Raw genomic sequence first — 129,372 nt, forward strand, 5'->3', positions numbered from 1 at the left:
ATTGAGAGCATCTCCAACTATTTACACTAAAATCAAACCTATTTTAGTGTAAATGTCACATCAATTAGTGATTTTACTCCAACCATTTGTACTAAATTCAAACTTAAAAAGAATATTCTCTATATTATACTCCATTTTTACTCACAAAATATAAAAAGTGTTTTAGGTTTGTTTTAGAGTAAACATATTTTACTCAAAAACAAATATTAAGATTGGTTTTGGAGTACCATTGGAGCTAAACATATTTTACTGCATTTTAGGTTTTTTCATGTTTTAGTGTAGAGTAAAGGCTAAAAGTTGTCTTAAACATATGTCAATTTTACGATTTTGGTCAAGAACATCATCTTTTGAATTGTTTGGTCCCGAACAAATAAAAATGAACCGGATTTGGTCCATTTTTTACGGAACCGTTTATTTTTAACAGTCGACGGTATCCATCTCCGCCCTCAAAAGCCGCATCGGAGCCCTAACCTCCACCCCTTCCGGCCTCCAGCTCCTCCTTAACAATTCCCGTATCCTCGATAATCATCGGACCCTAATCATCGGCCAATCTACCGGAAGTCCCAAATTTCTGAAACCCTATTTTGCGATTCCAGTATCGAATTAGAGCAAGATCGAGGCTTTACTCGATGCAGTTCAGATGGATTTGGGAAGTTTCCTGTTGTAGTGAATTTGTTGCTTAGGCACAGGGGTGGGAAAGGGGGGTTCGGGTCGTTGCTGAGAGGGGAGGCGACGAAGGCGGGGCAGAAGAAAATGAACAATTTTGATGCTTGCATGGATATGAGTGGGCAGAGGCTGCGGCATGTGAACGCCAAGAAGAAGCTGGAGGAGTGGAGGACAGAGGCGGAGGAGAGGAAGTTGGCCGTTAAAAATAAACGGTTCCGTAAAAATGGACCAAATACGGTCCATTTTTATTTGTTCGGGACCAAACACTTCAGAAGATAATGTTCATGACCAAAATCATAAAATCACCATATGTTTATGACCACTTTTAGCCTTTACTCTTTAGTATACTATTCGAGATGTTTGAGTATAATAAAGTAGACTGAAAATGATAGTTCAATATTTAATGAGAAGCACGAGACGAATTTTATTTTAGAAATAAGGAAAGATGACATCATGGTTAGGACAAATTATAAAAAAAAAAGAAAGATAATCATTTTGAATTAGTAGGAGGGAGTATTATTCTACCAATGATATTATATAAATTTATTAATACAAGAAAATTGGGGCTCTTGTAAGAGCATCCACAGTGGGCGCCTTATCCTCCGCCATATCAGCATTTTATCCTTAACTCAACTTTATTTTACCTGAATAATACCCACAAATGTATGTGGTTATTGTAGCAAATAGCAAGTAAGAGTATATCGTATCCCACAAAGACAATTAAGTGTAAACCTATGTACCACGAACCAATTTCAACTACTATCCAAACGATCAAGAATTTTGGTTTTGAAACTAACAACTACTAAAAGCATATAAATTCAGAGATTGGAATAAAACACTTAAACAAGAAAACAATTAAGCAAGATGTAGAAAATGATAGAGAAATATGCAGAATTCAAGGATCCGATGCACAACTCATAGCCTAACCCAATTGAAACCGATTTACCATTTAAAGTCTCTAAAATTGTTGAATCAATCACAATTGTAGATTAAACCCCCTCCCAATATGAGAAATCCGTAGATTAGGTGTAATAATTGAAGTCCCCTTCTAATTCTTAGGCCTAACTCCTAACAGTTTGATTAGATTAATGATCCTACTCAGAATCTCAACTCTCATGAGTTCTATTGAATTAAGGTGTGAATTATTCATCTTTCAAGATTAAATATTTCATCTCCCGATTACTCTAAGAAACCCTTACACTCCCAATTGGTGATCAAGCAATTGATAGGAAAAAGCACAAGAATAATTCAAACAATTGCAAGAGCAAGATAAAAACGAAGTCAATTGGATTAAAACTATCAATCAATGCATCTTCACCAAGAATTTTACATGAAAAGTTTAGCTGCTCATGTTCATGGAAAAAACCAAGTTTAACACAAAGTATTCCATCAAAAACATGAAAGATAGATGCTAAGAACTCATGTGGAACGAATCTATAGAATGAAGCTTCAATCTTCCGATCTAGAGTCTTCAATCTTCAATTCTCTCTCTCAAAGGTGTTATTGGGGTGTGTGTAGAGTGTGGTAGACGGTAGGTAGAGAATCTCTCTTAACCCTAGCATTTTTCTCCTTAAAAAATCGTGTTTCAGCAACATTAATTCGCCAAAACAGCGCACCCGGCCGCGTGAATTTATAAGGGTAAAATTCACCCGGCCGCGTGACACTTTTCGACCCCTGTCTGACTCTCCAACGCTGAATCTGCGACACCCGGCAGGGTGAATTTACAGGGTAATAATTCACCCGGCTGTGTGAGATTTTCTGGACAACGCAGTGTTCGTAAAATGACCATAACTTCTTCTACCGGACTCCGATCGAGGAGTTTAAGATACCCACGCGAAAGTCTTTCGAAGAAGAAGAGAATGATATGAATTGGGGGCTGATTGGACTTCAAAATCTCCAGTAAAATTGTCTCAAACCAAGGTTGCTGCACATCGACATATTTTGTACCTTTTCTACACATTCTTAACAAAATGGTCAACATACCAACATAATAGAGAAGTAGATATAAACACGCCTAATAATAGAAGAAATATAATCAAATTCATATAAAACCACCCTCTAAAACCATGTAAAATCCAAGTATGTCAATCCTCCACCCCATCCACTTTCAGTGGGACGCCCCATAGCCTGCCTTATAGTTTTAATTCTTATTTTGTATTTTTTTATATTTGCAAATATATCAATTAGCAAAAATAAATATAAAAACACCACAAATTAAAGGCAAATCCTATTGTCAGTATTTATTTTTTATTTTTTATATTTTATGTTTGCAAATATGGAAAATCGTCGGAATTCATTATTTAATTTAAAGAGAAATTGAGATGGGAAAGAGAGTGGAGTAAAAGGTGTGAAATGAAGTAAAAAAAATTGGTGGTATATATATAAGAAAATATAAAAAATATTAAAAAAAGAAAAATGTGTTGCATCGTCCGGACCCCCGCATTGGAGCGGATGATAGTCCGAAGGATGCAAAAAATGCATGATCGTCCGCGGACGATGCATCGAGCATCGTTCGTCTTGCTACAGTGGCGGACGATAGCCCGCCCGTCCGATGCATCGGGCGGACTATCGTTCGCCCCTCTGTGGATGGATGCTCTAAGTAAATAGTACTAGTACTCCTACAAATTAATTTGCCAACCCTATTGCAATTTGCATGCTTGAGGATATCAATGGAGTTGGGATGGGACTATATATTATAGGGACTTACCAATAGAATTAGTATATCGTCACCATTTGTCTATTTACTAATTCAATAACAAAAAAATCACAAGTTTTGCAAGAAAATATCCAAAGACTAAATCGAGCTTTTGATCCAGAGTAATGTACACTATACATAATTGATCAACTAGACTACTTCCTCTATCCCAGATAATTTGTCCAATTTTTTCATTTTGGTCCGTCCAACATAGTTTGTCTCATTTCACTTTTTACCATTTTTGGTAGACTGGTAGTGGATCTCATATTCTACTAACTCATTCTTACTCCCATTTTATTATAAAACTAATATATAAAAGTAGAACTCACATTGATTCCACTAACTTTTTCAACTCTCTTTTCATTACATTTCTTAAAACTCGTACCCGGTCAAAGTGACACAAACTATCTGGGACGGAGGGATGAGTTTATTAGTATAAGAAGAAAAAAATCTTGTTTTACAAAATTGGGTTGCCTATCCTATATTCCTACACAAGTAATGCATAGACAAAGTACACTGTATATTAGTACGTCTGAAAACAAAATTGAAATTATTGAGGTGACAAGAAAATTAGAAAATATGTATAGGATAAGATTTTTTCAAACTAGTGTGGTGTGGTTATAAATATACAGTACATAACAGTGGTGAGGATTGTTAGAAAAACCATAGCAATCAATGGAGAAAATTGATACTAGGAAAAACAAGATCCTGATATTAGGAGGGAGTGGTTACATAGGAACTTACATGGTGAAAGCAAGCCTCAAACTAGGGTACCCAACTTATGTTTTCTCAAGGCCTAACTCCTCCAAAACTGACCTCCTCAACCACCTCCAATCCTTGGGAGCCATCATAGTCAAGGTATTTCTCTCTCTCAATCCCTCTCTATCTATTACTAGGGCTGGGAAAATATACTGAAATATTGAAATACCGCACTTATCGTACCGAAAAAATACCGAAAATACCGAATTTTCGGTATACCGTACTTTTCGGTACGGTAAAGGTATGCATTTTATATATACCGCATCATACCGCAATTGCGGTATATACCGCAGATAACACGGTATACCGCAAATACGGTATATACCACAATTGCGGTATATACCGGAAATCACGGTATACCGCGCTATACCGCATATTGCGGTATACCGAAATCACGGTACGGTATACCGACAAAAGCGGTACGGTAAAGGTATGGTTTTTTGTTATACCGCACGGTACGGTATGCGGTATGACCATTTCGGCGCGGTATACCGTACCGTTCCAACCCTAGCTATTTCTCTTTCTTATATAATTGGAATTAATGTGTTTGCAGGGAATGCTTGATGAGCATGAGAAGCTTGTTTCATTGATGAAGAAGGTTGATGTTGTGATATCTGCAGTTGCATACCCTCAAGTTCTTGACCAGTTCAAGATTTTGGAGGCTATCAAGATTGCTGGAAACATCAAGGTATTAGTACTCTTCTGTATGTGTGTGTTTAACTTCGTTTTAATTTGACATTTGAAATATATAGTTGGATTTGTGATAGTTGTGCATTTTAATGTAATTATGAATTATTCATGATTTTTTGTTAGAACGTTGATAGTTTAGGATTTAATTTATTGTGTACTTATTTCAAAATAAGTTACTCCCTCCTTTTCCTCTATCCACCGAATGTTGTCTATTTTTTTTGTCATTTAAGTCTGTCCACAAATTATTGTCCACTTTATTTTTTTCCCATTTTTTTTAATAGTGGACCCCACTAGGTATTATACCCACATTCTATTAATAACACTTATATAAAAGTTTTATAAGACTCACATTCCAATAATTTTTTAAATTTTCTTTTTTCTTCACATTTCTTAAAATCGATATAGAGTAAAATGTGGACAACATTTAGTGGAGAGTAGACAATATTGTTACGGGACACCGAAAATCCTTTTTTTGTGGTATTTTCTGAGAATTATGTATTCTTTCTAAAAATATTTAATGCGTGGGATTTTATGAGGCCATCCACAACGTTGTTGCTATACCGTTCCTTAAACTACTATTTGCGGACCCCACTGTACTTTTTTACTTCATTCCTTAACTAAGGAACGGAACCTGCAACCCTCCGTTCCTTATCCGTTCCTTAAATTACTATTCATTCAATTTCATTTTTTATTTTTATTTCCAACCCAATTCAATTAAAACAAACACACTTCATTAAAATTAAAATAACATTACAACTTAAAATTCAAAAAAAATAGAAAAAGACATAATTAAAATCCTAAAAAAATAAAAATGACATAATTTAAAAGAATAGATAAAGACATAATTAAAATCTCACATCAAAAGTGGAACACAAAACATTCAAGGATGTGTCTATAAAAGAGAAACAACCAAGAATGAGTTTGTCCCACATCGAAAGTGGAGCATAAAACATTCAAGGATGTCTCTATAAAAGAAAAACAACCAAGAGTGAGTTTGTGTCACATCGAAAGTGGAACATAAAACATTCAAGAATATCTCTATAAAAGAGAAATAACCAAGAATGAGTTTGTCCCACATCGAAAGTAGAACATAAAACATTCAAGGATGTCTCTATAAAAGAGAAACAACCAAGAATGAGTTTCATAAATTCGCAAGCCCATCAAATATATATGGGCTATTACGAATTTCTTGTATTAATTTATTTGTAAAAATTGTTTTTAAATATAAAAATCAATCTTTATAAATAAAAATTATTTTTTTAAAAAATTATTTTTTAAAAAAATGATTTATTGCGTCACTGTGACGACGCCCACTCGCGGGTCGGCGAGTGGGTGTCACGCATGGCCTGGGAGCTCGCCTCGGCGCGTGGCGAGACGTCGCGTGCAGCGTCTCGCGGTCGCGGTCCACGGGACGAGCTGGGAATGGGATGGGGACGGAATGTCCGGCTGCAACGCGTTTCTCCGTGATGAATGAAACGCGGGCCGGCCACGCCACCCGTTGCGGATGCCCTGAAAAACGTAAGTATTATAGTACTAATTCAATAAATTGTGTCCGACATTAGTCGACATAAACTCAGTATTGATATAGACGCTATTTGTCTTAGTATACTGCAGCTTTAAATTATTTTTTGGAAGTTTGTATGATCCTATTAAATAGGAGAATAATGAACTCGTACAAAAAATGAATACAATTTGCTATAATAAACTCGTACAAAGACTTTGATGCAAACGCCCGCAATTGAACTTTTAATTATGTAGTTAAGGCCTCAAAAAAATTACTACTATAATTAAGGATTAGCCACCATTTTATTAGAATTTAGTAAATTTTAACAAAGCTTTACTAATATTAATCCCAATTAAATTAAATTCATATTCAAGGCTTTAATTATGGTTTGTTAATAATGAATTAATCGCCAATATGATTTATCTATTCTCAATTAATGTTTATTATCAGTTCTAAATTCTAACTTAATAATCTATAATTAAGGCATAGTAATTTTTTATTAAAAATTAATAGAATTAAATAATTGATAAAAAGAGAGGGTCATTAGTGCTGCCTACGTATTGAAATTAGAGATGGAACATAAATAATGAATACCCAAGTGGAGAATATCACTGAATTTTTGTTACACTAGATATGAAAAAAAATATTCTACTAGTATTCCAACAAATAAATTATTATTATTATTATTATTATTATTATTATTATTATTATTTTGCATGACATAGTTATTTGTTATACTACTCACATTCTCAAATAAAAAATTCTGCATTCGCCGCTGATTTCACGATATAGAGATTTTTGCCATCCGATTTCGGGGTGGAGGAAGACAAAATTAGGGTATTGCCGCCATTCGAGGTGTTCCTGGACAAGAAGAGAAGAATCAGAAGAGCAATTGAAGAAGCACAAATTCCATACACCTTTGTCTCTGCAAATTGCTTTGGAGGTTACTTCATCAACTATTTGCTCCATCCTTCCGATCCAAATAAAGAAGAGATCACTGTTTATGGCGACGGCCAAGCTATATGTAACAACTTCTACCTTTTAATTAATCTATAATGGAATGGGATGCCCACATATTTTTTCTTTGTGATTGTGTGCTTAATTAGTTGTGATGAACTACGAAGACGACATCGGGCTCTACACGATCAAAGTTGCGAACGATCCAAGAACGTGCAACCGCACCGTGATATTCAGACCTTCGACAAACGTACTAACACAACTCGAGTTGATTTCACTGTGGGAGAAGAAATCTGGAAGGAATTTCAAAAAGATTCATACATCGGAAGAAGAAATTGTGGCCCTTTCAGAAAGTAAGCCTATTAGTACTTAACTTTATGAAAGAACGTGAATAAAAAAATAATAAAATATAAGTCTCATTTATTTATATATATATATATATATATATTAATTTTATAATAAATATGAATATAACATTGAGTTTAAAAATAAATAAATAAATGGATATTCAAATTATAGACATTCTAAAAATGTCAAAATGAGACATTTATTGCAGGGCTGCCGGCCCCAGACAATATACCGGTGGCTATCCTGCACAGTGTGTTCATAAAAGGCGTGACGACGGGCTATGATTTTGCGGAGAAGGACGTGGAGGCTTCGTCTCTCTATCCGGACATGAAATTCACTACCGTCGACGAGCTTCTCCACATTTTTCTCAAAAATGATGGGCCAAAGCCTGCTTCGTCTGCATTTCAATGACTCACACAAAGCCAAATTTGATTTTTGGCTTGATTTGCAGTTTTTATTGAATTAATACGACTGCCAACATTTACCAATACACATCGTTCATGGTGCTTTTATTTATCTACTAAGAATGCTTCTTTGTTGCTGGAAATTAAATCAACATTTATGTGTGAAAGTTGTAGATTAAGTTCGGGTATTCTATTGGAAATATTTTTATTAATTGAATTGAAATATAATTGTGAACTCATTCGAGTACAATAAATGATGCTAGTAACTAATAACAGTAAAATTAGTTTAGATTTTTCTTCAATTTCTCACGCCAATTTTAGCACTCCGTCCCATAAAAATATGAATATTTTCTATTTTGGTCCGTTCTACAAAACTCCCTTTAATTTTTGTAACGCTTGTCTCTCTAATGAGATGAGCCTCATTATTAACTAAAAATATTTCAATTACTTTTTCTTTCTATCTCTCTTATTTTATCAATTGTGCATTAAAATTCATATCGATCCAAATATTCATATTTTTATGGGACGAAAGAGAGTATACTAGCATCTCATGAACTACTAAAAATATTTATGAAAAATAGAAAGCAATAATTGCATACAAGTTATACAATATTAAAGGGACATCCCACTAGTCATCAAAATAAAATGACATAATTTCGAATTCAAACAAATGACATGTGGAAATTATGAAGGGAGAGAAAAACATGCCATTGCAGTGATTGGTGGTGTGCAACTCAAATTTGAACAGTATTCTAGTCATGTGTCATGTCCTATGTTTCATGCTCTTGTACTTTGCTTTAATTTCAGAATTATATTAATTAGTTCGTCAGTTTTGAATTCAGTCTAACATATACAGCTCGACAAATCCGCTTTAGCTTCACCTCACACTATATAAGTCTACCTATTAACACACTTAATTTGAATAGCAAAACCAAGAGAAAGGAAAAGGAAAAAATCAAGAAAAAGAATGGGGATTACAATGAAGCAAAATGAGAGCAAAATTCTCATATTTGGAGGAACAGGTTACATAGGGAGCCACATGGTGAAGGCAAGCATCAAATTAGGACATCCCACTTATGTTTTTACAAGGCCTGATTCCGACAAGAAAGACCTCATCAGAGAGTTCCAATCCATGGGAGCAATCATAATCAAAGTATGCTTATCTCAAATTAAACATGTGATCTCGATTTAGAAGGCATTGGTGAGATATATATGAAGTGTCATTGTCTTGTTTTCGCAGGGAAGAGTGGAGGAGCACGACAAGCTTGTTGAGGCGTTGAGGGAAGTCGACATTGTGATATCGGCATTGGCATATCCACAAGTTCTTGACCAGCTCAAGATCTTGGAGGCCATCAAGATTGCTGGTAATATAAAGGTATATAATTTTTTTTTTAAATTAAGAATCGTTTAGGGTTTCCGTGTTTTTTTTTAGTTCAGTCATTCTATAACACGTTTTGTATCAACCAAATTAGCTCATCTAATAATATACTATTGGACAAAACACATCCAGAGGTTTTTGCCATCGGATTTCGGAGTGGAGGAGGATCGGGTGAGCGCGTTGCCACCATTCGAGGCGTTCCTCGACAAGAAAAGGAGAATTAGAAGAGCTATTGAAGAAGCCAAAATACCCTACACTTTCATCTCCGCAAATTGCTATGGATCTTACTTCATCAACTACTTGCTCAATCCTTCCCATCCAAACAAACAAGAAATCACTGTTTATGGCAGCGGCGAAGCTAAAGGTGTGTGTAACAATCGCTACTACAAAATCATCACACTTGAAAATGTGAGCAGAAACATGTTATTATGACACTTCAGTTAGAAGTGTAAGTGAATAAATAGTAAGTCTATTATGACATTTATCTTGATATGCAAAAGGCTAGTATATCGATCGAATGTTTTATGATAAAGTGTCAAAAATTAAATGTAGTGATAGATATTTTTCTAGTATTTCTAAACTCACAAAATTTTATTCATTTTTGATTAATATTGTGTGTTTGCATTAGCCGTGCTGAATTACGAACAAGACATTGGCATGTACACGATCAAAGTCGCCACTGATCCGAGAATGCACAACCGCATCGTAATATTCCGGCCATCGGAAAACGCTGTATCACAGCTTGAGTTGATTTCTCTCTGGGAGAAGAAAACTGGCAAAATTTTCAAGAAAACTCACATCTCAGAAGAAGAAATTGTCACACTTTCACAAAGTAAGTGTTGTTTATTTATGTTGAACATTAAAAAAACGGCCAACGATCATTTTTTTATTTAATTAACTATGCTAATTTGTGTTTCTAAACACACCATCTATATATAATATTCAAACTAAAATTAAGGATGCAAATGAAAGCGTAAGTGCGTAACAGAAAACAAAAAGATTAAAGTGTAGTACGTGCACAATCGTATCCTCAACTTAATAACGTTTTCCTTTGCTCCTAAATTTTGGCAATTTTTCAAAATTTTCCGATGCAAATAATTAATTAGAAAAATGACGATTCTTTGATTGCAGCTCTGCCAGATCCCCAAAATATACCAGTTTCCATCCTTCACAGTGTGTTCGTAAAAGGCGCGACCGCGGATTTTGAGATCGGGGGTGATGATGTTGAGGCTTCCTCGCTGTATCCCGACCTCAAATTCTCCACCGTCGATGAAATGCTCGACGTTTTCCTCAAAAACCCTCCCAAACCTGCATCAGCAGCATTTGAATAAAAAAATTTCCAGAAACGAATGATGATGAAAAATGCTTTGATTGTTTGCAAAATAGTACTACTAGAATTAGTTTTGTTTGTGGTTCATGTGACTATAGTTCCATGTGACTTTATTTGTTGTGAGATATTATGTGAGTGTGAATGAAATATTTATTTTAAAACAAAATAAAATTATTGCCTCAAAGTATTTGGCAAATAAAAACTCAAGATTTAAATGTTAACAATGCTTGAGCAAAGTGGTACTAATAAACGAAATAAATATATCAGACCAATATCATGCATTAATGTAGAATCTCCAACCACTGTAATATATAAGAGAATAAATTAAAAAAATAGAAAGCAACAAGCTTGATGTCAATTTAATATTTTGACAAGTGAAATTAAAAAGGGAAAGAAAACATGCAACCTGCGACTTTACATTATAATACATTAATAATATCGTAGGAGTATTTGATATGGTGGTTGGCGTGATATCAAGTTTCATGTTCTTTATAATTAAACAAATATTTTAAGTACATCTGTAACCTGCTTTAATCAGTTATACTATTAGTTTAAAGTTTTTAAATATATATTTTTTCTCCGTGTCATGTTATAGTATTATATACTTATATAGCTAAGGATAGGACACATACTAATTAATTTGAAGTAGTTAATTAACTTAGGCACCAATGCTTAGTTATATATATATACAACTTGATGAAAATTAAGAATAAAATATGAAAATCCAACCACTGGATATACAAGAGTTGTATAAAGGGTGGGTATCTTCTGACACTAATAATAGTTTAGATTTAATCAGTTATTCAAATGCAAATAGGGGTATAAAAAGTTAAACAAAACATTACTTATAACAGAAGTAGAAAATTGGAAAAAATATCCATTTTTCCATATTGAGAAAGCTAAATGTCGACTCCCATTTATACAAATACATGAAGCCCAATAACCTAGCAAATTTGTGCCTAACATTATTGGGCCTCACCGGGCCTATAATTATTTAGACCTAAAAAATAAAAAAAGATTATAAATTGGAAGTTAGGATAATCACTTAAACAATAGTAACAAGATTACATATTATATCATGAAAAAAATACTATAGCATTAATTGATGACTTTTGCCAAAACACATGAGTAGTTGTCCTCAAACTGGATCTCCTAGCATACGCTTATTGCCTAGCTAGATCACATGCTCAAATTTTAAAATAATTATCACCAAAAAAAAAATCAACATAATTTTATAAAAAAAAGCAATAGTGATATATCTATATGACATTTTTAACATTGGTGTAAAACATTACAGTAAGAAGAAACAAATAAAAGATGACCTGTTACACTGCATGAAGCGCTAGAAAATATAGGTGTAGAATAGATTCTCTGCAAAAAGAAGTGAAAAAAATAGGAAAAATACAATAGAGTGATAGTGAAAAGAGAAGCAACTTTTTTGTTTAAGCTTAAGTCACATCTTTGCCACCATAACCAAACAGGTTTTTGCAAGGCTGGATTTTTATCATCCAAAAAAACACTCCACATGCATCATAGACCTGCCCCATCTCTCAATTATTTTTTTTCCATGGGGTCTAGTCTAGGTATAATTTGTTAACTTTACGAATTTATTCAATTTCATGCAATAATGTATGAGGTAGAATATATCCCTACTTAAAATGTTGTAAATATTCGGATAAAAGATTTATTTTATACTAGGGTTTGGAATATAAAGTACAAGTGAAAATAAAGAAAATACATTTATTAATAGAAAAAGGAGCTGTTTGAAGGTCAATTCGTCAACATTTGATTGTACTATAAAGTTTCTGAATTTTGAAATAATTCCAATTACCACTCAACAATAATTTGACCTCTGTTCCACACTACACTTTTGCATTACTCGAGCTAGCTTGTGTCGTTTGCACATACTACAACAACATAATAATCTGATCACATTCTAATCAATCAATTATAATACCACATCTAGAGCCTATCCGCCTCGATATATTCTCATTCACATGATGACGAATGTATAATATATCTATATTATTACAATATCTATATTGTCGTGGGTTTAATATAGCGCAAATCTCTTAAAAATCGAAACAACCAAAAATAATTGTCATCACACAATCGGTGTTTTTGACGGTATTAAATCAGAATCTCCTAAGATCACGACCGTTGAATATCTACTCCCTTCATCAGCGGTTAATTGTCACAAGTTGACTCAATCAGGCTTTAAGAAATGTAGAGGAAAATGGGTACAAAAAATTACTGAAATACGAGTTCTACTTTGGTGTATTAGTTTTATAATAAAATGTGAGTGAAACGAGTTAGTATAATGTGAGGTTCATTGCCAAAATTAGTAAAAAAATAAGTTTGACAAGTATTGGCGAATAGACCAAAAAGGAAACTCCTAGACTAATTCTAAAAATGAAAAGTTTTAAACACTACTACTAATAATAATGTGGACCCTACTACCCCACAATCCACTAACACTGCACTTTTTTCCCCACTCTCTATTACTTAATCAATTGCACGTTAAAATCCATGTCATCTATCACTTTGTTTACTTTTTATGGACGGAGATAATATAATTACGAAACAATACGCGAGGACATCGCAATCGCATCAAAATCATGCTTAGAAAAAATACTATACTAATCTAGATGTGTTTGTTACTCCACACAATCAGCCATATATATAATTGATCAAAAACACATTGACACAAACACAAACACAAACACGAACAGAGAGTCTAGAAACATAGAGAGAGAAATGTCTTTCCCTCCAAATCTAGGTATCACAAACACATTCATAATCGACTCAAGCTGCACCATCTTCCAAGAATTCCCATCCCTCCTCCCTCACCTCGACCACATCTGCTCCCCATTCTCCAAGCACAAGATGAACGGCTACTCAAGAATCAACAAATCCACCCCAACCAACCGCTCCAAGTCCCTCGACTTCGCCGAGTTCTCTCTCGCTCCCTCCAAATTCAACCCCACCCCCTCCATCCCCGAGCACGGGGAGGCCTTCGGGCTCCTCCTCGCCCGCCGCGACGACCAGGAGAGGCCGGTCTCCTCCATGCGGAGATCGGCCTCCGTCACCGACGACGGCTACTCGAGAATCCACGGAGGTGGTGGGAAATGCAGCGGGTCTAGCCATGTGAAGAAGAAGAAAGGTAAGTTGTTTAGCGCTTTTAGGCGTTTCTTCAGGCTCTAAATATCATCCAATTCCATTTCTCTCGCTCCTGGTTATTATACTAATAAACATAATGTTGTGTATATTTATATTTGTCGTCTACTATACAAGATATAATTAATATACTCCTATATTTATGTTCAACATATTATTAGTACTCCCGTTGTGTATTATTTTGTGCACCCAGACTGATTAGGGTGGCCTTTGGCTAATCCCCATAAATGCCAAAACAAATAATTAAGTTTCCATTTGTTCTTAATTATCGACAGTGAATTTTGCATGAAATTGTATCTGATGATATGACTGCCAGAAAATCATACGTGGATGTCATCGTCAATCAATTAAACAATGTTGTATGTTCATAAAGAAATTGACATCGTTTGATTCTAAAATATGAACAATATATTACACGTTGGCAACAAGAATTTTTCGCCGTAATTAAAAACAAATAATAATTATATGATTTTTTCTCACTAATTTTCAAAATTACAGGTCATATCAGAATTGAATATAACTTTTTTTTGGCAATTTACCTTCATAATTCTGCTAGCCTTTATTGCAAATTAAAATGCTTATTGATTTATCATGTATGTGTACGGATTATAGTTAGATAGGAGTATTTTCAACTATTATTACTTATTTCGGACTTCAATTCAATTTTCTTTAATTCTAGTCCATTTCCATCGATTCGAGACAAATTATGTGTAGTTTTCCCAAAAATTAGTACTAGTACTAGTACTAATACTTTTGGAATCGAATACTAAATCACTGGTCAAAATCCACAGAAATGTTTTTAAGGTACAACACTAAACAAATTGAATCCCCTACAAAATCACTGTACGACAATTTCCATGTTTCCATTACATCAGCAGATAATTGTACTGGTCAAAATTTCTTTTGAAAATTACCATCTCTTGTGAAGATTCATGAAAATGTCAAACTTTTATTGTGTAGATAACAATCATCGTTTTATAGTATTACCAAAATTAGTTAGTGACAAGTGACAATTATGCCATGGAATTATGTCAAGTATTACATATATACACATACTCATTTACAATAGTTCTACTTATTCTATAACCACCATTTACTTCAACCTAGTTAATAAACAAACAACCTATACTACACAAAAAAAAAACTCTCAAAATTCACATAAATTGTCTTAACAAAAACACACTTAGCTGCTCTCCTGAAGTCCGCATCGATGACTTCTCCGTCTCCGTCCGACTTCCCAGCCGAGCTAGGGCTGCCAGCTGCCGCGGCTCCCGGCTGACTGTACAAAGCCTGGCCTAGCTGCATCACTTCTTGGTTGAGTGGTGCCATTGCATCCTTGATGGCTTGAGTTGTTCCACTAGAAATTGAATCTTTTAACTCCTTCAGCTTCGATTCCACCTTCTCTTTCACGTCCGCGCCTACTTTGTCGCCAACCTCTTTCAACTGCTTCTCCGTTTGGTACACGACTGATTCCGCTTGGTTCTTGGTGTCGATGGCTTCCCGTCTCTCTGTCTTCCTTCGCGTATCTTTCCGCGTCTTTCACCATCCGATCAACCTGAAAAAGTACGCAAAAGGATCAGAGCTTTCGATGATTTAAAGTGTCTGTTGAGGTTCAAACCATCCCACATCGGAGAATTAGAAAATATGCAAGCAATATATACGTGCAATTTCCACAAGTTTGGGCATACCTCGTCCTTAGGCAATGTGCTGGGGCAAGTTATGGTGATGTCTTACTTCTTCCTGGTCCCCCTTGTCCATATGGCTGCGACGGAGAGGATCCCGTTGGCATCTATGTCGAATTTCACCTCTCTATCTGCAGGACCCCATGCATGGGGAGCGGGTGGGATGCCGTCCAACCGGAAACTCCCCAAGGATTTGTTGTCCCTCACGAATTCTCTCTCGCCTTGCAACACGTTGATCTCTGCCCGTCCGCAGCCGTGGAGAAAGACCCTCTGAGTTTGAGACGAGAGCTCCATCTTTGCCTTCTCAGCTGCTTTGGTAAGGCGTTGCAGCGCCTGCTTGTCCTTTTGAGGAGATCGATGCCTTCGTCTTTCCTGAAGCTATCGGCTAGCCAATCAACGATCCTCTGTTTCATTCCAACGCGTTTCACATGTTAGTACCACAAAAAACACCAAGATTAATTGATCATTTTAGACAAATCCATTATCCATACCTTGTCAAAATCATCACCACCCAAATGTGTGTGGCCTGAGGTGGAAAGCACCTCGAACACTCCATCTCCGACCTCAAGAACTGCACGTATACGCCCCAGTCAGGTTAAAAAGTTTCGTAACACAATATGAAACGAAGGTTTATTTAACATCACAATGAGTAGTGTGAGTACCTGAAACATCAAATGTACCGCCTCCTAAATCAAAGACTAAGATGGTCTTGTTGTTTTTCTTCTCAAACCCGTAAGCCAGAGACGCGGCTGTGGGCTCATTGATGATGCGAAGGACATCCAAGCTGGCTATACGGCCAGAATCCTTTGTTGCAGTTCTCTGCGAATCATTGAAGTAGGCCGGCACTGTGATAACCGCTTTAGTGACCTTATCGTTCAAGAACTTGGAGGCGTCGTCTACAAGCTTTCGCAACACCTAAGATGGACAAGAATTATGTCTTCAACTAATTCCAAACAGTCAATAAACTAACAACAAGATATCACAGCTGAAAGCATAACAGAAAAGAGTGGCAAAGACCCTTTTCTGCATTGTACAATTGCAAAAACAAGGGCAAAATCACCCCAAAATGCACTTAAACGGTAAAACCAAATCAAGATCAAGAAAGCAACCTAAATCCCCAAAATCCAACCACCAAAATCTCATCTTTCATCTAAAATCATCCTCAAAACCACCACTTAGATACAATCACACTTGCAACATCAATCATAACACCCCAATATTCACAAAAAAACATTCAAACCACATCAAGATCAAGACAGCAACCTAAATCTCCAAAACTCAACCACCAAAATTACACACTTATCACCTAAAATCGCCTAATCTTAGCTACAATCACACTCAAAACATCAACAAATTGCCACAAAATAAACGAAAAATTCAACCATATGTCAACGAGCCCTAATTCCCAAACTCGGCTCAATTGGAGCCGTTTTATGATACCATATCAAGATCAAGAAAGCAACCTAAAAAAATCACATCTTTCACCTAAAATCTCTTTCAAAATCCACCTCTTAGCTACACTCACACTTGCAACATCAATCATAATACCTCAATATTCACAAAAAACATTCAAACCACATCAAGATCAACAAAGCAACCTAAATCCCCAAAACCCAACAACCAAAATCACAAGAACACTTAAAAATCCAATCTTTTCCCAAACCCGGAAAAAAAAAATACCTGGGCAGAAATCTCCTCAGGGGCAAAGACATTTCCGGTAGCAGGGCACACTACCTTCACAATCCCAATATCATCCCTCACCACCTTATACGACACCTGCTTCGACTCATCATCGACCTCATTCATCTTCCTCCCAATAAACCTCTTCACCGAGAAGAAGGTGTTCTCCGGGTTCACCACCGCCTGCCTCTTCGCAATCTGCCCGACCAGCCTGTCCCCTCCCTTGGTGCACGCCACCACCGACGGCGTCGTCCGCTGCCCCTCCGCGTTCGTCACGATCGTCGGCTGCCTGCCCTCCATCGCCGCCACGGCCGAGTTCGTCGTGCCCAAGTCGATCCCCACCACTTTCTCGCTCACCACTCTCAGCGGTTTGTAGCCGTTGTTGCCGTTCTTTCTCCTCAAACCCAGATGGAAAATTGATGCTTTCTTGATCTTGGTCGAGCCCAGAAAAGGATTTTGTTTTGCAATTTGGGGAAATGGGTAGTTCAGTTGAGCTGCAGTGGCCATGATCGCTGCGTGGTAATATGATCTTGATTGATTCTTGATCGTTTTTTTTTATTTGGGTGTTTTGGTGTAGAGGCGGAGAGGGCGGGAAGTGGTGTTTATAAAGGGAGAAATTTTGGTTATGAATTTCTAGAGAAATCTCGAGATGGGAGGGTTTTGTTTGTTTTAAGGAATGTAGAGTCTCGAGTAGGTTCTCGGACAAGGAAGCAGAATCTGGTATTTTAGTTTGTATTTTATTGCATTTTGACCCCTGCAATATTTGCTATTCCATTATGAATTAATAACTCTCAATACTATACTTTTATTAGTGTAAGATCTAAGATGGTATTACAAATGTCCATTAATAGTAAAGTGATATTTTTTGAGTTGGTAAAGATGTGTATTTAATTCGAAATCCAATGATTTTCTAAGATATAAGGCATAGGGGTTTTGTTATATTTAAGGGAAAAAGAAGAAAAAAATTATTAAAAATAGACGTTAATTCAATTAAACATACTATTTGTAGTATTTTCAAAGATTTAGTTGGAATTTCTATTTTCCTAATTAGGTAATCTGCACAAGATATCCTCACTCTTAATTTTCCAAAAAAAAATCATACTCCGTAGTTGTGTTTTTACTTTTTCCTTTGAAAAGTGGAAAATCTCTCTTGGTCTATTTAGATCATCCGACAACTCAGCATTTTTATGCCATAATAATAAATTATTTATAATAATTATTTAGTAGACTCTAACTAACTAACAGTTATACTTAAAATGTTATACACTACCAATCAATCCTACTAATAATTAATTAAACAAATAAAAATTAAATGGTAAGAGGGCTAACTGTAAGTTAGAACTTGGTTTCACAATGATCAGTCAGAGTGGCCCATAAAATAGCCCAATGCCAAATAATTATCTAGATTGGGCTGGAAGCCCAAAATGCAAAACAAATTTCAAATCTCCGACCTCTTTTCCTTCCTAGCAATCGAGGACACGCGTCAGTCGCATGTCCTGCCACGTTGGATTCTATGAGAGTGGTTATTTTTGCCACAGCCACACACAATTATAGCCTTATCCCTCTAATATTTGTTTGTGGAGGAAAAACATTTGCCAAGAACAACTCCACACGTGGAAATGGAATCGAACACAATCTTTCTAGACCTCAATCTAATCAAGAAAAAAAATTGAATTTTGCCATGAATTGATGATTTTTTGTCATGAATTGTCATTCTTGAAAATTTAGTTGGCACATGATATTCAAATTAGATGTGATGATGATCTCAATGGAACACTCAGTGAACATACACATTAGAGAGAGCATTCTTCTTCACATGCTTCATTGATTCTTGAGAGAGAGGTATCACTCTTCTTCAAATGCTTAATTAAATCCTTGGTTCTTGAGAGAAAGAGGTTGTTCTAGCATTCTTCTTCATCAAATCCTTGGTTCTTGAGAGAAAGAGGTGATGGCTCATTTGCATCATAATCTCTCTATTGTGGCTAAAGGGTCAGGACAAGAACTCTTTTGGAGATGTCGAGGAATGGTGTTGTGCAACATAGGTTTGGGTTTAACCAATCAAAGAAGAAGGAGATCAATCAAGAATAGAGGGCTCATTCATTGTTGCAATTCTTCAACATCAACACCAACACCAACACCAACATTATCAGAAGTGACCTTGTCTTATGACAAAGTGAATTCGGCCTATGAGAAGCTAGACTCAACGATAAACGAGGGCGATTTCGTTCGACAAGGAAATTGGCAAGTAAGAAGAATGCTCGAGACAGAGGAAGAAATGAGACAAGTAGCATATGTTCAAGCTGAGGCATTCCATGAGCCAGCCTTTTTCTTTGATGATATATTCTTCGATTTCTTTAAGGTAACCACAAAATTCTCTTGTTATGTCTTAAAATCATGAAATTTTTGTCTTCAAAGAATCCTTGTAGTTATAAATCTACGCAATAGCTTAACTTGTCATATCAAGTCTAGTAAACCAAACGAACTACTTAAACGTCTCTCTTAACGATCACTACTTATTCGTTCGCAGGCGGAAGTGCTCGCAGGGCTGATGTACCGGCTGCGAAACTCACCCCCGGATAGGTAACATCGAAATATTTATAAAAAGTTTGATAGATCGCGTGTTAGAAAAGTGCCCACAACACGGGGCCTTTAATAAGAAATATGATACTCAGATAAAATATGATAAGAACGTACATTTTAAGTCGGATCACTCTCTATCTTAAAACTATCGTAGTAATTTATACGATTTTCGAGAAACAGGTATGCATGTTTAGTAGCAGAGACGAGGGATGATGAACTCCAAGATTCTAAGAAGGAGCTTGCAGGAGTAGTGGATGTAACAGTTCTAAGGGAAGATTCTGTACTCGAGCATCTCCTAGGGGCAAAAGAGTACATTTACGTGTCGGGGATCGCCGTTCTAAACAGATTCAGGTTCTAAGATCTTAATATGATGAGTTAAGATATTGTGCAGATTTTATGACTATGTTTTGAGCTTAGAATGATATTTGTTGGACAAAACTAGAAAACTATTTTTTTGGTGCAGGAGGCAGAAGGTGGCCACGACATTGTTAGAAGCATGCGACGCAATCTCAGCTGGTTGGGGCTTTGACTATCTCGTCCTCCGAGCCTACGAGGACGATCATGGGGCGAGGAAGTTGTACTCAAACGCGGGCTACAAAGTCGTCTCAGAAGACCCTCCGTGGACGACAAGCTGGGTCGGGAGGAGGAGACGCGTGGTCATGGTTAAATATATAGGGGATTTGGTGTAACATTTTGCTAAAGAATTGCATATGAAATGCTAATTTTGTTACGAATCAAGGTTGTTTTTTTTTATTGACAGACTCAAAACAACTCTTCTATGATATACAGAGCAAAAAAACATATTACAATCTATGCTAGTCATAATAGTATATTTAACCACTTGAATCTATTGAGCAGCCGTACAATCTATATACTCTCCAAAACACTGAAATTTTTTACGAATGCAACTGATTGTTTGTTATAGCAGAATCAACTAAGCCAATCACCTAACAAACTCACATGCATGTAACAATGTTTTATCTTCACGAACCAAAATATGGAAAGTAGATTAAGCTAAACTATAAACTGAAACGAAAGTACAAAGCAGAAACTATAAACCGTAGATATAATTGTAAGCCGAGTCGAGGAGTTCCCTTTCTCTAAGACGAAATACGCTTTGGCAGTGCTCTCGGATTGACGTGTCGTCCCCAAAAATGAAACGACTTCGTCTTTTTGGTTGCTGCACCGCAAACAGAACAAGCTCCGCTGAACTGGATGATGACGGAGAAAGAATTTCGACAGAAACTATGCAGAGGGAGGTAGAGAGCTATGCAAATGAGAATACATAGGTGTGTACTGTGTGCAATGCATGGAATGACTGCTTATAGGCCAAGTTCAATGCGTTGGGAGCTGCTGAAGTCAACAGTCATTATGTATGTCATGATGGCTTGATTGTAACCACCGGAGGTTACAAGCCGTTGCGGGAGCTGAAGAGACTGATAGATACCTATGTAAATGAGTAACATATAAGCAATTCTCTGAACCAGCATAGGGGCTTTTTACTGGATGGACCGTGCTCTACCAACTTTATCAACCGGTGATGTCTCTGTGATGATTCTTTGCTTATTCGCGTGTCATTTCATCATTCTAATTCTTTCTTCAGCTTCCGGTCTTTTTAGTTTCTCGGTTTCCTGTGTACGCTTCGATTTACCAGTTTTCCTTTACCAGCCGTGCTCTCCCTAACGGATCCTTTACCAGGTTTCTCAGCAGAATGGCTGCTGCTGCCATCACTTAACTGCTCAGACCATTTTACAGTATGGTTATGCTCTGTTCGCATTGCTTCTATCTTCTTCATCGCAAATCTAATTGTGTCGTAACTCGCTGCAGGGCTGTCTCTTGATCCCCAAATGAAGTGTAGGAGAAAATGCTCAGTAGTCACCAAAAGGTAGCTTTTTTGGCTCCCCTTTCACCATTTTGTTTGCATATGGAAATAGAAGAATTGATCCTATTGTTATAATTTGTCTTTTTGCTTATTACAAGCTTTAGATAATATGTATTGTTAAGAAACATCCTTCACTTTATTTCGATTATATCGGCATGTACAGATAAAAATGGAAATCAGCTAAAAGTGAGAATCCCCAACTCACAAAACAATCTTAAATATATATACACAAAGCAAGAGCAAAACCCACAAATAAAAAAAAGAAGAAACATAAAAATGAGTGATTAAAGGCACAGGCTTTTATCATTATAATAATTACCAACTTTCACGGCAAATTTACAAGTTTAACAACATCTGAGCACGCCAATCAAACACTCACTGTATCTGTGTAAGCTACGAAGCGTCTTCACTAACAATCAGGCAGCGAATGAGCCGAAGCGAACGGCGAGAAGCTCGTGGCCGACTCGCTATAATGCAACGCTCTCGCCTCAGTCGTGGCTGACTCGCCATAGTGCAAAGGGTTAGCTTGATGGCTCGAAGACCCCTCGTAGAAGCTCGAGACCGACCCACTATAATGCAATGGTCTCGACTCAGTCGTGGCCGACTCACCATAGAGCAGCGAGTTAGCTTGGCGACTTGAAGACCCGAGGTAGCTCGAGGAGCCCATGCCGGGGCTCGGGATGTAAGGGGACATGTATCTTGAGTTGAGAGATGACAAGGAAGGATAACCTAACGAGTGGGGTGAAACTAAATACGCTCCCAGGGATAGTTGCGACGACATGTTCTGGAGGTCGACCGAGCTCCGGCTAGGACTAAGATGAGGGGATTGGTGGTGGGAGAGGAGCGAATGCGGGTTGTAAGGGGTTGAGGAGACAGACTGAGGCAGAGAGACTGACGGTGTCCGAGAAGATCCACCTATTAGGATGGCTGATGACGATGCTAGCGATGACCTAAAAGACGACAAGAGTGAGGAGGAAGCGAGAGAACCTGCCGCGGACGAGAGCAGTGGAGTGGATTCGTTCGCTGGTGGTTCGCCGTTACTGGTCCTGGCATCGCGCTTGCATACTGGGCAGAACGTTCTCCATGACGTCAGCCACACGTCGACGCACATAGCATGGAATTCTGCAATAACAAGAAATTTATTACTGCAATTTATACATTAGAAAGATTGAGATGCAGCCGAAAGAGGGAAACACTTACTATGTCGACATGGCAGTATCCGTAGCTTCTCGCCCATGGTATAGTCTTCGAGACATATGGCGCACGTCGCTGAAGTGCAGTTGTCCTCGAGAATAGCCGTGAACACTAGGGACGGCATGGCTTTCACCAAGCGGCTGCTCATCCCATGGAATTCTCGCACACGTGGAGCTTGAGGTCGTCCTCTTCTAATACGGTGCCTTCGGACAAAGAAGCATGTAGCCAACACAGCAGACATCGCGAGCAACGAGATGAAGGAGATAGCCATTATAGACCACGCAGAGTCTTCAAAGCTTGGCACTATCCACACCTCTGTATCACTAACATCGGCATATTTCTTCATTGCCTCGGCACAGACTTTTCTGACAAACACAGCATGAATCTTTATACCGGCAGAATTTCCAGCCACTGCTCGAAAACCAATGCTTTTAGTACATAATCAAATCGAAGAGACTGGAATTAAACACTACGAAAAAGCAAAGCTACTCGGAAGATACTAATATTTCAAGATCTTAACCTCTTCGTATACTCTCGACAACGAGAATGCAGGGTATATTATATTTGATCGTATAGAGAGACCATTACCATTTCACAGCTAAAAATAGAGCAAATATGGAAGGACCGAAACGAGTAGATGTTACCCTAGGAGGCCTTTACTTATGTAGATTAGACAGACAATATACATGAACTAGTATTTGAACGATTACATGAACAAACAACTCAAAATTGTTCAATCCATCAAAATATGCTGTGAATCAACCTTTATTATTTTTATCTGTCTAAGATATCACTCAAAGTAAACATCCGCTAAATGGATGTAGCAATGCTTACATATGATCACTATGGCATTAAGCTCAGTCCTTACAAGTAAAAGAGATGGAGACTCGAAGATACAAGACCAGGAAAAGTTGAGTTATGATTCACATAGAAAGACCAAATTCATGTCGAAACCTACTAGAATCCCCGACTTCTGTAACCTAAGATGCTGCCCTAGAGATTACACTTAAGCCACGCAGAAATACCAACTTCCATGTCGAAAATTTTTAGAACTAACATATTCAGTGACCAGTGTTATCAAATAGCGGATATGGCGGCGCCATGACGCTATGGCATGGCATTTGGTGGTGGAAATGGCATAGCACCATGGCGCTGCTATAGCACCGCCATATCCACCATTTGACAACATTGCGTGTGTACTGCATTTAAGAATTGGACATTATGCTAGAAACATGGAGGTTAGAGTTGTATTTTATGCTTAATTAATTGTTTTAAGAGTTTTAGATGCTATATTTTTATTATTTTCTTATTTTTGAATTATATATAAATATATAAGTATTACTCCCTCCATCCCACATAATTTGGGACGCTTTGTGGGTCCTACTTTTATATATTAGTTTTATAATTAAATGTGAGTAGGAATGAGTTAGTGAAATGTGGGGTCCACTACAAAAAATGGTAAAAGTGAAGTGGGACAAATTATGTGGGACGGCCCAAAATAGAAAACTGGGTCAAATTATGTGGGACGGAGGGAGTATTTTATTTATTTAATTATTGACCGCCATACTAATACGCCATATCTCTATGGCGGTTTTTAGGCAAACCGCCATAAGCCACCATACGAGATTGATAACATTGTCAGTGACTATATGAATAAGTACGAATACGATCTTAGGTTAATTAGAAGAGGATTTCCTCACAAATGATGAAGCAATGTATCTAAGAAAAAGGAGGTATGAAGCTGAGGCGGAGAAGAGAAGACATACTTGCAACCAAATCATCATCGTTATCATAGACAATGGCCACGCTAAACCCTGCAGCCTGAGCTCTTCTGACTTTCTGATCAAAGCTACATCCACCTCGGACAATCAGCACAAACGGAGACCTGGTGTTATTCGCTGCTGGGACGACTTTATTAGTCAGTGGCGAGCAGGCATCCAAAGGCTCGGCCACAGACAGCGTCCCACATATCCCGGATCCTTTAATGGACGGGGCTAAAATCACAATAGACCACATCAGTCATATGCCATTAATAGAAAACAAGAATTGTGTCTTCAAGTAATTGAATACTATAACAGTAATAACCGAGGTGTTTTTGAATCACTGTAAAACGGCACCCATCATCGTGTCATATGGTAAGAAAATCGTACTATTTCGAAATCACAAACTCAAAATCTAGAAATCACAGCTTAACATAAACAAGGCAACAACCATTTATCATTTTCAACTAGCTAGGAAAATATGCTTATTCACCAAACTGACTCCATCAACTCTACTGACAAAAACATAGCTCTAGTTAGATTCAAAGATCTCTGTTTTATATGAGAAAGATCCGATTTTTTCTCCGAATAACTATTGAGTAAGAGTTGAAAACTCTGCCCAAACTACAAAAACAATGAAAAAACAATTGCAAAGATCGAATCAAACCCAAATCATACATACACTGATACACACCCCAAACAACAAAGAAGAAATAAGAAGCTCACCAAAATTAGCTTCAATGTCTTCGAACGACAAGGTAACATTGTTGCCTATCAAAACCACGTTGCCATAAGCTGCGAAAGAGCCCATTAAACAAAACAAGTAGCAGAACAACACCCAGAAATCAGACATCTTCATCCAAGCGTAAAAATCCCAACTTTATCCAAATTTACAACAAAGCCCGTAAAACCATCTTCTCCAATTTTCTTTTATTTGCTCAATAAATCTAAAAAAGGGGTTTCAAACTATGGGGAAATCAAGACATCAGCTTCCATGCTGCAGTTCGATGTTGGGATGATGGCTGTTTCTAGGGCTAGAGCTTTTGTGATTAATCGTGTTATAATTGAGGTGAAAATTTTGAATGTGGAATCAATCAAAAACTCGATTTGCTATTTGTGGGGGCTCTGTCTTTATTTGTGTGGGTGTGCTGTAGTGATAATCTTCGCATGAATATCCTCTCGAAATTATTAGAAAATGGATTATCTAGTTGATGGAAGTTTAAATATTTGGGGGTTTTGCAAATTGGTCCTCCCAAAAGTAACTAATTAAACAGATGTCAAAATATTTGGTCATGAAAATAAACCTTTTTTTTTGTTACTCCTTTTTTATTGTATAGTAGAAATATATAGGAGTAACATTTTTTATATGATTGAACACTTTTTCTAGTAAGTGCTTAGCTCTCTTTTTTCTTGTCACGGATTTTAAAAATACTTTAAATAATTTTTATTTAAATATATAATAAGTAAATTAGCTTTAAAAAATCAAGTTCGTGATGTGTAAACTAACAACTAAAATATAAAGAAAGTTAAATGGGTTGATTGAGCTATCATAATATATTAACATTATCTAATTTGTTGTACCAAGCTACTAGACAATAATTAATTAAGAAATCTTCAATAACTTTAATAATGGTTAAAGGTGACACGGTGCTGCAAATTGGGTTGGGTTGGGTTGGCACATAAGAGCATGCACAACGGTGGCGCCGAGCCCCGCGTCCGTCCGCGCCGCTGGCAAGGACGAGGCTCGCCGCCGCTGCGCTTGCGCCGTGCCAGCCAGCAGGACACGTGGTGAACGGCGATTGGGCAACGACATAGCCGTTGCCTTTGAATATATTTTTTTATTATTATTAAAAATCAGTTTTTAATTAAAAAAACCGATTAAAAATTAAAAAAAAAAATCACTTCCCAAAAAAAATATATCCGTTTTTTACCACTTTTTAATTTTTTTTTATTTTTTCCCCCAAAAATACACACTTTCATCTATAAATACCTCCACTTTCACACCCAAAAATTCACATCAAACTACACAATTCTCATATTCATTCTCTCATATCCATTCTCATCTTCATTCTCTCATATCCATTCTCAATCTTTCTTCCACCCTAAAACATAACAATGTCCGGCCAAGGCGATGACCACCCGCCCTCTCACGGTTGGAACCCCGAATGGTTCGGTTCACAACCGTTTCCTAGTCCGGAAACGGAATATTCGGCCCCTCCTCAAACCCAAAGTTCGAGCGTTCCGGGTGGCTACCGGCCATACCCAATCGACGATCAAGGTGCCTCCGAAGGGCGATACGGGTGGACACCGGAGCCTAGGTCGACCGCCCCCTCCCAAACTCCGACTCCTCCTACTCGCGGTGTCCGCACACCGTACACTCCGGCGGAGATGGATAAATTGTTCAAGGCGTACTTGGAAATCTCCGAAGATGCGGTGGTTAGCACGAACCAATCCGGCGAGCACTTTTGGTGGCGCGTCGCTCTCCTGTACAATGAAAACCGGCCGCCGGGAATGATCGAGAGCAACGAGAGTATGGTGTGCAACGCCATCGGCCGAGTCAACGATGAAATTGGCAAGTTCAATGGCTATTTCCTCCAGGAACAACGGAATCTCGGGAGCGGCCGGAGCCAGGTCGACATCATCACTGCCGCGCTGAGCACCTACCAATCCATGAACTGCAAGTCGTTCAAGTACCTCAACGTTTGACAGGATACGCGGGGTCACCAGAAGTATATGGGATGCGTAACATCCTCCTCTAGCGGCTCCTCCAAACAGTCAAGGTCGGTATCCCTATCCGACGCCGGCTCCGAAGAAGTGGCTAGCCAACTCGCCGGAGCTAACTTGGGTAGCCCCGACGCCGGACCGAGGGGTTCCCAACGCCAACCGCAAGGAAAGAAGAAGCCGGCGGCCAACCGCCTTCGCGCCGAACCCGCTCCCTATGCGCCACCCCCGAACAACTCGTTGTGGATGCTCTTAGGCCAACTCAATATGGCCGATAGGTCAACTATGACCCCCACGCAACTTCAAACGCATGAGGCCATGATATTGGGTCTCCAAAAATAATTGGGGTTAGTGCCGCCGGATCAGCAGTCTTCCACGGGTAATATTAGCCAATAATTATGTAATTTTTAATTTTTACGAGTTTAATTATGTAATTTTTAATTTTTAGGAGTTTAATTATGTAATTTTTAGTATTTAGTATTTTAATTGTTTAATTTTTAATTTTTAGGATTTTAATTATGTCTTTTTTTATTTTATTTGTAATATTTATTGTGGTTTTTTAATGAATTTTAATATTATGGAAATGTTTGAATTTTAAATTGAATTGTGCTCGTCCTAGCGGAAGAGCACAGCTGTGGGTGTTGTGCTCTTGCCAGAGAACAGGCAGGAATAGTGGCATCGGGCCCACAACCGTGCTTACTGGCAAGAGCACGGTTATGGATGCTCTAATATTTATTTATTGTATAAAATTAATAGGCCACGTGGTATTGTTAGAATTCAACGAATTGTTATACTACAACTATTATCTTCCATTAAATGACTTATCACGAGTTTAAGAGAATCAACATCCGTACTTTTGCCAACGAGCACGGATGTGGGCTCAGACCCACTTTTTCTATTTGCTCTTAGGCAAGAGCACAACACCCACATTCGTGCTCTTCCGCAAGGACGAGCACAAGAATCCCACCATTCCATTATTCAATTTAAATAAATACATTTCCACAAAATTAAAATACATTAAAAATACCCGGAATAATATTACAGAATACATTAAAAATTAAAATTTACATAATTAAAATCCTAAAAAATAAAAATTACATAATTAAAATCATAAAAAATAAAAATTACATAATTAAACTCCTAATCAATAAAAAAATACATAATTCAACTCCTAAAATAAAAAAAAACCACTTGTGGCCGAATTTCGCCCAAATGTGTTTGATTAGGTCTTCTTGCAGCTCAACGTGGGTTCGAGTATCGCGCATTGTGTGTCTTGTTTCGATCCTCTCACCCACCGTCGTATGCACACCTCGGCGTGGGGGAGACCTCGCGCTTGAGCTTTCCGGCTTCATCCTCATCGTAAAAGCTAGCCGCCCTCGGTCCTTCGTCGGCTATAATCATGTTGTGTAAGATAATACACGTGTACATGATGTCGGTGATATTTTTCACGTACCACAGCCGAGACGGGGCCTTCACAATGTTGAATCGGGCTTGAAGGACCCCAAAGGCTCTTTCGACGTCTTTTCGCACGGACTCTTGACGCTGCGCAAAAAGAACCCGTCTCGGCAACGAGCCTTTCGTGGGCTCCCTCCCGGTCACGATGAATGTAGCGGCGACTTGATCTAGTTGGTTGAGGAGGAGGGGCGGGGGTATTCGCTGCTACATATGCTTCATAAGCGGCACGATGTTGTTCGTAGTATTCTTGTTCTTCGCGCTCCGCTTCCGCAATGAGATGGATGAAATCCATTTGAGGTTTTGAGTGAGAGATGAAGGTGTAGATAAGTTGTATGAAAATATGAATGAGAGATGATTTGATGTGGAAAATGGATGATGAATGTGTGTATTTAGAGATGATTTTGGGGGGGAAAATAAAAAAAAATACAGAAAAACGGGCAAAAAAACGACTATTTTTTGGGATTGTGAAATTTTTTTTTGATATTATTTTTGATTTTAAAAAAATATAAAAAAATAATTTTCCAACGGATATGCCGTTGGCCAATCAGAACGCGCCACGTCGCCTGCTCGCTGGCACGGACGTGCTCGATGCATCGAGCAGCGCGAGCGCAGCGACGGACAACGTCTCCGTGCCGCTGGCACGGACGGACAGACGCGTCCCTGCTCGCCGATGTGGATGCTCTAAGACACCATTTAACTTTGTGAAAGTTTAAGACACCATTTAACTTTGTGAAGTATAAAATGTGAAAGTAAAGGTGAGAGAGATTGTGAAGAAAAAAACAAAGTAGTTGATGATAGGAGATAGTAAATGTTGAATAGTTGATGATAGGCTGAAACACAAAAATCAACCTCACTATCACTATCCATCAATATATTTACGTCCTAGATGCAAGCTTGCAGAATCAATTAACCTTAACATCACAATGATTATGGTCACGATGATGAAGGTACTCCAAAGCCTTCAAAGTTTCTTTCACTATAGATCCAATGATAAATTATTTGAACCCTTCTTGGTAGGCAAGACCCCTTAGCCATGAGAGGCATTACCGTCCAAAGTTTGCGGTCAACAACATATGAACAAAAAGATTTTATGGGCTTAGAGGGTATTTTAGAAGAGTGAGAGAAAAGGCTCACTGGGATCGAACTGAAAAGGAATTAAAGCTCACACCAAAAAAGATATTTTTAGCAAAGTTCGCGAACTAAAAAAAGATGTTTTCTCAATATTTTATTGAAGAAATTAGAGTAAATAGACTAAAATATCCTTCATGGATTTGGGGGTATTTTCGTCTAAAAAAATTAAAACAGTGAAAAAGTAGCTCAAATGATATTAAATCGAAATCCATAGATCTCAGAAGATATTTTCAAATGTTACGGACCAAAATTGATACCTTAACAAAGTTTGCAGACAAAAAAAAAGTTTCGCTCTTAAAAAAATCTCAATAGAATATCACAACCAATATTTGAATCTCCAAGGCGACATCCTAGTTGACGACTTTATCATTGCCTCTAATTTGAAGCCTTGACAAAAAACCTAAGACGCATAGCCAGAAACCAATTGCAGTTTCAATATTGGGAATATACACACTGCATTTTTAATATTGGCACGTAGCTAGACTAATCATGCGCTCTACTTCTCCCTTATATTTTCTCATTACAAAACTTCCATCGAAATCGTTTAACATGGAAGGGAGTGTTGGTGTGTACGTAGCAGGTCCTCCGAGGACGAAGGAAATCGAGGGGGATAAAAGCAGCCTCGCGTATCAACGAGCGGAATGGGAGGCTCTGAGGAAGAGCATCAACGAAGTGTTGAACAAAGTGAACGCAATGAAAAACAAGAACATCATCCCGGAGCCTCTTCTGCCGAGCCTGCATAAAATCGCAAATGGCATCTCCAGGCTTCACCGATGATGTATTCGCCGCTCTGGCTTCTGTGGTCAACACTAAGTTCCCTCAAATAGGACGTCTCCTGGTCGGGCGGATCGTGCTAGTGCTAAAGAGGGCCAACAAACGCAACGACAAGCCACAGCTCGTTGCGGCCCTCAAGTTCATAGCTCACCTGGTGATGCACCAGGTGGTTGATGAGCTTATTGCTCTTGAGATGCTCACTTTGCTTTTGGAAAATCCCACCAATGATAGCGTTGAGGTTGCTGTTGGCTTTGTTATAGAATGTGGCTCTTTCCTCTGCTATCACCGTGCTTGTATCGTTGTCTTTGACCTCTTTCGCACTATTCTTCACGAGGGACAACTGGATAAGCGCGTCCAGTTCTTGATCGAAGGCCTCTTTGCGTTGCACAAAGCAGCAAAGTTTCAGGGCGTCCCTCCAGAACTCGACCTGGTGAACCAGGATGACCAAATCACTCATCAAGTTTCTCTGTTGGATGAGATTGATGGTCATAACAGTTTAAATGTTTTCCATCCCGGTCCCCACTTCCTCCAGAAGGAGAACAAGTACGAAGATCTAAGGAAGCAAATACTACCTGATGAGGAAGAAGAAGCAGAAGATGATGATGATGAAGATGAAGCAGATTCAATCAAGGATGACACAGAGACAAATTTGATTAACCTCCGCAAAACCATCTACTTAGCCATCAAGTCAAGTCTCAATTTTGAAGAAGCAAGGCACAAGCTCTTAAAGATTGTCAAACTGGAGGGGGCTGTTGGTAGGGAGATGGAACTTTGCAATATGCTTTTGGAGAGTTGCTGCCGGAACACAACCTACTCACGCTACTACGCACTTGTTGGCCAGAGGTTGTGTCTCATGAACAAAATCTATCATGACAACTTCCGCGAATGTTTTGCCCAGCACTATTCAACTGTGCACCGCCTCGACACCATCAAACTCACCAACCTCGCTATGTTCTATGCACATTTGATTGCCACCGATGCCTTGCCCTGGCGAGTTTTGGCCCTCATATGTCTCACTGAAGAAGACACCACCTCTTCTTCTCGTATCTTCATCAAAGTTCTCTTCCTCGAATTATCCGAACACCTCGGGCTTCGCTTACTTGATCAACGTCTCTTGCAACACTCTATTTTCCCCAAGGGCGACCATCCCAAAAACACAAGGTATGCTATTAATTCTTCACTTCCATTGGCCTTGGTGGACTCACACAAAACTTGCAGGACTATCTCAATCTCACCAACATGCCCAAGTCCTTACCCCGTGCTTCTGGAACCAAATCTGGCAATCGCAACAAAGGATCAAAAGAAACTAGTGTAGTAATAATTTTTACTCATGGCTCGATCTGTTAAATGAGGACATAGAATTGACAATTATAAATACATATTTGTTTTTTTATAATTATTTTTCTTATCCTTTCTCTAATTCCATTTACTATCCTCAAGACTTCTACATCTTATATTTTTGTTTTGAATATATACAGTTCATCATTTTCAAACAATTTTGTGTAAGATCTCATTATTCCGTTTGTAACGCCCAAAAGTGCAATTTGGGAAATTTGGGAAAAGAAATAAAGAAAAAAAAATGGGCATGGTAACAAAAAAGGTAGAAACAGTTTCACAATCCTCCTCCAAAGTATCAAACATCATATTTCCAACTGTTAGTCTCAAGTTCTATGCTAAGGTAAAGAAGGCTCGGTGTATTCAACTGCATAATATGTTCTTCAAACCATAACCGATGACCACTCCACTTTTTAATCTCCAAATGCTTAAGACAAGGAGCTCAAATTTCAAGCATTTAAGAGTATCACCCGGCCTAGACCTATCACTATCGTCTGATAAAATAAAATTCATTAAACAAAATCATTCCAGGTAAGCTACCATTGGTGTCTTCCTATACAAGCTTAGAGATATTAAAGAGACAAATTGGTTAAATCAGTAGAATTGGTCAAAAGTTGATTAAATTTTATGTTTTAAATGATTATTGATTCTAATATATTTGAAGAGGAAATGTGATATATTAAAGTTATAAAAGTGAATGTTTTGGAAAATAGTAGTAGTATATCTTGTTCTCTGTATATATAGTAAGTGGGTGAAATTATCACATTCTTCTAGAATTCTCCGCAACATATTTAAATTTTATAGATATTTTTAATAAGTAGAGTCCTAGACTTTTGAATAAAACAATTAATTTAATATTTTTTCTGTCTAAAAGGTTCTTTATAGTTTAATGGTATAAAGTACATTCGTTTAACATAGGGGACTTTGAAATACGATTGGAAAAATGTATATTATGTTTCCTATAATTAAAAACTTTATAACAAATTAAAATGATTTAATGTAAAATTAATAAAGTAAAATAGAGAAACATTAAAGACACTCCCTTCATATGTGAATAGGAGTCTCATTAGTGTGTAAAGTATGTAGTGTGTGTTCATCTGTGAATATGAGTCTCATTAGTGTGTAAAGTATGTAGTGTGTGTAGTATGTTGTAGTGTGGGTAAATTTTGTGTAGTGTGTATAGTGTATGTAGCGTATGCAGTGTGTGCACTATATGTGTGTAGTGTGTGCAATGTGTGTATAATGTGTGTAGTGTGAATTTTTTTTAACTATTAAAAAATTCTAAAATTTTAGTTTTATTGTAAAATCTAAAAATTATAAAATTGAGATGATATTGAATTTAAATATTATATAATATAATATATTATAATTTTATTAAAATCTAAAATAAGGAGAAAGAAAATGAAATGGAATGGAATGGTCATTCTTTAGCTAAATGGATGCAATAGCTATTCTCATGTGGAATGGAATAGTAATTCCTAAGGAAATAAAATACCAAGCAAAAGAACGGAATGGAGGTAGTAATGTCATTTCATTCCACCATACCAAGTAGCCCCTTAGGTTATATGGTTATAGTGGATCGGAGCTGCATAAATCTCATACTAGTTGTTTCTTGTAAGGTAACATGATTTATAATAAAAATGCATTCCATCTGATTCTTTTGTATATAGGGATGAGATTTTTATATCTTCTTTTTATAATATTGAACGAAAGTAAATGTCTCTACTTCTCTAACCATACAATTGGATCTTTTTCTGGCCTTCAAACACATGCCCATGTCTCCTCTTCCTTGTGCATCAATCTCATTAGAAGAGGCTTTTTATGGTTTCTGTTTATAGTTTGTGTAATAAAAATCTACATTTGTATATTTTGCAACCACCGTGATCCCACTCCAAATCTCTGATTGTTGGATCAATCAATAATTAGCAAATCCACCAATTTCCAAGGATTGAGAGAATAGATTTGAATATAAATCTAATGACACATATATATTCGGAGTGCTTCCTTGTCTGCCTTACATAGCCTATCATGCCAACTCATTTTCATTTCATATACAGAATTCTACCTATATTCTGCCTTTTCACCAAACCTTTTAGCATCTAGCTAGCAATAATTAATATATTGATGCTGAAATCATTGGTTTTGTTCAAGATTAATTCATTCTAGTGTAGTAAAACACTAATTGTGTCGAAACAATGTTAAGCTAATTTACAACATCCATATTGATCATGTCTTTTGGAAATGGTAGTAGTGAAGATTATATTCTTGAAATAAAGTTCTGCCATGGTCAATGTTTTCTAAACATAGTTCTATAGGCAAAAATGAATATTACTTCCTCCGTTTCTTCATAGTTGAGGTAAAAAATTTTGGCACGGAGTTTAAGAAAGTGATGTTGAATATGTTAAATAAATAGATAAAAAAGTAAGAGAAAGATAAAATAGAAAGTGAATAAAGTAGAGAGAATAAAGTAAGAGAGAGTAAAATAAGAGAGAGAAAAAAGTTACTATATAGGAAAATGACTCAAATATGAGGAAACTTCCCAAAATGGAAAAATGACTCAATTATGGAGAAACGGAGGCAGTATTCCCTTCGTCCCATAATAGATGTCACACTTTCCTTTTTAGTTTGTCCCACAAAAGATGTCATATTTCCTTTTTTAGAAAGCGCTCCCTCTCACATTAATATAAATATACTATCTTCTCTCTCCACCTAACACACAAAACAACTTCACCTAAAATCTCGTGTCAATCCCCAAGTGTGCCATCTATTATAGGACGGGGGAGTACCATATAATCCTTGTATGGTAGGATGCCACGTGGCTTTCGTGGTGTAATTAGGAGTATGATTTATATTTAAAAAATGTTAGCAGCCATTAGCAATAGCAATTCAAGGTGGTACGTACAAATACGTTGAAAGTCCTTCAAGTGACATAAAATAAAAATGGGACTGGAATTGGTCGAATGAATCCTAGCTAGTATTGATTGGGGAGGCAGAGAGACAAATATAAATTCTAACATTAGTCCATGGTCAATATTCAATGCAATTTAAAAATATTAAACACTGTCTCTCCTCTAGCCCTCCATCACCCTAATCTTTTCAAAAAACATTATATTATGCTGGATTGATAGTGAAAATCCCAACAAAGTCAATATAAAAAATACAGTCATTATTCATTTCACAAAGTTGTTTGGATCATCTCCCTACATATATACTATATATACAATCACCAACCATTAATTTGCAAAATTAATCAACACCACCATTTCCCAAAACTCTCTTTAAATGGACATTAGGTCTATCAGTCTCCCATCAAGGCTGCATCCAACACAATTCGAAGCTCAACTAGACAAGCTCAAATCCATTTCTCTCACCTCAAACACCATCATCTCCAGCCTAGCAACGCTGGCCGAGCTTTACAACAACTCCATTAACAACAACCTCACACAAAGATCGATCGACCACGCCCTCGACGAATCGGTAGCGCTCCTCGACTGCTGCAGCAGCATCCGAGAAGTAGCGCAGATGGCGAAGGAGAGCGCCCGAGCCCTCCAGTCCGCGCTGCGCCGCAACGCAGCTTTCCAAAACGGCGTCGCTTCTTACGCGGAGTCACGGAAGCGGGTGAAAAAATGCGTCAAGAAAAGCCTCAAGGCGCTCAAGAAATTCAAGGCGTCGGATGTTTTGAGGGGCGTCACCGTTGGGGTGTTTAGGAGCGCCTTGCTCTTTTTCTTCTTCTCGTCGTCGTCGTTGTCGTTTTCGGTTAGGTCTCGGGTGGTGCGTAACAAATGTGAACATCGAGATGATCAAGGTGTTGTGAATGAGGTTGGATGTGTAGATTTGGCTTTGAGGAATATTGGTGGATTTGATAAGGAGAGGGTGATGGTGAGTTTGCAAAATCTTGATTGTTGTGTTGATGGGATTGAAGAGGGTTTGGAGAGGGTGTTTAGGGAATTGGTGAGAAGTAGGGTTAATCTTCTTAACATTGTCACTAATCATTAGTGATTTGAGTGTGACGAGAGGTTGCAAAATTTTTGTATGTATGTGATTGAGATATGTTGATTTAAAATTCTATGTATTTTTAGAGTATTCTGTGATTTAAAATTCTACTATTAATAGAGAGGTCTTAATTTTAAACCCCTTGTGTGCCATGCCATGTAACTAAAAATCCTTTGACCCATCTCTTATATACCATGGAAGACAAGTTTAAATCTCATTACTAATTTCCTTCATATCTTAATGCTTAAAAGAAAAGTACATCAATAAGCTTTCAAATACAAATACAAATTTGAGGAAAAAATGTAGTGAAATAAATTTAGCGCAGTTATAGTTTAAAAGGTAATTATGTCTATCATGTGGGAAAAAATTAATTCTAATGTTTAATTTCATCCATTATAAAAACACATAACTATAATCTTTCTTTTTTTTTAAATTGTCTAATCGACCTTTAATTTTATACTCCCTTTGTTCCATAGTAATAGAGGCATTTCATTTTTCGCACTCATTTTGAAAAAATAATTATAAATAGTTAAAGTGGAAAAAAAAGTAAAGTAAGAGAGAATATTGTAGATAAGACTCTTCTCTATATTATTATCTCACTTACTTTACTCTTTCTCCACTTTAACTATTTAATAGTATCATTTTTTTCAAAACGAGTGCAGAAAATGAAATACTTCTATTACTGTGGAACGGAAGGAGAGTATTTTGTCGGGGCGGCATAGCAAGAAATAGAGTGCGTGATTTTTGAAATAGCAAGTTATTGACAAAATCAAGTTGCTCTTAGTTAAGAAATTAATTAACAAATCTTAATACCCGTGATTGTACTGTGAATTTGATCCTTAAAAATCACTCATTAAGGTATGACGTATCACCTAAAATCCATTTTTATAACAAAAAAAGGTTAACATAAGTATAATACTACCAAATTAATTAATTAATGGAGTAGCTTATATATACTCTCGAACTAGCTTACGAATATATTAACTAATTTATTCAACCTTATAAGTCAAGCATTATCAACACATGATATCTAAATATTATTCCTCGTGTCTCCCATTAGGGCTGGTTTGATTGCCCTAAAAATAGTACATTTTGTGTACGTCCACTAAATACCTCTAAAAATAGTACTTATACATTTCTTTATATTTCTTTATATTTTACTACATTTTGTGTACGTCCACTAAAAATAGTACTTATACATTTCTTTATATTTTATGATATGATCTCATACTCTAATTTATATTTCTCATAAATACCTCTAACAAACCAAAAATGTACTACTTTTTTACATAATGCATGTAATCCTTAGTAAAATATTATATATATATATATATATATATATATATATATATATATATAGGGATGTATTCATTTTTTTATCTTTTGTTCTACTGTTCTTTTTAATCTCAGCCCCACGATTTTATCATCCGACGGTTAGATTGATGCCACGTGTCATTTAATAATGCAGATTTTTAGTTGAATAATGCACACCGACTAATAATGCACCATTATAGTGTAATAATGCAGATTTTCAGTTGAATAATGCACATCGACTAATAATGCACCATTATAATGTAATAATAGTATCGCTAGAATTTAATGTGTCAAAAAATCGTTACCATGTTTGAAGCAAAACATTAAAATAATCTATTCAGTAGCTATATTTAACTATCCATTCCGGACAAAATATAATAAACGAACTTGCTGAAACTTCGCTTACTAAAATAATTGGCATCACATAAATAAATAAATAGAAAAAAGGTTGAGAAAAAAGACAAAATAGGCGTTCTGTATCTTCTCTTGACATAGACCGATGGCTGGATTCAAAGTAAGGGAGAAATAAATTTGTTCGCATTTTTTTATATATTTTTTGAAAGAGTTGGCCAACTTTGAATTTGTTATTTACTCAACCTATATATAAAAGGGAAATGGGTATGGGACTATTGTGTTGAAGTGGCCAATATGAGATGCGCAACGTGTCATGTGACACTAAGAAATAAATGACCAAAATGGAATTGGTGCATTATTGAAATGGAACCAATTAAGACACGTGGCGAGTGAAGAGTCGGCCACTCATGTCTTCCCAAATGTATGGGATTGATTTGCAGAGCAGAACGCAGTGATATTGCGCTTTTTCATTTATTAATACTAATTTATTTAATCAGAACACTATGAAAAGTTATGATTATGTAATATAGATTTATTTTGCAGAAAATTTATGATTACAATATTTTATTAAGAAAATAGAATACATACTTACACAGTTTTATCAAAATTTTTTGAATTTTTAAAGTCTATATCGAATTAAAGTGGAGCATTTTGGCGGATTAAAAAAGTTATTTTCTCTGCAAAAAAGCTAAAAATAGATTTTGTGTCTCTCAAGGAGCACGTTATGCGTTGAGCTTTTCAGAATAAAAGAATTGAATTTTGTTATTGTTGGCTCCAAATGAATTAAAGAGACATGGCATTTGCATGAAAGCCACGTAATCCACCTACATTTTTTGCTCAATCTTATCAAGACACTTGCCATACCATTTCTCTACATTTTATTATTTTATCATAATTTATCCCTTTTTTGGTTTAAAAAACATAAATCTAATAAGGCCAACATGCAACATCACCAATTTCTGCCCAAAATTAAATTCATGCTTGTCCCTATAAATTCACCTCTCCATTTCCAACTTCTTCAACCAGCTCAAACTCAACGACATCCAACACCTTCTCTTTCAAAATCAACAAACATTTTCAATCGAAGAAACAAAATCAACGAAATGGCCATCTCACAAACAAAATTCAGATCAATCAGTCTACCTTCGAGATTAGATCAAGTGAGTTTCGAATCGGAATTCGAGAAATTGAAATGCGGATCTGCTAGCTCAGATTCGATTCAATCCGGTCTCGTCGCGCTCGCGCAGCTCTACAATTCGTTTGAGGAATTCACTCAGAAATCAGGAGCTCAATCAATGGAGGAATCTCTCTCTGTTAAGGCCTTATTACCTCAACGTGATCGGCGGCGGGGTTGCGCGGCGATCCAACGATAACTCCGGCGTCCTACACAGGATCGGCGGCGTCTTCTAGCAGCGGCTGTGCGCGGAGGATTCTCCGTCGGGCAGCGGCGAACTAGGTTTAGATAAACTCACGTATTTTGTGGGCAAATATTGTAATTCTTATTCATCCGTAACTTGATAAACAAAGCCCTATTTATAGACTAAGGACCCTAGGGTTGGTTCGACTTCTAAACCTAATGCATCTCGGGAAAGAACCAACAAAGAAAACCCGAAACGGAGCTTATAGATATGCTCGACTCATTAAAATAACTAAGTTACCAAAAATAAGAAAGACATAAAAAGGAAATAAAATCTAAAAGGAAAAAGAGAATCCTAATTCTACTTCGCGACGTAATCGCCGAATCGGAGAGGCGCGCGCCGAACTCTTCTTCCCCTTGTTGTCGCGACCGACGTCTGCATGTCGTTCTCGCCTCTCGCTGATCTTCCCTCCGATCTCTCGACGTCGCCATGCAGATTTTCGGCGTCGCCATGCAGCTCGGCATTGTGCTCTTCGGCGTCGCGCAGCTCGGCATCGTGCAGCTCGGCGTCGCGCAGCTCGGCGTTGTGTTGATGCGGTGGTTGCCTGGGAATCGTATCAACTCCCCCCTCCATAGCAACCTCCTTGTCCTCAAGGAGCACATTTGGAAACTTGCGCTGCACTAGTTCCAGCGGTTCCCACGTCGGCGACTCAGTTCCATCGGACCAACGAACCAACACATGCTCCAAGGGTCGATCATCGTGCCATAACATGCGTCTGTCCAACACCCGGACCGGATAGACAACCGGCCGATCTCCAAAGAATTCAGACGGCAGGTCCATGCCCATTCCCGAGTCGTTGCCTGCCACAAACGCGCGAAGGAGGCTCACATGAAATACGTTGTGGATCCTACTCCCTTCCGGCAAGCGCAATCGATATGCAACTGGTCCAATACGCTCTAATACCTCAAACGGGCCATAGTAGCGACGAGCTAGCTTGGCCGACCGTGGACGAGCCACCGAGTGCTGCCTATATGGTTGGAGCTTCAATAGGACCAAGTCACCCACCTTAAACTCCAAGTGGCGACGATGTTTGTTAGCGGATTCGCGCATACGCTGCTGTGCGCGTTCCAAATTTCGCCTTAACTCCACCAATAACTCCCCTCGTTGGCGTATCAATTCCGCCGCCTCCGGTGGCGTCGACCTCGAAGGTTCCGCAAAAATCAAGCTCGGTGGGTCCCGGCCATAGAGGGCCTTGCACGGAGACATTCCCAAGGCCGCATGATGGAAACAATTCAAAGCCAGCTCCGCCCAAGGTAGAAAATTTGACCACTTGGATGGACGATCGGCAGTGAACGCTCGCAGATACTGCTCCAATCCCCTGTTCCGTACCTCCGTCTGACCGTCCGATTGCGGGTGGTAAGCCGTTGAGAAGTTCAATTTCGTGCCACTAAGCCGCATCAAATCCTTCCAACATTGGTTTAAGAACACCGAGTCCCTGTCCGAGACCAACGTCTTCGGAAAACCGTGATGGCGAACAACTGTATCAATAAACACATTGGCCACTTTTATCGTATCAAAATTCGTCGGCAATGGGGCAAAATGTGCATATTTAGACAAACGGTCCACGGCCACCATGACTACAGTGTAGCCCCGTGATTGCGGCAAACCCGTAATAAAGTCCATGGAGACATCCTCCCACACTTGGGACGGAATTGGTAGCGGTTGTAACAACCCTGCAGGCTTCTGGGTAGAGTACTTCGTCGTCTGGCACACCACGCAAGCTTCGACGAACTGCTTTACCTCCTTCTTCATATTCGGCCAGTAAAAATCCGCAGTCACGCGACGCAGCGTACGCTCGAACCCAGGGTGGCCCGCTGATTTCGAGCTGTGGTATTCGATCAATATAGGCGTCCGTGCCGATGATCGTGAGCTCACAAATATTCGACGATTGTAGTATACCAGCCCGTTCACCAATGATAAATGCGGTAGGGCCCGCCCCTCCTTTATGTCCCTCGTGATCTCCCGCATCTCCGGGGACGAAGATGTTTCCCGACGAAGCAAGTCCACAAGGTGCGGAATAGGATGGGACGCTGCTGTGAGGAGGGCGCACGCGTGCGCTGCTTCGTCGCCCTCGTCGGCGTCCGAGGTCGTGTCTGTGTCCAGGTTCGCCTCGGCTGTCGAGGACGCGTCTTCGTGCAGGTCAGGCTGCTCGGCTTCCTCGCGGCGGGACAACGCGTCGGCTGCTCGGTTTGTGCTCCCCTTCTTGTACTCAATACGGAACTTATATCCCATGAGTTTGCGCGCATACAGCTGCTGATCCGGCGTTTGCACTATCGCATGGAGCAATTCTTTCAAGCTCCTCTGATCACTCCGAATGACAAACTCCCTCCCTAACAGATACTGACGCCATTTCTGCACTGATTCGACGATGGCATATAATTCCTTGTGATAAGTGGACGCGACCCGTCGTCGCGGACCCAGTTTCTTACTGAAGAATGCAATTGGGTGATTGTCTTGGAGTAGCACTGCCCCAATGCCCGTGTTCGAGGCATCCGTCTCGACGCAGAAAGTCTTATCAAAATCCGGCAGACGAAGTACGGGGGCTGTCGTCATTGCTCCTTTCAGGTCTAAGAAACTCGAATCTGCTTCCGGGGTCCATACAAAGGCATCCTTTTTCAACAGATCCGTCAAGGGAGACGCAATCAAGGCGTATCCGGCTATGAAGCGGCGGTAATAGCCGGTTAATCCCAAAAACCCGCGAAGCTGTCTCACATTCTTTGGTTTCGGCCAAGCCGTCATTGCACTAATTTTATTTGGGTCTGCTTTAAGGGATCCATTGCTGATCAAGTGTCCCAAATATTCCACGGTCGATTTGCAGAAAGAGCACTTTGATAATTTGACGACGAAACTATTGGTCTGCAGAACCATCAATACTGCGGACAAGTGTTCTTCATGAACTTCCATAGTCGGGCTGTAAACCAGTATGTCGTCGAAAAAGACAATGACGAACTTTCGTAGCATAGGTTGAAAAATCGCGTTCATTGCCGCCTGGAATGTAGACGGGGCATTCGTCAACCCAAAAGGCATCACCAAGAATTCGAAATGTCCGTCATGGGTACGAAAAGCCGTCTTAAATACATCTTCGTCATGCATCCTTATCTGATGGTAACCTGATCGCAAGTCAAGCTTGGTGAAAACACGAGCTTTACCCAATTCATCAAAAAGCTCGTCCGCTGTCGGGATAGGGAAATGATCCGGCACTGTGGCGGTGTTCAGCGCACGATAGTCGATGCAGAAGCGGAAGGTACCGTCTTTCTTACGAATAAGGAGTACCGGTGAAGAAAACGGACTGTTGCTTCTCTGGATGATACCTTGCTCGAGCATCTCTTTGACCTGCCGCTCTATCTCGTTTTTCTGAAAGTAGGGATAGCGATACGGCCTGACGTTGATTGGCTTCGTGCCTGGCAACAAATGTACCCGGTGATCATAGGGGCGTGACGGAGGCATCCCGGATGGCATGTTGAACACCGGTCGGAAGGTCTCCAACACTGTCGTGATGGGTGGTGTTAGATCAGCAGGAAAATCCTCCCGGACATCTTGTGTGGTAATAGTGGTTTCCGGTTCCAAGAGCATGATCTCAAAAACCTCTAACCCGATCGATGGAGACATCAAAGCAGCCAAGGACGTTCTGTCTATCTTGCGGGGCGGTGGTACCACCCCCTTCAAAGTAATAGGTCGCTCCTTGTGAGTGAATTCCAAAGTTTTTCCTGCGAAATCTGCGGTCACCTTGCCCAACGACTCCAGCCAATCCATTCCTAGAATTACATCTGGGCCGTGAATAGGCAGTATATGTAAATCCACCAAGAACACCGACCCTTGTACCTCCAACTTCGTCTGTTTGGACACGTGAGTGCACAGTAAGGCCCCCCCGTTGCCTACAACTACCTTGAACGGCCTTATCGGCGAGAGGGGTAAGTGTAACGATTCCGCAATCTTAGGGTGTAGAAAATCCCTGTCGCTACCCGTGTCAATTAAGACACACACCTCGTGGTCCTGTATGCATCCCACGACCTTCATCGGACGAGAACGACGACCACCGTCCATCGCGTGAATATGCGAAATATCTGTTGGCACAGACTCATCAACCGCTTGGTCCTCCGCAACACCGTCGTTCTCATCGTCCTCCTCCGCATAGCATAGCAATCGCTGTTTGCACACGTGCCCTACAATCCACTTCTCGGGGCAATAATAACACAAACCCTGACGAGCTCGCTCCGCCTTTTCCGCTTGGGATACCCGTATCATGCCGGGTCGCGGCCTTTCCCCACTGCGACCCACTGAACCCGTGGTCTGGCCCACGGCGGTTGTGACCGATGCGGATGTCGGTGCTGCCGAGGTACTTGACTGCCCCCGTCCATCACGATTCTGCCAAGCGCGACGAGGCACGGTTGAAAAGGCTGCCTGTGCCCCACGGTCATGTATCTCCTCCGTCCACTCCAAAATCAAGGCCATCGCGGCTGCCAATGATTCCGGTCTGTGCAACTTCACGCGCTCCTGAATGTCCGGTTTGAGGCCAGCTACGAACAAAGTGAATAACTCTGATTCCGGGACTCCATGGACCCGATTCAAATATTTTTCAAATGTATTGTGGTACTCCAAAAGTGATCCCGTTTGCGTGAGTTTGGCCAACAACCCAAAGTAATTTTGAAAACTCTTTCTATCGAAACGGTGGCGAACGTCCCCCAGAAACTCATTCCACGTGACGAATTCGTTATTCGCGCAGTAATTAAAGACCCATTCAGCTGCAGGTTGATCAAACAGCATCACCGCGTAATGTAATCGTTGAGCCTCGGGCATCATAAGGTGATTGAAATAATATTGGACTCTTGCGATCCAATTAGTCGCGTCTGACCCGTCGAACCTGGGCGGATCCATCTTTACCCCCGGTGGTCTGTCGAAACCAGGCACGGTACCCTGATATCGCTGGGGGGGGTCCCAGCATGTCGGAGGCCGGTCGTATGATTGATCGAACCCTCCGGGCGCCAGCCTCGAGTTGGGGGTTCCCTGCATCGTCCATCCCGGACCATGGCGACCCCATTGATCGCGTCTCAGCCTCGTGTCGGGTTGCCCCTCGCGTAAACCCCAATTAGGGTTTTTACCCCGAACAAATGTCCCTCCGTTGCGCATGCGACGTGTCTCATCAAATCCCCAATCGTCTTCGTCGTCATACTCTGGCGGATTCACCGCTCCGCGTGACCAAGAACTTCCAAGATTCCCGCCGCGGCGATCCGGATCTTCCCTCGCTGAATCGAATTTCTCCAAACGTTCCAACCTCTCCAAAACCTGAGCCAAGGTAGTAGTGTTGGTCTCTTCCCTGCGCGACTCCTCGGGTTGGCGAATCTCCCCCCCGCCGTCGTCCCCATGTTGTCGGTGGAAACCCCCACCGTCGCGGCGGTTCGTCCTCGGCGGACGACCCCCGAATCTGTATGGCGGGTAGGAATCGTTGTGTCCCCCCCCCCCAAACGGCCTTGCCGTTATTGTCGAAACCTTTCATGAGTACTGGATGAAAGCACCAGATGTTAAGGCCTTATTACCTCAACGTGATCGGCGGCGGGGTTGCGCGGCGATCCAACGATAACTCCGGCGTCCTACACAGGATCGGCGGCGTCTTCTAGCAGCGGCTGTGCGCGGAGGATTCTCCGTCGGGCAGCGGCGAACTAGGTTTAGATAAACTCACGTATTTTGTGGGCAAATATTGTAATTCTTATTCATCCGTAACTTGATAAACAAAGCCCTATTTATAGACTAAGGACCCTAGGGTTGGTTCGACTTCTAAACCTAATGCATCTCGGGAAAGAACCAACAAAGAAAACCCGAAACGGAGCTTATAGATATGCTCGACTCATTAAAATAACTAAGTTACCAAAAATAAGAAAGACATAAAAAGGAAATAAAATCTAAAAGGAAAAAGAGAATCCTAATTCTACTTCGCGACGTAATCGCCGAATCGGAGAGGCGCGCGCCGAACTCTTCTTCCCCTTGTTGTCGCGACCGACGTCTGCATGTCGTTCTCGCCTCTCGCTGATCTTCCCTCCGATCTCTCGACGTCGCCATGCAGATTTTCGGCGTCGCCATGCAGCTCGGCATTGTGCTCTTCGGCGTCGCGCAGCTCGGCATCGTGCAGCTCGGCGTCGCGCAGCTCGGCGTTGTGTTGATGCGGTGGTTGCCTGGGAATCGTATCACTCTCGCAGTCCGTCGATCTGCTCGACGCGTGCAGCGCCATCAGAGATTTGCTTCAGATGATGCGAGAAAACGTCCGCGCGCTTCAATCGGCGATGCGGCGGAAGGGAACGGATTCCGCCGTCCAAAACGACGTCGCCGCGTACTTCTCCTTCAGGAAGAAGATGCAGAAAACCGTGGCTAAAACCCTAAGAAACCTCAAAAAATCGGAGACCGTGATCATCAGAAGCGGATCGAGCCATTCGGTAAATGCGGACGGCGATTTCGGCTTCTTCTTCAAGCAATTAGCTGGAATCACGATCGCGAATTTCAGGAGCGTGCTGTTGTTCTTGTCGTACCCGGCGGCGCGACCGGGCGGCTGGTCGCTGGTTTCGAAGCTGGTGGCGGCGAAATCCGGAATGGAGCGGAACGGTGTGAATGAGGTTGAGAATTTGGATTTGGGGCTTCAAGGAAAAATGAAGAGTGATGTGCAGAAAAGGCTCCAAATCGTTGATGAAATTATTGAAGAATTTGAGGGAGGATTCGAGAGATTGTTCAGGCAATTGGTTCAATCTAGGGTTACATTGTTGAACATTCTTACCGATCAATGATCATTGATATGTATATTCATTTTAGTGGAGGATTGCAATTTGATTACAATTTTTGATAAAAATATATTCAGGTCACAAATTTCATATTTCTGGCTGCGTGCGTTTTCGTTAGCGGCTGATAAATTGTTGAACAATGAGGAGTATATACTTTGAGACGATACTGAGATACAATACAAGATAAACAAAAACAGACTTCGTCTTGGATTAAATTTGTCACATACTTTGAGACAATACTGAGATACGATACAAGATAGACAAAAATAGACTTCGTCTTGGATTAAATTTGTCACACAAGTGAGGTCCAATGAATAATTTTGAGATGTAGTGTAACCTTTAGCACTTTGGAGAGGACCGAGATATATTATCACGGGCCAAGTTTTTGAGAAAGACAAAAAAATAAAAAATATATAAGAATAAATATGATCGAGCAATAATGAAAATTGAACTGTCCTATATAAAGCAAATACGAAAGTTTAAAAATGGCTTAAAATCATAGAGTTTGATATGCATAATTAACAATGAACCACTCCCTTACATAATTAATTAATAAAAAAACTCTCCTATCAATTAGTATCATGCATATTGTATTTTATTCGTGTTGAGTACTTTTATTTCCTTGTTATTTTTATTATATCATGCGAGAAAGAATCTCTTGAAGGGATAAAAATTGCAACGTGCATGTGTACATGCACGGTCACATACTCACATGCATGATAAAATCTTTAGCGGCGATTATCTACTCATTATTTACCGACAACCAACCACACCAACAATTATTTCTTTGTAGTGGCTAATAAATTAGACAGCAATCAATTGTTTTTTTTGGTATCCCTATTTCATAACAAACGATGATTGATTTGGATATATGTAAATAATATCCGTAGCATCCGGCGAAATGTTTTTTGTAAACTTTATTTTATTTTTTTATTTATAATATTATGGGTTTTTAGACTCACAAATTAAAAACGTGAATGCCTAGGATATCAAATAAATATAAGCATGTGCATTGATTAAAGTTGAGTAGCAACACTTCATTAAGATCACTGTTATGGCAGATCTATATATCGAGACAAGGATTAAGCATAGAAAATTAATTTGATTAATGATATTTCATGTAGTACATTTTATCAGACGATAATTAATTAACTGCGTTAACTTAACAAATGAACACTAGGTGAATTTTGTGGAGTAGAAGAATGTAATTCTTTTTATGGAGTATTAAAGATTTAAAAAAAATAGAAGCAAAAAACTTAAACAGTGAAAAACAATGATAAAATCACAAAAAAATACTGTCAAATAGACACATAATTACCCATTATTATTGTTATTTATATTATTCAAACAAATATTTTCATTTGGATTTTTTATTAGAAACGACACATATATTGATAAGTTTAGTACCCATCACAATTTTGTTCACCACGTTTTTAATACTTTATACACAAACAAATGCTTGTGTTTCATTTATTGAAAAAGAAAAGTTAAGCACCCGTCACAATATTGTTCACCACTTTACATTATTCACAAACAAATGCCTGTGTTTCAATTATTTCGTTGAGATATTCCACGCTGGCATCAACTGTGGAATAATCTCATTACTCACATTATATAAAAATGTAGTAACAAAGAGATCTCATTAAAATCATGAGGCAAATTCACTTATCCATCCAAATCACACATCTGAGGCTCTTTCCTTGATGAAGCAAATCAAAAGCTTTATTGATCTCTTCAAAACCAACCTCATGTGTCACAAACTTATCCAGCTCCAATTCCTGCACCAATGCAAAATTAAACCTCTAATTTATCCCTCAATACAACAACAACACCAACACCAACACCAACACCAATACCATACCGATATACCTTATCCATGTACTTCTTAACGAGGATTGGTATGTCCGACTTTGGCTTGAGACCTCCGAACAAGGATCCCGATATAGTTTTTCCATTAACGAGAAGTTCGACGGATCTGAATTGGAGCATTGCATCGGGTCTATCCACCCCAAGCATGATTGTCTTTCCCCACCCCTGGTGTAATGTAACATGGAATCAGCACAAAAACTCGTGTTAAACCTTCAAGGCCGGAGGACAAACCTGTCGACAGCAGGCATATGCTTCCTCGACTAGGGATGACCTTCCAACACATTCGAAGCAATAATCTGCTCCTCCATCGGTCATCTCATTTATCATCTTAACCATAGCAACACGTGACTCATGAGAAATTAGTACTAGTACGTATTTCTAAACGAGAAGAATGCAAGTGGCGAACTTCCTCACCTGGCTTACGGATTTATCACCGCAGCTTGTTGAGTCAATGAAATCAGTCACTCCAAACTTTTTACCTGTGAAGAAGATATTAGTACAGAATATTATGTCGACTTCTCGAATCCAATGATCATTTAAGCTTCATTACTCTTTCCATATTAACAGAAGGCTTACTTGGTTCAAACTTCTCAGGGTTCACATCAACACCGATGATTCGAGCAGCACCACACAATCTCGCCCCTTCTGCAACCTTTGTACAACGCCAAGTTTATCTAGAGATGTACACGAAAAAAAGAGTAAAAGAAATGGGATTCTTACTGCCAATCCAATTGATCCTAAACCGAAGATGGCAACTGTAGATCCTTTTTCGACACTTGCTGACTTCCAAGCCGCTCCTACACCTGGAAAAACATCGGATGTGATTCAAATTCTCTGTATATATCAACTTCAATCAATCAGTAGGAGATGATCATACATACCTGTGGAGACTCCACATGAAAGGAGGCAAGCCCTGTTGGGAGGGATTGTCGGGTCGACTTTGATCACATTAGCAAGATGAACAACTGTGTACTCACTGAAACTAGACACAAACATGAAATGGTGTATAGTCTCCCCGTTGAGGTCCCTGAACCTGCTCGAGCCATCGTGCATCCAAGGATCGATTTTGAATGGGTACTTGGTGCATAAGTTGCTCTTCTTGGATTTGCAGTCTCTACACTCCGCACAGTCTGACATAAAAATCGGGATGACCGTGTCGCCTTCGACAACCTCAGTCACGCCTTCGCCAACACTCTCCACCACACTTCAAGTGGAGACAAGAGTCATTTGAAGGATCAATTTTTGGAAATTTGATTTTGCAAGACTCAATTTTTATCTCTTTTATGTAAAGTACATGCTTAGAATTAGGGGAAAATGACATATTCTCTAAGACTAGGATCCCAGAAATCAAGATATGGATGAAAATTGAAAATAGTTTGTCAGCAAATTAAATATAAAATCAAATTACCCAACTGCTTCATGCCCAAAAATCCTCGGAAACGACGCCGTCGGCACCTTCAAAAGTTAAGCAGAAAAACAAAAGTAAAGTTGAAGAAAACAAATTAAAATTGATGGAGTAATTAACATACATTTAAATTCAAGAAAGTGACATCGCTGTGGCAGAGAGAAGTGCAGATGATTTTGATGCGAAGCTCGCCGGATTTAGGAGGATCGACGACGATCTCCTCGATCACCAGCGGCGCCGCAGCTGCCCTCGCCACCGCCGCTGCAAAACAACCGCCGTTGACCGCTTATTAGTATATACAGATAAGTAGATTTAATGGTATCAATTGGTTAGTAATTTACCTCGACATTTAATGGGTTTGCCCGCAGTGGTAGTGTTGGCCATTGAAAAAAATGTTGATTTTTGGAATGTGAATTGTGAAGTGCAGATTTAGTTTGATGGAGATAAGGATAATGATAAGGCCATTTTTGATTTTGTAATAATGCGCGCGGTAGTTAGAGTATCCACTATAAGGCGGACACGCCCAATAGCCCCGCCCCAGTTTTTGTCCATAGCCCCAATTTTGTTGTCCATAGCCCTAAAATTCTATTTCCGCCACTATAGTGGACACCTCCAATAGCCCCAAAATTCCAAATACAAAATTCCACATTTTCACATCCCTCCAATAGCCGCGTCCTCGCCGCGAACGCGGCTATCTCGCGTCCGCCCACCCCAATAGCCCCAAAAGTTGTCCGCCCACCTTCCCCACTATAGCCGCCCGCCCACCGCCGCCCACCGCCCCCAAGACGCGGCTATAGCCGCTTCCTACTATAGTGGACACTCTTACGTTGTGGAATCTTCAACCTGGAGTGTGACAGAGTACCAGACTTTTGTGTAACAACTTTTGGATTCTTCAACGAGGACTCTTAACTACAAGTCTACCTAGTAACAAATTACTTTAATCTTACCTAAGTAGATGACATATTGCCAAACTTATGATGAAAGTAGGTTAGTAAGAGTTAGAACTAAGAAAATAAATGACTCTATGATCATAAATTTGAGGTTCAAACTTCAAAGTCCAAAATCATATTATTGAAGTCAAAGTGACGTGCCAATGGATTAGGAGTTATGCTCAAGTTATGAGCCCTTTTTAGTACTCTATCTGTTCCTTACAGTTGAGGCGTAACTTTTCGACAAAGAGCTTAAGAAAGCGATGTTTATTGTTAAGTAGATAGAAAAAAAAGTAAGAAAGACAAAAAAACTGAGATAATAGACTACAAAGTGAATAAAGTAGAGATAGAGAGTAAAACAATATTGAGAAAAAGTGTTAATTATTATTCCTATATATGAAAATGACTTAACTATGAATGAAACTTATCAAAATAAAAAAATGATTCAACTATGAGAGAACAAAGAGAGTATTAAGGAATGTTGTTTAGTGTTTAATGAAATACTTTTGAAGTCCAAGTGTCTACTAATGGTCAAGGAGTTATATTTAGCTTATCATTTGTAATTTACCCACAACGGAATAAAAATGAAAATAGGTATAATACCGTTCTTGACTGATTACATAGACTGTTATTTAAAATTAATCAAGACACTTGAGCAAAATCATTGTGACGTTATGAAATATGTACATACTTATATAAAATCAAGTATACAACTTGTCTTTTTTTATCCAATTCAAATAATATGAATTAATTTTTTTCCAATACCCATAATGTGTACGAGAATTCTACAATTGTATACTAAGACGATGACTCTTGACAAGAAGCAAGACTTCACGACCATTGTATTCTCAACATTGAAACAATGAGTAGTAGCTGTTAAAGATTATTTGCATTTCTCCTTGGCCCTCTTTTAGAAAAGTATAGCTCAATTCGATGTCGATCCATTTCGAATCAACAAACACAATTGATTTTTGTAATGAGGAGACTCGGTAGGATTGAAAGTCGAATTTTCCCTTTATGACTTTATGTTATGAAGATGTAGTATGAGTTAAGAAAAATTTTGAGATTTTGTAGTACTATTTAATTTAATTTTATAAATTTTAGATCCGTCAATAACTAGAGTAAATAAGTTTTAGATAAGAAGAGAAATTTTGTCTTACGATTATGGCTGTAGCCTGTAGGATTCACTATTTTCCATCAAAATTAATAGTACTAAAGTTATGGGGTGAAAATAGGATTATAGCCTAAACGAAGCCCTAAGGGTGTCCACTATGGGAGCGGCTCGGCGGTCGCCGAAGAGGGGTGTGGGGCGAGGCGGGAGGCGCGGCGGTCATAGTGGCTGGGGTGGCCGCCGCGCCTGAGGACGGGGGAGGGGGGCGGAAACGGCTTCGCCGCGTGCGGGGCGAGGACGCGGCTGGTGGGGGTGAGGCGCGCCTATAGGCGCGGCGGTCATAGTGACCGCAGCTTCCGGCGCGGCGGTCGACGCGTGCAAAATTTTTTATTTTTTATTTTTCCTTTTTCCTCTATAAATACAACCATTCCCCACTTATTTTTACCATTTCCACAACAATCATTCAACATCTCAGCTCTCTAAAAAATGCACCGAGGAGACGACGAATCACCCGACTCTCAGGAATCGGGATATGGCAGCAATCCGTCAAACCAGTCGGCTAATCCTTTCCATGCAGCTGGATTTGGCGGATATGCAGGTCAGGGGGTAGAGGTGCCTCCCGCCTCTCGGCAGGCGCGTCCGAGGCGCGCTTCCCCCAGTCCGGATCAGTCCGACCGTCCAATGTGCAACCCTATGTGCAACCCCACGAGGTATTGGCCAATACCATAGACGTGACGTTGATGCAACAACTGCAAGACGCACTGCGGTCGTACGCAGGGGAAACTGACCCGTACGTCAGGAACGCCTACAAGAGGCTCATCAATCGGCTTGAGACTCGACTGGGGTTGGTTGATAATGCGCCTAGGGATACCGCGGCCGGCAGCAGCGAGAGAGGAGGAGGAGAAGACGAAGAAGAGGAAGACGAGGAAGCCGACTCCGACACCGAGTAGACGGTGGCGGAGTTTTGTAGTTGTATTTTATTTTAATTATTCGTTGTATAATTTTACCACCTTCCAATACAACGAATATTCGGCCCTAATTACCTCGTTTTCTATTTATTTTACACTGCAATTATTTAAATTACACTTCATTAAAATAAAAAATATTTTAAAATGAAAATTGATTATAAAATTTGGGGGCTATTGGAGGTGTCCACTATAGTGGCGGAAATAGAATTTTGGGGCTATGGACAAAAATCCGGGGCTATGGACAAAAAACTGGGGCGGGGCTATTGGGCGTGTCCACCTTATAGTGGACACCCTAATAAACTAAAGAAATTTTGGGAAAGTCTAGACGCTTCTGGAAGAAATACAGATTTGACAATGTTAATACGTTGTGTTATTTTTATTTTCTCGTCAAAATCATTTCTTTGAATCCAAAATCTAGCAGTTTCCTATCCACCCTTCCCCGATTTTCTCTCCGAAAATCCCAGAGGTTCGATTTTGCTGCTTTGATTTTGCATTTGAATCAGCCTTTTTCGATTGTTATTCCCCTTTCCTCCTTTTATTATACGATATGAATTTCCATCGTGAACCCTAAGTTCTAGCTGTTATACTTTGTTTATCCCAAGTTGTTATTGTGAAGCCATATATCTGTTTGTGGTATCGTGTGATCGCCAATGGAAGAAAAGTTAGCATTTTATTGATTTGTATTTCCTGAATGCGCCGCTCCTTCCATTTGATCTACTGGCTTTCCATTATGACAAGGATTGTGAAGTTGCTTAATTGATTTGTGAGAATTATGGCTGTGTTGGACTGCTCTGGATTATGTGAACTTCTAATCAAATTTTAGAATATGCTTCAGGAATGGCCATTTCTTCTAATTTTATGTGTTTTTGTTCCACTATTTTTTTTTGCAGTAGTTTCATCTTGTTTATTACTAGTAGTTAATAAAAAGCAAAATGAGACATGGGATGATGACTAGATCGATCACTTGTTTGGCATTAACGAGAAACATGCTTTAGAGATGCAAATCCATACCCATTATTGCCCAAAGGTTTTGTAGCTGAGTGATGGCTAAGCTCAAGAGTCTTGTCTTTTGCTGTTCAAATTAATATCAACATTGCTAAACTTGGCTATCATGGGATGTGAAGTACATTTTCCCCTTGTACAGATACTTCTACAGCTGGAAACAACTTGTGAGACTTTGTTGAGTTTTATGACAACGTTTAAGTCATGAGTTCATCTTACAATTTTTATTACAATGATGAGACTGACTACAGTTCTACACCCGGATCTTATGATGTTCATTGTGTCCAGATATATAGTGGCATTTAAGTTACATGGCTGAGTCAAAGCCTAGTGATGGATCTAGTACAAGTGATGTCTGTGGTGGAAGTTCTGAATCAACTCTTCAGCTCAATGTCAAGACCCTGGATTCACGAATTTACAGCTTCCATGTGGATAAGAATGTAATTTCCTGGATATTATGTGATTTTCTTAATTACTTTGCAGACAATTAATTCTAGATGCAGATTAGGGAGGCATTGGATGCATTATCTATTCCTTCTTTCTGAATCAGCCATACTATCTTTTTCCAAGTAAATTTTGGGGTTCATATGTCGTCCAGTACCCATCAGATATTGGAGGATGATATGTTGTTTACCCCTTATGATTCTGAGAAAAGGAATAAATTTTAAGACAGCCTCAAAGAAGTTTTTATTCGGCCATGCCATAAGTCCATCATTTGTAGCTTGTTTTTTGGTCATTTTTATCTTCATTGTCTAACATGTTGATTAACACCATTTCAGATGCCTGTATCAGCATTTAAGGAGAAAATAGCGATTCAAAGTGGTGTTCCTGTTGGGCAGCAGCGTCTAATTTTTAGGGGCAAGGTCTTGAGGGATGACCACCGTCTTTCAGAATATAGTATCCTACCAATTGATGCTTGCTTTTTATGTGCTTATGAATTGTGGGCATGTCAATTATTACAAATAAAATAATACAGACTTTTCATTAATTGATGAAGAGATTGGGAGGTATCTTTGTGCATGTATATTAAAGATCCATGTTATAGGCTAAGCTTTTTTTTTTCTGTTAAGTTCCTGAACTTTTAGTATGATGCATTTAGCCACTAAATTCACTTAGCCCGTAAGCAGATTCTTGTGGAACTCCCTCAGCGCATGTTATTCATTTTATTAGTAACTCTTTTATCTTCTCTGGTTGCTTTTGCTGTCTTATTTGCTTGTAACATAATTAATTTGATGCATGAATTGTATATGGTAAAGTATTAGTGATACCAGAAGTCTGGTATCTTAGTGGTATTCCGGACCTTTATGAGGCGAGAGACTGGGGTTTGATCTCCAATTCCCCGCAAAATCAATGTTCAAAAGCTCTACAGTCTTGTCTACATTAAAAAAAAGGAACTTCTGAGGGATTCATGTTACAAAAATAAAGTTTAATGGCCTAACCCCTAGAAAAAAATTTCGAGGGGTTAATAGAATTTGCTAATAATGCAATGCACATCATACCATCTTCATGTTTTACACTTAACAATGTAATAGATGTGGAAAACGGGGATACATTACATTTAGTTGAAAGGCAGCCACAGCCTTCTACTGGGTCTAGCTCTGGAGAGGCAACATCAAACAATGGTGTTAGAGGTTGTAAGAAATTGCAATTTCTTTTGGCTTTGCCTGTGATGTTGGTCTATCTGTCTCCAAGAAGTTTCTCAAGTTTGTTTGTTGCTTCCTTTTCTGGCTTCAGGACAGGATTCTGCTGGTGGGTCACACCATCGTATTGGGCCAGTTGCGCATAGTATTGTATTGGGGACCTTAAATGTTGGGGATCCTGGCGAAGCTGTTGTGCCAGATATAAGTCGGGTATGTCCATGTTGTTATGCATGGTTTGCCAACTAAAACTTGATGGAACATTGTATGCTGTCTCTTCCATGCCAATTCACTGATTTTTTATGCTTTTTAGGTGATTGGGGCTGTATTGAACAACATTGGGATCACTAACCTGACAGGAGGCTTGCAACCAGGGCATCCGGTATTAGTTTCCTATTTCTTTTAGTTTTAACTCTATGATCTATCTTGGTGCGCTTATCTTTTTAGCAAGTTCTTTGTATATTTGTGCAGTTTCCTGTAGATGCTTGTGTAGTGGTTCTATGCAATGTTGTTAAGATATGCTACTTTATCTTTGATTATTGTGCATTTGTGCTTGTGATATAGGATATGTTATCTGTGGGTATTCACTTTTCAGTCACGTGGCCTCTATTACTGCAATTTCCTTTAGGCTAAATAGTATGGTGACCTGTATCTTGATTTAGCATTATCCACGAGCTGTTTTCCTTTTCTCTTTGCTATTGGGGCTTTACACTTTTCATTCGAAATTGGAATTGGAATTGGAATTCCTGCCTAATGGGTTCAGCATTATCCACGAGCTGTTTTCCTTTTCTCTTTGCTATTAGGGCTTTACACTCTTCATTCGAAATTGGAATTGGAATTCCTGCCTAATTCTTTTCTGATTTAATTACTCTCTTTTTTTCACTTGGTACATGTGCATCAGTTTTCTTTGGGGCACTATTTTATTCTGATTGTGTTCATTGTGGGTGCACAGTAGTTGTTATTAGCGAATGCTGATGTAAGCTTGCTTTGCCGTCTGATTAACTTCATATATTAATATGATTCTGTTGAACCTTAGCTCATTTATGTGAAATATGAAATCACTGCCTGTAGTGCAAGCTACCATGGAAAGTGGGAGTATGTTGTATACACAATCAAACTCACTCTGAATTATCTTGAGATATTATTCCAAACTTGACCTACGTTTTTAAAGGACTTCTCTGACCACTACATATCAAAGAGGATTTTGATAAACACATGAAAATGATGATGAGAACTGATTGGTTACTCCCATCTTAAGTGTTCTTTAATGTGTGTTGGGTACACCATGAGAAGATTCGAATTATATTGAACTTTAGTCATCTTTTTAAAATTTTATACCCTCATAAGTTAAATTAGTTGTGAACAGTTCCTTCTCATTTTCAGGCCTCTCATGGAAATGCAGCAGAAGCATCCCAGGGTCATGCTGGCAGTGAAAATCAGGGTGGAAATCAGTCCATCCCATGGCAAGCCTTCCATGGCCCACCTGCATCCCATGCTATGCAAATCCCACTGGGAGCAGCAGTTGCTATTCCATCTTTGAACATGGTAGAAACTAGAAAGATAACCTGCCTTCCAATGAAGCCTTGAATAAGATTCATTTTTTTCACATGAAAGTTTATTTTGGGTTACGCTAAGTCAATCTTTCCCTTTCACAGCCAGTTACTGATTCATTGAGCACACTTGTGGAATATATGAACAGAATGGAACAGGCTTTGCAAAATGGTAATAACATCAATATCCTTGTGTGTTGTCTTTCTTTGATAAAATAAAATGATAAAATGTCTTACTAGGATTTCTTTGAATTAGGAAATCAACCCAATCAGTCCACTGCTAGCGGTAGCACTCCTGCTACTGTATTGCCTCCAAATTCTCGTGGTTTACCAACAGTTGAAGGCCTGAGCATTGTCCTACAGCGTGCTCAACGTCTCCTTGGCGAACATGCCGTCCCAGCGATTTCTGTAAGCAGCATTCTGCAAGCTTATATTTCTCTTTTTCTTTTAGTGCAGTTTCTTTGGCTAACATATTTATGATTCATATTGTTTTTCAATAAAATAACCTACATCTCTTTTGTTTTGGCTCATGCATAGATACATCTGTTTATCTTGTTACTTCTTCTCAGATGTCTTGAGTCTTTGTATTCTTCATATGACTGGAAGGTTGTCATTTCAATGACACTTAACAAGAGAATCTACTTATTTTTTGCTGAAACTTCGTCTAGTTAGCTGTTGGGATGGAAATGAAAGGAGATTTTTTTTTTGGTTATCGATTCCCTAATGTGTTTTGATTTTCTGTATCTCGAACATACCTTTTCTTTTGTCCTGTGAGAGTGTGATGTTTTTCATCTGAAAGGAAGAATTTTATTGGAGTAAGCATTTAATCCTTGGTTTTATATAGCAATCCTTTTGCATTAAAACTTCAAGGCTTGATGTGTGTTAAGAAAAGATACTGCAACAGCTGTACTCAGGCTTGAGCCTGTCAGGAGACGACGAAGACTAGAATCTATTAATTCTGATAAATGTATATCTAAATTGTTGAGCTTAAAAAAGAGGGTGAGTGGTGACAGTAGAGCACAAGTGTTGAGATTGTGATGAACTTAAGGAGTCTAGCTGTCTAGGTTTATAGTATCTTATCAAATCCTTCATCATTATTCGTGCGGGTGCACCTCATCTATAACTTGTGTTATTACTTTTGTAGTTCATTTGTAATGGTTCTGATACCATTAATATACTTTGTAGCGAAATGCAGTTCGTTTGGATCAAGAAAGGGGGTCGAATGATCCTACAGTAAGGGGGCAAGTACAGACAGAATCCATTCAGTTCGGCATGGCCTTGCAGCATTTAGGTGCTCTTTTCCTAGAGCTCGGGAGGACTGTTTTGACTCTTCGCATGGGACAAACTCCTGTATGTCTTTATGTTTAAACTCAAGCAGTTTCCAATGTCTATATGATAGTCACTAACATATACTGGTATTCATGTAGGCTGACTCTTTTGTGAATACTGGGCCTGCTGTTTATATATCTCCATCCGGGCCTAATCCGATTATGGTCCAGGTTTGTAATTGAATACCTGTACGAAAGTTGTAGTTCCTGCATATTGTTCAGATAGTGCTTGTACTTGTGGGTTTCATGTTCCACCGCCAAATATTATTGCTGTGTCGTGAAATTGGAGCACAGTTTCGACTTCACATATATGTTTGCTGACTTTGCGTAGTCTGGTGATATAGCTGTGAACTTCTATCTGCTGATTTGTATGTACTCTAAATCTCTAATGAAAATTCAGATTCTTTTGGTTGATAAAAGAATCAACCTAGTTCTTCTCTGAAGGCTTGTCTGTGTAGTGTATCAAGTGTATGCATGTATGTTGACCGTAAGTTCATACATTGAACTTCCTTTGATGATTATTAAAAAGAACATAAGTTTTTGTTCTTTATAATTTAAAACCTTGCTGATATGATAATAGGAAAATGACTGTGACAGTTGATCGTCTTATGCAGCCATTTCCTCTCCAATCTACCTCTCTTTTTGGCGGTTCATCTGGTGTTACAACAAGTCACGTACCTCTGGGTCCAGTTGGTGTTGCTACAGTTCCAAGGAATGTAAATATTCACATCCATACAGGTATATTGTACGCAAGAATGTGCTTGTAAGAATTCTGTTAAAGGTACTGATGCCATTCAATGTTTAACCAGGGGCAGCACTGGCACCTACTGTCTCTACAATTGGTAACAGAGCTCCTAATGGAGAAGGAATGCAAGGGCAAGCTGCCAATGCAACTGCATCTGCTGATTATGGTCAAGCTCATGGTCCCACTGGGTTAAACATTACCAGAACTTATATTCAGTCACAACCTATCTCATTTTCTTCCGGTGCTGTACCAACTGGTACTGTTGACCAACAGTCTCCACAATCTACATCTATTTCCTCAACTGTAGCTGAACTTAGCTCCCAGATTAGAAGTTTACTTCTTAACACGCAGGGTGAAAACAATGCACCATCAGGTATTACAATTTACGCACCTATAGAATATGCTTGCCACCTAGTGTTTTGTATACTGACGTATACCTATATGTGAAGGCCAACCAGAGAGTTCAAGTAATCAAGAGGAATGTGCCCGGTCTGGTGCCAGAGATGCAGATATCGGAAGAACTGGTACCACAGCTGCTGAGACCAGCAATATGGATGACCAGAAGGTGAGAAGTATAAGCAAAATGATGTTCTTCTGTAACTCCCAGCATGTTTCTTACTCAACACAAACTCACAGGTCGAAACTTCCTACCACAAACCCAAATTTGAGCCTTCTATTGCTTCTGACGGAGCCTCACATGAAATGTCAAGCACATCCAAGCAAGGTAACAATAGCACTGGTGGTTCTTCAAACGTTCCAATTGGATTGGGAGTTGGAGGCCTTCAACCTAAGGTAAGACATTTTCATTTCCTGGTCTACCGGAAGATAATTATTTTTTAGAGATGATGTCATATAACGTCTGCAATTATTTTTTCATAGTTTCTAACTTTCTAAACGTAATAACAGAAGTAAAATGAAATTGAGAGGACTAAAACATAGAATTAGAGTAAGTTTGTAAGACTGTTGAGGGGAACATGTACAGCATTTAGCTACTATAAGACCCTTCAGTTAATGAGAAGAGCACATCCAATTCCAAGAGAGTGAAAGTTATGTAAACCCTTTCTTGGAAAACATGTCTGATGTGTCACAAACAAGCAACCTAGATGCACATAAAGAAAATAGATTTTGTGGCCCCAGGAAAACTGTACAAGTCAAAGAATTTAAAGGATAAGTAGTGAGTTTGAGTTAGCCTCGAAGGAAAATCCCTCTTTCCAAAAGTATTAGCCTCCATAGTTATACTGTGTGTTTGATAGTTTCTCTTTTTAGTTCCCTCTTTACACCAATCTCTTAACTGAACAGCAGTTCATCCTGCTGACTGCTTCCTCCACAACCCAATGTGGTGATGCCTCATCTGACATATTTATTGGCATTTAGGTATGTCCCGACTAACCTATTTTCTAGCATTCTGGGTTCTACAAATTCATCTTTTAAAGGGGAGAAGAACCCTAATAAGTACATGCTCTACCAACATACAGCCTTAGCAATTTCAATCCACTCTAATCCTTTGTCTTTTCTGCCTATGTCTGAAATTGTCCAACCTTTTCATTTTTGTGTGCGTGACACTGTTGGGCTCCTGGATGAATGATCTACTAATTCTAGAGCTTTTAGGCGAAATTTGTCATGGCCTTCTGCTGTAGCTTTTGAACTGAGATTGCTAAAGCTCTTATGTTCGAGCTGTAGCTATTACAGATGTAGTAGGTTGTCCAGATTAATTGTGTATGAGTTTATCATGATTGTCTCTTCATGGGGCTTCAGTTCTTGCTACAGAGTTTCTCATGATTACTTGTATTATTTCTGCTTATATTTGTGGCAGAGGCGAGGTAAGCAGCCACCAGCACAACCCAAGGACATTGATGGTTCACACACTGATAGTCAGGGAAAGCAAGCTAGAGCAGTTGGTCAACACGTTTTGCAGTCACTTGCATCTCTTTCAAAAAGTGGAAATACAAATCCTTCACCCTCAGTACAAACACCTAATATTGCCAGTGGTGTGGAAACTAGTCTGCCAGCAGCAAGGCAAAATGTTGATGGCCCAAATGATTTGGCAGATGCAATGTCCCAGATTCTGCAGGGTCCTGCTCTAGATGGCCTATTGTCTGGAGTTTCGCAACAGACGGGGGTTGGGTCACCAGATATGCTGAGAAATATGTTGCAACAGTTCACTCAAAATCCTACAATGAGAAATACAGTTAATCAGATTGCACAGCAGATGGACAACCAAGATCTTGGAAGCATGTTTTCAGGTTTGGGTGGAGGCCAGGGAGGAGGATTTGATTTGTCAAGAATGATGCAACAGATGATGCCTATTGTTGCTGGGGCTTTAGGAAGTATTTCGTCTGGTTCTGAAGTAGCGTCCCCAGCAGAACCTGCGCTATTGGAGAATAGGTCAAGAAGAGGGATGTCAATAACTAATGGTGACCCTCAGGTTTGTGTAGAAGATTATACGAATATGTTTCAAGTCCATAATATGCATCATACATGGTTAAAAGGCTACATTGCATATAAAGTTGCCACATTGATCTCCTAGAAGAGCAATAGCCTTTTAAGCATAAACCGTGAATTATATTCTTAAGCAACCTTGGACTAAATGATGAACTTTTTCTGCATGTGATTTTTCAGAGCTTTGACAAATTTATCCCTATTTTATACAAAATCAAAATTACTAACAGATTTTTCTTGTGTAACCTTGATTTATCAGGTTTTTTAAATTTCTTATTTTCCACAAGTGTGTGTCCAAGCCTTTCTTCTCTATTTAACATAAATATTTTGTTCGTGTTGAGGGGCGGGTATATATATGTAGAGAGAATGAGATCAATACTACCGTTGACATGCAAACTACTGTTATTGTCCCCTTTTCTTTAGAATAACTTGTGGTTTCTATCTCCCACTGAATATTCTTCGTCTTTCGCTTTTAGTCCTTCACTATTTTTGTTTGATGAAGTATCCTTTGATAACCTCTGAACCAGCAGATTGATCTCCAACAAGTAGTTCAGAGGCTTACAAATAATGGTTCATCTCGGGAAGTTTTCCACTCTCTAGTAGACGGGGCAGTAAACCTTTTGGGTGATGGCAGTGCTGTGGAACATCTTGTAAACGAGTTGGGCAGTCAGGAAGGGCTTGTTCAGGTGCATGGTCTTTCTTTAATTTCTACATGGAATAATTTGCTATAGCATCAGAATGAAGCTTCACCATTTCTCTGTTCGTTATTGACAGGACTTCATGGAAATGTTCCACCATGATGTATCACGAAGAATTCTCGATGACCCAGGATCTTAGAAACTCTTATCTACTTACCCTCAATATGCTTCTGTTCATACAACGCCGTCTGGTAGACAGGAAACTGAACTCATTTGTGGTTTGCTTTTGTCGCAATTACAAGTGATTTTGTCCAAACAGGTAAGGTGTATAAAGAATTGATCTTCAAGTACCTTTGCACACGACATTGCTTGAAATTATGTTGCAGACGGCTTTGAATTGCTGGTTGAGGAATGTTCACATGGCCTTGATTTATCAAATTTTATTTTTTCTTTTCAACTTTGGACGTGTTATTATGCTAGTTTGTTTGTGTAAATGTATTTTACCACAACTTCATATTTGAACTGTTTCAAGTGCACGAGATCCAAAGAAAAATGTAGCAAATACGTGAGCCAGATTTTTTATTTTAATGAAAATGGAGATATCACATATATTCCAGTTTTTAAAATTTATATAAAGAGAGGTGAGAAATTACAAACTCCTCAAGATTCAACTAAGGAAAATGCCCGTCGGATTTTTGAAACCAAAGAAAAAAAATAGGATAAATAGTTGATTTTGTTTCGTCGTTACAAAAAAATGAAATCTGTTTAGATTATTTTTGGCAAGTGAGGCATTGCTGTGGTAGCTGAAAATACACAATTGGTGGACAGAGTTGAAGTAAACACAAATAAAAAATTTATTGTTTCTCATGCTTATTAATATTATAAGTGGTTGTTACTATATTGTGATTTTTGTATTAAATTGGTTATAAATTTTAATTTGTTTAAAAGTCTGAAATTGGGGTCTGAATAACCCGAAACGTTGGTCCATTGAGATAATTGGGCTTTGGACCCGAAATTTCAATCTGATTCGGCCCGCTCCACAAATTCCCCCAACCCAACGATTTTTCTATCACCAAACCGTAAATCCTCGCCCTTTCCCAAATTTTCACTCTCAATCTGTCACCGGACTCCGCCGCAAGGTTAGTTTTGCTTTCATCGCCGCCGATTTATTTTCAGGTTTACTTTGATTCTATCTTCTCCGATTAATTTTTTCAGCTGAGGGTTTTCTCTGCAGCTGAGGGGTTTTTCTGTTGTGATAGTGGTTATCGATTCTTCTTAGGGATTTGATTACATCGCGAGATATGCATTGTCAAAAGAATTTATCCATTGCTGTGATGCGAATTAGTTGACTCTGCTGAACAATTTCGCAGAGTTCGATTCGATTTCCTAGTCTGACTTCTTTGCCGTCGAAAGAAAAATCAAAGACAGAAATGAGTTTTTGTATATGTAATTAGATTTAGATTTCTGTTCATAATCCATTATGCTATATATGTTGTTAGTGTGTTAATCATGAAGGTTTTTAGTAGGCCTCACATCACAGCCCCAATTTATATTACTCCAAGTTGTTAGCTATGAGGAGATTCATTTGCCTTGAAAATCAATCTTAAATTGTATACTTTGGTGATGGCTGTTATATTGGGGAAGCAATTAGCTTTCCTGAACATGTTATTAATTGATGTGTTTAATGAAGTTTCGTGTTGTTGCTCGATAGCACGTGGCCCGTGCAGGGCCGGGGAATCTGCAATGCAAGTTGCAACCCAGCCCGAATGTTTTTACAGCTCTACTCATTTGGTGTTGAAATTGTTTGTTTGACGACAGAACATGGGAACCCCGACACCACAGTCTGTCGAGACTGTTCGAACCCCTGATGGCCGCCTCAAGTATCCTGGCCTCCTCACAACTGCTAAGAAACACAAAGCAAGCTTCGTGCAGTTTGCTGTCATGACCGGAATCCTAATGACAAGCCTGCGTTCTCTCGGCCATAAGTACCGCATTCACGAACTCACGGAGGATGCTGCCTCCCTCAAGAAAGAGCAAGGGAGCCTCGCTGCTCGCATGAATCACATCAAGGAGAGCCTACGCGCTGAGGCTGCTGCTGAGCCCACGGGAGCTTTTGCTGCTAGGCTTCGCCTGCTCCTCGGATATGAATGAAGCACTCATTCCTTCTGCCCCCAATAAGCATTTTGTAAAAGGTTGTTTGAGCTGTTTCTGGTGAATGATTTGTATCAGAATTTACTAGTAAGTTTGTGCTAATTAGGGAGTTAGAAAGAGTGTTGTTATCCAGGAAATGTGTTCTTTCATTGAGGATTTTGAACTGAGATTATACTATATTTTTAGTCCTTTTTTGTTGGACTTGAATTGAGGTTTGAGCAATTTGATATTTTGAGGTGATACAAAAAATTTGCTGTCCAACTTTCCAAATGAATTTCTTCTACATTTTATTTTACTTAAAAAAGTCTATGAGTTTCAAAATGTTTTAATTTCATTTAGATTTGCTGGCATTGAATTGTTGTACTTTCTTTGAAGTGAGTAGTTTTAATTCTCATCATTGCTAATTACTACCACCGGTTTTCACCAATAAAAGCCATAATACCAAACGCCCGTAAACTATATTTATAGTAATAAATTCTTAATTTGATTTTAATAATTCACAATTCTTCAAAATAATTTAATAGTAATCCAAGTACCACCATTGATTTTTTTCTCTTTCAAATTCATGATTTAATTATATAACTTGCAAACAAACAAAACTACCATGTTTTTTTAATAGCAAGATCCAAAAATAGTTGAAACCCACATGAAACGAATTACACCTCCCTATTTATGTCATACTCCTATAGATCTGACATTTAATTATCACTGCACCACTCAGAATTCTAGACCCCCCCCCCCCCAGAAAATTACTCCCTCCGTCCCGAGCTACTCGCTCATTTCCTTTTCGGCACGAAGATTAAGGAATGAGTGTATAGGAAAGTAAAAATGACGGCTGTAGGTGAAATTTTTTACTAAAAATAGAAAGAGTGCAAGTAACTTGGGACGCCCAAAAAGGAAATACGTGCGAGTAGTGCGGGACGGAGGGAGTATAACTTATTTCAATCTATTAATGAAGATTACACATGATGCAATTGACAATTCATAATTGTTTAAGTTATTATAACAAGAAGTCAACCTAACAAATTTCCCCGCCTTTTTTATTATTATTTTAATTCACATTGTTAGTGCTCATAAATGCATAGATTTTGATATAGTATGATTAAGCCATCTGTATATTGAGTTTGACCTCACTACTCATTAATTGGTCTGATATTCTTACTAGATCGATTGCTACACATAAACTCATACACACTAATCTACTAAAAATCAATTTATCTTTAAAAAATACACTTTCGTAATATTAGATTTAAACAATCCGATAAAAAAACTCGTAAAACATTAACCATTTTACGATGATCACATCCCATGACATAGTGATGAATTCAAACTTAAAATCTTTTGCCTCAGGCATTAATCATTCTATGATAAGTCACCATAAGTTCAAACCCATCTCACTCACTTTCTTTAGGGCGTGTTTGATAGGCGTGCACACCAGGATAACAGCCTATTTTCTGGTCTAAAAGCACGTTTGATAGCATTGTTATTCTTCTTCTGTGGCCCTTGAAAATATGCCTGGCCCGCCCAGGCCCAAGAAACTATACCCGAATTTCACAGAAACCTTTTCCGCTTTTTCTTCTGCGATTATTTTCTGCATTGGAGTATGTGTCAGGAAAGTGATCGTCATTGTCTAAATTAACCTTACTAGAATTCAAAAATTTAGGGCTTTCACCAAAATTTGAGAGGAGAGTGGCGAACGGATTCACATTTGAATATCACTCCCTCCCGTCGACGAAACTCGGTGTGCCCAATCTTTGAATCAATAGACTCCTCTTCATTTTCCCTTCCAAAATCAAAAGTCGGTGAGTGTCTTCTTCACCATCACTTTTTCTGCGCATTTGGGCGATTATATCGTGAAGTTTGGGTGTAGTTTTTTCTGAGTAATTTCTGTGTAATTGTCAGTTTTCTTCAACCTCCTTGGTCCGGGTGGACTTGTTTTTTTGTTGATGCCGAAAAACTGCCAATCTCACAGAAATTGCGATTTCATAATTTGCTCTGTAACATAATACCCACTCCTGTGTTCGCAGAAATTGCGAGTTCATAATTTGCTGTGTAACGATTACACACAGACATGGCAGAAATTGCAATTTCATGATTTGGTTGGTGTTGTGTTTTGGTTTGAATTTCTGTCTATTTTCTGAGGTAAAATTTCAGCAGGAGATTACAATATGTTCTGGAACAATGGCCAATGGGGGTTTGTCCAATGAAGCTCTCGTTTTGATGATTTTAGACATTATTCGAGTACATCGATTAAGGATTACTTGCTGCCTTCTAGCATATGGGCTACTAGGAGATGGAGAAGATTTGGCTGGTCGAAGGGTTAGGCGTAGGTTTTCTCATACAGAACGCATTCCCACACAGGTGGATCGCCTCACGCGACTTTTGGGACTAAATGACCAGGAATGTATTGATAGTCTTCGAATGGATAGGAATTGCTTTGGCCGACTATGTATACTGCTACGTGAACGGGGTGGCTTAGTAGATGGAAAATACATTATGGTCGAAGAACAAGTTGCGATGTTTTTGTCAGTACTTGCCCATCACAAGAAAAATCGTGTGGTTCGATTTGAATTTTGGCGTTCCGCGCAAACTGTATCACATTATGTTCATGCTGTGCTCAAAGCTGTGATTATGTTGCATGAACTATTTTTGGCGAAGCCGGTACCAGTCGATGAGCACTGCCAGGACGCGAGGTGGAAGTGGTTTCCGGTGAGATATTCATTCAGACATTGTTATCCACATATTTTACTGTACAATTTGATTTTGTATAAGAATTGCATATCTTGTTTGATCTTGTGTATTTGGTTGCTGAGATGTTGTAGGGTTGCTTGGGAGCATTGGACGGGACATATATCAATGTATTAGTTGATAGCGAAGATAAACCACGCTTCCGGAGTAGGAAGGGCCAGATTGCAACAAATACAATGGCTGTTTGTACTCGGGACATGCGTTTTGTTTACGTTCTAGCCGGTTGGGAGGGATCTGCCGGAGACGCTAGGGTGTTACGTGACGCAGTGACACGTGAACATGGTTTAAAAGTACCTAGAGGTGAGTCAATTGTTTAGGGCATCTTCATGGTTTATCATTGGCTGAATTCGGTTTTATGTAAGCGAATTGTTTGCTTTAGGCCAATATTATTTATGCGACAACGGCTATGCAAATAGTGAAGGATTTCTTACCCCGTTCAAGGGCGTCCGCTACCATCTCAAAGAATGGGGCCCTCATGCGATGATGCCTCATAATCCACGAGAAATGTACAACATGCGTCACACTAAAGCGAGAAATGTGATAGAGCGTGCGTTTGCCGTTGTGAAGATGAGATGGGGTATATTGCGAAGCGCGTCGTACTACCCAATTAACACACAAGTGGAGCTGATCCTATCTTGCTTTCTCCTTCACAACTTTATACGAGGCCAGATGACAGTGGATCCAATAGAGCTAGAGTTAGATGGTCATCACATCGGCATGGGTTTACAAGAGGAGGTGCCAGAGGAAAATGTTTACGTCGACACGATAGAGGCAACGCCGGCGTGGAATAATAAACGCGATCAACTAGCCGAAGCTATGTGGCTTCACGAAGGTACTAAAGTGCAATGTTTCATCTATGCATGCGTACTTGTGTTAAGTCATCGTTGGTTTTCAACATGAACAATTTTGCTTCATTTCAGGTTGAGGCCAAGCTCCTTCTGATAAAACAGCTACGACAAATGGATTTCATTGTCGAAGCTAATGAAGACGATGTATTTGAATTTATGTTCATGTTGTAATTGAATTCGGATTATGCAATTGTTGTGGTTTGGTGTTCGTTTATCGACTTCTCTGAGATTGCAGCGTATTCGTAGGGGTGGGAAATTATACCGAAATACCGTAATACCGGACTTACCGTACCGGAAAATTACCGAAAATACCGATTTTTCGGTATACCGCAGTTTCAAAGTATCATTTTATCATTTGAAACTATCATTTTATCCCCTCAAACTATCATTTTATGATGCAAAAGTATCATTTTATCATCCAAAAAATCTAAAACTATCATTATTAAACAAAAGTATCATTTTATCATTTGAAACTATCATTTTATCCCCTCAAACTATCATTTTATGATGCAAAAGTATCATTTTATCATCCAAAAAATCTAAAACTATCATTATTAAACAAAAGTATCATTTTATCATTTGAAACTATCATTTTATCCCCTCAAACTATCATTTTATGATGCAAAAGTATCATTTTATCATCCAAAAAATCTAAAACTATCATTATTAAACAAAAGTATCATTTTATCATTTGAAACTATCATTTTATCCCCTCAAACTATCATTTTATGATGCAAAAGTATCATTTTATCACCCAAAAAATCTACACTATCATTTTAAAACAAAAGTATCATTTTATCATTTGAAACTATCATTTTATCCCCTCAAACTATCATTTTATGATGCAAAAGTATCATTTTATCATCCAAAAAATCTAAAACTATCATTATTAAAACAAAAGTATCATTTTATCATTTGAAACTATCATTTTATCCCCTCAAACTATCATTTTATGATGCAAAAGTATCATTTTATCATCCAAAAAATCTAAAACTATCATTATTAAACAAACGTATCATTTTATCATTTGAAACTATTACTTTGATTAGTTGTCAAAATTTTGCCGATGGCCTAAACTAAACTATCACATTGGTGTTATGTAGAGAATGGTATCAATTTTATAATAATAGATCATCAAAATCTCCATAATACATGCCATAAACCACAGAGGGGAGAACAATTATAGTCTTGGGAATAAAGTTCACATTTTTTCGTTTTATGGGATTAGGCAGCAGTAAATTTTGTTTTTATTTAAGCATCAAATTTTCAATTGGTTAAATTTAATCTAATGTACTTACACGCATATATTTTCAATCCAAACGTATAATTTAAATGGTGGAAAATGAGTAGTACTAATAAAGAAGACTTTGGCTTAATTTTTTCCTCTTTGAGGCATTTCATCGAACACTTGGTGTGCATATCGTAACAACACAAAATTCAGCACAACATCAGTGAGGGGTCCAGAAGCAACACCCGGTCGGGTGATTTTACACCAACAAAACACCCGGTCGGGTGAAATTCGTAAGGCATGAGGAGTCCAGAAGCATTTCACCCGGTCGGGCGATTTTTACAATTTTAATATTCGAATTGAACCAACGTGAGATAAGTGATACCAAATTTAGTGTAGGGGATTTTAAATTAATACTTCAATAAATATCAGACCCCATTAGAGTTTCCAGCTTCATTTATTGCATGTAGGTAGGGTGATTGTCACTTGCAGTTGGCATGATACACACAGCATTGAAAGATCATACTGTGGAATGTACCATACACGTCAATATTTATGGAGAAAAGCCACACGAAGACACAATTCGAGCATGGGTGAATCATATAGTAGCTGTGGATGAAGTGATATATCAGCCAAGATGTAACACCATATCCACATCGTTTCAATCGCACAAGATATCCTTTGTATATAGTCAATTTGACATTAATAACTTATTTAATATCTACTTCAAGTGTTGAATTATAGTAGGTGTCAATGCATTTGTCTATATAATGAATTCATCCAAGTAATAACGTCGAACCAGTGATAACCCATTTCAAAAGCAAGAGGCAATGGTTCTAAATATTCCACCACAAAACACCTTTCTCTACAAATCCAATTGGACTCATGCACTCGATGAAAGCTTACTCGAAAGCATCATTCGCTTGAAGCATGAACATGACATGGCCGGTACTGTCGTTCCCAAGCCCTTCTTCGACATTGCTGCTGCCGATATGGCCTACGATCTTGGGGTGACCATGCCGTGGGAAGCTCTATACGACCGACTGCAGTTCCTAGAGAGTCGATATTTGTCGTTCAAGGCTTTGGTGAAGGAGGATGGTGTAAGGTGGGACAACCCAAACAACATCGTTGTGGCCACAGATGACACTTGGAAGACTATTCTGAAGGTAATGTTAACAATCAATTCCCCCCGATTCATTTCTTGTGTTCATATGGAAGTTCTAATATTTATCTGTTGTATGTAGAAAAACCAACTTGCTGGAGCATACTATCGCCAAGCCGAGCCAGCCTACTACCAACTATACAACATGTTTGGGCCGAAGGAGGAGATGCAAGTACAGGAGAACGAGGTCATAGTCATCTCAGACACCACTGTGCCATTGGTTGCAACCAATCCCGATGGCCCAGAGGTCGTGGCCGAGACCTCGGATACAGTCCTTTCACCTGTTTGGCCAAATGAGCTGAAATCACGTCGTAAACTTTTCGATGATGATCAAAGCAATGGAACTCGCGAGTCATCCAAAGGAAGGCAGACTATGCCTCCACCGCCGCGCCCACTGAAAATTCAACGCCGCCCTCCGCTGCCAAATGCTTCCCCATGCGGCAGTTCTTGTGCCTCCTCAAGCCCAGGTGGTTGGTGGAAGAACATGAATAATTGACGTCTATCTGGAGTACCCTTGTCGGCACTTGAATTAGTAGTATCCCTAGTAGCGCTTCATCGTTACCAAAGATGGAGATAATTTCCTTTTGTATCGTATCAGCATGATTGTAGTAAGAACATGATGAGTGGGATGTAGATGCACTTGGCATGCAATCTCACGTTATAATATTAAAATTATGTTGGTTCAATATATTGTCACCCACTACCTCCTCCATTTTATATTCCTTTTTTACTACAAACAAATATCTTTCAATTTGCAACTGGTGTGTTTTTAATGAAGTTGGTGGAGCAAACCAACCCCAATTCAACGAATGACAACATTGGGAAGCCTAATAAATATACATACCTACCCAATCCGACTGAGGCTATAACTTGAAGCAAATAGCCATGAATAATTGACGTCTACCTTTCAATTAGCCAAACCTCTATACTTTTCTTCCATTTCCATCGCAATCCTTTTACATGGCGTCATATTTCTGCAGACTTTATTTCCCTGTGGATAGCATAAATTGTTTGGTAGATGATCATAGTCGCATGTGAAATGTGATTATCACTCTAATATTTGTTTAATTTCTTAGCTTGTTCATATGTTTTGCAGAAACTCCCCAACCGATTTGTTGCCGAACTGGAACAGCCTCTTCCTGCGAATTGTAGAATCGAAAATGAATTTGGTTGTGTAGCGTCGGTAGTGTCTGAAACGCGTGGGAATCTCCATCAATTCGCACGGGGCTGGTTCGAATGTGCAAGAAACAATGCTCTACGGCATGGGGACTTGCTAATATTCAAGTACGAGGGGAATGGATTGTTTACAATGCGACGATATTGGGCTGGAGCTCGGTTCCCTCCGTTACTCCATTCAGGTGAGTAATTTTCTACAAATTATTAGTTGTGTTATATGACTAAACATAGATAATGTTGATGTCGTTCATCCTAACCGTGCAGAAGCAATGGAGTTTGAACCATCCGATGCAGAGAATGATGGAAATTCCGCTAGAGCGCGTGCGTCGGCAGCATTAACGACGGGGTCTTACAATTACCTTTATTAGTCATCTATAACTCATCGTTTGCTGTTAATGTAGCGACTGTATGTTAAACCTAATATTTAAATGAGGGAAATGAAGAAATTATCATGAAGAAATCTTTAACAGCATGAAAATAAATCAAGACCATCTATTTAATCAAATTACCAGCATAGGTTGGGTTTTAATTACGATTGTGAAGTTAAAAATCTTCTACCTAATCTCATCCATACATGTATTTTTTGTAAATAAATAGTAATTTAGAGGCAACTTGTGAAAAGGTAGCCATCCTCTGTATAATTCTGGAAATAATAACACAAATTTACCTACTGATATTGAAGCATTGGATAAATGGGATTACAAATAGCACAAACAGAACAGAAAACATAACAAAAAAATCTGATAATATCATATAAAATCGTTTCACATTATTCAGCCAATTAGATAAAAATGATAAATTAGACAATAACAACATTTTCATAATTACATACCTTAAAATGCAAAAGGTGATAATGTATAATGCAGAGAACCGATGCTTCACGAAACAGCTCATAGAGAGCATATTTATTTGTGGCTAAATAAATCCAAAGCCAAAAGTATCATTTTATCAACTCAGAGTATCATTCTATCCGGCAAAACTATCATTGTATGCAGTAAACATAACATATATAAGCCAAAAGTATCATTACACTTTATAAAATGCTTTGTTATTAACACACGTTTTTGTTAAATATTGACATAGAAAAGGATTTTGTCTAATGCAAAAGTAGATAGTGAAACATAATACAGAAGCGTCGGATTGAAAAAAATTCGGACCCTTCTCCAAAAAATGTTATTTTTTCTCCAAGGTTTCTCCTATGTTGTATCCAAAGCGATGGCGTCTGATTCAATGTAATCATTGCCTATCAAGACAATGTCCAAATTATTTTATCTTACCACCGTTTTCTTCGGCTTTGAAATAGCTTCGTGTGGGTACCTTGAACGACTCAATCGGATCTCGGATGAAGAAGTTATGGCCATTTGATGACGGCCGCGCGGACTAGTCCGAGCCCTGCGAAAACTGCCGAATTTTTGTTATGGTTTTCATTGAGGCAGATTCCAGCCGGAAGAAGAGAGAGGAAAAGATATGAAGAGAGGAGGAAGAATAGAAAGAAGAAATTCCGGCCAACATTCCGACGAACCATCTCCAAATCTCAATCCCACTCAAATAGAGCATGCTTCCTATGGTTTTCATTGTGATATTTACCATGTTTTAGATTCTATCACTTTACATGCCTTTATCGTTAATTTTAACAACTTGTGAATTGAATTTAAGACTCGGGAATTATACATCAATATGCATTTCCATAACACAGGCCCCAAATATCATGCACATTACAAAAAAACAAATGAGGGGTCTTTACCTACTAAGACCGAGAGTTTGCCCCAAAATATACAACCACAATAGTGCATCAAAACTAATCGTCTGCGTAATAGAGTTTGGCGACATTAATATATAAAAGCACCAAAGACAGATGTAGAGCCCGTCTACACGGTGCGCAAAACACAGATGTGTTGCATTCAATAGTGGCCGTGCTTCTCCAGCACACGCATCACGTATGTAAGACACGATGTCTCCGGAAGACGCATGAACAACTCAACACGCTCCACCTTATCGATGATGATCTCGGAGGCATCAATTTGCTGCACAAGCGTAAGATCCGGTACACCACTCAGTATGTCGATAACTTCCTTACGTGCTTCGCTAAGATCGAACTCAAACCCAATCCGATTGGTCAGTTTGTCAAGCCGGTCATTGGTATCATCTTGCATCCGTCCAAGCATCTCAATCAAACCCACAGGAGGGCTAGAGGCCTTCCTTTTTGATCCAGATTTTTTAGTTTGTAGTGAATGATCTATGCTCTGGCCGGTGCTTTCATCCGGGTTGGCCATGGGCCTCTGTTGAGGGCTCGGGTTGGCTGCTGAATATTCACCCGATTCAACAGGGGATCCCAGCCGGACATCTTGTTGAGAGGATGGTGTTCGCCCTGCATAATTGGCATGTGCATCGAACGTGTCTTTTGCAACGGTCCCAACAGCACGATCTTTTCCAAACAGCACCTTCCAATCATCCCATAGAGGCCATGACCTGTGTCGCATACCGCGTGCGTTGGCATCACACTGTACAGAAAAAAGCATAAAACAACCAATCGTGTAGTTAAGTCTCATGTAAAAAATCAATTACCAACAATACAAAACACAGAGTCAATAGTAATTCATGAACTGTACATAGTTTGACATGTCCAACCTTAACAATCTGCTCCCATTGGTCATCGTCACAATCAATTTTGAAATCTCTGTTCATGTTGAAACCCACACCACTTCGTGCAAGTATCGCACTCAGAGACGAGTAGCTCTTCTTCCACTGGCTAATCTTCGAATTGATATGAGGAGCAACCCTCAAGCCGCATCCTGGGAACTCCCGATTCAGAGCCTCTTCAATCCGCTGCAGATATCCCCCGCGAAACCCATTGTCACTTTTCCAGCCATGTGTGACAAGATCCTTCAGAATAGACACAAGTATTTCCTCTTCGCGAGCTGTCCAACTTCTTCTTGTGCGATCAACCCGGGGCCTTGGACCACGCCCTAGGCCACTGCCGCCTGAGTATGAGAATGTGTATTAATTACTACAAATCCGTTGAACACATCAAAACAATTGTATTTACCATAAAATACTTCCAACGATGTTAAGTTTACTGACCTTGCGAACCTATGTTCGTCTCGACGGAGTTCATTGGGTGGTAGTTGTCGGTCATGGTTCAAGCTACTGAAAAGAATAACACACAGACAAACGTTTTTTGAAGCCTATATGTAAAATCACAATGAGATTAAAAAGCAGCAAACTAATTGCACATCGAAGCTGATAATCCCAGAAAACAACAATATTGGCCCCAATATGAATTTAAATATGGAAACACAAGCAAAAAGTTAATTTCGAAAACTTTTTGTTGTCGAAGCTGCTTCATGCCTCTATCGTATACCATTTGGACCAACAATAGTTTAATCGTCTACGCAATACTTTATTCGAATCTGCTGTAAGCATAATCAAACCCGGTTAGATCTATTGGTCCACATGGTATGTCGAAAACTTTAACATCAGAACCAAACGATTAAACTATTGCGTAGACCATAAGGCCGGAAATACGCTTCGATCTATGTCAAAAACATATAGTAATTGAAAACATAATCAAATCCACTACAAATAAAAAGCAGTTAATTACTAAATAGTTGCTTACTTGGAGATCTTCTTCTTCAACTGAGTTGTTATCAACTGGAAGGCTTTTAGCGACAGAGTTATTGCTGAGGCGGGAAAAGGTGGGCCGGAGAGCAAATGTTTTTAGATGAGCTGATAAATGCATCTTCCAATTTAGGGTTTCAGCAGGGACACGAGATGTAAATAAAATTCAAATTGAGGGTAAAAATGTCATACCTTGAATGAATCTATAGGAGTATGGTCTGCGTATCAAATGGCTGAAAAAAAAATGGGCCCAAACACCACCTATCAAACGTAATACATTGGGAATAATTTTTGCATTTTCTTGGTCAAACACTGCATCTTTTTTATGCGGGCCACGAATACTATCAGCCTATCAAACACGCCTTAGTATAGAGTTGATGAGCGGTGGGACCCACAAGAAGCTGTGGTACAGTACAACTTATCAATGCACATGGCTGGCGACGCGTGAATACTATTATTACTACTACACATCCAAATCTCATTACATCAACTAATAATATATTTTTATAATATCAATATTAACCAAAAATTACAATAATTGTTGTTTAATGTTATTTTATAAAGAAAGGCATTATTCTTCTATAATATTCCTCCAATCCCAAATGAAAAACAGACATAGGCATGTGAGTCGCCCATTTGGCCCTAGTTCATTGACCTACCACCGACACCTCCACTTTCTTAATTTTGAATTTTTTTCTTTAACCAAAACATAATTCCTTTTTTGCTTTTGGACATATATTGTTGTGGGTTATACTAATAATTATGCTATTAAGTTTTACTAATGTTAAATAGTTTTACTATGTGAAATAATTATAATCCTTACACGCATTTTATACGCGTAGAGTGTTTTATTTCATATTGTTTTTTATTAGTGGAATTGGTCAATTGAAACACAACCTCATTACACGCTGTAATCATTTCATATGCTGACTTTTACATACCCCATAATTCATTTCAATTTTCCCAAATCCAATTTCCCTCTCTCCCATTACAAATCACAGCCACAAAATTCTCTTCATTACAAACAAATTAACTTTCTTTTTTGTTTTTTCCCTCCTTTTTAAAAATTAAATTTAAAATATTAGAAGCAATCCAATCTGTATCGCACTTTATATATTCCACTGGACCCTTTCATTCTTCAACAACTTCACTCCCATTCTCTTCATTTCATCACTCAAAAAAAACTCCAAAACAACAACACTTTTTTTCCTCCTCCACCACCACAATGCCATCTCCGCCGCTGAGACTAGCGGCGCTTCTCCTGTGCTTGGCCGCCGCCGCCGCCGACAGCCCCTACAGATTCTTTGATTGGAACGTCACCTACGGCACCATCTACCCTCTTGGAGTCCCTCAACAGGTTCCTTTTTTCTTCCTTCTTGAAAAAGTTGATGAATGAAAAAGTTAGTGTTTTTACTATATTTTGTGCATTGTATCAACAGCCCTTTTTTAGTTGTCGAAAAGGGTGTTGGAATATGGTGTTTTCTTGATTTTTTTTAATGATTTATGGTGTAGGGAATTTTGATAAATGGGCAATTTCCGGGACCGGAAATTTACTCCGTCACCAATGATAACATCATTGTCAATGTGTTCAACAGCTTGGATGAGCCTTTCCTTATTCATTGGTAACAAACAATCCAACTTTTTTTTTAATCACCTACACTTTTATGTGTGTTTATATACTAAAAACATTTCGTGCAATTTACTCAAAAAACAACACATTCGTCCTAATTAGATCTAGAAATATGTCTTGTTGTCATGGACTCATGTCATACATAACCCCACTCTCTATCACTCTCTATGCTTAATTTTCTTCCACATTAATCGAACTCTAACATTATATGATGACCTTTGTAGTACTAGTTACAAATATCGGGAAAATCATGAATTTTGGTCTATTTCTGGTCAATATTTAAAATTATTCGATTATATTATAACTTTGTCAACTTTTCAATTATTACATTATTCAAATTGTAAGATTATATGATAACCATTGTAGTAGTAGTAGTATTAATTAGCTAGGATGCGGTGGTTTAAATTGTAATATCGTATGATAACCTTTTGTTCGTAGCTCATACAAATGTAGTATTCTAACATGATTTTAATCTACAAAAGTACTAATCTTTAATCTGTTCGAGAAAATTCCCCCTGATGAGGTGATATTTTAATGCAATTCACGAGCAACTGAGACTGTAATTAATATATTAACACTAGGGCGGTGGACACACACACACACATAGCTATATAGTACTATATTAATTACTATTACATCTATTACAATAAATTCTTACCTGCTAAAAGGGTAATGCTTTTTCAATAATTGCAGCAGCGGAAGTCAAAACTTAATTTTTTGATAAAAAAACAATTTGAACCGTAGCTGTATTAGAGTTTGCATATTAAAGCTAATGTGGGAGATATATGCACATGGATTTTAAATAATTATGAATGAATGCACATGGAGTGTTACATCATTAATTTGTGTAGATCCAAATTTTATCTTAAAGAGACTCCTACACTGCATTCCTAATTGTCAAATGTAGTAACAGAATACTTTTAATTATATCATCAAATTACCTTATAAGTATTATTGACTAGACCAATTTTGAGCTGTAATACAGCGAGAGGGGGCACTTATTGATTTGTCATTTATCGAACTATGGTTTCTATTTATAGACAAATGATGCATTGTTCTTGACGATTTCATCACTTTTTATTTTATTGGACTATTGCTTCTTTTAATTATGTTATTCCTTGAAGATAGCAAAAATAAGTGCTCCCTCTTTTCCATAATAAATGACATACTTGGAAAATGACACAGGATTTTAGGAAATGTTGTTTTGTGTGTTAGACGGAGAAAGAAAATAGTATATTTATATTAATGTGAGAAAGAGTTTTTTCCAAAAAAAGAAATGTGACATCTTTTATGAGACAAACTAAAAAGAAAGTGTGACATCTATTATGAGAGTGCTAGTATTTAATAAATTTGAAATAAAAACTAGTATTGCACATGTGCGATGACACGTTGAATCGTTAGGACTAAAAGTTCGAATGTCGACAAAATTAGGAACGGAGTGCAGAACAGGAGGAACTCGTTTGAGGACGGTGTGCTCGGGACGACATGCCCGATTCAGCCGGGGCAGAACTTCACATACATACTACAAATGAAGGATCAAATAGGGAGCTTCTTTTACTTCCCATCATTGGCAATGCACAAGGCTGCTGGTGGATTTGGAGGCATCAGAATTATGAGTAGGCCTCTAATTCCAGTCCCATTTGATCCACCAGCAGATGATTTCACCCTCTTAATTGGAGATTGGTACAAAAATAATCACACTGTAAGTATCAGTTTTTGCCCTTTATTTCCCATCTTTATTGTTGTTTACATACATTATTAATACCATTAATGGGAAGATCATGGGAAATTAAGAAATGCTAGTTGTCACGTCGTTTTCAAATACACTAGACATCATGTGCATATTTTTATAAATTTATGAATATAAAACTACACTGAAATTCTTGAATTTTAAAGAAAAAAATTTGAGAGGGGGGAGAATATTATTTATTTTATCCAAGTTTTTAATATTTTTTAAATTTCGTGTGTGTCGGTAACGTGGTGGGCCTACCCAACACGGAAGGAGTAGGAACAAAAGGTGTTACTCCTTATCGGGCCGGGCCCATTTGTTAGTAATTATTTACGGCCCATTTGTTTTAGTGGGCCTACCGAATTAACTGTGCATTTACTATATGCTCTTTATACCAATCTACTGCTAAGGGTCTTGAAATGCTACATTTTATTAATTTCATAAATTGACGTTTCAGTGTTACATATATATAGATGTGCGTGAAGTGGGAAATAAATTTTGATAAAGTTATAGTACTATAGTAAATAAATGATTAATACCTAGTTAAACTATAAATCGTTTTCTTGATCTATTTTCTGCGTCCGCCACTGATGACACGTTATGCAATGTAGGTGTTGAAGACGATATTGGACAGGGGCAAGAAACTGCCTTTCCCCCACGGCGTTCTGATCAACGGGCGCGGCCCTGGCGCCACTACCTTCACGGTGGACCAAGGAAAGACGTACCGGCTGCGCATATGCAACGTGGGACTGCAGAACTCCCTCAACTTCCGGATCCAAGGGCACAAGATGAAGGTGGTGGAGATCGAAGGAACGCACACGCTCCAAATCAGCTACTCGTCTCTCGACATCCACCTCGGCCAATGCATGTCCGTCCTCATCACCGCGGACCAGCCCCCCCAAAACTACTACGTGGTCGCCTCCACCCGCTTCACCTCTCAGGTCCTCAGCAACACCGCCTTCCTCAAATACACCAGCTCCAACACCCCGGCATCCGGCCCACTCCCCGGTGGGCCCACCACTCAGATCGACTGGTCCCTCAACCAGGCCCGTTCCTTTAGGTACCGTACCGCACCACCCTACATTATATATTTAGTAGGAGCCCAAGCAACCCCCTAACATTTTTTTTGCAGGACTAACCTGACGGCAAGTGGGCCAAGGCCGAACCCGCAGGGGTCGTACCACTACGGCATGATCAACACAACCAAGACCATCAGGCTGGCCAGCTCGGCCAGCCAGGTGAACGGAAAACAGAGATACGCCCTCAACAGCGTGTCTTTTGTGGCGCCCGACACGCCCATGAAGCTTGCCGACTACTTCAAGATAGACGGTGTGTTCCGCGTTGGGAGCATCTCAGAGGCCCCCAATGGCGCAGGGATGTACAAGGACACATCGGTGTTGGGAGCGGACTACAGGACCTTCATCGAGATTGTTTTCGAGAACTACGAAAACATCGTGCAGAGCTACCATCTGGCTGGCTACTCTTTCTGGGTAGTAGGGTGAGCTCCCAAAACTAGCATTTTTCCAATTATGAGACAGATATAATAAAAAAGTGATCGGAGTATTATTAGTAGAAAATGGTCCAATCTCATTAGAGAAAAAAAAAAGTAACCAGAACAATAAGAGTGTCTATTTTTATAAGACGAAGTGAGTGTTTGTAATATTAACAAATGGTTATTATGTTATGTGTGCAGAATGGAAGGAGGGCAATGGAGCTCAAATAGCCGGAACCAGTACAACCTCCGGGATGCAGTCTCCCGTTGCACGGTGCAGGTGTACCCCAAGTCGTGGAGCGCAATCTACATAGCGCTAGACAACGTGGGGATGTGGAACTTGAGGTCAGAGTTCTGGGCAAGGCAGTACCTGGGACAGCAGACGTATCTGAGAGTTTACACGGCCTCAACCTCGTTGAGAGACGAGTATCCGATCCCCAAGAACGCGCTGCTCTGTGGCAGGGCTAAAGGAAGGCACACCCGCCCCATATGATTCGAGTAACACAAAATACATTTCATTACTGCATTGATGGTTTGCAGATCTAGGTCTCTTAAGATTCAGCTACCACTCTTTTTTTTTCCATTCAGTTAATGTCCTTAGCTCAAGGTCAGGTCACCATTCTTTTTACTTTACAACTACTCGGATATTGCATCTTTCTTCTTATCAAGTTATATATACTTAAAAAAATTTCATTGTTTCAACCAATTCAATTGACATTTTCTATCTCGGATGGGATCACTGGATATTAAGTTTTGTCAAAGTTAGTTTTTTCTGGTGACTAGACATTTTAACGTTGTGAAAATTAAATAACTTGTGATTACTCTATGTTATATTTTAGTAAATACACAGTAAAAAAATAATAAATTTGGTATTTACACTGACTTCATTTGGGTATAGATGCATGTATTTACAAAAATTTGGCAATTTTCATTTCAACTTGAGATTTAAGATAGTGATCATTTTCACCTATTAACACTATAACAAGACTCACTTGCATGATTAAACTCGAACAAGTTCGTTAATGATCAAATGTTCATCATATCCAAATTTTATTACTCATGGAAAGAATTACTATACACATGCAATCGATAATCTTGTTTCAAAATTTAAAATTTTATAGGACGGACCATAATGAAAAAAAAGACTCTTTTTTTAAGGAAGGACGAAATATTTAACTCCATAATTGATTAGCATGAATTTCATGGATTGTGTGCATCGCACAGCATAGAGCATTTGTGAGAAAACTAGCGTTAATTAAAGCAATAAGTTTTCTCATGTGGCAAATAACTGGAGAAAACAAGCTTATCTCTCTTTAAAATGCAACGTGCAAGCATTTGTCTGGAACGATATTAAATGTCTCAATACTAGAAATGCAATCATCTGTCCATTTAAATGAAGCAGAATAATAAGAAATAAAATGTGATTCTGCACCTACTATCAAATTGGGCTTAGTCTAGTCTGTCCAGGTTGCATCAACCACCTTCGCCATGAATGCATATCTATCCGCAGCTTCATCAATCTAAGATGCCGTTGTTTCAGATTAGATGTGTCGTCAACGTGGATTTACAAGTGAATTTGCATGAGCTAGTGGTACTTACAATTTTCTGAGTTGGCATTCCAGCTCCATGTCCAGCTTTCTGTTCTATCCGCCCGATAATTGGGTTCGTTTGAGGGCTCTTCTCTATGCTTGTGCATAGTTCATGTTGCATTGTCTGTAAGGAACCAATTATAAAATGAAGAATGTAACAAGTGATATTGTGACAGTATCACCACAAATTGGTTTTATTTCACAAAACTCCAGCAGTAGATCATAGTAGTTTTTTTTTTCCAGAAACAGTAGTATTAATCTTATCACAAATAAGATTCAAAAACCACACAATTAATGAACTTCAACTTTGCTTTGCAAAGAATAATTTAGGCACTAAATTTTCTCTCCGCTTCTAGTCCAACACAAGGTCACTTAACTTGGGACATTATTTACTTTTGAAACTTAGACATGCCATTTATATCTAGCGAGAGGTTCACAAAGAATTCATTTGAGTGAATATCAATCTCTCCCCAGTTTTCTCAGGTTCTCAAATTCCTATAACGTGCAGCTTCCATTAAAATTATACTCCGTTCTATTACTTTTGGCAATCTTGACCATAAAGAAAGATGATAACCCAAGGTAGCCATATTAAATCCCCACCCACCAAAAGGCAAACAAAGGTCAATTAACAAAAATGAAAATAAAAGGTTCAATTGGTAAAACACCAACCGCCAATAACTTCAGTGAGTGCAGTGGGACAACCCGATCATCATGGTCAGCCGTCAATAACATAGTGGATGGATACTGAATGGCCTTATCAGATGGCTTATCCCAAGGTCTCCTCACATTATGCAGGGGTGAGTACCTAAAAAAATAGAAAAAACGAAATGTTATATGTTTAAAACATGTTTATAAGCACATTTGCAACACCATTTGAAGTATTTAAATTTGATGCAAACTTCTAATGTGCAGTTTATGAGTAACAATGATACTGAATTACAGCTAAGCCCACATCCCCAGACCAACAGAAATAACTATACTGGAAAAATTAAAAGCAGCGACCCAATTCAATATCTGAAGATGTAAAATAGCTCACTTAATTTGCCAGTGGAACTCTTCCTCCTTATCGGAACAGCCATAGTCTGACGTCCACGCATGGCCTGGTAAACAAATATCAAAATTTCGTAACATACAGAAGAATCTATAAAAGTAAAGATATTTCCTAGAAAATGTTGCCTCACCAATAGTAAACTTGTGAAACCTCAACATATCCATAACACCAACATGAGCAAGAGCACAGCCGAAAAGATCAGGTCTCTGCAATTAGAAAATGTTTAGACTGTTTACTTGTTGCTCATGTTGAACCAAATAGTTTTAACAGTTGTCAGAAATGGAACGAGATGCTACTTGATTGATACAAGCCCCAACAAGAAGTCCTCCATTGCTACCACCTTCAATGCATAACTTCGCGGGCTGTGTGTAACCAGCAGAGACAAGATACTCAGCAGCTGATATAAAATCATCAAAGCAGTTCTGCTTCTTTGCAAGGGAACCAGCTTTATGCCATTCTTGTCCATACTCTCCTCCACCGCGTATGTTCGCGATGCAAAAGACTAAATCTAAATGCTTTGTAATCAGAATACGACTGGCAGAAAAGTATGGGGTAATACTGATATTAAATCCACCATATCCATAAAGTAAGCAAGGATGTGAACCATCCAGGCGAAGACCCTTTCTAGCCACTACAAAGATTGGGATTTTAGTACCATCTTTACTGGTGACAAAAACCTGAAAAGGGTATACATTGATCAAGGATGGTATAAAAAAATACAAGGATACAGAACAAAAAATGTCAAGTCTCTTTCTACCCAATACCCCTAGAAATCTGCAGATACTTTCGTTTTATTTGGCACAACAGATAACCAAACTTTATACAAGCATAAGGAAATCTGAGAAAGACGACATTGAGTAGATTCTTCATCCTTGGGAATTATGAATAGCAATACTTCACATGAATCTTAAAAGTCAAATGTGCACTGCACTACTCAATCTAATACTCACACTCACTTTCACTCAACTCCATTAGCCAGACTCTAAGGACAAAGGACAGGTGATATTATTCTTGAAAATTTCTATTTTTGGGGGGGTGAGGGAGAAGGAATCAGGATGTTCCTCCAGATAAACGAGCAAGTGGTTTCCGCATCAGTAACATGATTTCACTGCATTTCATTAAATAACTATTTACCTGATTGGCTTCAAATTCAGTCCTGTCAAAGCCGGGGACCACTATTTCTCTGAAGACTTTCATGTCTGGTACATCGCCTTCCAACTTGCACATATATATAATTCCAGGGACCAGGAAGCTTGTATATCCAATAAAGATTGTGCTGTCTTTGCGTCGAGCAGAAATTTCAGATACAGTTCCAATGTCAAGTGGTAAATGGTGCAACAGGTCACCTGTTCTCAGGTCCCTTATTTGCAAAACATTTTTCACATCGCTTAAATAATTCACAACTATCCGATTGCCACTTACAGCTGAAGCAGATTCAAGCACATCCTTTTTATCTTCTTGAAGTACAACAGTCCAGGAAATAGGTTCTTTTAGATCAACTCGTACAAGTTTGTATCTTGGAGCATCTTTATTTGTGAGGAAGGTGAAAACCGTCTCGTCATTTGCAACATAGTGATAGGAAGCATCAAAGTTATCAACAAGCTTTACGAAAGGTAGCAACTCATTTGTCCCCCTACAACCTTCAAGTCCTTTCGAGAGCAATGATAGATCACAGTAATAAACCTTGTTGACTGGGTCACAACTTTCTCCAATGTACAAAAGAACATACTGCAAATTTCATATGAAAATCACTATCGAGATTGAACAGTAGATCATGGGAAAATCATTCCGCGTTAACAGGGTTAATTCAAGAGCAAAACAAAATTTGTGATTTAAAACTATGATTTTACAGAAAACTCCCTTCATATTTATCCCTTGATCTTGTTTCACGTTTACACGCTACTATATTTTACCTATAGTCATGAATCAAAGTCAGATATTGATAAAGTTTGGCATGTCATTCATTAACAGACAAGATATTTATCTATCTACAATATATAATCTATTTTGACAAATAACCTTATAAACTTAGTGCTGTAGCAAAAGAAAAAAAATTTACAAGTGTATGGCCAAATCAAACCACAATGTTGGTTGTTATTTAAAAGTAACCCTCCCAAATGGTGACTGGTAAAAGTTTCAGTACCTTCCCATCTTCCGTGACTGAAGCAGAATGTGAATGTTTGGGATTATCATGATCCCTCCAACATAAGATATCTTCAGACTGATTCGTACCCAAAAAATGATAATACACTTCTTGGTTTAAGTTGGAATGGGTCTCTGTGCCTGCATCTAAATTCTCTCCATCTCTTCAAAACAAACCATCAAACATCGACATAAGAAGCTACCATTGAAAAATACAAATGAATAGTATGAAACATGAATTATGAACAGTAGTTCTGAAGCAATGATTTAGTCAAAATTATATTTTAACAAGAAATAGCTTTGACATGCATACAATTGAGATGTTATATATTTATGGTAAAAGGATAATCTGTCATTAGAAAACAAATCAGAACATCTAATTCAAGGAAATTTTAGAATGTTTCTTCGACATCAAGTTCCCCTTACTTCGGAGCTGGATAACGGCTGTAGAAAAAACCCTTGCCATCATGAGTCCAACTAATACCCGAAAACTTAACCTGATAAAAAATATACGAATCAGGCATCACGAACAAAATAAGCGTTGCGTTACAAAGTTAGCATATATCTAAAATAACTCAAAGTTGGATCATTGTAAGAGAAAAATACATAGCAAATATCTGTCCATAAACTTTACCCATGAAACAACATCAGGCTCAGTGGTTTTATCATCAATCTTGATAACTTTAATGGTCACCCAATCGCTTCCACTTGAACTAGTGCCATAGGCCAAGTACTTTCCATCCTCACTAACAGCATATTCACTCAGTGCCACAGTTCCATCATCACTTAAGGTGTTCGGGTCGAGCAAAACCTCAGGTTTCCCTTCCAAACTATCCTGCAATGCCAAAACACTTGAATTTAAACATCCATGAAATGCCATCACAATTTTTAGAAGTCAACAAAGCTACAATCTTAACAAACAGACCTGAACATAGAGAACCGTTTGCGGCTGTAAACCGGTATTGTGGAAGTAAAAATACTTATCACCAACCCTAAACGGAGCATTGTACTTGGGGAAATCAGACAATTTCGTAAGCTTTTCACGAAGCTTTTCTCTTGTTTCGCAAGTATTGAGTACAGAATCGGTCAATTTCATCTGCTTTTCAACAAACTCTCTCGTCTCGGCCGAATCAGGATCCTCAAGCCTAATCAAATTCAATCCAAATACATCATAAAAGTATCTGCTGTAACAGGACAATCTAAACATCCACCCTAAGACCAATACCAAATCTGAAAATTAACTTGAACGAGCTGAAAATATATTCCATAATGAATTTGTCATTAGCAAGAGTTAATAGATGTTATAACCATTGAAAAAAAGGTTCAATTAGAATTACCAGCGGTAGGGGTCAGGGACGTTAACGCCGTGATAATTATCAACGACGGAGTCGTCGCGACGAGCGACGGGGTATTGCAGAATGCGGTCAACGGCGGAGAGCGATGCCATTGGCGAAGATGTTGACGGAGAAATAGAGTTGCAGAATAAGGTTTTTCGCAAATGTCTCTTAGAAGAAGAGACGGAAACAGTGAGAGTGCGGAAATATCTTAGGCGGCGCGTGAATGTGAGTGGAGTTGAGGAGACAATTGCGAGCGCGTGGCGAGTGTGTAACAACATCGTTTGATACACGTATCACATTCATATTTGTTTTTAGATTATAAGTAATAAATAGTGAGATATTTGCTCAATTTCATTATTCGTGGCGAAGTATTTAAATTACGTATCATTAGGTTTTTATTTGCTTGTTTTATGAATTTAATTCAAGCATTTAGGAATTTTAATGGAGTATTTTTGGTATTTATAGTTTTATTTATTTTAATTTTATAAATTGAATGAGAACTAAAAATATTGAATTGTAGTATGAATAGAGATATGTAGAGAGGTAATTATAAAAGTTGTGGCTTAAAAATTGAGGCAATTGATAACATGGTATAGTTTTAAAATGTATGGGTTGTGGACTTGGGTATTTCTTTACTGCAAAACAAATTATCTTTATGAGTTAAATGGGCCAAACACTTGTTATCCAGTCGATCAAGGGAGTGACGACTTGAAACCCTAGGTAGCAAATTAGGGACACTATGTATTTTAAAATTTTGAAGAATACAAAAGTTTTATTTATAAAAATCTAGACCCTACAATTCAACTCTCTTTTACATTTTAAAAAGAATCGACGAAGAAAACCCTAAAGGAAACTTATATTCTTACTTGGCCCAAGCCCAAGGCATGCACAAACCGACCCGGCCCGGCAGTTAACCGCCGGTTCGGGCCCGCCGGTTCATGAACCGGAACCGTGCCCGGAACCGGCGGGTTGAACCGGCAGAAGGGTTGAAGGGTCGGAAGGGCCGGTTCAGGTTCGGCAATATATTGAACCTGAACCGGTGGTTCAAAACCGGTGGTTCGGCGGTTCGAACCGCCGGTTCAAAGGGTTAAATAGTGTTTCGTAGGTTAGGGGTTCGTAGGGTTCGCGTAGGGGTTTAGTATAGCAGTTGGAACCGGCGGTTCGCGGGGTAAACCGCCGGTTCGGGAGCCGGTTTCTGACGGTTCCGACAACTTTTCAGAGGCTAGGCCGTAGGGTCAGTGTGTAGGCCTGCAAAACCGGTCAGAAACCGGCGGTTTTCTGACGGAAACCGTGGACAACCCGCCGGTTTAGGGTTGAACCGCCATATGTTTTTGTATATGCAAAAACAATTACATAATTGTATTTGTATATACTCTAGTCGATGAAGTATATTTCTCTATACGGCTAAATGAGGGAAACTTTTGACAATTCTACTATATTTGTTGATTGTTAGACGAAACTCAACATTTAAAGTTGAATTGCTAAAGGTGTCATTAATTTAGTTATGTAGAAAGATCTTCTTCGCCGGTTAAGAGTATATATATAATACACTTATACGTTTAAGAACTTCAACATCGTTTCTTGTCATTTGTAATTAGTTCTTCACTAGTAGTCTCATTTGTATTTAAATTTTGTTTAAGACTTCAAGACCGCCATATGTTTTCAATTTGTAATTGTTGTAACTTGTAACGTGTAATTTGTAAACATGCAATTTCAATAAAATTGCAACTTTATCCGTATTTTTTTCAAATTTATTTACTCACATTTCATACAAAAAACAAACTTGAAAAGTGTAATGTAAGTTGATTAAAATTGAAAAGTTGAAAAATGCAAAAAAAAAAAAAAAAATTCGTCGAACCGTCGAACCGGCACGGAACCGGCGGTTCAAGCCGAAAACCGGCGGTTTTGAACCGCCCCGTAACCCGCCGGTTTTTTGAACCGGAACCGGAACCGCCGGGAGCTAGGCGGGCCGGTTCAGGTTCATACATTCCCCGACCCTTGAACCGCCGGTTCATGACCCTGAACCGGCGGTTTTCGACCCTTGTGCATGCCCCAACTGAAATATAAATTTCAAACTTAATAGAATAATTATAAAATAACACCTACTACTATCTCTCCCGGTTCCTCACTGGAGTAGACTCGTTGTTGTTCTCCATTTTGCTTTATTGCTCTTGTACAGAAATTAAGTGAGAGAGAAAACTCGTTAAAATAAGAGGTGCGAATGAAAATGACGTGCAAATCGCGTATATATAGTGTTTCGAAAATAAAAAAAAAATGTGTTGGCCGATCACTCGCCGATCGCCCGCCTACAATGGCGGCCAGCCGATCGGCTAGCGCATCGGCCAGCGCTAAAAAATCGGCGTGCGCTCGCCGAAATTCTCGCCGTTTTTCCGCTCGCCGCCTACAATTGTTCGGCTAGCAGACCGGCCAGCGCCGGGAATCGGCTTGTCGGTCCGCTAGCCTCCATTGGAGATGCTCTGACACTATCATTTGTAAAAATCGATTTTATAAACAACTAGTTCATGCTAATAGATCACAATTAGGTAGACATAACTAAGTTTTTTTTAAAAAAAATTCTGCCATTTATTTGTGTTTCTTGTAGTAGTAACTTTTATACCTTGATTTGTGTCGCAATAAACAGTGTAGCAGTTTGACCCTGCGGCTGTGATCAATTACTTTGACTGGAAAGTGGAAACTGAACAACTTTTTTCGAATGTAGTTTCCTTTTATGGGAGAGGAGAAAAATTGGCCTACTTTAGTCAATTAAATAAAAAAAATTAAGACACTGATTATAATGTGTTTGTTTACGGTAAATGACATTGCATCATCAGGTTTGGAAAGCGTGACTAAACATAATTAATGTGAAAACTAGTAGTGCTTGTATAGAATTTTATTGAACTTCTAGGGCAATGATTCAGATGCTTAAATTTTCCAATAAGATTTTTCTTTTAAAAAATAAACTTTATCTTTTCATTTCAATTCGATGATACCAAAAGAGTTGTCATATTTCATGTTATTCTCTTTAGCCACACCATCCACATACCTCCATCCAACCAACCCTAATGAAGAACAAGATCTTAAACTTGGCCCATAGCAAAAATCGATATTCATGTCACACAACAACGGCAACAACAATAGTCTTCGCCACATATATATATATATATACTTACTTCGAAATATAATACACTTCCATCTCCCATGTAGAAACATATACCACTTCGAAATATATACCACTTCGAAATAAATGTAAAAACACCTATAGGAACATAAACACATCAAACTTTAAAAATATGGAGTACTTATTTTAATGAAATTGTGTCGTTTTAAGCATAAGTAAACGACATATCATCGGACATTTTGTCCACATTAGAGATTATAAGTGAGTTACAAGAAAAGAAAAAATTAAACGTGAATGAGTTACCTGAATTTTTTACTATGAATAGTACAAGGAATCAATTTTGATTGCAGTTTTCCATTTGGAAATATATTTGTAAGTTTTGCACAACTTATAATGAGAGTAATTTGGATGCATTATATATAAACGACGTGAATGACATATTTTGAGTACCCCTATATTAAATATATATACATGTACAAAGTATACATGTATGTAGAAGTATTTGTTATTTGGAAAAAATTAAGATCGTAAAACACTAATTACTCATGTCATAATTCATGTAAATTTTGTACTCCTATCTACAATTGACGCTTCTTACATCTTTCTTCCTTTATTAATACGAAGAGCATATTAATTAGGTGTTAAACACAGAGGTAAACAGGTGGAGTAAGAAAATGAAAAAATTAGTAGTTGCATTAAAGTGAAATTGGAAAATGAGATGGATTTAGATGTCAGAAAATAAATATAGAAGGTTGGGAAAAGAAAAGAAAAGAATATAAATGAGGAGCAGCTGCTACAATTAACAATACCTACTGTCTTTAATTTAATGGCGTATGTCAGAAACTCAATCATGAGTCTACGTATGTAAATGTTTATACCATCATCTCTGCAATCCCTAATTATATTCCAACCCTACCACCACATCCATCTTCTCTCCTCAATTTTTCTGCAAAACAACCCATAAACAGAAATCTCCTTGGAATGCAAAACCACCCTGCTCTATTGTCTTATGTTAATTTACCTCAGAAAAAAAAATTCTATGTTGAACACATTTTTCTTTATCAAAACTTTAAGGAAAGAGGAAAAAAGAAGAAAGCAAAACAAATTTTCACTTAAAAGTTTCATTCTCTTTAATGGGAAACAATGGAGAAAAACAAATCTTTGATTTTGAATAAATTAAGATGTCACAAAGAAGCTAGGGTTCTAGGTTTTTGAAATCAAGCATATTTCACAGCAAAGTTTGAAGATGGATTTCTTTATTTTTCATTTGCATGGCACAAATTAAATCAGCGAAAGAATCATGAATAACAATACTACTAGATGTTACCTTGATCTACGAAGAGAGAGAGGGAAGAAGAGGAAGCAAATTTCACGAGGGTTTTGCAAAGAGAATCCAACAGAGCTCAGTTGGCAGTATGCCCACCTCCTAACCTCAAGTTTTCATTTTGTTGGATTCTGATAAAGAATCAAGGAGGTGGACAGAATGCCAATAATCTCTGTAAGAAACCCTTTGACAAACCCTCCATGAACTCCATCACATAGAAACACACCATAGGTGCATCAAGAATTTGGTATGAGGTGATACAAGAATAGGGGCAGTTAGGTACACTATTTAAGAGGAGAGGAGAGGCCTCAATGTCACAGCTAATAAGAGGGGTCTAGAGAGAGAGGTCTAATAAAGATTTAATTAAGATCATTAATGACATAAGCATATTTTAATGAGATACATCTAAATAATTAGACAAAATCAACCATTTGATAAAATATATATGCTTAGTCTAGGGAAGGTATGTCCAAATGATGGGACAAAATCGATTATTTGACGCCTAATGCATGCTTATTTTAGGAAAGATACGTTCTTGGATTTAGATAGTTTCCAAACTTGATGAAATGAGAAAAACCCAAAATATTTTTAAATGTAATTTTCTATCCAATCAAACACACTTTATTTCTTAATTTATTTTTTAGGGTATACATATAGTACTTGTTATTTAGATTTATGTAATTATTTAATTTGAGTGAGGTCACATTACACTTAAGAAATTAAAAAACAAAACAAATATTTATAGTAGTACTTAATTAAGATAAGTATTGAATTAATCACCTGTCCTGTCCTGTATTAATAATCATTCCATTTATCCATGGTCCAACAAGATGGAAACTGCTTTTTTTGTGGGACTAATAGTTTGGTGTCCATTAGGCCATTATTCTCTAACTTTTTCAATAAATTTTCATGTCAGAATTTCAAAAATATAATAAATGAAAAGAGACGTGACACAATCTATATTACTACTCCACAATTTCAAAATTGAAGAGGAAATTAGAGGGGTTGCTTAATCCCAGATTGGGCTGCAAAATTTCAAGGTTGCATATTATTGCAGTTTGAAGAGGTAAAGATATGACAACTTATGTCAAACAAATGTGGTAATCAGTCAGTTGTCATATTATTCTTGGCAATGATTTTCTCCTGGAAAAAATTATCAATCCAAGAAAACGTTGCCAGAAATAAAGGCGGTTAAAGTAAAAAAAATGACGTGAATTAATTTATTTACTATTCATTAAGAAAAAGAAGATTTTCATAGCTAAACAAATCACTTACTTATCTAATTATATATATGGAAGATTACGTTCATTTCTACATAAATTAGTCCCATAAGAATAATTATGTATTCATTTTTTATTTTGTGCAAATTAAAAAATATAATTATTCACAGTTTGCATCCCTTTCCTCCTCCTCCTAATACTACTATCATTATTATTAATAATAAAATATTTGGAGCCTAAAACTGAGGAAAGTAGGCGACTTGAAGTGGAGAAAGTAATTAGTCAATTAAGCAATCGTTGCACTTATTAATTTGACGAAAATCTACACGTATTGATTCCATAAGATAATAATTACATAAAATTACATTCACATCCAAAACATTAAAGAAATCATGATTTCTCCAACCTCCAAAATGGATCATAGTGTGTCGGTGTTGGAGGAAGTTCAAAATCAAAGAAAAAGAGAACATATATAAGTCAAAGAACCAAACATTAAACAAATTGATTATAGATCATTTTAGTGTTTTCTTCATTTCATTCCCTTTTCCAAGAACTTAATTATTCTTTTTTACATTTGTTTAGTAAATAAAACTAAATTTAAAAACCCTTTTTGCCGAGTGATATGTCGCACTCATGACGACCACAAACCCCACTATTTTCAGCTCTCTTCCTCTGTCAACTTTGCAGATTCAAACTTCAATTGCGAAAAATTTCACAGTATTCTTGTTATGTTTGAATATTCCATTAATTCAAAATTGATTCAGTTGCTCGTCTCTCTACATTTATTGCTTAAGAACTACCCTCAACCACACACATTAATTCTCTTATTATTATTTTTTGGAGAGTATATTATTAATTTCTTTAATCAGTAGCTAGCACAAATTTGTACAATTCCATTGTAGTCATCTACATATCCTGATGTAAAGGTACGAAAAATATAGTTTTTTTTTTCTCAAAGAAAAATGATAAGCAACTCAATTGTTGCCATACCATACATTATTGACCAACTTCAAAAAAAATTTCTTTTAGATTTTAAAATTGGTTGAATACATCATTTACAAGTCAAGTCAATTATATATCTAGGAATTAGGCATATAGTTCTGAACTGCAGTACCCCCTTATTTATGAAGATTGCAATAAATATGGGTATGGGATAGTGATTCTAATCACCTAGAATTGTTAATTTACCTCCTCATTAAATATCTCATTGCTGTCACATAGCTATCTCTGAATCACTGGGACACTCATAAAACCATAGCTTACCTCTGCCAATAAATATATGGCTTGGCATCATCATATATATAGCATATTGGTGGCAGATGCATTGTCAAAAATTAAATTAAAAACAAAATTGAGTAGTACTATATACTAGTATAACTTAATTTATTTAATAAAGGCCGGTTGTACAATTTTTTTCCACAAAACAAACAAATAAATAATTCAGTTGTACAACAAGTGGTTGAATGTAATTGATCAATTCCCTCATCAAACCTAGCACAAAAAATGTACTGTACATACACAAGAATTAACTCATTTAGTTATTTTTCCGATGAATTAATTATTTCACAGCACAAATACAAAGGACGCCTCACTTCATCTTCAACCTAATTAATTGTCTTAACTTAAGCATATATAATATATCAGAAGTTTATGCATGAGTTTAATTATACCGAGTTAATAAATGATATACGCATGCGTACTTTATTAGAATTATCACATAGAAAAACTCAATTTGTGGAGATTTTGTATTATACCAATGCATGGCTGGAAATGCAATCAAATTAGCTGCTTTTTAATGATTGTTAGCTACTAATTAGATGCTTTCTTATTAATGCGTTGTTTAATTATGCCCCATATATGCTTTTTAGCACATGGAATCACCTATCTCAACACCTTTATAATAAATACTAGTAGTAACTAAAAGGGCCATTCGGTTGAGAAAATTTAGAAAGCAAAAGCGAACAATGATAAATATATACTATGGGTTCGATAAGATAGTAATACCAAGATAGAGAATTATAGTATATGGACATTTTGAATTGTTTGATATCACATGTAAGTTTAGTTCAAAGCCCAACGTAAGACAAGAGGCCGCCTCAATCTTGCCAAAATTATAACTTTAACCATATTTACATAACCCATCAATTTATCAAGTTAAACTATTGTCATCTATGATACACAACATATGGCTACCAGACAGATCTTTAAATAACTATTTATTATTTGAAAAAAGTATAGGTATTAGCTTTTCGGTCCGCCTTGTTTCCCTGTTTTGAAAAAATGACATCTTTTTTTTTAATGTTTTCTAGCTAGCTTTATATTTATTTTGCGTAGTTTCATTTTATCTCTTTTTAAACCACTATAAATAGTGAGTTTCATTGTTTTGTAGGTTGATTACCATGAAATTAGGGTTTTTGAGTTTTGTATATCAGTTCGGTCATTCTTGTGGCACATTTGCATCAAGAGACCTCTAGTGCTTGATTTCCTAACACCTCTAGTTGATCGTGTTGTATCTAATTTCAAGTTTATAGTTGCTTAATTATACTTAACGATGGATTAGTATGAATATCTATTGCAATTACCACTGGAAACATAATGAATTTCTTTGCTTCTTTTATTCACTACTACTCTGCACTCCATCTATTTTTTAGCAATAGACTCACGTATGTATAATATGAATGAAAATAAGAGGCAAAGTGGAGTACTATAAATCTAGAGATAAAGGTGTTGAAAAGAAGAGAAGATTAAAGTTAGGTCAATTTTGACCTTGATACTGTATTCGCCACAAAAAAAAAAGGTTAACTGACAAATTAAAGGCTCATTCTTTCTGTCAATTGATAATTTAATTTGCAATCGACTTAACCTATTCTATGTTCATATTGCCTGGTCAGAATAATACATGCATTAACATATATATGTTCCACTTTAACCATGCATGCACATTAAAGTTATCCTCACATCACATGCTTGTCAGCATTAACTTTACACCAAACATGCCTTATTGATCTTACTCGTACTCTCTGTCCGCGAAATAGAGTCTCGTTTTCTTTATTTTTCTCCATTTTTAGTTAGTAATCACACAACTTTACTACTCACATTGCATCATATTTTTCTTTCATTTTTCTTCATAAAGTCAAACAATTTCTTAAAATTCGAATACGAGGGAGTAGCATTACATTCTAATATTCTATACATTGGTACACCTTTTTTGCTTTATGATACACCAATTCTATACTTCAACCCAAATTGTGTAAGTGAGATAGGGCAATGATTTAGGGGATGCATGCCCTTGTGTGAGAGTCACGTGAGAGAGAAGATTGACAATGATGGTACAGATTTGAAACTTTTAGATATCGAATTTTTTGGTAGAGGGTGGAGGCATGAGGTAGTGGGGTGGGGAGCTATGTCAAATAGATTTTCAAGACATAAATCATTAGAGCGACGACGAATGTTCATTATTCTCTTTCCTCACCATGTGACTCTTTCTCTACATTTCTCCTTAGTTTTATTTGGGGAGGTTGCCTTTTATCCTTCTCACAACCCAATAAATTGCCCTACAACTCCACTTATAAATTCTCAAATGAAAATAATTCAAAATGGACAAAACCCAAAAATGTCTACTAAAAATCAAACACACAAAAGGTGTAGTAGTAGTATGTATAATACATTACACAATCTTGTTGTAGATTTCTAGCATCAAATACAACAATGCAAAGTGAGATTTAAAGAGCAACTAACTCAACAACTACTTCTTCCAGACAGCATATCTGTTGCCACTAGTTGCTAGTGTCCATTCCATTCCAGAAGGAGACCATGATGCCTCTCCAATCTTCATGGAGATTTTATCCCCGATGTTTGCAGCGTAAAGATTTGGCTGCGCTTCTACAATACTGATTGGCGATCGACTGTTTATTCCTTCATTTCTCCTAATATCAATCTGCAAAGTTATGCGAGTTAAAAAATAAGTCCGCGGATTGCTAGACAGTGTGGAAGTAACCTTAGATAGTGTACCAGCTTCACGATCTGGTCGTGATACAAACTACCCCAGTCGTAGAAATGGTCGTAGAATACTGAAGGTATCCCTGGATGTGTGAGTATGTACGCATAGCCCTGTGTATTTTATCATTGTATCTATAAGAAATGGTGTATCAACACAACAATCTGAATTAAAATGATGTAGTTGTCTTAAAGCAATCATTTAGTCATATATTCGAGTAACTAAGAAAATTGCACTAGAATAAGATGACCACAAATTTATAGAGAAATCTGGTGACATGCCATGATTCTTTGTTTAAAATTGCTTTTGAACCATCTACAAAGTTTATGGCTACTTGGTTACCATTACCATTAAAAAAACAAAGATGCCATGATGATTGTCAAACTGAAATGTGAATGAGCATGAAAGTGAATAACACTTTCAGGGATTCAAAACAAATGAACAAAAGATTACTAGATAGGCAGATCAAGATGATTCCATAAACAGTATATAAATTAATCAGGATGAATCTATGAACAATACCTCCATTATATGATCCGATGGAAATGGCCAATGCGCCTGCCATAAAAACAATTACCAAAGAGTGAATAAACTTGACTAATGATAATGAAATTATCTGCTTGAAATGAAGGTATGTGTTGTTGCGAGTATTTGGCAATGTTAAATCATACCAAGGTTTAAATCATACTAAGGTTTTTCTTAGAACTCAATTGGCCGTATCATTAAAGAGGGGAAATACAATGGAATCTCGTAGATCGAATCCTGGTTTAGGCCCCAAAAATGGATGTAAAATGAAATATTTGCGGCAAAGTTTTCAGGCAGCATGAGATGTTTTTAGATGAGGATCTCATTAAAGTTTCCTACAGCATTCTCACACTCATTATTGGTACTGGAAGCAATTAGAGAACAATTATTACCTGAGTCGAACCAGTGTCATGGTTATCTAGAAATGTGACAGCCCTTGAAGGCCACCATCCCATGACACCTGGAGGCTTCCCATAAGGATCACGCAAGCGCCAGAGTTCTCCTTTAACAGCTTGCTGAAAGCAATACAATAGCATGTAATTTAGAAAGGTGAAAGAAACTCTCACGAGATCAGTCCAAATGGTTCATTGTATAATGGAAAAGGTTTGAATCATAATTTAGCTGCTAAGTAGAAAGGAAAATATTCTTAATGAATTTTCAATGAGTAATAAACACATTGCCTGCAGAATTCCCTTTGTTGTGAAATCAAATGCAGCTGACAGTTGTCCTGCGTTATCAATCCAGTTAATAATCCTTTGCCTGTGGCTATCTGCAAAGGAATTGAGTTACGGAAAATGAAAAGGGCCTTCAATCATCAAAATAGTACAGTATAATTATTCTCAGAAAATGCTCCTGACTCCTAGAGTCCCATAAATTATGAAAGATATACTGTTAAAAAGTGGAAAAATAAGCATTTGGCAAGAAACTAGAGAATTGGCGAACTCCAGAAATCAAACTTAAAATGCGAGGAAATTATTATGCAGCACAACATTCCAGAGAAAGACAAAGAAATGGAACTCTGCATCAGAATTCTCAATAATGAGTTGCTCGTGTATCTATGCAGAAACCTTATACCTTGATTGTACTCCAAGTACGTGCCTTTGTAGTTGCAAGAATCCCAGTGTTCCCCAACAGAGAAGATTGGCTTTGCACCCTCAATATATTCTTTCACGTATTGGGGAGAATAACTAGACAAGTAAAAGGAATTGATAAACTGAAAATGACTCGCATATGGAATTATAGAGAACCCGAATGTGACATACCCTCTAGCAAAATCGAAGCGAAAATCCTGGAACCCAACAGTATTCCTTAGCCAACGAAGCCAGTTCTTAATGTCTTTCCTTACAAATTCTTGTGTATGATCAATATTTGGGACCCCGTGAAAGTTGTCCCCAGTGCTTTTATTCCCCTAATGATAAATCAAAACTGCGGAATGTAAGTATAATATTGAATTGTAAATCATAAACATGAAATAGCAGAAAACCCTCATAAAGTTCTATCACATTAAAGGAAAGTTTTCCATTAAAATGAAATTTTCTAGCTCATACTAAGATATGAATGAATGATGCCTTGCCTGGAGTAAAATTTCTCTAATAATTGGCAAGGCACTCAAAAAATTAGCCTTCTTTCAGTGTTAAATCTAGTAAACATTTTCATCACCTTTCCTCCAGTGCAGCCAGTAACAGCATGCTCATCCCATGATAATGGAATTCCATCATAGCGGTTGTACATTCCACCATGCCCTTGTGTGGTCCCAACTCGATGATTTATAACTATATCAGCCATTGCTCTAACTTTATATGCTTTCATCTTGTTCAGTAAAGCCTTGAGCAGGTTCTCAGAACCATATGAAGAGTTGAGGGAATAAAGGTTCTGGGGAAGATAACCTGCCGGTGAAGAGAACCAATATGGGATAATGAATAAGACAGCTTCCTCATGCAAAATAGCATAAAACCAAATAATCAGTGTACTTCTATACTAACCTTCTGGCGAAAATGAATGAGTGGAAGGGGGCAACCAAGCTGATGTAAAACCAGATTTTGCGATATCAGGAACCTTTTGCTCTAAGTTCCTCCACCAATCATGTTTATGAGATTCCCAATTGAAGGCCTGCAAAGCAAATAATCACCATATAGCTATCTGATTAATCAGTAAATGTACTTTGTGGTGTTTGTGTTTGATTGAGCTTATTTGGAAGACCTCATTAGCTCTAACTGTATGTTTTATTGTTTTTCCACCCTATAAGACGTTGATCCTACTTTCTTAGATGGTTGCACTTTTAACATGTTACTACTGACAGTTTAAAATAAAATGACAACAGGTAAAGCAGTGATATTTTCATAAAAGAAACTAAGGGTAAGTGGGTGACCTAGCTTAACCCCTCATTATCAGAGGGTAAAGAAATACTACATAATTTCTTTTCTAAATGGTTATACAACATTTTCCAAGAGCTTACTAGCTGAACCAAATGCACTCTTCCTGTGTCTCCAAAGCAACAATCCTCTTTACCATAAGATAGACCATAATATCTACTAAGGTGAACAGTGATACTTGTCAATTGATATTATATTTTCAATTGGAACATATTTATTTTGTTCATTATCTAAATATCTTTCAAGTATTTCACTGCTGCATTCAGGCTGTTCAACTATTACCAAAGAAACAATAATTCGAGGGTGGAGGTAGTATATTTGCCATGTGTTGGAGCCATTTCCTATGATTTACAGCATAAATAAACTAAAATTGAGTCACTGACTCACCTGTAACAGAATTTCTTTCCCATTGCGTATTGTTGCAACTGCAAATGGTCAGAAAGTGCTTTCAATTGTTATAATCATATACAGAATATTCAAAATTGACATTCATGAAATGGAAGATAGGCTTCACTAAACTTCTAAGATTATTATATATTTATATGCGGCAATGATTTACAGATACATCATAATTTCAACAAAATTAAAAAGTAGATGCAGTTATGTCCTTAAGCAAAAGGCATGTTAAAACCTTCAAAAGGTGGACCCAATAAAATGTTTCTTCTGTTTCAAACTTTCCCTACTTACACCCTTCAAAACATGCCATACTATGTATGAACTTCTTCTTAGTGGTTGAAAATTATTACGAAATGAAGCTAGCTTCTTTCACATCAGTAGTTATCACATATGTTTAAGAAGAAACATGTTATGAACACAACAGTACCCATCTCATTAGTCAATATAATAATATCCCATTAAAAACTCGGAAACTTAAACGTGTGTGCAGTGCACAGAAGAAATTGCATATGCTCAGTACAGGACTAAGGGGAAACTTGGTGACATCTAACTAGTGATTTTGGTCCACGAGATTTGTGTGTATTAATCATATGCCAACATTGAAAAGATTGACTACAAATATCTTGAAAAACATACCAGGATCGGGTTGCTCATTACTATGGCCCAATTCCTGCATTCAGAGAAGAGATTATATGAATAGAGAAGTCTAGTCTAGCTGAAAACATGTGAATTTTAACACTAATGTAACAGCTCTACGTATCCAATATTATAACATCCATACTTTTTGGCTGCTGGCAACTACATTTCCCATGTTATATCACCAAAAAGTTTCTAGTCAGGCGGTACAGATCAACAAGAAGCCCCTACATCCACCAAAAGTACTACAGTCAGTACAAGTAAAACTACATCGAATCATAAACGGAATTCGATTAGAGAAAACAATTCCTGGTGAATAGGTTATGGGGTGAATTAGTCAAATCCAGTACTGTATAAATGAACTCATCGGAAGCAGGATATGGGGTGAATTGAGAATTGAGAAATGAACTCATCGGAAGCAGGATATGGGGTGAATCAGTCAAATCCAGTACTGTATAAATGTGTGTGCACATGATCTGCTAAAGAACTGTATAACTAACTGAAAAGCAATTTGGTTAAAGACCAATACTCGGAAACTAAAAACGATATGCATGAAACCAATTGCTCATATGTAAATCCAGCACATATGCAGAAATACAAGCTAAATTAGAATACTGTAAACAGGTTGTGAACAGTAAAAAACCATAAATGCGAGAGAACGCGCGGGCGAATTTGCAAGCTCCTGACAAACACATCGATGCATGACTCGGAATTGTGATTTCCACTTCCTACATATAGATGGAGACGATGTGCAAGTAGAGGAGGAATTGGAATCACGGTACAATTTCCAGCCATGAATGAGGAGAAAGGGGAACCACAAAGGTGGGAATTTTTAGGGTGAATATGAGAAGGAACAAATGCAATTAAGTGGGAATTACACATATCCGAGCAAAGTGGAGCATAGAATCGGAGCTTTCAGGAAAAGGGATTGATCTTTTTTTCGATTCGATTCGATTCCGACGAAGTTCACATTTGTCTGCAATTGATTTGCGCGGTAAGGCTGAGTGTTTTTATAATTTTGTGTATATATATTCGCTCATTTTTTTGAAGAATCATTAATTAAATAGTGAATAAATAATTAAATAAAGGAGAGCGTACAATCATCTAAAGCACAAACCAAAAATAATCTTATTCTAATTTCTAGGAGTTTACAAGGGTACAGTCTCACTACCAATTCTCAATTTCAAAACATGGCTGAAAACTCACCGCCGCCGCCGCCGCCGTCATCGCCTCCTCCATCAGAAGAACTACCCGACCCCAAAAGGCAGAAAATGTCAACCACCACCACCACCTCCGACGAAGAAATTCCACAAAACGGCGACGCAATTCCCAGAGCCACCAAGTACAAGCGCCGCAAAGTCGCGATTTTCTTCGCATACTGCGGCGTCGGCTACCAGGGAATGCAGAAAAACCCCGGCGCCAAAACAATCGAGGGCGATTTCGAGGAAGCCCTCTTTTTCGCCGGAGCGATTCCCGAGGATGAGCGGGGTTTGCACAGGCGGTTCGATTGGGCCCGGTCCGCCCGGACCGACAAGGGCGTCAGCGCCGTGGGGCAAGTGGTGTCGGGCAAATTCTTCGTCGATCCGCCCGGTTTTGTTGAGCGGCTGAACTCTCACCTGTCTCCGCAGATTCGGGTTTTCGGGTACAAGCGCGCGACGCCGTCGTTTAATGCGAAGAAGTTCTGCGATCGGCGGAGGTATGTTTATTTGGTGCCTGTTTTCGCGCTTGATCCGTCGTGTCATCGTGATAGGGAGAGTGTAATGGCTAGCGTTGGATCGGGGAATGAGCTTGTGAAGTGTGTTGGGTGTTCAGAGAGAGGGAGGAAGGTTTTTGGTGTTATGGGAAAGCGCACTTTTGGTTCTGGCATTTCGTCGAACAATGGGAGTGTGTTAGTGGAAAATGAATCTGTAACTGATGTCTCTGAGCTAAAGTCTAGTGTTGAAAATGGGAACGGTGAAGCTCCGAAAATTGAGAAATTGGAACAGGTTAATGAAGTTTCAGTCGATGAGGTTGCAGAAAAAGGGAACGATAATGGTGGCAATTGATGTGAATCAAATTGTACATTTTTATTCCCCTAACTTTACATGATTTATATAGTTTGATGCTTTCAAAAGTATGTTTTGTGGTGTAGGAAGAGGAATAAATGGTGAAACAAAGAATGAAGCTCGGATTGTGAAAAAGCTGTCCAGAAAGCTCTCAAAATTGGCCACCCGGCCGGGTTAATTTCATGCCCAATAATACACCCGGCCGGGTGATTTTCGCTAGGCACGAAAATTCCAGCAACGTCTCAAAAATGGCCACCCGGCCGGGTCAAATTTCAGCTGCAAAAATCTACCCGGCCGGGTAGGTGATTTGAACTGCAAATTGGCAGTTTCATACGGCAGTTTCCTTTCCCAAGAAGAAAAAAAGGCAGAAAGGCGTGAAAGAAAGGAAGGCTGTCAGGAGGAGAGAGGATTGATTAGAAAAAGAGAGAGGTGACGTGAGGGGTTTTGATTTGGTTGAACAAAAATTGAGGAAAGAGAGTGGACTTGGGTGGTGGCGAATTCACACAAGTTTCGATCAACTTTCCGACGACCCGACTCCAAATCTCCACTCCACTCAACGAGAGCTCGAATCCTACGGTTTTTATTGCAAATTTCACCATGTTTCTAGGCTAAGCTCTCTTTGTTGCTCCAAGTTGTAATCTAGGCTTGTACGGATGTTTTTACACCATCAATATCATATGTTTGTGTCCTACAATGTGCTTAATTTTATTCACTATGTTTTTGGCTAATGATGTAGTGATGTTAATTCCTTTGCTATCGTCTCTTTAACATAGCTTAGGATTGATCGTTTGTTGGTATGCTATCGATTTAGAACTGTTCAGGGGATAAATTGATAGTGGATTAGGTAAGTGATTATAGTAGACGACGTTCGTTCCCGCGCATCTGCAGGAATTAAATGTCGTTGAAAGTTGGTTCATGGAACAAGTGTTCAGCTGACTGTGAACTATACGTCGTAGACATGTTCAGTGCACGCGATTAGGTTGATTAGTTAATCCCAAATATGTGCTTTTAATATAGGTGTAGAACAATACAAGCCTCGTGAGCAACTTGGAGTGACATCTTTTTCCTTTTTGAAAAGTCTTCCTTAGTTTGTAAATTTAGTTTTTTTTAATCTTGTCAATTCTTGTTAAATAACCTACGCCTCCCTGTGGTTCGACACTCGAAGTACTACAGTCGACTCTGTACTCTTGCAGATAGATTGTAATATTAGAGCTATTTTATTAAACTTGTGTGTTAATAATCCATTAATATAAAAGCTCGAAAATTACACATCAAGTTTTGGCGCCGTTGCCGGGGAGGCAACTGGTTATTTAATTTAGGATTCTTGTTATTTTTTATTTTTGTATAGTTTTCTAACATTTTATTTCTTTGTTTCAGAGTTGTAGTTAGAAGACTAAGTCGAGCCAACGACTTTAAACAAAGGCGCTAGTTGGGAGGCAACCCAATGAGTTTTTAGTTTTTTATTTTCTCTTAATAAATCGAGGGTTTTGTTCGCTCAATTCTTTCCTTCGATGTATTTTTATGAATTGAGTATTTTGTTTTCTTTTTGTTGTTTTTTTTTTTTTTTTTTTTTTTTTTTTGTAGGAGCAACATGGAGATGAGACTCATATTGGAGCTTAGGAGGAATCACACCTACAAAGGAAAATACACCCACCCTCCCACCCGAATGCACTATGGACATCATGTCAAGTTTGGGGGAGCTCTCTTTCCCTTTACTTTATTTTTGTTCTTCTTTGCATGCATTGAGGACATTGATGCATTTAAGTTTGGGGGGTTGTGAATGATTTATGATGCATGTTTATTGGGTGTATTATATGCTAAAGTGTTGTGAATCATGTAATTGACGGGTGCATGCTAGATCTTCGGCTTTCTGGTTGGGAAATCTTGCTTGATCTTACTTGATCCTTGAAGCTTAGGATGGATAGAATATGTGCATGAATTTACTTGAAAGAGCATGTTGTGATTACAATCGATTTCTTGAGTTGAGGAGAGTATGAAAATCGCATGTCTTGTGGAAATTATTTTGGGTTGATTTGCTTTATCGAGTGAAGTGCTTGCGTTCGTTTGTGTCAACGATTTGGGAGGATAAGGCACTAGGATGAACTCTATGGCCAAATGATCACATGCCTAGTCCATCAAATGATCCCCTAGAAGCCACTTTGAGCTTAATTCCCTATTTTTTGTGTAAACACTTAGCCAAACACTTAGCTACTTAAATATGCCTAATTTTAGCCTCATCAATTGACCTTGCTACTATTTGGGTGCTAAATACAAGTTGAGTTTGGTGTTTTGAGTGGTGAGTGTGGGGGTGGTGAACTGTAAAGAGTAGACTTTTCTAGACTTGATAGAATGTGAAAAGAATGAAGTTCTTAGAAAAAAAAAAGAAAAAAAAAAACGACCTCCAAATTCGCAAAAGTCGAGGTCTTTACAAAAAAAAGAAAAAAGAAAAGAATAAGCTTGATGGAATAAAGATAGAACTTCTATATTTGTTTGATGTAATCTTGTCTAGAATAGATCTCAAGTTTGGGGGAGTTTGAGTTTGGTTGTAATTTTTCGTTGGTTGATCTTTGGAAGGAAGTTGTAGGAGAAGAATTTGGCACTCAAATGTGTAGCCTTTGAGCTCACTATCCATATTGATCCTACCTCATCCCTAGCCCCATTACAACCTTGAATTAAGACCTTGGACCTTATTGTTGATGCTTGTGGATGTTTTGTAAATAGCTTGGTAGAGTTAATGAAGTTTGATTTGAAATCCGCGAGTCTACGTGATTAGTAATGCTTGACGAGTCAATGATGACGGTTTGAGTTATATGATCACATGCTTGAACTTACTTTGAAATGCACCTTGACTTGAAATTCTAGGTTGATAAGTGATGGTTCATGATAGTGGGAAATCTTGATTGGAAATGTTGGGGGTCTAGATCTTGTCATTCATGTCTCTATGTGATTCACGCTTATGAAAACTTTTGGAATAACTTTTGTGAGTTGAGCTTCAAAGTGTTGTGTTTTATGTGATCTTGCTCGAGGACGAGCAAGCAAATAAGTTTGGGGGTATTTGATGTGAATCAAATTGTACATTTTTATTCCCCTAACTTTACATGATTTATATAGTTTGATGCTTTCAAAAGTATGTTTTGTGGTGTAGGAAGAGGAATAAATGGTGAAACAAAGAATGAAGCTCGGATTGTGAAAAAGCTGTCCAGAAAGCTCTCAAAATTGGCCACCCGGCCGGGTTAATTTCATGCCCAATAATACACCCGGCCGGGTGATTTTCGCTAGGCACGAAAATTCCAGCAACGTCTCAAAAATGGCCACCCGGCCGGGTCAAATTTCAGCTGCAAAAATCTACCCGGCCGGGTAGGTGATTTGAACTGCAAATTGGCAGTTTCATACGGCAGTTTCCTTTCCCAAGAAGAAAAAAAGGCAGAAAGGCGTGAAAGAAAGGAAGGCTGTCAGGAGGAGAGAGGATTGATTAGAAAAAGAGAGAGGTGACGTGAGGGGTTTTGATTTGGTTGAACAAAAATTGAGGAAAGAGAGTGGACTTGGGTGGTGGCGAATTCACACAAGTTTCGATCAACTTTCCGACGACCCGACTCCAAATCTCCACTCCACTCAACGAGAGCTCGAATCCTACGGTTTTTATTGCAAATTTCACCATGTTTCTAGGCTAAGCTCTCTTTGTTGCTCCAAGTTGTAATCTAGGCTTGTACGGATGTTTTTACACCATCAATATCATATGTTTGTGTCCTACAATGTGCTTAATTTTATTCACTATGTTTTTGGCTAATGATGTAGTGATGTTAATTCCTTTGCTATCGTCTCTTTAACATAGCTTAGGATTGATCGTTTGTTGGTATGCTATCGATTTAGAACTGTTCAGGGGATAAATTGATAGTGGATTAGGTAAGTGATTATAGTAGACGACGTTCGTTCCCGCGCATCTGCAGGAATTAAATGTCGTTGAAAGTTGGTTCATGGAACAAGTGTTCAGCTGACTGTGAACTATACGTCGTAGACATGTTCAGTGCACGCGATTAGGTTGATTAGTTAATCCCAAATATGTGCTTTTAATATAGGTGTAGAACAATACAAGCCTCGTGAGCAACTTGGAGTGACATCTTTTTCCTTTTTGAAAAGTCTTCCTTAGTTTGTAAATTTAGTTTTTTTTAATCTTGTCAATTCTTGTTAAATAACCTACGCCTCCCTGTGGTTCGACACTCGAAGTACTACAGTCGACTCTGTACTCTTGCAGATAGATTGTAATATTAGAGCTATTTTATTAAACTTGTGTGTTAATAATCCATTAATATAAAAGCTCGAAAATTACACATCAGCAATGGAGCTGGAGATGTTGAGGATGCTGTGCAAATCGAGCAAAAGAGCGAGTTCAGTTACGGGGAGGCTGAGAAGGAAAGGTTCAATAGGATTCTCAAGTCTTACGAAGGCACACACAACTTTCACAATTTCACTACCAGAACCAAAGCCGAAGATCCTGCTGCTAAGCGATACATTTTGTCGTTCAACGCCAAAACTGTGCTGAACATTGATGGAATGGATTTTATAAAGTGTGAGGTCGTGGGACAAAGCTTCATGCTTCATCAGATAAGGAAGATGATCGGTCTTGCTGTTGCGATCATGAGGAACTGCAGCCCCGAGTCGTTGATTGAGAAATCTTTCGAGCAGTAAGTACTCTTCTCAGCTTCTGTATCTCTTGTTTACTCGATAATTTTAACTCAAATGCGATTCTTGAATATCAGGAAGGTGAACATTAACGTGCCCATGGCGCCTGAGGTCGGACTGTATTTGGACGAGTGCTTCTTCTCGTCGTATAATCAGAAATGGAAACACACCCATGAGGAGCTGTCCATGAAGGATTATGCAGAGGAAGCTGAGGACTTCAAAATGAAATACATTTATTCGCACATTGCTGCAACCGAGCACAAGTATGGAGCTGTTGCCGTGTGGCTACATTCTTTGAACTACCGGAACTATCCAGACTTGCGCTATGAAGATAAGGCGGTGGATGAGTGCCCAAGCTCGGAGGTTGCTCCCATTGCTGATGGAAATGAGGCGGTCGATAACTGCACAGGCGCGAAGATCACTCCCTTTCCTGAGGGAAGTAAGGTGGTTGATGATTGCCCGAGTTCGGAGGTGGAGAAGGACGAAAAAATGAATGTGGATGAGTGAGTAAACTTGCAGATTCTAAGGTTTGAACTTAACCTTTGAGTCTATGTAATAATGCATTTTGCAGTGTTTTTTTGGTCATTTTGATGAAGTATTCTATAAGCTGCAGCTATAGAAAATACTCCATCACATTATTTTTAGTTGTGTAACTGTGTATGATCATTGAGATCAATGCTGTTTTAAGAAAAACTTATAAGCCCAAAATTTGTAATTGGCCCAAAACATGGATTCACATTTTCCCCTAAACAAACAAATTTCAAGGCCCAAAACGGAAGTTCATCTCATGCATGTCAATAATTATAAAATTAAAAACTGAGTTATTTATACCTAAAAATTAATTTGGGGAGTTACTTAATCTTTTGGGGAAAAATAAGATTATATTTGAACATTTTCCTTAATAAAATTTATAATAATTAAATATTTTTTAGTGTAAACATCAATGTTCAGTACCTCTTAGATTTAGAACCAGGATTTTTTCTACTACTATTAATTTGACGAGTTTAAAAGTAATCGACAATGAGTTTTTTTTCTTTGTTTTGGGTTTTAAAGCAACTATTGATTACATAAAATAATATTAAAGAGGTTAGAATAAAATCTGCGACGATTACTTCAATTGGTTCACCAATTCTGCTTTATACTTGTCTCGTCCCCTCCAATCACTTCGTTGTCAGCCACTTTAATAATTGCATTAAAAATATACAAAAAAAACTTGAACAATGAAAATGATTTACAAATATGTTTAAGTAAATTGAGGTTTAAATTTCAAGTGGCAGACTTAGGTAGAAACAAGGACAGTCCTTCAAATAGGATTGCAATAGTTTGATCCTCTGTTGTCAATTTCTCTAATTTAAAGGTCTTTGGAGCTACATATATATATAGTACAATCACAAAATTTCTTTTTGAATCATATAGCCCGACAATTTAATCACATGATTTGTGGTCATAATACTCGTAATACTCCTTCATTCCCATAAAAATATGTGCGCACTTTTAATTTCCGACGCCGTCCCATAAAAATATGAGCGTTTTGATTTATTTACTCATATACATCAATTTATTTACCACTTATACCACTATAACATACAATTACAACTCATTAAATACTACTAATAATAATGTAGGTCTCACTATACACTAGCACTACTTTAACTACCTTTCACATTCCCTCTTTTATTTTTCCAATTGTGCTTTAATTCTCATGCTATTTCAATTGCTCATATTTTTATGGGACAGAGGGTAAATAATTTTTTAAAAAACATATAAATTTATACTCCTTTCGTCCGCGATTAGATGTCTCGGTTGAGTTCGACATAAGTTTTAAAAAATCATCTCTCCGTCCCACACAAAATGGCTTATTTTCCTTTTTAGGACGTAACACTTAAATTAACACATTTTATAAAATGGAAACATCATCATCTCTACTTTATTTTGTTATGTATTCTATTCACAAAAATTGTATAAAGGTTTGAGCAAAAAAAATGATTAGCATTGGGACGAAGAGAATATAAAAGGAAGTGAATGGAGAAAATAATATAATGTAAATCTCATTTTTATATACTCCATACATAATATGAATGGAATCAGATAGTTGACCGAAAGACCTATTTATCATCTACAATAAATTGAATTAAGACTCTTATTCACATACCGTAATAGAAAATCGAAACTCTAATCGCGGACGAGAGAGTACTTTCATAAACAAATGAATACTATGAATAATCTAATTGTCAATGTATTGTAAAATAAAAAAATAGTAGTCTATAGAGAGAGTGCAATAGTAGCCAATCGCTTTTGCCAGACTTCACCTTCCTTAATTACGAGCTTATCTTTGGATTCATCCCTCACTCTTCCTCTTTTTAACACCAAATTTTTGTTTTGTCACTTCTCACTTTATTAACCCTCTCTCTCCCCCCTCCATTTACTCCCCTTTGCCCGCCAACCACTTTCTTGATTTTCCGGCGTGATGTCGCCGGAGCACCCCGCAAATGGCGGCGAGCCCGTCCCCCTAGCCTCCCACAACGACGTCGTAAAGGATAGAACCCTCTTCTTCAACACCCTCAGAAGCTTCCACCACGCTCTCCTCTCCAAATTTCTGTAACTATATTATATTTTTTTCATAATATACATTTGCTAAAAAACAATTATTCTCATTTTTATTTATTTTTTGTGTAGGATTCCGGTGATCGGAGGGAAGGAGCTGAATCTGCATGTGCTGTATGTCGAAGTAACCCGAAGAGGCGGCTACGATAAGGTTATTATTTAATTAATTAATTTTTCCGATTCCGAAAAACATGTCAAATGCAAATGCAACTGCGACATAAGCAATGGTATTAATTAATAGTGTGTTGTTAATAATTAGGTTGTGGCGGAGAAGAAATGGAGGGAGATAAGCGCGGTGTTCGACTTCTCGCCGACGACGACGAGCGCCTCCTACGCTCTAAGGAAGCACTACTTCACTCTCCTCCGCCGCTACGAGCAGCTTTACTTCTTTAGGAACCAAGCCGCCATGCTCAATCACACAGGTCCATTATCTTTATTTTTCACTTCGTATATTTTAAAAAATGTGTCAATTAGAACGAGACATTTAAAAAAAATGTAGCGTACATCATTTAAAAATTTGTGGTGAGGACCTATAAATGTTGAAAGGAGGAAGCATTTTAATAGCATATTTGGTCATAGGAATTATGGAATAGAATTAGGGAGTAGGATATTGTCCAGAGTGGAAAATCTTGGACCTATAGGGTGACATTAATTGAAGTGCTAAGTTGATGATAATAAATTAATAAATACGAACCACACATCATTTAATTTCTAGGCCACAAACGTTATTGTTCAACTTTGAAATCCTAGTGGCACTTTCGTAATTTCATCAACCTGTTTCTGATTGGCAAATTTTGTTTAAAAGGCAATATTGTCAGTATGTGTAACATGTTTCCCATTTGAATTATCTTAACTTCTTCTTATCAACTGAATAATATACGGAGTACATGGTTTTCTAATAATATTTTGTTTTATTTTTTAATACTATCATTTTAGTGTTTGTATGTTTTTTTTATAATTGGAAATTACAATACTTTTAGTTGAAATAAATTAGTCTTAATTGATAAAACTAGACACTCTTCATAAGCTAAATGTTAGAAAAATTGTTGAAAATTAATATCAACATTTTAGCGGAACTGACATTTATGGCATTCGATGTTTTGTTATTAGACATTACATAATAATTTCGCGCATTTAATGCAATTATAAATAGAATGAAACATGAAGTTAATTTAGTTAACTATATCTTCCTAATTAAAATGTAAAAAAAATTAAACTGAAACAACAAATCCATTTTCCCACTCACAAATTGCATTAGGATTTCCAAATTCGAGATATTTGATTATTTTCAATTAAAGCTCGTGTAAGTAAGTATCACTATGTAAGAACTTGTCCAAAAAGTAAAAATGTCTTTTACAATTTGTTTGAAAAGTGGATATTTTCGTATCTGTTATGAAAATGGATTTCTTATAGTGAATTTTTCTAAAATACACTTGGCTTTTTGGGGGCATTTTCATCCTAATAAGTACTAAAAAATGTGAGAAAAGGCCCCATAACGTGATTATACCTAAGTTCCGAGACCATTGATGATACTCCCTCCGTTCCATGTTAATAGAGTCATTTTTTTATTTTAGAAAGTTCCAAGTTAATTAAGTCATTTCTACTTTTAGCAAAAAGTAATTCTCCCTTTTACTTTATTCTCTCTGCATATCTCTTACTTTAATCTCTCTTACTTTTTTAACCATCAATTTAACACATTATTCTTAAACTTCGTGCCGAAAAGCCTCTATTAACAAGGAACGGAGGGAGTATTATTTTTTTTCCCAATGATCCTAATTTGCATTTCCGCATATCGACAAGAAGAGGTGCATATTTGGTGCAGGCTCTCCCTCATTCCATGCTATAGGAACAATCGAAGCCAAATTCGACTGCTGTTACCTGGTTTCCGTGAAGTTAGGGGATGAGACGCTCAGCGGCGTGCTCTACCACCCGGGCTATCCAGGTGGCGCTGCCACGGCCCCTCCCACGTGCACGGCCCTGGTCCCTTACACTCCAGTGCCTCATCAACCAGGTCGCCGGACAAGAAGGAGAAGGTCGACTGATCCGAGCCGTCCCAAACCCAACAGGAGCGGCTACAACTTCTTTTTCGCAGAGAAACACTCGGCGCTCAAATCTCTCTACCCAAACAGGGAAAGGGAGTTCACGAAAATGATCGGCGAGTCATGGAACAAGCTCTCCCCTGAAGACAGAGTGGTGAGTGAGTATAGGTGATGTTCAAACTCAATAACAACCTTTTTCTGTGAATCCTAATATTGAATTTTGGTGCAGGTTTACCAGAACTATGGCTTAAAGGATAAGGAAAGGTACCAGAAGGAATTGAAAGAGTATAAGGAGAGGTTGAAGATGGGGCAGACCTTACCTTTTTGAGCTCCACAAATCCAAGACTGCATTTTACATTCATTTTGAGATCTAAAACTGAAACATACCTGCAGAGAGAGGCTTCCTTCCTTTGTTTATTCAATCTTCATGGAAAGGTTCTAGATCTTATACATCATTCGATATGGACTAGGCTCGTCTGCTTCGTAGCAAAGAGCTATCGCATCGAAGCTGTATGTTTTTGAGTTGTTAGTTACATTAAATGACAGTTCTGTCAAGGAAGTCTAGGAAAGAGGAGCGAACAAATCAGCACCAACGAAAAATTTATAAAGATGATTGAAATTGAAACTATTTGAAGGAAAACTGCAAATTTGAACGATAGTACATATAGAAAGATGGCACACAAGATTGAACAAGAAAAATGTTTAAAAGAAACTGAAGATCTAAGCAAGATACCTATCTATCAGTACACACAAAAGACTACTAAAATCCATAGTCTTAAGATTTTCTGTTTAAACCATGAAAGAAACGGTGCTTTCTGCTCCTTTGGTGTCTTCGGGAAGCTTTTGAAGCGACATAGGAAATAAATTGTACCTGCAGATAATCAAAATTTTACTTTCACAATTCCATGAAAACCAGAAGAGCCACGAGATCCAACAGAAGAATCTTGCCTGATCTTAAACCACTCTATGACTAAAATGTGGTCAATGATTTTAGACAAACATCGTTTCCATATTTGTCAACAATATCATATGCTTACTACACAACTAAAACTATGGTCAACGATTTTAGTCTTAGACAAGTCTCGTCTCATATTTGTCACCAACATATGTTTACTACATCACTCACGAGAAGAACATTAAAAAACAACATGAAACTTTAGTCATCAGGATGCACCAGTTAGTCATAAATGCATCATAATAGATATCCGGCACAAATAGAGGTTTCAATTACAATACATCCATATGTCAACTTCTAGCAGCTAGATGTTCTTTTGTAAGATAAGGAAAGCACCTGAGAATTGTTCCTGATGCCATAATCGTGAAGTGAACAATTGTCATCGAGCAGCTTCTCGTTGTGGTATGAAAGGCAAAAATTCGCCCACACGTGTCTCCTAAAAACACAAAAAAAGGAATTTCTCAAACTTTCACCTTGGCATCAGGCAGCCGTCGAGTTTCAATATCATCAGTGGAGGGAATAAAACATCGTGAACCTAAGATCGCAGGACATCAACTACAAGTCCACAGACTAATCCATGAAACAGAGGAACATGTCCTCAATCTTATAGGCTTTTCGTATGATTACACGCTTACATTACTCCATTTATTCATTTGAAAACGACTACATTCTGAAAGACTACTTTTTATAGAAGACAAACAACATTGCTTCTACCTTCTAGCCAAAACAACTCATCGAAAGTAGCAAAACATCGGTATCTTCAAGGAAACAGCCTAATAGTAATGGTAAGATAAACTTAAACACAAAAGCTAAGTTAAATTATTGGGCACTCAGATTTGTCTCACCACGAAATTTGACGATGACCCATCCTTGACTCCTCCATTTCATTCACTTTTTTCTTAACTGCCAGTTTCAGGTCCTTCAAAGTCGCAGTATTCATCAAGGCAACATCTTCACCATCCAAAAACAATAAACAGAGAAATTAGGGCCTCAGCAAATTTGTGCTAAAACTAGTTACATCAAAGAAACCACCGAAGGTGTTTGTAAAAATGCGCAGCAGAAAGCATATAAACACAAAAAATAGAATACCGAAGGATGCCCCATCCAATTTGAGGACGGTGAGACGCATGGCGCTTCCGAGCTCCAAGTTGATGAGAGTGTCGACATCTGACAACATAGGTTTCTTTGGAACGTCGGCGAGAACTGGATCAGTGAGAAGCGCCGCCAAGGTTGATTCCAATCTAGCCTTCTTGACGCTGCTGCTGTTGTACTCTGGCGTCGTGCTCACGGCGGCGGAGGTGGTGGTGCGAGCGTCCTCTTCCGGCTTCGTATCATCGGTTGATGCATCCATTTCTTCTGTGGCGCGAAACAATCGACTTCGAATTTGGGGGTTTGGGTGGAAATTCAAGGTCAAATTGAGCAAATTGGGGACAGAAACGAGGGATTGAAGAACAAAAGGTTAAGAGGGGAAGAAGAAGCAATGATCGATAGAGGGGAAGTGATGAAGATTAATGAAAAAGCTTTCAAAGAACGAATTTTTATTTCACTTTGAAATTTGCATTAAACATCAGCAGTGGCACGGATTCCCTGCAGAATTCTCCGTGGAATTTCCAAAAACACCTCCCGCCATGTCTAAGGACTTCCCACTGCACAGTGGCGGACATCCCCAAGGACTTCCCACAATTAAAAAAATTTAATGAAATAAACGGGAATTTCGGGCGGACGTCCGTGGGAGTCAACGCAATGGCGGACGTCTGCACGCCCATCGCGACGGAATTCCGCGTAACGCCGCGGAACTGCAGTGTCCTCGGCGTATCTGTGCATACCATGCACAATGGCAGACGTCCGCCGCGGAATTCCGGCACGCCGGTCGGAATTCCGTCGGGACGGTCGCCATTGCTGATGCTCTTACTAAAGAGTCATTTTCCTCATTTAATTTTGTTGTGAATGTGTTTTAGGATTTGTTTTAGGGTTTGTTGTAGGTGATCCCTTCCTCATAACGGGTGGCTCATACTCGACTCCACACCAATGCTCGTAGTCGCCTACCCGCGCCGGCCATCGAAATGGGTTCAGCCTCGCCGATGTTAGATGATTGGTTTTCAAAGTTGCGTTTCGTTCTCTTCGGTGTGACCACATCGTTATTGTTTGTCCCTTTTTTTGTAATGCCAAACCTTTTCCCAAGTCTTTCACATATCTGAAAGGTTTTTGTTCTCCTCGTGATAGGTAGACATCGTCTCTTTTAGAATACTATTTGCGTATATCTCGTTGTATTGTACCTCTTCCTAATTTTCTCCCCGTGAACCGGTTCACAAGCATTCCAAAATAGAGTAGCTTGTTTGGATCAAAAAATAAATTATTTTATTTTTGAATTCAGATTTAGGAGTTTTGAGTGTCTTTAGATTTTAAAGACATTTGCCTGATGCACCAAAACAAATATTCATAAAAGGGACAAACATATCACAAAACCTGCAGTGAGTTCAAGGAGATGCAGAAAACAAGACATTGTCTATGTCACGCCCGCATTTCCTAAGGATAGGAAGTACGGTGGACCGCGACTAGGGGAGGAATAAAGAAGCGGGGAAGAAAGGGGAGAACAGGAATATTTGACCCAAAAACATTTATTAAAGAGAAGTTCACTTCAAACATTGTACTAAGAAGACATTACTAAAGTTAATGTAAACAGAGTTAAATAAAAACAATGTATCGGATTACAAAGCAGCGGAAAAGACCAAAAGACAGATGATGCCGGGTATGACGACACGACACCATCCAAAAGACCAAGTAAAACACTCATTTGGCTTTCACTGCTCAACATCCGTCATCCCCATCGCCGCTCAACCTGCACATTAAGAAAACAACATGCAGGGCTGAGTACTTATTGCACTCAGTGGACACACGCCAAAATCATAGTTTGTCATGCCACATCAGTGTAACCTTGGGGTTTTAAGTGTAAGAAAATAACCCAAGTACACAAAATATATTTCATAAATTTGACTGCGCAGTCATTTTCAGATATTGCCACCCTTATTCCCACCATCATACACTATCTGATCCAACGGTGACAAGGGGCGTGGCCACACCCCAGGTCACTAGACCGGCCAACTTGCTCTCAGATGGCTCCCGATCTCGTGTACACTAGCCTGAGGGTTCGCAGCCCAACAGACCCGAATTCGATTAAACATATGTGGTAAACCACTTCAGATAGGTTTCAAATCAAAACAATTGGCAAGACAAACAGTTCACCTCCATAAACATTTCCGGAACAAAGTCCGTATTTAAAGATAACCCACATAAAAGTAGGGTAGAAAAGCCCACCTCGATTGCTTAGCCTTTAAAAATAGTTCCCTTCAACCACACTTTCCTCGTAAAAGATCACCATTTTGAAAGATAAATAAATATCATAATTAGAGTCAGGGTAGACGATGTTTAACGACAATGCATGATTCCTACTTGGATGACTTCAACATCTAGCACGTTACACGTATACACACTTAACAACATGTTATAACAAACACACAAAAAAAACACGTCCGAAACACACCACGCACGCACCCGACACGCATACCACGTACCCAAGACGCGCACACGACACAAACACAACACTCAAACTCCCGGAACACTCTTACTGTGCAAACGGCTCACCTGGCCCGGAAAAGGTTCGGAAAAAGCTCGGAAAAAGGATCGGCGTCTCGGCATGGCTCGATGTCTCGGCCACCTGGCTCGGCACCTCGGCCGTCTGGCTCGGCACGTCGGCCGTCTGGCTCGGCACGTCGGCCGCCTGGCTCGGCACGTCGGCCATCTGGCTCGGCACGTCGGCCGCCTGCTCGGCACCTCGGCCGACCGTCTCGGCCGTCCGGCTCGGCACCTCGGCCGTCCGGCTCGGCACCTCGGCCGACCGTCTCGGCCGCCTGTTCGGCACCTCGGCCGACCATCTCGGCCGTCCGGCTCGGCACCTCGGCCGACCATCTCGGCCGCCTGCTCGGCACCTCGGCCGACCATCTCGGCCATCTGCTCGGCACCTCGGCCGACCATCTCGGCCGTCCGGCTCGGCACCTCGGCCGACCATCTCGGCCGCCTGCTCGGCACCTCGGCCGACCATCTCGGCCGTCTGCTCGGCACCTAGTTTACACCCCTTTTCCTCTGACCCCCGATTCTCAAACCCTATACGACAAACACACCACGCAATCTACATCCCAAAACACACCCAAACACCTGGGATCATCCCTTCCAGACTCCACAAAACTGCCCTAGGCTGAACCCTAAAACTCTCGGCCAACACACACGAAACCCTCGAACCAAACACTGATTTTCCCGAGCCATCTCTTGGCCAAACACACCCACATACTTCACAAAACACAACACTCAGAAACACACCCAAAGCACATGAAAACATCTCCCAAAAACATACAACTCGCGAAACTGCGCAGTCTACTTGCAAAAATCATAATAAAATCATACGACATCCAATGAAGCTGAAATTTACACACCACACCGAAGACACATCCAAGTTTATACGGTTAAAATTTCGTACCAAAAGGAGATCGTTTGCTCAGTCAAAACGGGGTCGGAACCCACTGTCAGTTACTATCAAAACATGCTTGACAACAACACATAATCACAAAACCTACTCAGCATCTAAACCTTCCCAAAAACGTCCTACATGCATGTTTTTTCGAATTTAACAAGGGTTAGGGTTTGGGTTACCTTTCCCGGATAGTTCAAACGTAATTCGAGCGGTTTACTTCTTCCTCCGACTCCGATTCACAACGAGCGAGCGTAACACCTTGAAGAATTCAAGATGATGATGAGGGGGAATGAATGGGGAAAGGTAAACCGAGAGGGAGGAGGAGAGAGGGAGCTTACCGGTGAGAGAACACTTCGAGAGAGAGATGAGAGATTGAGAGAGACCGAAGAGAGAAAAAGATTGGAAAAAGGGGAATGAATCGGTTAAGAGGGAGTGGGGGAGGTTGAGAAATTAGTGGGGAGAGAGGGAGGGTTTTCGAAAAAGAGAGAGGGAGAGGGAGAGAAAAACCGAGAGAGAGGGGGGGTTTAATTTATTAATTAAGATATTAATTTGCTTTTCAAATGACCATAAAACTAAATATTCACACCCATAAATAATATAAAACAAATAAAACATACCACACCATATCTTAAACAAGATATTCATAAAAAGCAAACACCCCTTAAATAAAAAAAACGGACATTACAGTCTAAGTAACGAACAAGATGAATTCCTATTTAAATAAGTTGTAATGTCGAATGATTCATTTCTACTGATATGAACCTTAATGAATACCTCTTCGAGTACATGGACCTCATTTAATTGTGAACAAAAGTGAAGGTGGGCCAAACTCACTCCTCCATACGATTTTCCACTGTCTCCGGTTTGGAAACCTTGACCTTGATAGGTAAGGTGAGTGAGGGATCTCGTAGAAGAGCTCCTGGAGCTTTGACCATTGAAATGCTCTGTTCCAGTTCCCTTGCTGCCTCCCTCTGCAACTGGGCCTTCTTCGGCTTCAGTCTGTCCAGATTCACAAGGCACGTAAGTAGCTAGCTAGTAACACCGAGTTTATCAAGGTCGCAATATTGGAAAAAAAATGTTAACCTCTTAGCAATGTGTCTGGCCTCTCTGTCAACTCTGACTTTGTCGATTTTCTTGATGGCCTTGAGAGTGTTCTCAGTCACATTCCTATCGTATCTCTCAGGTCTATTCCGCTTCCTCTCAAACTCAAAGGTCGAATCCTTTTCGATGCACATCATGGGGTCAGTAACAAAAATAAATACTAGAGTGCTAGAAGATCCATAGCAGAATGTTTACCTGTGTCATGTCCTTTCTGTGCAACCGTCTGTAAGCCTTCGTCCATTTTACTTTCCGGGGATTCCTCTTCATTTTGAAGTTCTTATGGCATTTGGATCGACAAAATCTAAAGATCTGCAACCAAAATGATAAGGATTCATACACTACAACTCTACAAATCTGCAACTATACATCTAATCGACATAATTTAGATCAATGCTGATAAACTGCCAATGATTTCTTACTCAACTGAGAATGTAAGACATAAATGAACACATCAAAAAATTAATACATGAAAATATCTATCTTGTTTCGAACAAGTAAAGGCCATTAGAGAGAGGGAATTTAGCTGGATCGATATAACAATCGAGCAATCAAGTAGAACACAATTAGCCAATTTTTCCTTTTCCCTTCACCCAATTTTATTATGCAATTTTCATTAAACACAACGGAATCATCTAATCAGCATCATTATACGCTACAACGATTTCTTACTCAACTGAAAATGTAAGACATGAATGAACAAGTTCAATAGATATAACAATCGAGCTATCAAGCAAAAAAAAAACACAATTAGTCCATTTTTCCTTTTCTCTTCACTCCAATTTTATTATGCAATCTTCATTAAAGTGCAATTAACAACATAAGCAACTCAAGAGAGTATAAGGCATCCAATTCCTCTATTAGGTTTATACACAACTAACAAAATTGAAGAAACAAGCGAAAAAAAGTAATTGGAAATCAACAGGAATAAAGTTTAGCAACAGTAAAAGCTCTTACCTTCGCATCATTACGAACATACTGAATCCCATGGCCCGGGTAAACTGTAGAAGAACAGAACCAGCATTTTTCCAGCCTCATATTTTTCCTGTTGCCCTATTTATCCCTCGCTACAGAAAAAATCATTAAACAGAATGCTAGAAACAAATTGTGTATGCGTATTTAACAATAAAATCATGAAATTGAAAGCGCGGATTGTAAAGGAAGATGAAAAATCGGAGTTCGAGAAAAAAGAGAAGCAAACCTGGCGGCGGGAATTTGAGGAGAGGAGACTGAAGGGTGAAGAAGAGAGGTTAAATCGAGAAGATGATTTTCGTATCAATAGCGACTTTAAAAAGCGCGATGGAAAAAGAGATTAGGGATAATTAGGGATGGAAGGATATTACTATTAGATTAGAGTTTAATCTTTGTCCCAATGGAGATGACTGATGAGGCGAAATACATATGGGTTATGTTTTTAAGCTGGATTATTATAATTACGTGGGGACTTATTATATACTTTGCATTCTTCTTCGTGTTGCCTCCGCATGTCTCCACACAACAACTGCATGTTCGAGAAGATTCCATTAACTTCTCGAACTCTAACACACCTCTATTGTGATGGACCTCTTGAGAATGGTAGACTTTAGTCCTCCTCTCCGTTACGACAATGTCAATGTTACTTTGTATTGCGTCTCCTGTCAAAGTTTCTCCGTCCTCGGCTACTATGTTGTCCCCGCATTCATCCAAGGCGATAAGAAGATGTCCTATCGGGGGCGGTAGTGGTGCCTCGTGGACCGTCGTGGGATGACGTGCAACGGAGGATTGCCCAAGGGTCAACGGTAGAGTTGAGGGTTGAGTCAGCGGCGGATCCAGGTGGGGTCGGCCGACCCCACCACCCAGCCCCAGAGTGCCGCCGGTAAGCTCCTTTCTTTGACCTCCGACCCTACGGCGTTCACGTCTCCGCCCCCACCCCATGCAGTGTGAGATAAGACCAAACAGAGAGAAAGAAAGGAAGTGAGGCAGGACGAACTCCGGAATCTGGCGGAGGCGGCAGATGTCGAGAATGGAGAAATGTTGAGAATTCAGAAGAGGCTTTCAGTTTTTTTTCGCCGAAGAAAGAGAAAAAAAAAATGGGTTTGGCGATGTGGGTGAGGAGAGAGAATGGAGTTTTTCATTATTATTTTTTCTTCCCAATATTCACCTAGGGACCTAGAATTATATGGCATCAACAATGATGCACCCTTAATTTGCTAAATTTAAAAGATTAGATATATTGAATTATGTACTCGTAAAATGGCCTTTGAATTTTTCTTTTTTTATTTGTATTAATTCTCAGAAGTCCATTAAATGTATTTTCTCATTTAATAATTTTAATTAATGTTACATATATTTTTTATATATCACTAAATAAATTTATCTAATATAAACACATACTCCTCCATCCCACCGAAGATGGCCACTTTCTTTTTAGTTTGTCTCATCCAAGATGACTCATTGTTAAAAATAGAAACTCATGTATCTCTACTTTATTCACTTCACCTAACACACAAAATAAAACTACATAAAATCTCGTGCCGCCCAAGAAAGTGGTAATCTTCCTTGGAACGAAGGGAGTATGATAGGAATAACGATCCTAACGAGAACTGAGAGCACACGTTGTAGCAAAAATAATGAAACAAAAGTAACCGAGAGCATAAGATGAGAACAAGGTTTTTATTTCTTTAATTCTTAATCGATCTATGGGGATTCTATAGTATCTATAGAGATCCCAACAAAACTTGACTCAATTCTAAAAGGAAAAGGAACGACAAAAATAAGGAAACAAATCAAAAAAATAAGGAAACAAATAAAAAATAAATCAAAACAAATCTATCTCTAATGGCTGACGTAATCCCGATACTTAGAAGGTCGGGACACATTTCTCCTTGGTCGATCCATCTTAGTTCCTCTACTCTTCGGTCTACCTCTTTTACCCACCTCCACCTCCTCGTCTACTTCCTCTATCACGGATGTATCATGGGCATTGGTTGAGGTCGTATCAACTCCCCCTCCCATATCAACGACCTTGTCCTCAAGGCAGAGATGAGGAAAATGAGTATTCAATAGCTCTTCCGGCTCCCACGAAGGAGCAGCATCTTCGTCAGAAGACCACCGCACCAACCATTGGTCCTGCGGAATCCCACTCACCAGTACCGTGCGCTTCTGCGTGGCGTCAATGGGAGTGTCCCAAGGCTGGCTCTGATTGAACTCCAAAGGCAAGGATACGCACTTGGGCTTATTTGGAACGAACATCCTTAGCAACGAAACATGGAAGACATTGTGAATTTTGCTGTCGGCAGGGAGCTGTAGACGATAAGCAACCTTCCCAATGCGTTCAAGAATCACATACGACCCATAATACCGATGAGCGAGCTTATTAGATAGTGGTTTACCCACCGACTTCTGTCTGTACGGCTGAAGCTTAAGTAGCACCGAGTCACCTACTTTAAACTCAACGTCTCGACGCTTTCGATTTGCAAACTCTACCATGGATTGCTGCGACTTTTGGATGTGCAACTTCAGAGACTTCAACGTTTCCTCCCGTTCCGTTAACAAATCCGCTACTGCTGCGTTATGTGAGTAGCGAGCATAGGTATCGAACAAACTTGGTGGTTCTATGTCGTAGAGTGCTTGAAAGGGCGACATCCCTATGCTCGAGTTGACGCTGCAATTGAGAGCCAATTCCGCCCAAGGCAAAAGGGCAAACCAACGCTTCGGGCGATCATAAAGAAAGGCGCGCAGATATTGTTCCAAGGCACGGTTCGTCACCTCCGACTGCCCGTCCGTCTATGAGTGATAAGCGGTAGTAAACTGTAACTTAGTCCCACTTAAGGACAACAATTCCTCCCAAAAGTCGCTCATGAAAATCGAGTCTCAATCCGAGAGGAGCTTCTTGGGAAATCCGTGTAGTTTGACCACCGTATCAACAAAAAGCCGCGCGACTGTTGGCGAGTCGAACCCTGTCTTTAAAGCACCAAAATGCACGTATTTAGAGAGTCGGTCGACCACCACCATAATCGCCGAGTAACCAAAGAAGGGGGTAGCCCTACAATGAAATCCATGGATGCCGCCTCCCAAACCATATTCGGGATTGGCAATGGCTGAATCAGTCCATTTGGCTTATCACGAACGTATTTTGATCCATAAATTGACCCCCTCACCACTGAATCGTGGGTGTTCGATCTTCATTTTTGGCCATGCATCGGCCTCGAATCCAACTGGCTTGACGAGCACGGAACGCAGTATTGACCACCCTCGTGGTTTTGACGTTGTCACCGTCACAGTCCCGTCCGGTGGTTTCTTGCCCAGATCCTCTACCGCGACCAATAATCGTGCCATATGGTCCTCTACGTTTTTATTTAGCGCTGATTATTGTCGCTCAAACGATTCGTGGGCGAACCTGTTTGCTTGGATTTTCTTTTCATCGTTTGCTAGTCGGACCGAGATGTCATAAACCATCTGACCGACTTCGTTGAGGTTGAACTCGCCGGGTGTCTCTCCCGACATCGAACCAGTTCCTTCCGGCATCACGACTGTACGCGGAGGAATAGAGGCTCAATGATGCACCAGATGATAGAAATAACGATCCTAACGAGAACTGCGAGCACACGTTGTAGCAAAAATAATGAAACAAAAGTAACCGAGTGCTTAAGATGAGAAAAAGGGTTTTATTTCTTTAATTCTCAATGACTCGATCTATGGGATTCTATAGTATTTATAGAGATCCCAACAAAACTTGACTCAATTCTAAAAGGAAAAGGAACGACAAAAATAAGGAAACAAATCAAAAAAATAAAGAAACAAATAAAAAAGAAATCAAAACAAATCTATCTCTAATGGCGACATAATCCCGATGCTTAGAAGGTCGGGACGCGTTTCTCCTTGGTCGATCAATCTTGGTTCATCCACTCTTTGGTCTACCTCTTTTACACTCCTCCACCTCCTTGTCTACTTCCTCATCTATCACGAATGTATCATGGACATTGGTTGAGGTCATATCAGAGTACTTATATGAAGTAAATATTTCTTGATTTCTTTCTAATTTCAGTTTTATAATTTAAAATTTCAACCTTATTAATTGTATTCAAAATATTTTTAACATTTAAAAATTTGGAATGTTACATAATAAGTATACTCATTTCACTCGTAAGAGACTCGTATTTTATTTTTGGATGTCTCAAATAATGTAAGTCATTTTTTTCTTTGGTGAAATATAATATAATTATTCGTTTACTTTATCTTTTTGCTTTTGTGCTTTATCTCATCTTCTTTTTTATTTTTTTTCACTTAATTCTCTAAACATCATTTTCATATATAGATTCCATACTCAAAGGGTGCGACGAAGAAAGTATGTTGTTTTAAGAATATCCATACTCGCATAAATTATTGATATTAAAATATATTTTTATAATAATTGATTAATATAAATATTGTTTAAATATTTATAATGTGGTTCGACTCCATGATATTTAGTTTCTGGATCCGCCGTTGGGTTGAGTTGACCACCAGATTTAAAGCAAGTGACAAATGCAGTTATTGTAGTTATTGTAGGAAGTCGACGAAAGTGGCGGCGGCGGCGGATTTTCTTCTTGATGGCTCTGGCCAGGTTGGCCAGGTTTCGAAGGTCCATTGAATTTTTATATTTTTTATATTTTTTCTTCCATTCAAATAGCTTTTAGTTTCCGGGTTTAATTTGTTAGTTTTAGTTCACTTCATCTGATTTACGTTTTGGTTTCGTTCGATTCATAAAACATACTAGCAATATTTGTTTGAGCAATTTGTAATTAAAATGACAATTTATCATAAAAAGTATTTATAACCTCTAATTTGGTGAAACAGACTCTTCATAATGGTACAGAATTCAAATAAAGCATACAGAATTAAAATTAAAAAGTTCCTTGTTCGGTTATTTTTTTGAGAAGCCTATATAAATATTTAAATGAAGAGTAGTAGTTTGAAATAGTGTTCCTATATTTGTAATAATTATAAATATTCGTTGGAATTTAATTTTCCTTGTTTGTATAAATTTATAGATGATAAATATTCATCAATTAAAATTTATGATTACATACTAACGGTTGCAACAATTCAAGGTTTGAAAGTTACAAAATTGACACCATCAATACAGAGAGAAATTGGAATTTGGAGGAACAAATACGTTATATTTACAAGCAAACTAATTTAAAAGTAGCTGCCAACTATAGTTATTATAAATAGGATATTAATCTCTTTCAATATTTATTAACCTAAATCACGATTGTTATATTTTATTAATACTTTAAAATTAATAAACACAATTAGAATTTATCGATCCATGGTTTAATAATTTAATTATATATTTTTGAGCTTGATATTCTTATAAAACGTCAAAAAGGATTTTATATCACGATTTTAATTTACTACATTTCCCCCCCAAAGATGCGGTTGAGCTACATCACACGGTTGATCAAAATAATAAATAAATCCATTATTTTTGTCATAATGAAGAATATTAGGACTTAGTTTTAAAACAATAATATTAAATAATGTAAAAAATGTCTACAGTTTCAATCAAATTTTAAATAGATTAATTTCAATGTTCACAATGCAATAAAAACTACTACTTGGCAAACAATATTACAAGAAAAACTTCACATTATTTGTTGCAGGAAAGTTTTGTATAATTGTATTGAAGGCTGAAATCATTTTCATGCACATAACATGCCTCCAATTTATGCATTGGGGTGGTCAAAACTACATCGTTTTATCAACAAAAGAGCATAAGAAAAGTATACAAGTTAGAAGTAGTTTTGTTAGATTATCTCAAAGATTAGTCTTTGTTAGCTTGGACCTTTTGTTTCGTGTTCTTCGCCATCTGGCCATCCATCGTCTGCTTTTTCCGAGCAAGAGTAGTTGAGAGTGGCTGTAGTTGTGTATACAGAAAGAAAAACATCATGTTGCATCTTCACTCTTCCAGATTTCTCTTCTTGGTAGCTCTCTCTTCTTCGAAGATCTGCATACAATAGCTCGTTGAACGCATCAAATTCGAGCTCCCAGAAGAGATTAAAGGGTGATCACAGCTACCTTTTTGCCTATGCTTTGCAAGATCTCAGTGATTTCAGAAAACTCAGGCCTTAAAGATGGATCTTGCTGCCAGCACCGTTCGAGCAATTCCACCACTAACGGATGAGTGTGCCTCGGTATTGTTGGCCTTAGACCCTGTATTTTGTGACACGCAAAGAATAGGATTGAAAACGATGAATAATTGAGAACGAGATTCCAACAGATTTATACCTTCTGGACGACTCCCACAGCCGCCTGCAAAGGAGTCAGTTGTGCATACGGAACCTGGCATTCGATAGTGAAAGGGCGTTAACATATGGTTTCACTCATAAATCTGTATTCATAATTCGAGTAATGCTGATGCGATGCATCATGACATGTTACAACCTTTCCGGTTAGAAGCTCCCACAGTGTAACCCCAAAGCTGAAAACGTCGGCTTTGTGGTTATACACCTTATGCTCAATAACCTTCCAATCAGAAAAAACCAAGCAAAAGTGAGCGATAGTATCTAACGCTTCGCTCCAAAGGAATGCATGTTCGGGTTATGACTTTCTGAAAAATAAAGATAAGCGCACCTCTGGTGCCATCCAGCGATAAGTTCCAGTTTCTGCAGTCATAACTCCCGACTGAACCAGTACTCGAGCAACGCCAAAATCAGCAATCTTTACCACCTGCACCACGTGACTTCTTATAGAACTTGTAGTTATTCAACGAAGCAAAATTTCAACCAGAGACGGTGGCAAAGTTTCATGATCCTTACATTGTTATCGTCCATTAAAAGGTTAGTAGCCTTTAGGTCCCGGTGAATTATGTTATTTTGATGCAAATAGCTCATTCCCCTAGTGACATCAATCGCAACCTTCAACGTGGCTGGAAGCTTGGGAACACCCTTTTGTTTATGCAGGGCATCGTACACACTTCCACCCGACATAAATTCTGAAAAAAATGAGGTCAGCGACAAACTCTGATCCTCCATCAAGCATGGAGTTGAAACATAGTTCATGGAGCAAATGTCATTGGAAAATCAAGCCGTATTACCAGTAACGATGCACAGGAGTGGAGGTCTCGTACATGAACCAATATATTGTACGACATTTTTGTGCCGAACTTTCCTGAATAAAATAAAAACATCTGAAAATCAAAGAAATGAAAAATGTAGACATATAAGTTTGTCACAAAAAAAAGTTAATCATAAGAGGGAAAAACATTAACAAGTGCTATAAAGAAATAATTAACCAAACATGGTTTAGAAGTTAACCTCAATATGTAAACTTCTTGGGTGAACTCACGTTGCACGTCTTTGTTAAGGGAGTCAGTCTTGAAGCATTTGATGGCCACATCTTGACTACGAAACAAACCTTTGTACCTGCATTTATTTGAGTTCAGATGACTCAATCAATTCAAGTGTATACAGAAAACTATTCCGACAGAACTCACATGTCTCCATTTGACCTTGCAGTGATCTTGTATTCAAACTCCAACAAATTGGCATCAATTTCCCAGACATCGTTCCCGTCAATAGGAATTTCCACATGGCACGAAGGTATATTAAATCCACTCTGCCCCAGCCCGACGATAGGAGATAATAGCTCTTGTTTAACTGACTGTTTCTGCAGAAAAAGTCATAACAATAGATTCAAACAAAGCTAGAAACAATGTTTCTAGACATGGTTATTCTCTTTTTACCTCAATGTATGGAATTTCTTTCACTAGTGTGGCTCTGAGACGATCAACGCCCTAAGAATAAAACGAAGTTATTTATGCATATCTCAGGAGAACATGATGAGACATGACTTTGGACACAGCTTTAAGGATGTGGAGAATTTTTGGCTAAGAAATTTTCACCATGAGGTTCGAACATCATAGATTATGTGATCCTCGGTTAAAAAGAACAGTAATTACCTCTTCCCAACCATCAACGACGAAGACATCGAGTGAGTACCCGTCAACTGTGCAAAAAGCATGAGCCTCTTGGATGTTCAAGCCAATCTCAGACATAAGGCATGTTAACTGAAAAAGATGTCAGGCTAGGATGCTTTACAGTTGTTAACAACATTGCATTAGCGCAAATCTACAAAGATCGTTTTTCTATCATTTCTTTGCTTTCGAGGATTGTATACTACAGCAAGGGGACATAGGAAGCATTCTTTAAATGATTTATGTGAAATAAACAGGCAATATTACCCCACTAAGCAGCTTGGTTTTGTCCTTCGTTGATATTGTTATTTCATGCATTGGCCTGCAAAGTAAGAAGTAACGAAGGATTAATGTTGCACCGATGTTCATTCTATCAGACGAAAGCCCAAAAACTCAGGGGCAACGTAAGACACTAGCAACAAAGAAAAGAAAGCTCGTCTGGCTCAAACCTTTCAGAATATTACCGCAAAAAGAACGATTTTTTACTCACGGAGCTATTCTCATCTTGGGCATCGCATTCGTTCCCTTCATAGGCAAGTTCAAAATTTGCTGATGGGCCGAACGCAGGTGGAGGGTGAATGCTGAAATTTATAAATTAATATGGATACTTGAATACCAGTTCTAAATTACTAAGCCAGAGAAAAATAACTTAAGATGTATCTAATACGACAAGGCCCCCACTTCCGATACCTATCTGAAAGCAGACCATTCCCTCCTTTACTGAAGCTTGAATGGACAGTATTGCCAGAATTTCCATCACAGGTGGGGCGAACCTGCATCACATATAAACTACTATAAGTCAGTTATCCATTGCGATTGCAGATTAAGAGAAATTTCGGCCAAGCTATTCAATATCGATGTGTATAGCATCCATTCAGCAACTTGCATCACCAATATAATTAATCTTACCCTACCATCAAATCAAAATTTAAAAAAAAAAGTGTTCTTGCAACTAGATTTCAATGGCTCCAAGCACAAGATGAAATATTGTTCTCTGTTTACTGCAATTGCATGTGGTATGATACAAAAAACCATGTCCACTGCAGATTTTAGTACCCTTTTACATGGCCTAATCATGTAGAACATTAAAGCATATGGAGGTAAGACTGCTGCAGATCATCAATGGGAGGGGGATAGCTGCAGATGGTTTCTACGATATACCTGCACAAGGCGCACATCGACAGCTGGCCGTGTGAGAGGATCACGGGCCATGCTCAATAATCTCTTGTGCACCAGGACATCCTCTGCCCTTTCAGTATTGACATCCAAAGCATAGCTACAGAACAAGGAAAAAACTCAGCTACAAAGATTGCATTTTTAGTTCTTACCTACTTGAACATAATTCACAGAATCCTTCCTACAATTTACCTAATGATCACTCACAGCAAAATTCTAAATGCAATCAACACAAATACTCTCTTTCCCCCCTTTTCTTGAATCCTAGGCCGCTCAAATTACTCAATCGCAATAAATCGAAAAAGAGAAGAAATTACCGAAGAGGAAACATGTTGAAATGAGCCCACAGTTGATCTTCAAAACCCGGCTCAGAAGCCTCTTCAGTATCCAATTCTCTCAACCTATGCAACACTTCATGAAAGACTTCAACTTTCTGCCGCCGTTTTCGGGTTTGAAGCGGCGACCACTCGGATTGCCGGCTGCTGCAGCTCTGGCTATCATCTTCCATCAAAGAAAATTCTCCCACTTGAAAAAACCCACAGATAATAAAAGACACCTACAGGCAAAGGAATATGCACTTTGATTCAGATTCCAATCATTCACACACAACAAAGAATGTGATAAAGGCAAGGCAAAAAAAAAAGGGGAGTTGGTGGTGTGTGATGTAAGAAAACTATGAATATATGATTTGTTGTGAGGCATTTTGCATGAAAAAAACTAAAGTTTTGATTTTGACGAAAGAATAAAGAATGGTTGGATAAAAAGACTCCATTTTTGTAATGAACTAGTATCAACATCTGCTGCACGGTCATATAATTTTCACAAAAATTTGAAATAATTAACAAAATAAGAATAATATTATAATTAACAAAGTTTATATATGATCTGTTGCCGGTAATAACAGCAAAACAATAAATCATAAGTTTCGGAAAAATGCTATACACAGTAAATTAATAGAAGCAAGATTAGGGTAGTGCAAAGGGTAGGTATAATTTAATAAAATTGATATATATATATATATGGATGTATTCATTTCCTTTTTTATCTTTTGTTCTATTGTTCTTTTTAATCTTAGCTGCACGATTTTGTCACCCGACGGTTAGATTGATACCACGTGTTATTTAATAATGCAGATTTTCAGTTAAATAATGCACACCGACTAATAATGCAGATTTTCAGTTGAATAATACACCATTAGAAACACAATGTCAATACAGTGTATGAAATACATCACCACAAAGACATGACAATGTCAATACAATTTCATATTTACATTGTAAAAGCATTGTATTGACATACTATGTGTCATGCATTGATATAAAGCTGTTAACGAAATTTATGAAATTTTTTGAATTTTTTTTTCAAATTTTGACATCGGAACATATTCAAGTGAGATATAGTTAGAATCCTTATGAAAACATCTTTAATTTGATATATATTGTGCGAAAAAATAATTTAAATCGAGAAAGTTATATTAGTTTTAAAGTTATGAGATGTTTTTCAAAAGTTAATTACAACTAATTTGTTGTAAATTGACCTTAATACTCTTATTGACGTTTTTTGTTGATCGTATTGCGGGGTTGATGATCTAGACCCGTGATTTGAATATCTAATGGCTATTATTTAATTATAGTCTGCAATTAAGTATTGAGTTAGCAATATAACACTCCCCTGGAGTGGGTTATACTAAAATGACAATGTATCACCAATAAGGATTCTTAGATTTAGAAGCAGACTCAATTTTAGCCTGCCACGTGGCAGACACAAATTGTTTGATTATATTTGATTCCGTAGCGCAGATTGCTTGAAATCATATGTCGAGTTGTTTGCCCATGTATCACAGATTGTTTGTCTATGTTGTTATTTTAACTATGGTGTCGCTATAGTGCTATGATTTCGTATCGCAGATTGCTTGAAACCAGTTTTTAAAAACCGGACCGGACTGGCCGGTTCGACAGGTTCGGATGCGAACCGTTGCCTTGTCCGGTCCGATTCACCCTATAAAACCGTTTGTCAGTTGGACTGTTTTGAACCGGATGAGCCGGGTGGTTCGACCGGAAACTGGAAATCGGTCCAACCGGTCAGAGTAAATTTTCCTCAGTTTTTCCTCACTCCAGCAACTCCTTCATGGCTCTCACGACGTTGTCGGACTGCGCCTCCTGCTGGCGTGTGCCCACTCCTACTACATTGCTCTGATGCACTCTACCGCACCGCTTCCGGCTGTTGCGCAGTCCCACTCTGTTTCAACTTTTGGATA

The 129,372-nt window shown here is 38.4% G+C and overlaps 19 protein-coding genes and 2 pseudogenes across 27 annotated transcripts; 12 read left to right on the forward strand and 9 right to left on the reverse strand.

The window, feature by feature from the left end:
- Nucleotides 1–3,995: 3,995 nt before the first annotated feature.
- On the forward strand, nt 3,996–8,202 carry LOC121803568 (eugenol synthase 1-like). The gene is made up of 5 exons (XM_042203190.1): nt 3,996–4,219; nt 4,674–4,808; nt 7,107–7,338; nt 7,421–7,624; nt 7,828–8,202. The coding sequence occupies exons 1-5, from the start codon at nt 4,037–4,039 to the stop codon at nt 8,028–8,030; spliced, it is 957 nt and encodes a 318-aa protein (XP_042059124.1). The 5' UTR covers nt 3,996–4,036; the 3' UTR covers nt 8,031–8,202.
- A 685-nt stretch (nt 8,203–8,887) lies between these two features.
- LOC121798303 (eugenol synthase 1-like) lies at nt 8,888–10,913 on the forward strand. The gene is made up of 5 exons (XM_042197236.1): nt 8,888–9,176; nt 9,264–9,398; nt 9,534–9,765; nt 10,030–10,233; nt 10,533–10,913. Exons 1-5 carry the CDS (start codon nt 8,991–8,993, stop codon nt 10,730–10,732), a joined length of 957 nt encoding a protein of 318 aa, XP_042053170.1. The 5' UTR covers nt 8,888–8,990; the 3' UTR covers nt 10,733–10,913.
- A 3,942-nt stretch (nt 10,914–14,855) lies between these two features.
- Nucleotides 14,856–17,974, reverse strand: LOC121793297 (annotated as a pseudogene).
- Nucleotides 17,975–18,858: 884 nt separating this feature from the next.
- Nucleotides 18,859–20,661, forward strand: LOC121797201. Its single transcript, XM_042195951.1, has 4 exons — nt 18,859–19,629; nt 19,798–19,850; nt 20,031–20,201; nt 20,314–20,661. Exons 1-4 carry the CDS (start codon nt 19,219–19,221, stop codon nt 20,537–20,539), a joined length of 861 nt encoding a protein of 286 aa, XP_042051885.1. The 5' UTR covers nt 18,859–19,218; the 3' UTR covers nt 20,540–20,661.
- A 1,247-nt stretch (nt 20,662–21,908) lies between these two features.
- LOC121806850 (receptor homology region, transmembrane domain- and RING domain-containing protein 2) lies at nt 21,909–25,857 on the reverse strand. The gene is made up of 4 exons (XM_042207013.1): nt 25,413–25,857; nt 24,693–24,920; nt 22,933–23,337; nt 21,909–22,854 (listed from the first exon to the last, which is right to left on the reverse strand). Exons 1-4 carry the CDS (start codon nt 25,543–25,545, stop codon nt 22,142–22,144), a joined length of 1,479 nt encoding a protein of 492 aa, XP_042062947.1. The 5' UTR covers nt 25,546–25,857; the 3' UTR covers nt 21,909–22,141.
- A 4,685-nt stretch (nt 25,858–30,542) lies between these two features.
- On the forward strand, nt 30,543–39,734 carry LOC121757355 (annotated as a pseudogene).
- Nucleotides 39,735–45,456: 5,722 nt separating this feature from the next.
- On the forward strand, nt 45,457–45,951 carry LOC121757371. Its single transcript, XM_042152929.1, has one exon. The coding sequence runs from the start codon at nt 45,457–45,459 to the stop codon at nt 45,949–45,951; it is 495 nt and encodes a 164-aa protein (XP_042008863.1).
- Nucleotides 45,952–47,375: 1,424 nt separating this feature from the next.
- On the reverse strand, nt 47,376–49,682 carry LOC121793313 (alcohol dehydrogenase-like 7). Of its 3 annotated transcripts, XM_042191340.1 has the most exons (10): nt 49,561–49,682; nt 49,344–49,480; nt 49,223–49,269; nt 48,696–49,018; nt 48,535–48,617; nt 48,391–48,466; nt 48,229–48,293; nt 48,046–48,141; nt 47,815–47,979; nt 47,376–47,723 (listed from the first exon to the last, which is right to left on the reverse strand). In XM_042191340.1, the coding sequence occupies exons 1-10, from the start codon at nt 49,601–49,603 to the stop codon at nt 47,607–47,609; spliced, it is 1,152 nt and encodes a 383-aa protein (XP_042047274.1). In that variant the 5' UTR covers nt 49,604–49,682; the 3' UTR covers nt 47,376–47,606. The 3 variants fall into 3 exon arrangements, with proteins under 3 accessions (XP_042047274.1, XP_042047275.1, XP_042047276.1); XM_042191341.1 differs by lacking the exon at nt 49,561–49,682 and having other exon boundaries at nt 49,228–49,269; nt 49,344–49,443; XM_042191342.1 differs by lacking the exons at nt 49,344–49,480; nt 49,561–49,682 and having other exon boundaries at nt 49,228–49,341.
- A 2,878-nt stretch (nt 49,683–52,560) lies between these two features.
- Nucleotides 52,561–62,128, forward strand: LOC121806858 (ubiquitin-like domain-containing protein CIP73). 2 transcript variants are annotated; one of them, XM_042207026.1, is made up of 19 exons: nt 52,569–52,693; nt 53,118–53,396; nt 53,518–53,669; nt 54,009–54,126; nt 54,762–54,860; nt 54,964–55,079; nt 55,180–55,248; nt 56,250–56,411; nt 56,522–56,588; nt 56,673–56,824; nt 57,602–57,766; nt 57,844–57,915; nt 58,359–58,482; nt 58,554–58,862; nt 58,939–59,054; nt 59,126–59,281; nt 60,303–60,914; nt 61,459–61,614; nt 61,703–62,128. In XM_042207026.1, exons 3-19 carry the CDS (start codon nt 53,541–53,543, stop codon nt 61,763–61,765), a joined length of 2,685 nt encoding a protein of 894 aa, XP_042062960.1. In that variant the 5' UTR covers nt 52,569–52,693; nt 53,118–53,396; nt 53,518–53,540; the 3' UTR covers nt 61,766–62,128. The 2 variants fall into 2 exon arrangements, with proteins under 2 accessions (XP_042062967.1, XP_042062960.1); XM_042207033.1 differs by lacking the exon at nt 53,118–53,396 and having other exon boundaries at nt 52,561–52,693.
- A 3,214-nt stretch (nt 62,129–65,342) lies between these two features.
- On the forward strand, nt 65,343–67,580 carry LOC121803712. Of its 2 annotated transcripts, none has more exons than XM_042203342.1 (5): nt 65,343–65,519; nt 65,872–66,426; nt 66,540–66,765; nt 66,845–67,297; nt 67,386–67,580. In XM_042203342.1, exons 2-5 carry the CDS (start codon nt 65,899–65,901, stop codon nt 67,388–67,390), a joined length of 1,212 nt encoding a protein of 403 aa, XP_042059276.1. In that variant the 5' UTR covers nt 65,343–65,519; nt 65,872–65,898; the 3' UTR covers nt 67,391–67,580. The 2 variants fall into 2 exon arrangements, with proteins under 2 accessions (XP_042059276.1, XP_042059282.1); XM_042203348.1 differs by having other exon boundaries at nt 65,875–66,426.
- A 1,708-nt stretch (nt 67,581–69,288) lies between these two features.
- LOC121803761 lies at nt 69,289–70,420 on the forward strand. Its single transcript, XM_042203375.1, has 2 exons — nt 69,289–69,707; nt 69,786–70,420. Exons 1-2 carry the CDS (start codon nt 69,372–69,374, stop codon nt 70,197–70,199), a joined length of 750 nt encoding a protein of 249 aa, XP_042059309.1. The 5' UTR covers nt 69,289–69,371; the 3' UTR covers nt 70,200–70,420.
- Nucleotides 70,421–70,586: 166 nt separating this feature from the next.
- Nucleotides 70,587–71,339, forward strand: LOC121803984 (putative B3 domain-containing protein At5g66980). Its single transcript, XM_042203546.1, has 3 exons — nt 70,587–70,717; nt 70,800–71,061; nt 71,144–71,339. Exons 1-3 carry the CDS (start codon nt 70,664–70,666, stop codon nt 71,245–71,247), a joined length of 420 nt encoding a protein of 139 aa, XP_042059480.1. The 5' UTR covers nt 70,587–70,663; the 3' UTR covers nt 71,248–71,339.
- A 1,280-nt stretch (nt 71,340–72,619) lies between these two features.
- Nucleotides 72,620–74,579, reverse strand: LOC121804682 (uncharacterized protein At2g29880-like). Its single transcript, XM_042204318.1, has 4 exons — nt 74,496–74,579; nt 73,961–74,026; nt 73,508–73,860; nt 72,620–73,380 (listed from the first exon to the last, which is right to left on the reverse strand). Exons 2-4 carry the CDS (start codon nt 74,013–74,015, stop codon nt 72,781–72,783), a joined length of 1,008 nt encoding a protein of 335 aa, XP_042060252.1. The 5' UTR covers nt 74,016–74,026; nt 74,496–74,579; the 3' UTR covers nt 72,620–72,780.
- A 935-nt stretch (nt 74,580–75,514) lies between these two features.
- On the forward strand, nt 75,515–80,072 carry LOC121806881 (L-ascorbate oxidase homolog). The gene is made up of 6 exons (XM_042207053.1): nt 75,515–75,854; nt 76,010–76,119; nt 77,559–77,829; nt 78,468–78,916; nt 78,989–79,354; nt 79,550–80,072. Exons 1-6 carry the CDS (start codon nt 75,723–75,725, stop codon nt 79,839–79,841), a joined length of 1,620 nt encoding a protein of 539 aa, XP_042062987.1. The 5' UTR covers nt 75,515–75,722; the 3' UTR covers nt 79,842–80,072.
- A 565-nt stretch (nt 80,073–80,637) lies between these two features.
- LOC121806872 (prolyl endopeptidase-like) lies at nt 80,638–85,747 on the reverse strand. Its single transcript, XM_042207044.1, has 12 exons — nt 85,468–85,747; nt 85,056–85,275; nt 84,765–84,965; nt 84,557–84,627; nt 84,132–84,294; nt 83,123–83,716; nt 82,285–82,665; nt 82,119–82,194; nt 81,974–82,037; nt 81,607–81,742; nt 80,948–81,061; nt 80,638–80,868 (listed from the first exon to the last, which is right to left on the reverse strand). The coding sequence occupies exons 1-12, from the start codon at nt 85,743–85,745 to the stop codon at nt 80,803–80,805; spliced, it is 2,364 nt and encodes a 787-aa protein (XP_042062978.1). The 5' UTR covers nt 85,746–85,747; the 3' UTR covers nt 80,638–80,802.
- Nucleotides 85,748–94,726: 8,979 nt separating this feature from the next.
- LOC121806890 (probable alpha-amylase 2) lies at nt 94,727–100,398 on the reverse strand. 2 transcript variants are annotated; one of them, XM_042207072.1, is made up of 13 exons: nt 100,262–100,398; nt 99,201–99,282; nt 99,056–99,089; nt 98,411–98,448; nt 97,634–97,760; nt 97,311–97,537; nt 96,914–97,059; nt 96,726–96,838; nt 96,332–96,420; nt 96,044–96,166; nt 95,649–95,684; nt 95,141–95,239; nt 94,727–95,066 (listed from the first exon to the last, which is right to left on the reverse strand). In XM_042207072.1, the coding sequence occupies exons 2-13, from the start codon at nt 99,228–99,230 to the stop codon at nt 94,875–94,877; spliced, it is 1,254 nt and encodes a 417-aa protein (XP_042063006.1). In that variant the 5' UTR covers nt 99,231–99,282; nt 100,262–100,398; the 3' UTR covers nt 94,727–94,874. The 2 variants fall into 2 exon arrangements, with proteins under 2 accessions (XP_042063006.1, XP_042062997.1); XM_042207063.1 differs by lacking the exon at nt 100,262–100,398 and adding an exon at nt 99,699–99,853.
- On the forward strand, nt 100,113–106,287 carry LOC121757382 (tRNA pseudouridine synthase A). The gene is made up of 4 exons (XM_042152938.1): nt 100,113–101,098; nt 105,416–105,782; nt 105,858–106,119; nt 106,198–106,287. Exons 1-4 carry the CDS (start codon nt 100,246–100,248, stop codon nt 106,285–106,287), a joined length of 1,572 nt encoding a protein of 523 aa, XP_042008872.1. The 5' UTR covers nt 100,113–100,245.
- A 1,784-nt stretch (nt 106,288–108,071) lies between these two features.
- LOC121806904 (high mobility group B protein 9-like) lies at nt 108,072–110,791 on the forward strand. Its single transcript, XM_042207083.1, has 5 exons — nt 108,072–108,378; nt 108,457–108,535; nt 108,644–108,806; nt 110,207–110,577; nt 110,653–110,791. The coding sequence occupies exons 1-5, from the start codon at nt 108,248–108,250 to the stop codon at nt 110,749–110,751; spliced, it is 843 nt and encodes a 280-aa protein (XP_042063017.1). The 5' UTR covers nt 108,072–108,247; the 3' UTR covers nt 110,752–110,791.
- On the reverse strand, nt 110,432–112,908 carry LOC121806915 (U11/U12 small nuclear ribonucleoprotein 25 kDa protein-like). Of its 2 annotated transcripts, none has more exons than XR_006051719.1 (5): nt 112,468–112,908; nt 112,224–112,329; nt 111,715–111,814; nt 110,811–110,931; nt 110,432–110,563 (listed from the first exon to the last, which is right to left on the reverse strand). XR_006051719.1 is itself a non-coding variant. In XM_042207094.1 (5 exons), exons 1-4 carry the CDS (start codon nt 112,727–112,729, stop codon nt 111,199–111,201), a joined length of 564 nt encoding a protein of 187 aa, XP_042063028.1. In that variant the 5' UTR covers nt 112,730–112,908; the 3' UTR covers nt 110,793–110,931; nt 111,157–111,198. The 2 variants fall into 2 exon arrangements, 1 of the variants encoding a protein (XP_042063028.1); XM_042207094.1 differs by lacking the exon at nt 110,432–110,563 and adding an exon at nt 111,157–111,294 and having other exon boundaries at nt 110,793–110,931.
- Nucleotides 112,909–116,543: 3,635 nt separating this feature from the next.
- On the reverse strand, nt 116,544–118,353 carry LOC121793349 (probable ribosome biogenesis protein RLP24). 2 transcript variants are annotated; one of them, XM_042191346.1, is made up of 5 exons: nt 118,203–118,353; nt 117,959–118,068; nt 117,200–117,313; nt 116,987–117,123; nt 116,544–116,902 (listed from the first exon to the last, which is right to left on the reverse strand). In XM_042191346.1, the coding sequence occupies exons 2-5, from the start codon at nt 118,037–118,039 to the stop codon at nt 116,734–116,736; spliced, it is 501 nt and encodes a 166-aa protein (XP_042047280.1). In that variant the 5' UTR covers nt 118,040–118,068; nt 118,203–118,353; the 3' UTR covers nt 116,544–116,733. The 2 variants fall into 2 exon arrangements, with proteins under 2 accessions (XP_042047280.1, XP_042047289.1); XM_042191355.1 differs by lacking the exon at nt 118,203–118,353 and having other exon boundaries at nt 117,959–118,196.
- A 5,242-nt stretch (nt 118,354–123,595) lies between these two features.
- Nucleotides 123,596–127,878, reverse strand: LOC121806929 (serine/threonine-protein kinase STY46-like). Of its 2 annotated transcripts, none has more exons than XM_042207109.1 (16): nt 127,433–127,878; nt 127,101–127,215; nt 126,630–126,712; nt 126,404–126,520; nt 126,207–126,261; nt 125,925–126,032; nt 125,709–125,759; nt 125,460–125,632; nt 125,281–125,388; nt 125,061–125,134; nt 124,783–124,958; nt 124,598–124,693; nt 124,409–124,489; nt 124,253–124,306; nt 124,043–124,177; nt 123,596–123,971 (listed from the first exon to the last, which is right to left on the reverse strand). In XM_042207109.1, the coding sequence occupies exons 1-16, from the start codon at nt 127,621–127,623 to the stop codon at nt 123,924–123,926; spliced, it is 1,665 nt and encodes a 554-aa protein (XP_042063043.1). In that variant the 5' UTR covers nt 127,624–127,878; the 3' UTR covers nt 123,596–123,923. The 2 variants fall into 2 exon arrangements, with proteins under 2 accessions (XP_042063043.1, XP_042063051.1); XM_042207117.1 differs by having other exon boundaries at nt 126,430–126,520; nt 127,433–127,572.
- Nucleotides 127,879–129,372: the final 1,494 nt, after the last annotated feature.

This window comes from Salvia splendens, chromosome 1, assembly GCF_004379255.2.
Source record: "Salvia splendens isolate huo1 chromosome 1, SspV2, whole genome shotgun sequence".
Taxonomy (NCBI): domain Eukaryota; kingdom Viridiplantae; phylum Streptophyta; class Magnoliopsida; order Lamiales; family Lamiaceae; genus Salvia; species Salvia splendens.

Excerpts from the sequence above, each read along its gene's own strand:
- LOC121804682 (XM_042204318.1), bottom strand. The coding sequence starts at position 74,015 with ATGACCGACAACTACCACCCAATGAACTCCGTCGAGACGAACATAGGT. Across the intron at positions 73,861-73,960 it reads GACGAACATAGGTTCGCAAG|GCGGCAGTGGCCTAGGGCGT; the intron begins GTCAGTAAACTT and ends TCTCATACTCAG. Across the intron at positions 73,381-73,507 it reads AATGGGAGCAGATTGTTAAG|TGTGATGCCAACGCACGCGG; the intron begins GTTGGACATGTC and ends TTTTCTGTACAG.
- LOC121793313 (XM_042191340.1), bottom strand. The coding sequence starts at position 49,603 with ATGGCCAACACTACCACTGCGGGCAAACCCATTAAATGTCGAG. Across the intron at positions 47,980-48,045 it reads CATATGCCTGCTGTCGACAG|GGGTGGGGAAAGACAATCAT; the intron begins GTTTGTCCTCCG and ends ACATTACACCAG. Across the intron at positions 47,724-47,814 it reads TTAAGAAGTACATGGATAAG|GAATTGGAGCTGGATAAGTT; the intron begins GTATATCGGTAT and ends GCATTGGTGCAG.
- LOC121798303 (XM_042197236.1), top strand. The coding sequence starts at position 8,991 with ATGGGGATTACAATGAAGCAAAATGAGAGCAAAATTCTCATATTTGGA. Across the intron at positions 9,399-9,533 it reads AGATTGCTGGTAATATAAAG|AGGTTTTTGCCATCGGATTT; the intron begins GTATATAATTTT and ends AAACACATCCAG. Across the intron at positions 10,234-10,532 it reads AATTGTCACACTTTCACAAA|CTCTGCCAGATCCCCAAAAT; the intron begins GTAAGTGTTGTT and ends CTTTGATTGCAG.
- LOC121806850 (XM_042207013.1), bottom strand. The coding sequence starts at position 25,545 with ATGAAGATGTCTGATTTCTGGGTGTTGTTCTGCTACTTGTTTTGTTTA. Across the intron at positions 24,921-25,412 it reads AGACATTGAAGCTAATTTTG|CCCCGTCCATTAAAGGATCC; the intron begins GTGAGCTTCTTA and ends TTGTGATTTTAG. Across the intron at positions 23,338-24,692 it reads CGATGATGATTTGGTTGCAA|TGGCTGGAAATTCTGCCGGT; the intron begins GTATGTCTTCTC and ends GTTTTCGAGCAG.
- LOC121806872 (XM_042207044.1), bottom strand. The coding sequence starts at position 85,745 with ATGTTGTTACACACTCGCCACGCGCTCGCAATTGTCTCCTCAACTCCA. Across the intron at positions 85,276-85,467 it reads GTCCCTGACCCCTACCGCTG|GCTTGAGGATCCTGATTCGG; the intron begins GTAATTCTAATT and ends GAATTTGATTAG. Across the intron at positions 82,038-82,118 it reads GTTTCACAAGTTTACTATTG|GCCATGCGTGGACGTCAGAC; the intron begins GTGAGGCAACAT and ends TTTGTTTACCAG.
- LOC121757371 (XM_042152929.1), top strand. The coding sequence starts at position 45,457 with ATGCGGCGGAAGGGAACGGATTCCGCCGTCCAAAACGACGTCGCCGCG.
- LOC121803761 (XM_042203375.1), top strand. The coding sequence starts at position 69,372 with ATGGTTCTAAATATTCCACCACAAAACACCTTTCTCTACAAATCCAAT. Across the intron at positions 69,708-69,785 it reads CTTGGAAGACTATTCTGAAG|AAAAACCAACTTGCTGGAGC; the intron begins GTAATGTTAACA and ends TGTTGTATGTAG.
- LOC121806904 (XM_042207083.1), top strand. The coding sequence starts at position 108,248 with ATGTCGCCGGAGCACCCCGCAAATGGCGGCGAGCCCGTCCCCCTAGCC. Across the intron at positions 108,379-108,456 it reads GCTCTCCTCTCCAAATTTCT|GATTCCGGTGATCGGAGGGA; the intron begins GTAACTATATTA and ends TTTTTTGTGTAG. Across the intron at positions 108,807-110,206 it reads CGCCATGCTCAATCACACAG|GCTCTCCCTCATTCCATGCT; the intron begins GTCCATTATCTT and ends TATTTGGTGCAG.
- LOC121806929 (XM_042207109.1), bottom strand. The coding sequence starts at position 127,623 with ATGGAAGATGATAGCCAGAGCTGCAGCAGCCGGCAATCCGAGTGGTCG. Across the intron at positions 125,135-125,280 it reads CAAGAAGTTTACATATTGAG|GAAAGTTCGGCACAAAAATG; the intron begins GTTAACTTCTAA and ends TATTTTATTCAG. Across the intron at positions 124,490-124,597 it reads ATCGCTGGATGGCACCAGAG|GTTATTGAGCATAAGGTGTA; the intron begins GTGCGCTTATCT and ends TCTGATTGGAAG.
- LOC121806915 (XM_042207094.1), bottom strand. The coding sequence starts at position 112,729 with ATGGATGCATCAACCGATGATACGAAGCCGGAAGAGGACGCTCGCACC. Across the intron at positions 112,330-112,467 it reads ATTGGATGGGGCATCCTTCG|ATGTTGCCTTGATGAATACT; the intron begins GTATTCTATTTT and ends TGGATGGTGAAG. Across the intron at positions 111,815-112,223 it reads GGTCATCGTCAAATTTCGTG|GAGACACGTGTGGGCGAATT; the intron begins GTGAGACAAATC and ends TTGTGTTTTTAG.
- LOC121803984 (XM_042203546.1), top strand. The coding sequence starts at position 70,664 with ATGGCGTCATATTTCTGCAGACTTTATTTCCCTGTGGATAGCATAAAT. Across the intron at positions 70,718-70,799 it reads TGGATAGCATAAATTGTTTG|AAACTCCCCAACCGATTTGT; the intron begins GTAGATGATCAT and ends TATGTTTTGCAG. Across the intron at positions 71,062-71,143 it reads CCCTCCGTTACTCCATTCAG|AAGCAATGGAGTTTGAACCA; the intron begins GTGAGTAATTTT and ends CTAACCGTGCAG.
- LOC121797201 (XM_042195951.1), top strand. The coding sequence starts at position 19,219 with ATGGCTCATTTGCATCATAATCTCTCTATTGTGGCTAAAGGGTCAGGA. Across the intron at positions 19,630-19,797 it reads TATTCTTCGATTTCTTTAAG|GCGGAAGTGCTCGCAGGGCT; the intron begins GTAACCACAAAA and ends ATTCGTTCGCAG. Across the intron at positions 19,851-20,030 it reads CGAAACTCACCCCCGGATAG|GTATGCATGTTTAGTAGCAG; the intron begins GTAACATCGAAA and ends TTCGAGAAACAG.
- LOC121757382 (XM_042152938.1), top strand. The coding sequence starts at position 100,246 with ATGGCTGAAAACTCACCGCCGCCGCCGCCGCCGTCATCGCCTCCTCCA. Across the intron at positions 101,099-105,415 it reads GAACGATAATGGTGGCAATT|CTCGAAAATTACACATCAGC; the intron begins GATGTGAATCAA and ends TTAATATAAAAG. Across the intron at positions 106,120-106,197 it reads TGCGCTATGAAGATAAGGCG|ATCACTCCCTTTCCTGAGGG; the intron begins GTGGATGAGTGC and ends ACAGGCGCGAAG.
- LOC121793349 (XM_042191346.1), bottom strand. The coding sequence starts at position 118,039 with ATGAGGCTGGAAAAATGCTGGTTCTGTTCTTCTACAGTTTACCCGGGC. Across the intron at positions 117,124-117,199 it reads ACAGAAAGGACATGACACAG|GATTCGACCTTTGAGTTTGA; the intron begins GTAAACATTCTG and ends TGCATCGAAAAG. Across the intron at positions 116,903-116,986 it reads GCCAGACACATTGCTAAGAG|ACTGAAGCCGAAGAAGGCCC; the intron begins GTTAACATTTTT and ends GAATCTGGACAG.
- LOC121803568 (XM_042203190.1), top strand. The coding sequence starts at position 4,037 with ATGGAGAAAATTGATACTAGGAAAAACAAGATCCTGATATTAGGAGGG. Across the intron at positions 4,809-7,106 it reads AGATTGCTGGAAACATCAAG|AGATTTTTGCCATCCGATTT; the intron begins GTATTAGTACTC and ends TTCACGATATAG. Across the intron at positions 7,339-7,420 it reads TGGCGACGGCCAAGCTATAT|TTGTGATGAACTACGAAGAC; the intron begins GTAACAACTTCT and ends GTGCTTAATTAG.
- LOC121806881 (XM_042207053.1), top strand. The coding sequence starts at position 75,723 with ATGCCATCTCCGCCGCTGAGACTAGCGGCGCTTCTCCTGTGCTTGGCC. Across the intron at positions 78,917-78,988 it reads AACCAGGCCCGTTCCTTTAG|GACTAACCTGACGGCAAGTG; the intron begins GTACCGTACCGC and ends TTTTTTTTGCAG. Across the intron at positions 79,355-79,549 it reads TACTCTTTCTGGGTAGTAGG|AATGGAAGGAGGGCAATGGA; the intron begins GTGAGCTCCCAA and ends TTATGTGTGCAG.
- LOC121806858 (XM_042207033.1), top strand. The coding sequence starts at position 53,541 with ATGGCTGAGTCAAAGCCTAGTGATGGATCTAGTACAAGTGATGTCTGT. Across the intron at positions 55,249-56,249 it reads GCTTGCAACCAGGGCATCCG|GCCTCTCATGGAAATGCAGC; the intron begins GTATTAGTTTCC and ends TCTCATTTTCAG. Across the intron at positions 61,615-61,702 it reads GTCAGGAAGGGCTTGTTCAG|GACTTCATGGAAATGTTCCA; the intron begins GTGCATGGTCTT and ends CGTTATTGACAG.
- LOC121806890 (XM_042207072.1), bottom strand. The coding sequence starts at position 99,230 with ATGGGAAATGTAGTTGCCAGCAGCCAAAAA. Across the intron at positions 97,538-97,633 it reads TCATTCATTTTCGCCAGAAG|GTTATCTTCCCCAGAACCTT; the intron begins GTTAGTATAGAA and ends CTTCACCGGCAG. Across the intron at positions 95,685-96,043 it reads ATGACACTGGTTCGACTCAG|GCGCATTGGCCATTTCCATC; the intron begins GTAATAATTGTT and ends TTTTTATGGCAG.
- LOC121803712 (XM_042203342.1), top strand. The coding sequence starts at position 65,899 with ATGGCCAATGGGGGTTTGTCCAATGAAGCTCTCGTTTTGATGATTTTA. Across the intron at positions 66,427-66,539 it reads CGAGGTGGAAGTGGTTTCCG|GGTTGCTTGGGAGCATTGGA; the intron begins GTGAGATATTCA and ends GAGATGTTGTAG. Across the intron at positions 66,766-66,844 it reads TGGTTTAAAAGTACCTAGAG|GCCAATATTATTTATGCGAC; the intron begins GTGAGTCAATTG and ends TGTTTGCTTTAG.